At 38.4% G+C, this 139520-nt stretch overlaps 3 protein-coding genes and 1 long non-coding RNA gene across 4 annotated transcripts; 1 reads left to right on the forward strand and 3 right to left on the reverse strand.

The window, feature by feature from the left end:
• Nucleotides 1-666: 666 nt before the first annotated feature.
• Nucleotides 667-97817, forward strand: LOC137197421 (echinoderm microtubule-associated protein-like 6). The gene is made up of 43 exons (XM_067610822.1): nucleotides 667-3791; nucleotides 31705-31864; nucleotides 37102-37200; nucleotides 37287-37355; nucleotides 38000-38185; nucleotides 38376-38511; nucleotides 44410-44483; nucleotides 46323-46450; nucleotides 47986-48123; nucleotides 48239-48380; nucleotides 49192-49306; nucleotides 49744-49956; nucleotides 50046-50213; nucleotides 51399-51505; nucleotides 54624-54742; nucleotides 55131-55317; nucleotides 55462-55567; nucleotides 56700-56793; nucleotides 57580-57680; nucleotides 58566-58768; nucleotides 63230-63341; nucleotides 64627-64754; nucleotides 65934-66075; nucleotides 67394-67546; nucleotides 67634-67765; nucleotides 70047-70135; nucleotides 70258-70434; nucleotides 72963-73197; nucleotides 73931-74057; nucleotides 82867-82945; nucleotides 83034-83163; nucleotides 83505-83603; nucleotides 86574-86747; nucleotides 88111-88319; nucleotides 89799-89956; nucleotides 90086-90200; nucleotides 90286-90474; nucleotides 90607-90779; nucleotides 91023-91185; nucleotides 93749-93852; nucleotides 95033-95186; nucleotides 96084-96184; nucleotides 97652-97817. The coding sequence occupies exons 1-43, from the start codon at nucleotides 3595-3597 to the stop codon at nucleotides 97674-97676; spliced, it is 5910 nt and encodes a 1969-aa protein (XP_067466923.1). The 5' UTR covers nucleotides 667-3594; the 3' UTR covers nucleotides 97677-97817.
• On the reverse strand, nucleotides 93785-95110 carry LOC137197422 (uncharacterized). Its single transcript, XR_010931424.1, has 3 exons — nucleotides 94495-95110; nucleotides 94333-94405; nucleotides 93785-93843 (listed from the first exon to the last, which is right to left on the reverse strand). It is a non-coding gene; the product is annotated as an uncharacterized lncRNA (long non-coding RNA).
• Nucleotides 97818-113616: 15799 nt separating the features above from the next.
• On the reverse strand, nucleotides 113617-115450 carry LOC137197423 (G-protein coupled receptor 4-like). The gene is made up of 3 exons (XM_067610824.1): nucleotides 115217-115450; nucleotides 114425-114612; nucleotides 113617-114286 (listed from the first exon to the last, which is right to left on the reverse strand). Exons 1-3 carry the CDS (start codon nucleotides 115433-115435, stop codon nucleotides 113779-113781), a joined length of 915 nt encoding a protein of 304 aa, XP_067466925.1. The 5' UTR covers nucleotides 115436-115450; the 3' UTR covers nucleotides 113617-113778.
• A 13299-nt stretch (nucleotides 115451-128749) lies between these two features.
• On the reverse strand, nucleotides 128750-133399 carry LOC137197424 (ovarian cancer G-protein coupled receptor 1-like). Its single transcript, XM_067610825.1, has 4 exons — nucleotides 133129-133399; nucleotides 131268-131469; nucleotides 130513-130697; nucleotides 128750-130378 (listed from the first exon to the last, which is right to left on the reverse strand). Exons 2-4 carry the CDS (start codon nucleotides 131421-131423, stop codon nucleotides 129871-129873), a joined length of 849 nt encoding a protein of 282 aa, XP_067466926.1. The 5' UTR covers nucleotides 131424-131469; nucleotides 133129-133399; the 3' UTR covers nucleotides 128750-129870.
• Nucleotides 133400-139520: the final 6121 nt, after the last annotated feature.

Consider the following 139520-nt stretch of genomic DNA (forward strand, 5'->3'; position numbering starts at 1 on the left):
ACAATATACTGAGGGGCTGCTATACTGGTACTTACCTAATTGACGCATCGTCTTTATGTAGCATGTTGGTTAAATAAAAAACTATATAGCCATACTCAAGTGTATTTATTTGTAGACGGCGATCCACATGCACTTAATATCAATTAATAACTTGCATGCAAACAAAACAACGGTATGTTACACCTGAAAAAAACTGTGTGCCTCTTTCGATAAACAACACAGCTGCTTTGTGATTACTGCTTCACCTATTTGTATTTTCCCCACACTCTACATAATACCTACTGTGCAAAAAAGGGAATTTCTACAAGTGAACACATACTACTTCATACACACACACACACACACACATACTAATGAACACAACACAAAAACGGCTCCAACAAAATGTAATTGTCAGACTGAATTTAGTGTTTCAGAATCTGTGAAAATTGAAGCCAACGCAGAAGTGCCAAAAACTGCAGTTCCTTGAATGGTCACTTGAGGCTGCCTGCAAAAATGAGAGTCCCTATAAACCCCCATGTTAAAATGCCCAATTTTACAGCAGAAATAAACGTTTTCAGTCTGGAACAAGGAACTGTTTTGGTCTCTATAGATAATTTCCCCATTCATGACAACTGTACAAGGGGTGAATTTTTATATAATTCATCCATTTAAATTTTTATTAAGGCTTAAAGTTCTGCATTAATGAAGGGCGTGGCTGCTTTGAGTGACAGGTGGGTGTCATCACAGGTAAGTCGCTACCATGATGACAATATTGATTATATAACCTAACCATGAATGTTAATTGTAATAATTTGGTCGCCTAAAAAAAAAGTCTTGTCCAGTGTTTGGTTGTACTAAAAGACCCTCTAAGGAGTCAGGTGTTCAATTTTTCCGGTAAATACGTTTTGTTTTAATGGTTTTAAACCTGTTTTTCGCTAGCAAAAATTAGCACTAGCATTATCACAGTTAACCATAGTCTGTAAATGCACTGCTAACCAAGCTAACAGCCAGCAGCTAGTGTTAGGGTCAGCTCCACCCTCTCATCCAAACATGGTCACTTCTGGCTCCAAAAATCCAAGATGGCGACGGTCAAAATGCAAACTTGGGGCTTCAGAACATGGACGTACAAAGAGAACTGGATACAGCGTCGGAGGCAGGGCCACGTTCATTCCTATGAAAGTTGCTCAGTGGCGCGTGAAGTCAAAAAAGTTCAACTGCTTCTGCATCTGCGTGGCCCATAGAGTGAGCGCAGTAGTGACTTTCACCTGCTGAGCCAGTTTAGCCCTCCGGCTAACTTGAAAGGGGGTAAAACAATTCAATCGTGTGGCTCTTCTAGACTTTTGAAATGTGATCGGACCGAATGGGTTTAATTCTCATAGTGAGACGAGTCATTTCGTGGGGGTTGTGATGCTCAAAAAAATGTATCTGCTGATTTACAGAGGTCTCTTTCACAATGTAAGTCTATGGGAAAAAGTCTTTTTGAGGCTCAATAGCGTCACGTGACGTTGTAATTACACGGTTTGGCCACTATGTCAAATTTGCTTCAAAGCCACAAGACACAAGAAGTCTGATTCTGAAAAACTAAATTCATTCTGATAATAACATTCTGTTGGAGCCTTTTTTTGTATTGTGTTCATTAGTATTTGACGTGATGTGTACGTCACGGTGACCACGTCCATATTGTTTTAGAGCCTATGTCCGGGCTACAAGATATCCCTCGTGGGCTTTTATTTTAAAGGTTCAACACCGGAAACGCCATCTTCCGGCTCTGCTCTGATGATCTTGATGCTTGTGCTTGTCAGTCCGAAAACGAGCGAGAAAACATCAGAGTGATGAGACTAGGCGGTCAGGGAGGGTCTCCATCAGGCGTCTGAAGTCCGGATTATTGATCAGCCGCCTGTCTGTCTTCTCACCTGTCTGTCTGCTCACCTGTCTGACTTGACTGTGGGTGGAGGGACTCAGCAGTAGCGGGAGGATGCTCTCTCCTCCTGCCGGGAATCAGGACTTTCCTCTCCCGTCATCTGGCCGGGATGCTGCGGTGTGAACCCGGCGCTGCTCCCCGCCTCTGCCCGCTGAAGTTGGAACATCTGCGGAGATTAAACATTTGTGGTGACGCTCTCTCTCTCTCTCTCTTTCTCTCTCTCCTTCCCTGCTCGGCTCTCTCCGGAACAACCCGAGCATTTCACAGTGGAAATAATCCGCTTCTTTTATTTTTATGATTCTGGGTTATTTTACATCCTGTCCTCCTGACGCTTTTTTTTTTTTTTTTTTTTTTTTTTTTTTTTTAACACACGCACAGGTTTTGTGAATGAATCTGTGAGCCGCGGCGCGTTGTTTCTCTCTCTCTCCACCTTCCTGCGCTGCGCGTTATTCCGCGGAGGGATGATGTGAACACACGGGGGGACAGAGGAGGAAAAACACCCGGGCTGTAGTAACCAGAGCTGCTGCTCGAGGATTAGTGTGAGGAAGGATTAATATATTTTCCAGGAGCAGAATCCACCATCAGTTGTGTGTTCATTTGCTGTTTTTCTCTTTTTTTTTTTTTGGACTCGCGGCCAGAACTTTCTATGCGCATCAGGATATTTTCTCCAATTCTTCATTGTTTTATTTCCTCCTAAAAAAAGTGGAGTAAAACTGAGAATATTCCAGGCTGAGGTAGACATTTTGAATGAGGCTCCCAGCGCGCGCTCTTGTAGATGGAAAAATCCCATCATAAATACATAAAAAGTTCATTTTAATCATAGCTTTTAAACACCACAATGCAGGATGGGATTTTTATGAACTCACTATAGAGTACTATCATAAAACACTATTAGTCCCTTTATTATCAGTGAAGGAAATTACACTCAAAGTCAGAAGTGATTAAAAAAAAAAACAACATAAAGTGCAGTCAAGTCAGCAGAAACTCTCTCATTCAGCAGCAAACCTGAGGATGATGATGGTGATGATGGGTGGTATATGGAGGAAATGAAGAGTAATAGTTGATTTTAAGATGGATATGGAGACATGAAAAGGAAATATAAAATAACAGATACGCACAGAAACTTCATATTTCTGTAGTCAAATGATAAATGAGACTCAGCTGCAGACAGTAGATTAAAACAACATCACATGAATTGTGGTGATTATTGAGCAGCAGATGCACAATAAAACTCCAGGGAGAAACATTAAAAAGGGGCTTTGATATCCAGACTCCTTGTTCTTCCTGTTTGTGATTTCTAGAAATACATTTTTATTTTATTCAGAATTTATTATTTTATTCAGATAGATAGATAGATAACTTTATTAATCCCAAAGGGAAAATAAAGTGTTACAGCAGTCACTGGAGTGGCAATAAGGATGAAAAATCGAATAAACATGTCTAAAACTTAAATCAAATGACATTAACATTTGTGCTGTAATAGAACAGGAGCAAAAAATAAACTTGAAAGTTGAAATAATATAATTTTCTATAAAAAAAAGAATCACTAAATACTAAATACCGGTCGATAAATATCATTAAACCGACGATAAATCTGTTCTGATACTGAAGAAGGAGCAGGATTCGACCTCCACCACCAGCAACGGCGGCGGCGGCGGCGGCGGACACGGTGTCCCGTCAGATGAGTGAGCATGTCGGACCGGAGCGCCCCGGGCTGCCGGCTCAGACTGGACTGGGTCTACGGGTACCGGGGCCACCAGTGCAGGAATAACCTGTACTACACAGCTGGGAAGGAGGTGGTGTACTTCGTGGCCGGCGTGGGCGTGGTTTACAACACCAGGGAGCACAGCCAGAGGTTTTACCTGGGACACAACGATGACATCATCAGGTAAGACTGCCGCTCACCTGCACCTGAATGAACAAAATCATTCAGTAGCCTAACTAACAATACAAACAGTGTAAAGTCATAGCGACCCCTAGAGGCTGCAGTGTACTCTACAGTCAACATGTGAAAAATGTCAATCAGTGTTTCCCAAAACCCAAGATGACGTCCTTAAATGTCTTGTTTTGTCCACAACTCAAAGATATTCAGTTTACTGTCACAGAGGACTAAAGAAACCAGGAAATATTCACATTTAAGAAGCTGGAATCAGAGAATTTGGACATTTTGTTTCTTTAAAAAAATGACTCAAAAGGGTTCATCGATTGACACCATGTTCCTTTATTTGGGTCAAGAGGCATAATTCAAGGAAAGCTTCATACCAGAGAGGCTGCTCATTAGTGGCTTTTGGTAGGACTGGTCTAGAAATGATCACCTGCCTTTGACTGTGTATTGATCACTTTTATAAAGAGTGCTGAATGAGTTACAGAGGCTAGCCTGGACATGACGTCATGACTTTGGGTCTCTATATGGTACCTACTGCTGCTGTGGTGTCCAACCATTTCAACTGATGACCCCTTAAAACTAAGGAATCTCGTCTCACTGGTTGCATATATCAGTGGTTGGGACCAGTTCAGTCAAAGAGTGGTTTTTTTGGTTTAGACTTTTAGAGGCCTGAAGAGGTTTTTAAGAAGCAGGAAGTCTGAGAAAATGAACATTATTTTATTTAGCAGAAATATATTTTTTCTGCTTTTCTACCCTATTAAAGGACGGGTCAAGTCTGTGAGTTAGGTGCCAAATGAACATTGAAATAGGTTTTTCTTGCTTCCTTCAACCGTCCAAATGAGTCAAATCAAGTAGATATCTTTCATCGTTACAGTCTTTTTAGTGCCAAAGTTCCTCTTTTTGTTATTATACTTCCACCTGCAGCTCAACAGGGAAACACTGTCCGAGGAAACACAAAGAGGGAATTTGATGCTAAAAAGACTGTAAATGTGTCAGATATCCACTTGATATGACTAACTCAGACTGCTGAAGCTGAATAGAAGCTTCACACAGACTTTTAAACGCATTTTTTGTGGATTTTGGCCTCCATCACTCACATTGAAAGCACATTTGAAGGATCTTTTAATATCCAGTATGAACAAGAGGAATGATTACATGTTTAGCTGCAATATCAGTGGTGTGATTCCTTTCGTTTCCTGTCTCTCTGCTATCAAATAAAAGGCAAAATTTCCAAAAAAATAAACTTAAAAAAAAAAAAAAAACACACCTGTGCTTGGCAACAACACTGTTCAGTTTGTGTACTGTGGAAATATATCTGCTCAAAACATTGATAAATAATTTAATCGGAGCTGTGTCCTTTGGAAAACTTGTGGGTTTTTGTTTTGGAGGTTTCAGCACTGAGACTAACATGTTGGATCTCAGTTTGTTGATTCATTATTAGAAGGATTTTATGGAAATGACTCCATATTTACATGTGAGAAATGTGATGGTGTGACTACATGTGAGCAGGACTTTATAGGGATATAGGACCAATAACAAAAAGGCATTATAGTGAATCTCATACATGTATATTAATATTATACAACAACCTGGTCGACTGTCTGGAGGGAGAAAGTCCTGAATGAAATAACTGCCAGTAAACAGCAGGAGTTTCACCATCCTCCTCTGATCATGGTTAGATTCTGTCTCCGGGGCGACTGACTGGTCTCTTACTCATCTGGACGTTTTTGTCTCTTTTTCATTTGGGTTGAGATGTTTTTTAAGAAACACTGGCAGGGTTTTTATCTCTCACACAGTTGGGTTTATTCTCTAGTTTGACAGTAGCTAAGATCTAAACACAAGCAGGTCTGTTCTGTGCCAGAAAAACAGATTTTTTTGGGGGGGGGGGGCTTTTTGGATGATGATTTTCTTGTAGGTTTTTTTTTTTGAGGCCTGGCATCAACAAAGAAGTGGATGGAGGTAATGAGGAAGTATTGATGTTGAGGTTTTAATATTCAAACCAGCTGGTAGCGCTAATTGCTTTGCTGCGGTTCATCCATCAAACTCAGGAGCAGTCGGGGGGGATTTTTCTGTTTTTCCAGGTCTGATGTTGATGTTGTAGAGACGTCGTCTTACAACACGTAAAACAGGGGTTCTCAACTGCTGTCACCCTGGGACCCACTGTTTCCCCCATGGTCATTAAGTCGCGAACCACTTTTACAGAATTCAAACCACTTTTCAAAAATATCCTTCGAAAACACACGTATGTCATCTTTTTTTTTTTAAAAACATAAATACATATATTTACATGTACAAAGTGCATTTCAGAGCACGTTATTCAGAAACTGAGGAGGACCATGACAACTGCATGTACACTAAAATAAATATCAAAACTGCACAAAATAAACACAAAATCAGATATTTTCACTTATATACATATATTACTCCTGGGGTTTCTGTCCCTTTTTATCCTCGATGTATGAAAATCCACATTTTAAATACTCCGGGTCATATATGCGCTTCACCATCTTACCTCCGGACATCAACACAAACTTAAATTGAACATCAAGCAAAATGATGGTTACCATGGCTACGGCATGAGACTTATCTTTTATTTTGAAAAATTTTAAAATAAAAGACAAGTCCAACATCAGATGTGCATTAAATATGAGTTATTTATTTTTGACCAGCTGTCCGCGACCCACTTTTGGGTCACGACCCACCAGTTGAGAATCACTGACGTAAAACACATTAGTGAGTCGTCTCCGGTCTCCAGTATGTACAGTACTACAGCAGATAAACGGGGAGCATGACTGTCCTCACCTGGAAATGACAGCGTGCATCGTTTATTCAAACAACTTATGTTTACATTTTCCTGATAAGAGACCTCTTACGGTGCAAACGTTCAGAAAATCTAAAAAGAAAAATGCAAATGAATGTGTGTTTCTAACCCCTACTGTTTTGAGAATATTAATAGTTATAATATAAAAGAAAACAGTTGGTGGCACTGATGGAGAACGTGATACACATCCTGGTGACTCAGAACGGAAACATCACAGCTTCTTGCTGTTGGAAGTGTTTTTATAACAGCTGTGTGTCGGTTATACAGACTCGTACTGAACGCTGCTCAGAGAAGAAGAAGAAGAGAGCTGAAGTTAAAAAACGTCTGCCGCCATGTTTCATCTCTCCAGGCGGAAACTTCAGAGACATTTAAAGTCACACGCTTCCTGTACGTCACCATTTATTCACTAAATCTGCTTCCATTGCACTTTGTTGCATTTTGTTTTTATTGATACGTCGACTTTTCCACCTCATCAAAGTGTAAACGGTTTTTTTGCAACATTTCAGCTTTTTATTTTTAAATTTCCAGCATTTCCACTTAAATTTCTTATATGCAAATTGAAAAAGGGTGGACCTACTGTAGAGTGAACATTTAATATTTCATGTAACAGTGATGTTACATGTGGCAGTCAGGATCAGATGCAGTATTTTAAATGATAAACATGAACGACTGAGACACAGGAACCACTGACCATAACTACAGACGACTGGACTATAAATAAACTAATCAGGGAATGAGGAACAGGTGACTGGACACCAGGGCAGGCTGGGAGCTGATTGGCTAACGAGGGTGATGCAGGGCAGGTGAGAGAAGAAAACACAATACCCTAAACTAACCAACAAAGGCGATCCTCCGAACCCACCACCCGAATCATAGCAAGCAAAACCATAAGACCACGAAACCCCGAAGAACACAAAGAGTCCAAAAACAGACAAAGTCCAGGCAGGATGTGACAGAAAATCACGTTTCTTTATGTGAATTTATCACATGAAATATTTATTACTACATTAGAAAAGTAACCAATCACACAGCTTGTTACGTCACGTTTGTATTTTATCCTAAAACTCCAGTTTTACTTCAGTGAGATTTCAACTCTTCATTCATGCATGTTTCACTCTTAATTCTGATATTTCCCACATGATTTGAAGGCAGCATTGCATAACTTTTTCCACTAATATTACTTGAATAAAAAGGGTTAAACAGGATAAAGATAAAATCTGAAGATAAAAGTATTTCTTATTTGAACTGATGACACAACGCAGCCTGTTTCTCTCTGTTGTAACATTTAACATAATTAACAACAAGACCTGGAGCTTCAGCTGAGATGAACTCATAATTAGCTGCACACACAACAGTTTTTCTTGTTAGACGAGCGAGACGAGCGTCTTCAGGTGATGAATGTCATCGAGAGGAAGAACTCGTCGGAGTGTTGAGGCTGTGAACGCAGCCTCGGGAGAAAATGTAATTATATGAACGTCTCTGCAGGAGATCAACACAGCAACATCATGAACTTTATAGTTTACTGTGAACGTAGTATCACTAAGAAGAAAAATAATGATAAATAATGATAAAACTCCTGGAAATGACATGTAAATCCTGGAACACATGACCGGTTCAGCAGCTGTGAAGTAGTAAACATGTTTCAAGTGATCATTTTAACGCAAACCGTGATCTTTCCTTAAACCTATCTAAGTGTTTATTGTGTCTAAACCCAACCAGACTTTTACCACTGTGTTGTCACATGTGCAACAGTTTTGGAAAGCAGCATTTTACGCTCCAGCGGGTCGTTTGTTCAGGAGTTCAGGTACAAACGACCTACAGTTGCGCTCATAAGTTTACATCCTCTGGCAGAATTTGTAAGACGTGTTGCATTCAAGTTCAATTCTGGTCTCATCACTCCGAATGACTTTGTTCCAGATGTTTTGAGGTTTGTTTCGGTGCTGTTTGGTATATCGTTAGCGGGGCTGTTTTGTAGCGTTGGCGCATTGGCAGCTTTTTGCTGGCAACTCGACCCTGCAGCCCATTTTTGTTTGAGTTCCTCCTTATTGTGCTTCCTGAAACAGCCTCACTATGTTTTTGCAGAGAAGCCTGTGTTTCCTGACAGTTGTGGCTGAATTCTTTGTTGGTCTACCTGACTGTGGTTTGGTATCAACAAAACCCCTAATTTTCCACTTCTTTATCAGAGCTTGAACACTACTGATCTTTGGATGTCTTTTTATATAATTTTCCTGATTTATAAAGTTCAGCTACCTTTTCTCACAGGTTCTTTGACAGTTCTTTTGCTTTCTTCATGTCTCAGTGTCCAGTAAAGTCAGAGCAGCCCTGGATGAGATGTGCAGAAACTAATCACAGTCAAACTTACCCTTCATCGCCATTTAATCCAGTGTGAAACATTGAAGGGTGTGTAAACTTTTCATCCGGGTCATTTAGGTGATTGCAGTTATCATTATGATTTAAAAAAGGCACAATTATGTGAAAATAAATGGCTTCACCCGACCAGTAGCCCTAAATAAAAGAAAAGCATAATCAGTCATATTTTCCAAAAAAAGGCCAATATTTCACAATTTCTGCCAGAGTGTGTAAACGTCTGAGCACAACTGTATGTGGTTGTTTCATCTGGACGACTTGTTGGTTGAACAAAATATCAAATCTTGATTTTTTTTTCTTCTCTACAGTTGACCAATGAAAAAGCTTCTCCACCTGCAGGGTTTTCATTATTATGAATAAAATACAAGTTATCACAAACAGCTGCTGACTGTCAGTTAGTGGTGGGAAGTAACTAAGTACATTTACTCAAGTACTGCACTTAAGTAGAGTTCTGTGTACTTCCACTCCACTACATCTCAGAGGGAAATATTGAACTCTCTACTCCTCTACATTTATTTAACAGCTTTAGTTACTTTTCAGATGAAGATTTGACATAAAATAATATATTTTAAATTGCCAGCTGTTTTCTTTCCTTTTTATAAATTAGTTTTATACTTTGAGCTTTAGCGTGTGAAATGTGCTAGAACTATCTGCAGAACTATTAACAACATTTAAACAACATGTTGGCATTATTTTTGACTGCAGAGAGTGATGATTAAATGTGATTTCAGTTGCACTTTAAGTGACACAAGTACTAACTAGTAATACTTCTTCCATCACTGCAAATCAGTTGCACAGAAACATCATCTTTAGGAGACAGAGTTGCTTTTGGGAAGAAGATGTTTCTTCTCTTTCTGGCTGGTTTTTAGATGTTTGCAGCGTTTCTGGATTTGGAATAAATATTTGCTTTTACATGTTGAATGAATTGAGAACTTATAGGAGCGGCAGCAGCAGCAGCAGAAGGGATTTTCTCTGTTGATGAGAGGAAATTAGAGCGAGTGGAGGAGGAAGATGATTCAGGGAGGTCGCTCATTCACCCTAACGTGTTCACACACACACACACACACACACACACACACACACACACACACACACACACACACACACACCTGGTCTATTCACCGACAATAAACAGCCCGTGAGTCATCGGAGCAGCAGGCATGTTTGGACGGTTTATACAGCAGGCAAGACAGCTGCAGCCTGCGGTACCGTGTGTGTGTGTGTGTGTGTGTGTGTGTGTGTGTGTGTGTCACACGCTAATTGAAAAGCTGGATGCTGCCTCACTCGGGCCGTGCTCTCTGATAGGAGTGTTAAATTTGTGTTTGTGCCAAATTATCCCTCACAGCTGCCTGCAGGTGCACAGCTGGATGATGCATTTAAAATGTGCTGCATGTATTTTGAACACTTAATCAGTGGTAACACCTCGGTATGCTATATCATAAATAACCAAACAGATGTGATATTCTATACTAACAACAGCAATCATATTCATACAGCCTCAGAGTCGTTCTGTGTAAGGTGTAAGACGCTACTGAGCATGTGCAGGAACGTGGCTGTGTTTAAAGCCGTTTCTAAACAAACTAACATGACGTTACTTTCTCTACGTCTTTCAAACGTTCCTCTGGTCTTTTCAGGTCATCTTCACAATACATGTGTCTGTTTTCCAGTCATGAAGACATAAGGAACAGACCCCAGTAACAGCAGTTATTTGGGTTAGCACTGGCTGCAGGAAATGTCACTGTTAAACTGGCCCCACTCTGATGCATTGGCCTTTTCATCACTGCTGGCACCGCAGCCGGTGCTGTTACAGTGGAAACCTGCCAACACGCCATTAAGCTCCAAATGGATGGAGAAGAGTTCTGGTCTCAGTTCAGCCTAAAAACAAACTTAAATATATCCTCACAGCTGTGGCATTACTCGTGCCGCTCCGACACAGCTGGTGCGGCAATTACTGTTTACAAGTACTGTGAGAAACAAGTTTGCTGCACGCGTGATAACTTTGTGTTTCTAGTTTAAGATGCAGCCAGCAGCACAGAGCCAAAAAATGCCTTTTTGACACAAAAAAACGGATTTCAGAGGAGAAAAATGAGCTGGAGGATAATGTTGCCAAGCTAACAACACTGAAAAGCTTTTTAAAAAATAGTTTCTCACCAGTGAACCCTCCTGTTAATAAGATTTAAAGACTTATAGTAGCTTTGATGTCTGCTGTGCGGGCGTTGATTGACAGCTGTGACTGACGGTTTCGCTCACCTGCTGCTGCTCTCCGCAGCGCCGGGACTCACACTGAGTCGGATTATTGTCGAAATAGTTTGGTAAGTTTTAAGGACGGGTTCACAACAATAGTCAGGAGCCCAAATGAACATTGAAACGTGTTTTTTCTTGCTGTAATCATTAAGCTCCAGAGTAAAACTGATGTCACATCTACCTATATCTATCTTTTTATTAGGGACCGAGCCCAAAAGGCAGAGGACTACTGTAAAACAGTAGTAGACCCTGTTGTTTTTCGTGTGTTTGTTCGTTCGTTTGTTTCTTTCTTTATTATTACACCACTTAAACCCTAAATTTGACCCCCTAAAAATGCTCAAAAACTCACCAAATTTTGCACGCACATCAGGTCTGGTGAAATATTTGATAAAATGTACAAATTAACCCCTAAAATCCCCAAATGTGCTCTCTAGCGCCACCTATGTAACAAAATGGCCGCCACGGCCCGTAGGAATGTCGTAGAGAGATCAAACCAAAACTCAATTATTCGTCTCATCAAGACCTGCAAATCATATGCTGACACCCCTTCCCTAAATCCAACAGGAAGTCCATGATTCGCCTTTCAAAATAAGACTTTGCCCCAATTTTGGACCCCGAACAAATGCTGTCTCCTCTGAGGGCGTTAATGGTATCGGCTTCAAACTTTAATAGGTGACTTATGACACTATGCTGAAAAAAAGTTGTTAAAAACTTTGTAATAACTTGAACGGTTTGGATTTAATAAGCCCTGAAAGTTGCAGTGCCACATCACACCTTACAATGTAAACCAATGGGGAGGCAATCAATGGGCATGAACTTTGTGTCAAACAGAGGCTTCTGGCGTCTAAACTATAAGTCTGACCACTTTCAAACCTGTATCAATGGATTTGCCACAACATTTCCTACTAAAATATGATTTTTAATGTAAGATTTGGCCAAAGTCATGGGATTTATGAGGATATTTCACAAGAAGCGTACTCTAAAATCCTCCTCTCCAACTGCTCCTGGTGATGTCACTCCCTCAGTGCTGTGAAACATTCCGCAATACACACTCATTATAAAATCACAGGAGGAGCAAGAAAAGACTTTAAAACTCACACTCTAATATCTCAAAAACAATAAAAGATAGAAAAAACATGTAAATTCAAGATTTGTAGGTCAAAGTCTCGTGACTCATTTAAAGTTCAAATTAAGTTTGTATCTAAAACTATGTGGAAGCAGTAAATGTTCAAAAAGGTGTGGGTTCGCTCACACTCTCCATTCAAATGTATGAGTATTTTTCTGTGTCCAGCTGAAGTTACTTATTGTCTCTACACACCTGACAGTACACATGTCAATCAAACTTTCAAAATAAAAGCACACCACACTTGTAAGAAATATCCCTCATTTTTAAAAAGCAAAATGATCTGATACCGACGGGCCAGAGTGCGAGGTCCCGACCAACGCTGCTCACAGCTTTAATATTATACTTGTTTTCAGCGCTTACATAGACATTTATCATGTTCTGTCCCACTCATTATTACCTAACCCAATATAAAAACATAAACAATGCACCATGCATCTGAATTCAACACTGATTTGTCTGTATGTGTGTCAATCAATCCATTTTTTTGTCAAGGCTGTTGCTATGACACTTGCGGCTCTTTCTGTAAGTATGCTAACGGTTAGCCGTCATGCTAAAGAGAAAGTCGGTCTTTTCTAAAGAGCTTCAAGAGGCTTGCTCCTTCCTTTTGTAAAGTACCTAGCAACGAAAATGATGCGTTCTGCACACACTGCAAGAGTCTGTGGCCCGTCATAACTACTTTATAGCCTCACAGGGTTCAAACAGCGGGGATTAATACCACTAATCTGCGGCTAAATATCAACTGTTAAATTCTAACTTCTCCCATCTCATGTATGGGTGTATATTTGTGTTAATCTGATGATTTCACACAGATTATAATGACCTGCTGGAAGCCTGTTACCAACATTTTGTGTTTCTGGATGTAATGAGAGAAGCTGTAGGATATTAAAATCCACCAAAAAATAGTGCTGAGTAACACCTGTTTTTATTGAATCTTCTCTGTCTTCTCATCTCTCTCCTTCCCTTTGTGACTAAAATGTGTGTAAACAGCTGGAATCAAAAGGGGAGTGAAGGGCATGTTTCATAAAAACACAACTGTGATTAGTTTTTTCTGTCTGTGGTGAAACGCAGTCGTCAGTTTTGATTTCAGCGTTTGTGAAGTTTGTGTCTGCTGCACTGCGGCTGCTCTCGTTCTCCTCCCCACAAACCGGAGCTGATGTGGAAAAAAAAAAAAAAAAAAATCTGCAGACGCTGAGGTAGTAATTACATTTGCATTTTAGTCACTTAGCCAACGCTTTAATGCCAGCTGACTTACAGTGACGGTGACAGGAGGTTAAAAAACATTAAGCTACCAGATCAGCACTTTTTCTTTTTTTTTTTCAAGCATCCAGAAGTGAGGAGGTCAAAGGTCAGAGGTCACAGCACCACAGAGAGTAAAAAATAAGCAATAATTTCTGTGAATTCACAATAAACTACAATGTGTCAATTATCCAGCGTGAACTAGACACATAAATGGCCTTAAATAGCCTGAAAATACAATATATGACATGTCTGAGTGACACATACAGTGAATTTGCCAGATGCCTAAAATAAAGGTAATTAAACACAAAAACTCATTCCACATTGTTCAAAACATATTGTCTGATGCAAATTAGCAGTTTATAAATGTACTTTGTGTTGGTTGGCTTTGGGTCATAAACCAGCGCAGCAGGTAGTTGTTGTTTTTGAATATTAATACTTTCTTTAGGTTTGTTTGACTGTGTGTCCTCCAGTTAAACAAACAGTAGAGCTGCAATGATTTGTCGATTAATTGATTAGTTGCAGACTTTTAAATGAATTGCCAATTATTTTGATAATCGATTAATTGTTTTGAGTTAAAAAAAAGTCCAAATTCTCTGAATCCAGCTTCTCAAATGTGAATATTTTCTGATGCTGCTGGAAAGAGGGGAAGGAGGGAGTGGATAGGAGAGTGATAGATGATAGAAGAAGGAGGAGAGGCGTCGACGTCAGGGAGGTAAGTGGGAACAAGGGGGTCGAGACTCAGGGTGGGGGTGCTGTCTCGATGGTCTGGCATCTGTATGAAGCCCCCTGTTCCTGTGTTCAAGCAGAGAAGAGAGAGAAGTTAGCGGAGGGGTCGGGTGGGAGGGACTTGCAAGCTGAGACAAAGGGGAGAGGAGCGGATGCGATGGGATGCGTACAAGGCGTGGTCTTTGGTTCCCGAACTTTGTTTATAAGTCTATAAACTTCATTAATTAAAATAATTGTTTGTTGCAGCCTCATAAAACAGAGATAATTGTTTCTAAAGAAAAAAGAACAATTAAAGGGGATATATTCTGCTTTTTGTGTTTTTCTGTTATTTATATCCTGTTCTGATGTCAGATGTTAAACATGATCAAAGTTCCAAACCTTGAGGTGAACGTATGTAGAAATGCTGCCTGCAAGTCAAAAGTCAGGGCTTCAACCTGCTCTGAACGCCTCGTTTGCAGTGTTTTTTTCTACTTTGCTCATAAATGGCCATCAATACTGTAGCCTTGGTTGCTAAGGTGGTTGCTAAGGTGTTTCCATGTGTTGTTTTGGTTGTAAATGGACTGTACTTGTATAGCACCTTTCCAGTCTTCTGACCACTCAAAGCGCTTTTTACACTACGAGTCACATTCACACACATTCATACGCTGATGGTTCAGCCATCAGGAGCAATTTGGGGTTCAGTATCTTGCCCAAGGACACTTCAACATGCGGACTGGAGGAGCTGGGAATCAAACCGCCGATCTTTCGATTAGTGGACGACCCGCTCTACCTCCTGAACCACAGCTGAGATGTTGACGTTTTGAGTATAGAAATATAGAGTAAAAATAGTGAAATCCTGCTACTATAGTTTGTTTACCTCCGGAGCTGCAGGAAGCTTCCTGAAAGCTGACCAATCAGAACAGAGTGGGCTCATCAGGAGGCGGGGCCTTAAAGAGACAGGAGCTAAAACGGCCTGTTTCAGACAGAGGCTGAACTGAGGGGCTGCATAAAGGACCAGTAGAAGATAAATAAGGAGTTTTTCACTGGAAATCATGTAAAGATATTCCAGTAGAGCCCCAGAATATAAATATAGAGCTGGAAATGTGTATGATGTATGCTCTCATGGACTCAGACCTAAATTTTAAAAGTCACATCAGGACAATTACAAAATCAGCAGACTGTCATGATGATTTATGTCTCAGCAGGAAACTTTTTTTTTTGGACCAGTTTAGGGTTGAAATACGTTTCTCCAGTCAAAACTTAACATATTCAGTTTTTATGCTCCAAATATCTGAAAGCTCTGCAGCAACTTCTTTTAAATCAAGGCTGAAGACTTTTCTGTTTGCCTTTTATTAAATTAAATTTGGGACTATTTATTCATGTCTCGAACTGCACTGTAATTCTTTCATCTTTTAAAAAAAAATGTCTTAATGCCTTTTTCTGTTTTATGTAAAGTACTTTGAGTTGCCTTGTTGTTGAAAGGTGCTTTAGAAATCAACTTGTAATTTCACCACAGCGAGGCCAGGAAGCCACTATGACGGGAACTGGACTTATAAAAATGTGAGTTTTTTTGGGGGATGTTGATTAATACATTTAGTAGAATTCAGAGTTCTTCCTTCCTGCCAGCAGTGGTTTTATATAATCAGAAACAAACATGAGTGTGTCCTCGCCGTTTCTGCATCTACTCGTGTTGAACTCTCTCTCTTCTCTCCGTCTGTCTGCCTGATGGATCGCTTCCGTAATTGCGGGCTCCATATTGACGCATTAAATCCATGTAGAGTTTTTTTTTTTTTTTTTTTTTTGTGAAAGAAAGCGGGAATGTCTCTTTCATGGCCGAGGCCTCCCGGGGGGCGATCAGCCTTTATGTTCCTCCGGAGCGAAGCATCAGCCTATGACCACGAGCTGCATGCTGCTGTAAAGAGACTCACATTTCCGGCTCACTTAAGATCTGTTCACTTCACTTAATTCACTTCTACTCACTTCAGTTTGCATTTTCTTCATCTTTGGTTTGTTAACTTGAGTCCAAGACAGAGTTAAAATCATCTAACTTAATTTATATCTGAAAAAAGAAGGAATTCTAGAGACTTAAAGCAATGCATGCTGGGATATGCTAATAAGCTAACAGTGTTTTAGAGTAACTTAATTTGATGAGTTAAGTAAACGATCCATTCGACGTTGAGTCAACTGGTTTTATTTTTCATGCAGACGTTACTTCTGCTGGGGAGCTTCTGTGTTTTTAACTGGTGCTGCTGGTTGATGGTTTGTCACACACCCAATTAATCCACTTTGTACAGTCTGTGTTAACATTTCTGGCTGCTGTTTCTCACTGGAATATGTGTCATGTTAGCTTGTCAGAGCTGTGTGGTGAAATTCACCTCTTAACAGTAATTTTACTGGTTTCCAGCAAGTTTCTTTATTTCTAAACACTAAAAATGTCCATATATAAGTTATCAGGATGTCGTGATGATGTGTTTTCTTCACTCCTGTTTATTTAGAACAGTTTATGTTCATGTTATTATCTATGAACTGTGACTGAAGGTCGGCGTGTTCACTCTCTCTCTCTCTCTCTCTCTCTCTCTCTCTCTCTTTCTGTCGTCCTCTGTTTCTCCTTTCTTGCCTCTCCTGTCCCACTTCCTGTTGGTCGCCTGCAGGCAGAACCTGACTGAGCAATAGACACGCACACACACACACACCAAAGGGAAAAACTAAACCAATCCAAAGGACATCATTATGTTTGTTGTTGTGTGCAGTTTTGATGGTATTTCTGCTTGATTGAATAAAACCAACCAGTCGTCTAAAAGCTCAACAGCTGCAGGAGAGACGGAGAGAGAGACTCCAGCTGATGAGGGTCAGCTGGAGTTGAAGTCTCTAATGGTTCATATTTTCCACCAGTAATGATCACTTTTCATCTTGATAGAACGAAACAGATCTCATCAGAGTTTACTTCCTGTTTATTTTCCAACTTACATTTATTCTCATAAGAATTATAAAAGCTACTGCAACATATTTTTCTAGAAACATAGTGAGGAAATGTTAATTAAGGTGTTTGGCAAGTTATACTTGGTCCTTTTCAGTTAAGGCTTCTTTACCACTGAATATCTGAGAGTTTTAAACATTTTAAATCTAGTTTGAAAATACGTCTGAACTTGGACAGTGAGACCTGCAGATGTTGTCCAGCATTAATGCACCACATCTGGTTGGAAATGTCTTGAAATGATGAATTGTTTGTTGAGATTATTGATCGGGGAATAGTTATTGTTATTCTGTATTTTTTATTCTTTGTTGTTTTTTTTTCTTTCCTGGTTGTAATACTGATGTTTTTACTGTGTCGCTTTGCAAAGTGTTTTAATTCACCACAGCTGACTGTTAGCTAGGGATGTGCCCAAATACAAAAACATTATTCTGCAAAGCACAAATAGTGGGTTTTATATGAATGTTTGTTTCATACAAATATTTTGAAAGTTATTTGTTGGGGGTGTTCCCCAGAGATAAAGCTGAGCTACTGACACAAGCAAAGTGCTCCCAAGAGACTCTCCATAAGCTGTTGTTCCTCTTCTCCTTTCCACAAAGTTAAGTTGTAAAAAATAGGCAATAAATGAAAAGTGCAAAGCAATAATTGCCTTTGAAGTTCCTCCCTACACATTACACGCTGTGCTGTCTCTGTGTTATGGGTGTATAAATAGGTAGAGGTCTGTCTGCAAGGAGGTGATGAGTAAAGTGTTAGCTCAGTAATCAGCGCAGTCGTCTATGATCGAGGAGACTGAAGTTCAAGACTCGGTGTGGGGACCTCCTTCATAACTTAGTTTATTCATGAACATTTATTGTAACACTTTAATTTTCTAAAATTAAAAGTGTCATAAAAACAAAAACAGGATTTTTAAGCCTCTTTCCACTTTTATTCGAATACAAATACAAATAATTTTGCTGCCTCAACAAATACAAATACAAATACTGAGATCTCTGCACATCCCTACTGTCAGCATTTACTTCACCAACATGTGCATCACTGGTGACCTCCGCCCAGGGACTACAGATGGAAATGAGCTTTTAGCTGCTAACTGCTGTAGTAACTACAGTATTAGCAAAGTTTTTTATGCTTCTGCACTGACAGCACTTGTCTAAACAGGTTAGGGATAAATCATGGTCCTGGTTTAATACAGTGTTAACATGTTAAGTGAAATTACGATCTTTCACTAACACACTAAGCACTGATTTAATTGTCTAAACCTGAGAACATACAGGACTCAAATGTAGCTTCATTCATTAGAAAAAAATGTAGCAGTGAACATAATCCAGGCAGCGATTACATTTGCAGACGCAACATATTCAGGAAAACAATTTATTTGCATATAAATGTAATTTCTAGCAGACAGGATTGTTTGTGCGGATGTCTCCTCTCCAGCTTAGAGCACATACTTGGTTGCTGTTTGTGTTTCCAGGTGCGGAGAGTTTAATATCTGTTGGTGTTGACATACAGGTTACCCAGGAGACACAATGCAGTGGAAACAGACACACACACACACGTACACACATAAACAGCTCACATACAGACACACAGTAACACAGAGCTGCTCAGTGATTATTAACATTTTCACTGGTTTTCACATTAAAGGACAGTTTCAGGTTTTTTCAAGTCTGTCTTATTACAACACTGACATGCTGTAATAATTCCTACTCTCCTTCCTGTCCCTGAACCAGAAGAAATGTGGGACAAAATCAGCCCTCGTTCCAAAGTTCAGCTGAAGCTAATATTGCTAAATTGAGTCGGTATCTTCCAAAGCTAAAGTCTGTTTAGAAACAAGTCCCTCCTTTTGTTTCCTTGGAATATTCTTCTCCGAGCTGCGGCGGACGGATACGTTCTAGTAGTCGCTTGTTACACAACTCACTCCTTCCAGGATCTCTCAAAAGGAAATCTCTGGAATGTTAATTAGTTTCTTAGTTTTCTTTATGAACAACCAGACACCAGACAAACACAGACACAAACTAAACTATATATATTCCAGGTCTTAGTGGGTGCAGAGGTCTGGAGGACAGCTGGAGATCAGCTCTGAGATGTCACACACGCACCAAAACACTCAAAACACAGAGGTGGAGCAAGTTAAAATATTTGTGTGTGCAAAAATACTCCAGCTATCAAATCTGCAAAGACAGTATTGAAGGCTTGATAACGTCAACAAACTAACACATGAATATCAGAATGTATCCCTCAAACCACAGCTCAGGAAACAAAAAGAGGGAACAGACTGTAAATTTGGACTGATTTAACTAACTCAGACTGCTGAAGCCTCATTTTAGCTTCAGGTAAACTCTTGAACACATATTTGCACAGAACGACGGCTGATTTTGTCCCTCAGTTCTGACAGTGTAGTCTTGTTCTGAGAGAATATCTGCAGGGTCAGTATGACGCTTCCTTATTACATTAAGACTTTAAATCACAAATAACATCCATTTACATTACTGCTCAGTGTTGCCAGCTATTTTCGGTGGAAAAGTCACTATGTCGTGAGATGCCAGCATGTTTCTTCAGTCAACAGCCCTGCTCCCCCCCCCCCGTGATATAAATCAAGTTATAGATGTTACTGCCGGTTGAAGGAGTGTTGGACTTCATGCATCCATTAACACACAGAGCGGGCAGGCTGTCAGTGAGACCTGCAGGCTCGTCACCATCAACACACCACAACACCAACCAGTTCAGCCAGAACTGCTGATACAGAGCTGAGGCCCACCACCGGCGGGGACACCGAAGGGGCCCTGAGTGTGTGTGTGTGTGTGTGTGTGTGTGTGTCCCTGAAGGTGGAGAGTCCTCTGAAGCGTAGTGTAGCTCATTTCCCTCTCGCTAGTGGAACAGGCTCTGCTATATGGCTAAACTGATGAAATAGGGAGCTAGCGTTACAGTTGTTAGCGCTGTTAGCGGGCTCGGCTCGCAGCCAGAGAGGAGGCTGAGCGCTCAGTGATGCGTTCACTGTCAGCAGAGCCACGCTGCAGGCTGTCGATTCAGGCTGAAGGATGTTGTGTGAACTGAAGTTAAGTTTGCAGCGGCTGTGGAGTATGGGATTAAATTTGTGTCGTAATAACTGAGTGAAAATCTCCCAAGAAACAAACAAAAATAATCACATTGAAAGTGAATAAAAACAAATTGAAACATTTTTTCATTCAAAGTATTTTTTATATTTCTTAAAGGACCAGTGTGTAGGATTTAGTGGCATCTAGTGGTGAAGTTGCAGATTGCAACCAACTGAATCCCCTCTAGAGCGTGTGTTTGGTTTGTCCGTTCTAGGCTACTGTAGAAACATGGCGGTGCAACATGGCGGGCTCCTTGGAAGAGGACCTGCTCTATAGATATAAAGGGCTCATTGTAAAGTAACGAAAACACAATGATTCTTATTTTCAGGTGATTATATACTAATTAAAACATACTTATGAATACTATACTCCATTTCTGCTGAGCCTGGGGTCATGGGGGTCGAGTCTGAGTTGATCCCAAGATGGACTCCAGTGCTCCAATCTGGTCAAAGGTCAAAGAGCTGACATACAAATAAAAAAAGTCTACATTACACAAAAATGACACAGCTGTGATTTCATATTAATATTAATGATGCAATTTGCAATTTTATTGGATTTTTGGTGATTCTGATTTTCTTCATTAGAATTAAAGAAGATTTTTTCACTCACGCTAAAGAACTTCCATACCAGCGATGATGTGTGTGTGGCTGTAGTGTCTGTGTCGCAGCTGCTGCTGTGTGCGTGACGTGAACCGTAGTGTGGCTACGTGAAAATCTGATCAGAAAACAATCGGGTATATATTACTTCCTTATCAGTTAACAAGTTTGAGTCTGAATGCAGTCAATGCTCGAGTCCAGGTCCGAGTCGAGTCACGAGTCCTGAAAATCAGGACTCTAGTCGGACTCGAGTACTACAACACTGGCACGGGCTTCATCTCTCAGTTTTCTCTTCTTCCGTTTTTCAGCACCAGATTCATGTTGCCTCATTCAAAAACAGCTTGATAAAGCAGCTAATATGGAAAACCTCAGACGAGAGGCAGGTAGTAGGTTACAAACCAACCGAAGCAAACTCTGAAGCGAACAGATGAGGGCTTTGAGGGTTGTACCATTTTGACGTGATATTTTTATCAACCTTAATTTTTGGGGCCCCCGCCTGGTACTTGAGGTCCCATGCGCTCTGCGTATCTGCGTATGCGGAACAGCAGCACTGCTACTAAATTCTACACACTGCACCTTTAAAACACGTCTAGACGGGATCTTTAATGTTTGACAATCCTTCAGTTAAAGCAGAAAGCAGCACACAGAAGCTTTTCTATGCACTGCTTCTCCTTTTCCACAGATTATTCTGAGGTTTTAGATAATGTAACAAACATCCAATTAGAGCTGCGACGAATAATCAGTTAGTTGATCGACAGAAAATTAACTTTTCTAATTTTCTAATAATCTTTTAAGCTATTTCTTTAAGCTAAAAATGCTAAACATTAATAGGTTCCAGCTTCCAAAATGTGAATACTTTCTGGTTTTCACTTTTCTGTGATAATAAACTAATTATATTTGGAAAAAAAAGATTCTCAGCAAAAACAGAGATGCATTGAACTTGTAATTAGATGATTTCTCGGCCTTTTGACTCTTAAGATCCTTGTTTAATATCTCGTGAAGACCTGGAGGAAATATTTTATTCCTAGAAGCATCGGTTAATCCACGTACTTGTTTCTTTTCTCTTCTTTTCATGGGAGAAGCTTGTTAATAGCAGCAGTGAGTAGCACAAGCCTGGTGGCTGTGTGGATTCACAGCTCAGTGGTCTTCATTAAGATGATGACTAAGAAATTATCTGTCCAGCATCCCACCGACAATCTGCCCCGCAGTCATGAATGTTCCCACGATCTGTTGGCACTCAAACACACTGGAACGCACACTTTTCCTACACACAGATTTACTCACACACACACACACACACACACACACACAAACCCCTCAGGGTGTTATGTCACTCTTCAGTGTAATCTGAAAGGTCTGGAAACTGAATATAAGCTACTTATTGTAAGGAGAGAGAGAAAGAGTGAACTCCTTATCGTGCCTTTAAAAAGAAGAGAAGATGTAGACTTTATTTTAGGAAAATGTTCTTTCCTCAGAGGCAGTTATTAGGCTTCTTATCCATTTCTCTCTCTGCTGCCGCTGCTGTAATATTTCCACAGGAGTTTCCTCAACATGGCAGCTTCAATCGAGGATTTCTTCTTCTTCCTCGCTGCCAGAAAACATGACGATCTCCTGTTCGATGTGTTTGTTTCTAATCTAGATTATATTTCCCCTCAAAGCCATAATCAGATTCACTACTGCTGAAACTCTTATTAATCATAGTTTTACACTTTATGTTTTTATAATGAGTTTATTTCACTGACAAAATACTTTATATTTTAAAAGGCATGAACCAACAAGTACTGAAACCAGTCAGTGACTCCTAAAAACTTTTGTTTATCTGTTTCTGTCGAACTGCTGACGAACGCACAGCAGCGTTTGTACATCTGTCCCAGAGGTGTAGACTTGAGTCAGAAGGACTTTTTACATTACATTACATTACATTTCATTTAGCAGACGCTTTTATCCAAAGCAACGTACATATGAGACTGATACAACACAAGCAAGGATCTAGTCAGGAGACAACAACACCAGTAAGTGCCATAAAGCTTAAGTTTGGGCACGATAGGACGTAGATGCCAACAGTCGGTGCAACAAGTCAATGATTAGAGTGCATAGAAGTATGTTTTTTTTTTTTTGTTGACGCGTTCTGGATCATCTGCAGAGGTTTAAGTGTACATGCGGGGAGGCCTGCATGTCGATACGTAATATAACGAGAGCCTGAACCAGGAGTTGTGCTGCATGCTCAGACAGGAAGGGTCTGATCTTCCTGATGTTGTACAGGGTGAATCGACATGATCGAGCGACTGAGGCCACGTGAACCTTAAAGGTTAGTTGGTCATCAATCATGACACCCAGATTTCAGGCAGACTTTGTGGGCGTGAGTTGGGTTGATTCGAGCTGGATGCTGATGTTTTGTTGTGTGGAAGGACTGGCTGGTATGACAAGGAGCTCGGTCTTAGAGAGGTTAAGATGAAGGTGGCGTTCTTTCATCCATGCTGATATATCGGCAAGGCATGAAGAGATCCTAGCGGAGACTGAGTGGTCTTCTGGTGGGAATGACAGGAAGAACCGTGAGTCAGAAGGACTGGGATAGACGTGGGCCTGACTTGGTCTCAGCTATGTATTAACACGGCTTTCAAAGAAAAAATGTTCAAATGGTGAAAGAGTTGAACTACAATTTAGTAATTAGTGACCCAACTTGCTCTGGTAGACTATGAGACTCGTCTTAAACTGACCTTAAATGATTTGATCCTTGACTCGGACCAGTATTGAACGACTTTAACTTGTCTCGGATGAATTAAACTCGACTCGGACTTGTTTTGAAAACTTCTGTCTCAACTTGGAATCGTCTTGACTGACTTGAGACTTGACCTGAGCTCACCTCGAATGACTTGAACTTGACTTGGACTCGTTTAGAGGACTTTAGACTCAACCTGGACTTGTCTAATGACGTGAGACTTCACTTGGTCTTAATGTATCTGTAATTACTTCAAACTTATTTGTAATGACTTGAGGATGGCCTTGAACTTGTCTCAAATGACTTGACTTGGGCCTGTATTGAATGACTTGAGACTCGGTTTGAACTTGTCTCAGGTAACCAGAGACTCGACTTAGATTTGTCTTGAACGACTTAAGACTTGACTTTTACTTGTCACAAATGGACTGAGACTCGCCTTGAATGATTTGAACTTGACTTGGACTTGACTTGAATGACTCGGGCTTCCTGATATTTAATTTTGGACATGTTTAGAGGACTTTAGACTCAACCTGGACTTGTCTAATGACTTGAGACTTCACTTGGACTTAATGTATCTGTAATTACTTCAGACTTATTTGTAATGACTTGAGGATGGCCTTGAACTTGTCTCAAATTACTCGACTTGTCTTGAACGACTTAAGACTTAACTTTGACTTGTCACACATAGATTGAGACTTGCCTTGAATAACTCGGGCTTCATGATACTTAATTTGTCTCGAATGATTTAAGACTTGAACTTGTTTATAATAATTTAAGATTTTAATATTTTGAATTTGTGGAACTTCCTGTTTAACTTCTCCTGGTTCTACTTTCAGTAACATAACTAATGATATGTCAAATGTTTGTTTCTGCTTTTTGAAAATGTGTCGGTTGATGTTTTATGTGTGTTGTGATATTTCGACAGGGGAAAACAAGCGATTGTTGTGTTGTACACACACACATACACACACACACACACAGAGGAGGAGTTCCTCTGGTCTATTTAAAGAAGCTGCCCTGATTTCACCACCTGCTTTAAATAAAACACACCTACACTGATTTTATTCTAAGCTGTTTCTGACATTCATGAAGCCGCCTGCAAGACAGAATAAACCTCATGAACTAAAGTAGCGTGAAGCAGTGAGGAGGTCAGAGGTCACAGGATGTTGCTCCTGTGACTCCGGACTGATAACAGAAGATAGACAAGTCAATCAGAAAGGAAAGTAAAAGTTAAAAAGACAGCAGTGGAGATTTTTAAGCACAAACAGGAAGGAGATACGAGACCTGACACACACACACACACACACACACACAGCGCTAGTTAATTTATTATTCATATAGCATTTATAATATTCATCGGAGGATGTGTGCTCATTCCAGTTTAATTGGCACTATTAAACTGTGTGTGTCTGCGTGTGTATGTGTGTGTGTTCATTACCAATTAATTGGTATGATGAATGTTTCCCAGATTGCCTGCCTACAGTCACATCTCCCCGTTGGCAGCTGCAGCCTCTCGGTGCGTCGCTGCTCTTAGACGGAGCTTTGATCTGCAGGAGGAAGACGCCGCTGCTCGCTGCTTTCTACGCCTCTAACAGACGATTTGTCACTTTGCTCTGTAAACTGAGAACTGAAGGTTTGACTAATCTGTCAGATCAGCCAATGCATCACGCTGTAATTTAGGAATATCAGTTACATTTTAGGTGAAAACTCAGTTTATGATGTCATGATAAGGAAATGTGCCCAACATAGTCTCTCCCATAATGTTTACAGACCATAAACTGTATATAGTGGTGGTGTGATGTCACCTGTTGGTTTCACTGGAGCCAGTTTGAAGCTTCTGGTTGGTGCCATCTTTTCTGTTTGGAGCCAGAACCTTCTAAATAAGGACTGCATGTTGTTGCTTTTCACGCTCTGGAAACACACCCCGCTACCTCGGACCCAAGCTAACGCTAGCTTACTGGGAACACTGAGCGCTCTAATGTTAGCTACTTTAGCTAAATCGTGCTAACAGGGCAGATATCGTAAACAAGTAACATTAAAGTTCGTGAAATATTGCAACAATAGTCTGACTCAGTGTGAGTCTTGGAGCACAGCTGTTGATCACCCACACAGCAGACACCAAAGCTACTTCAAATCTCATTAACGGAGCAATAATGTCCAAAATGACCACCAGCACACTTATTAGAGGGTCTGAATTTAGAGATTGAGACCAGAATGACTTGTTGAAAACAATGATTGACTCTGTATTTCTAGAGAGAAGTTGAGGCTTTTTGAATAAGAGTCAGTTGGAGCAGCTAGTGGCTGTCAGTGGAACTTAAAGCTGCATCAAGACCATAGACTGTACGTAAATATGGACGACGCGTCGCCACTTCCTACCGGCCATCTTGCTTGTGTGATGTCATTTGGAGCCAGAGTCTGCGCAGTAGAGTCGGGCGGCGGGATGACGGCCCGTGGAACACGCCCCCTCAGCCGTCCCCCTGCTTGGCGGAGGTTTGAGAGCGGCTGTCACCGCTGTCAATCATGACGTCACACCCCCTTTCTATATCGTCAAATAACTAGAGCACTTAGACAAACATCAGCATGATAAGAAGTACCTGAAATGACAGCAACCATCTTTGAGAAAAATGTATTTGATGTGTACTTTTGATTTTATTTATTTTGTTTGGTTCATGTCCCATCTGCTAACATGGAGGGGGCGGGACTTATGACCTATACCGCAGCCAGCCACCAGGGGGGCGATCCAGATGTTTTGACTTCACTTCATGACGTCCATCTTTATATACAGTCTCTGCCTGACTGTTACAGACACAACCTTGGTCTGTCACATTCAAGTTCCTCTGTTTCATCTCTAAATATCACAGAGCTGCAACAATCAGTTGTTTAATTACCAACTATTAAATTAATCGCCAACTATTTTGATAACCGATTAATCGTCTAAAGCTGTTCTTTAAGGATAAAAAAAGCCCAAATTCTCTGATTTTGCTTCTCAAATGTGAATATTTTCTTGTTTGTATGACAACAAACTGAATATCTTTGGGTTGCGGACAAAACAAGACATTTGAGGACGTCATCTTGTGCTTTGGGAGACATTATCGGCATGTCTCACCATTTTCTGATATTTTATAGACCAAACAACTAATTGATTTATCCGAAAATAGATAAAAAAAATAAAATTTCATAATTTCAGTGGCCACATACCTCAACGGCAAAAAAATGAATTCCTTGGAATAGTAATTAATGAGAACTTGAGCTGAGAGAACGCATTGATTATGTCAATAAAAAGTAAACAAATCTATTGGTATAATTAGGAAATTAAGCTATTTTGTAGACAAACAGTTATTAGTTTTGACCTCGATCTTTTCCCGACCTTGACGAAGTAGTTTCAGCTGCATAAATGTGACCAAAGCTTAAATATAGATGTTGCAGATCAGAAAACAAACAGTTGCAGAGGATGTGTTTTGTCGTTTAGGAAAAGGTTCTTCTAAAGGAATAAAGACAACATGAAACCTTTGCAAGCATTTAAAACGTGTGTAATTTTCTCTGAAATTGTGATAAATACAAGGTTTTTGATTTAAATCCACCTCACAAAACACTTTAAAGAACCGCTCAGCAACTACTAACATACCCACATAATTAATATTTAACTAGTTATCTAACGATGTCTTTGTGTTTACTGGATCACCAACAAATTACACACACACACATACACACACACACACACACACACACACACACAGAGCAGTCTATTATTAGCAGCTAGTGAAATCAGTGCAGCTTCTATAAATAGCCAAGAGGGACTTCACTAGTGTGTGTGTGTGTGTTTGTTTGTGTTTGTTTGTGTGAGGAAGAGAGAGAGAGAGAGAAAGAGAGAGAGAGACCTGGCTGGTGTTGTTTCAACAAAACAGATGGCGGTTTGTCCCAAGGACATGGACGGAGATGAGAGGAGAGGAAGCAGGAGGGGAGGAGGAAAGTGGGAAGTAAAGGCAGGCAGATTGAAAACGAGAGCATTTAAAATGAAGTAAAAAGAGGAAAAAAAAAGAGGCGACAAGAAATGTAGAGAAAAAGAAGAAGAAAAAAGGATGAGCTGCAGGAGGAGGAAGAGGAAGGAGGAAGGAGGAGAATGGATTTATATGCAAACGATGGGGATGATCAGAAAAAGGAGGAAATCAGACTGACTTCAAGAGGAAATAACTTGTTTTACTTCTTTGAAAAACTTCAGTTTTAGATGTTATTTGGTTTTTTTTTTTTTTTTAAATCTCTCATCTTTTATTCCTTTAATGTACTGTAGGTTTTTTTTGTGTCTTTATGCAACTGAATGAACTAAAACCAAACTAAGCAGCAGCTAAATCCAATCATGATGGAGAATAGAAACCCAGTTAAAATCCTGCTAAATCTAACCAGCAATAACCATCAACTCAGCTTTTTACTTGGGTTGAATTTGGTGGTTAAGGTTCCTTTAAATCACATATTAAATGATGAACATTGAAACCTGTTTTTCTTGCTGTAATCATTCCCCCTGTTCATACTGACCATTAGAAGATCCCTTCATAATGACCTTAAAATGGAAGTGATGGAGGACAAAATCCACAGTCCTCCTTCTGTGCAAAAATGTATTTCAAAGTTTATCTGAAGCTAATATGAAGCTTCAGCGTCCAAATGAGTCAAATCAAGTAGATATCTTTCAACGTTACAGTCTTTTTAGTGCCAAAGTTCCTCTTTTTGTTACTATACTTCCACTGCAGCTCAACAGGGAAACACTGTCCGAGGAAACACAAAGAGGGAATTTGATGCTAAAAAGACTGTAAATGTGTCAGATATCCACTTGATATGACTAACTCAGACTGCTGAAGCTGAATAGAAGCTTCACAGAGACTTTTAAATGACTGTGTAGACACGCTGTGGATTTTATCCTCCATCACTTACACTGAAAGCACATTTGAAGGATCTTTTATTATCCAGTATGAACAGGAGGAATGATTATGATTGATGTAGAAATAAAACAAAAGCATCACAGAAACAGTTCAGTGTGAATAAAATCAAATACATGAACAATAAGACATGAAGACACCGTGTGTGACAAGCAGCAGAGAGGTGTGTTCAGGTGTGTGTGTGTGTGTGTGTGAGTGTTTAGTGATGTTTGACCTTGACTCTACAGTTGTCGTGCTCCAATCTCAAGCTCCCGTGCCCTTGGCGATGTTGTTGTCATGGCAACCGCGGCAGCTAGCAGGCTCATTGGCTGGCAGGTTGAGGAGGAGAGACGATGTTGAAGGGTGTGTGTGTGTGTGTGTGTGTGTGTGTGTGTGTGTGTGTGTGTGTGTGTGTGTGTGTGTGCACATGCAGGGATCAATGAGCCTTTGTGGCTGACACACCTGTTCTATTTCTGTCTTAATCTTCCTTTATTCTTTATAAACACTCTCTTCCTGTTCTGTGTACATTCCTGTCAGCTGTAATTACACCGACCTGTCCTGACTCCACACACACACACACACACACACACACACACACACACAGAGTAAAGAGTATAAAGTAAACGATTAATCGTTTGGTCAATAAAACACCAGAAAATGCTCACAACATCCTGTAGTCTGAGTTGACGTCCTCAAATCCTTTTGGTTTTGTCCAAAACCAAAATATTAAATTTCCAGTCATGTAAAATAATGAAAAGCAATAAAAACTCAAATCTGAGATTAAACCAACAAATGTTGCCGATTAATTTCCTGTCGAATGATTGATTGTTGCAGTTCTGATGTCAGAGCCTCACTGGAGTAACAGAGAGAAAAGTCAAGGTCACACACACACACACACACACACACACACACACACTTCAAGCATCAGGGATCATTACACCATCAACAGAGCAGAGAGGAGACTGTGTGTGTGTGTGTGTGTGTGTGTGTGTTGATAATGATGCCATTGAGCTGTGTGTGTATTTATAGTGCTCCCTTTGTAAAGGAGAACACACAGTGACCCTCTGAAAGGCAGAGAGAAGACAGGTCTATAAAATGTGTATTTTAAACCTGCATTATCTGATTTTTTTTTATCAACTAATTATCTCCAGAAACAAATATTGAACACACCGCTGACATCATCACCTTTTTAAAGTTGATAGCTCTGTATCAGAGAGCGGGGGATTAGTGGAAAAACTCTGAGATTGTTCAGGGAAACTCTGGTGTTTTCAGTTCCAGACAGAGAGCTAACTTAAACTCTGGGTCAGTTACCGTGGTAACCGACTCTGTGATGCTAACCTGCTCGCTCTAAGGTTTTGTGTCTGTCTCCTGTCTCTTACAGAGCCAGACACACTGTTTCATTTCCTTGTTCATTCAGTCCGTATCGAAGCACATTCATCCTCGAACCTCTGCACATCCTCCTGTTATAACACTGAGACTCTGTCGGCTTGTTACAGCAGCTCCTGCATCCATCTTTATTGCACATAATGCGTAATCTCTGATTGTATGTTAATATTTCCGAGTGAGCAGGATCACGCTGTGAAGCCGAGATACAAACAGACGTCTAAACATTTAAAAATCTGCTGTATTTTAACCTCGACCGCCTTTTTCAAGTGCAAATCAGCAAACGCATTATTCCCGGATCAGACTGTGAGCTTACAGTCACGTCTCTGTGTCTTTGATCTCTGCATGTTTTAAATCTTTAACTGTGTTTTTTCATCTTGGGCTGCTGCCTCCTGTGGTTTGTCCCTCCACGTCAGATTAAAGCTGAACAAATGTATTTAAAATGTAATGTAGCTGCAGCCTTATACACAGTCAGACTCCACTTTATCATCATTAAGGAAATGTGAGTTTGATAAACGATGAATTAATGGACAACACTCAATGAAACTGTGTTGTGTTAACTTATTGACACTTTTCCCGCTTTGACTCAGGCTCTTAAAATAGAAATGTGCATCGTCCGCATACACATACATTAATATCTCTACATACACTGGATTCAGATGGAGGCTCTGCCTTTTATTTACTTGTTGCCAAACAGTTGCTTATTTCCACATCCAGCAGTTACGGAGCAACATTATCATTCATGTGGAGTCGTGTTTCTGTCCACCTGGTGAATGTAAGTCCAATATTCACTCTCTTTTAGCTCTGTTTTTGCTCTCTACCAACTCCTGAGGGAAATATCTGGCTCTTTAGCTGCTAAATGCTCCACTATGTTCACCAGCTAGTCTACAGCTAACTGTGTCTGTTTGGTGCTGAGCAGGTAGTGGACAGTGGCTTTTTACAGTTTTTCCTCTGAAAACAGCTGCCTGCTGCAGCCCAAAAAGATGCTGAGAGAGCACTGAGAGTGAACCAAAACAGTAAAGACAGATAAACAATGAGCTGAAACTCACTATAAAGCTCCGTAAAGCCGAGAGGAGCTGCAGAGTCTCTGATAATTCTCTGTAGGTTCATGACTATGAACTACTCACAACACATTAAACACTGTTATATATCATTACAGCCTCTTTAAGCAGCCGGACAGATAAGTTAACTCCACTACAGACAGTGGAGTTATAAAAAACATCGATTACAGCTGCTTCAAAGGGATGAGCATCATTTTTCAGCTTTTGTGTTTTTGTCTCATATATTTACAGATAACATGTTTCATCCTCCATAAGTTAACAGGCACGAAAAAAAAACACAGTTAAAAAGATATTTTTTATCATCTGACTTCCTGTCAAAGCGTTCCCTCTTTATTTCTGTCACAGTGCAGCGCTGCTCTGATGGATTCATACACTTTTCTAACGTTCAACCTCCTGATGAGCAGGTGACCTTCATCAGGCTGAAACCTGAGATTTACTACAAGTTAAGAGAGTTTGTTGAATCTGAATTGCACAAACAAACTTCACAGAAAAAAGTCAGAGGCTTGATGTACAGTATGTGTGTGTTGACATATATGTGTACATCTCATTTTTTATTGTATGTTATTATGATTTTTTGCAGATGGACAAATGTTAAATATGTTTATTTTTTCATCTTCTCTTCATCTTTCCTTCTTTTCTCCTCCTGTTTTTATCTCTCACCCCCTCCCTCCTCCTCCCCCCTCAGCCTGGCGTTGCACCCGGAGCGCTCCCTGGTGGCGACGGGTCAGGTGGGGAAGGATCCTTACGTGTGTGTGTGGGACTCCTTCACCGCCCAGACCGTCTCGCTGCTCCGTGACGGACACACACACGGCATCGCCTGCCTCGCCTTCAGCGCTGACGGACAGGTAACATACACACACGCACACACACAGCATCCCCTGCCTCGCTGATACTTGTGCATCAACCTAAAGGTCATAGATACATAGTGCACACACACACACACACACACACACACACACACACACACACACACACACACACGTGATGTGCATGATTAATGATGCACAGTCTGACTCAGCCAGCAGACCTGTGTGGTTGTGTGTGTCCAACAGATGGTTTTTGTCATTAACGGATACTCGTGCATCAACCTCAAGGTCAAAGATGAGTAATGCCTGCACACACACACACACACACACACACACACACACAGTAGAGTTGAACTACAGTACAATGGAAACAGAGATGATGATTGTTATTAATCACAATCAAAGGTTCCACACATCTTCAACACCACAGCCTCCTTTAGACTGTGCAACAACAACGATCATGTGAGTTTATTACATGTCACGCTGTACGAGACGCCTAAACTCTGCACTGCACGATATCAGTTTGTCAGATTGTGAGACGAACGTGCGGTGAATCGTAGCGCTACCGATAGATGAGAGCAGAGACGTCATCAGATCTTCATCCATCTAAACTTCTTTTACATTTGTGTCATTTCCCTTAAACTTTATTCAAAAAACTGCACCTACATAATGTCACATCGGTCAGTGTATTCTGCATCATTTCAAGTCGTTTTCTGATTGGCTGGTGTTGTAGACGAGGGTCATAGCAGCAGTCACACTGTGAGAATTTGGTCTTAAATTTCTGACTGTGTCAGAGTTTTGCCTCAGGCTGCCTTTGGTCTCGAAAAGCTCCAAATCATCCGTCGCTGGGATGAGTCTCACAGTGAGATCAGGAGCAACGGTTCGGATCTAAGACCCAACATTTCACCACATTTCTCCCACGATTGTCAACTTTCATCTCAGACGGCCTCAAAATCACACAGCGTAACGAGGACTTAAGGAAAAATCAAAGGCAGAAGTCACATTTTCACTTTATGACATCTGACTCAATTTAGTTTCAGTTTGAGTTTATTTGCAGAGGAAGAAATCTAACAGAGGAAGAGGAAGGGAGAGGAAAGGTTGGCTTATTGATTACCTCTGTCTAAATGATATGTATCTTTTTTTCTTTTATATAGACAGAAAAAATGTACCCAACGTTGCATTTGTACTTACAGCCTTGGAGGAAATCTATGTCTTTATGTCTCTGAGACTGAAAACGTGATGCTGTTATTAGTCTTTGCAGCCGTTTCTAAACAAACTAACGTGACCAAACTCTTCATGATGAAGGTCACCCAGTGCAGCGGTGTGACTCATTTACATGTTTTTAAAAGTTTTTTGGACAACGACGACACAGAGGAATAAGATATATCAGGCTGTAGATACACACACACACAATACTTTTTAGTAGATCATTGTTGGTTTGGATCCAAACATGAGATTTCAAGAGATATTAAGAAAAATATAGAAAACCACATTTACCACATAAATCACCACATTTAAGATTTGCATCATCTTCTTTTTAAACATAAACTTAGATTAGACGCCTACATTGCCAAAGCAGTACAGAAAATTATAAACATTGACAGATAGAAAAAAAATTATACAATAATACGTAAATATAAACAATAATATTAAATACAATATAATAAAAGGCATTTTTACAGATGTAATCACACAGAAACATTTACTTGTTTCTCTCAGATTTTGACAATATTTTTTGCAATATTTTGCAGCTTTTACTGCACATTGACTTTTCTCCCCACATAGATCATGGAGGTGGATAAATTCAGGATATATATGATTTATTTTTTACTGTGTCACTGTGTATTGCTGGTGTATGATATTGTGTTGTACAAATAAACTTGAAATATTTGATCCTATCTGATCCTCCTCCCACTGACTCTCCACTGTGACTCGGTTCGTCTGCTGCGAACGTCACCAAACAAACTCTTTGAGTCACGGCGAGTTCATTTAGTTTATACATCTGACGGCGGTGTGACAGACTTTGTGAACACGCCAAACTCAACATCATTAGGAGGGTTCAGGCAGACAGAGTGTAAATCTTTTATTTCCATTCCGGTTTCCACTGATCACTTAAAAACTTTTACCCTCCATCTCTTTGGTTTCCTCACAAACATGTCAGCCAACCTGAAACACAGCTCCGAGTACCGTCAGAGACCCAACATATAAAATGATTCTGGCTGTGAGTGGGCGGCGCTCTGCGTAAATGAACAGTTTTTTTTCTGAGTCTCTCAGTGCTTCAGTCTGTTCAGTGAGCAGTTAGAGTGTCGGTCTGGAGGCGGATCGCTGTTTTCTTTGAAACACTTTCTTATTCTCACCTCAGAAAACCTCAAGGCCTCAGAAAAACAACAAAGCATCGCCTGCTGATGTAGAGCTGCAGTATCACTGAACGACATGTGGAATATTCAACTCACCAACTTATGTTATAATGAGAAAAGTTAGTTTTAATGAGTCCACTTTATGAAATAACAAGAATGTTTTGCAATATAACAAGATAAAGTGGTATATTCTTATTACAAGAAATGTTTATTGTTAAAATGGAATAATTTTAAGTACCGTATTTCCTCTAATAGTGGCCGGGGCCTTTATTTACCTCAACTGCAGAGGGTATCAGGTCTTTATTGGAAGCAGGCTTATATTAGAGAGAGGCCTTTATTCCTAATTCCCTCTGTTTGACAAGTATGTTTGCTCATATTTTAGTAAGAAGCATCCCTGTTTTCTGATCTGCTTCTGATCATGCTATTAATAAAATTAGAAGCCTTCATTACCCGACTTTTATTGTGAAACATTACACAAACATTTCAATATAACTTGTGTGAAGTATGACCGGTCAAGTACGGGAGGGGAAATTAATATCCAGTTAACAGCACAGTCAAATATCAAATATCGATCAGCTGTCTCTCTAACGTTAGCTCCAAGCTAACTTTCTTCCTCCCACCTCCAGCTAGCTTGTACATTAATACAAACCACAGTCACATTAGAACAGGCACCAAGAGGAGCGGGGCGCACATTTCTTTTCATTTGATCACGTTAAAAGTAAAGTTAGGCTTTGCTGTCGGTTTCCCAACTCGATTTAAAAAAAGACGAGAGAAAAAGAGGGAGAGAGGGAGTGAATGAAGAGATGGAGCTGGTAAGAAAGCAGTGAATCAGATCAATAAAAAAAATATCTAATTGTTTCAGAGCGGTTACTTTTTAGAGCACAAATAAACACACCCACACCCCCCCCCCCGCACACTACCGCACAACCCTGCAGCGGTGTGCAACAACACCTGATTTGGTCTGAATACGGCCTCAAATCATCCTTGTTTTTTCCCTCCCCGGCCTGTATTTGTCGCAGGCCTTTATTTGTTTGTGTCGACCAAACCCCCGGCCATTTAATTGAATACCGGCCACTATTAGAGAAAATACGGTACGTCGTTAATACGCTGCTGTAAAGCTTCAATAAGGTTATGAGCTCATCTTTATGTCAGTATTTGAAGAACAGTCACATCCCAGAAATTAGGAACAGAAACATTTAAAGCTGCTGTGAAAACACTTCAAACATTATCCGGTAAACCAGATTTAAAATGACTGAGCTAAAAAAACAACAAAAAAACAGCTGGAACTCAAAAACAAAAATTAACAGACTTTTCTTTTCTTTGGCTGTGATTTTTTAGTGAAATCTGATAAATAAAGTTAATCCTCCTATTGCCCAACTGTTGAATATTTACATTTTATTGATTATTTGTTCTTAGTATTCAGGAACCTGTGTTTAGTATTGTCATATTTCTTCTTAATGGACTGTGAAAATATCAGACACAATGGGAATAAGTCCAGGACTTTATCAAAATATGCCCAGAAACAAAATCACACTGAGTTGAGAAGTGACTCTGTAATTTATCTTTACTGTTGTGTCGGCAGTTTTTTGCTTCTGGCCGAAGACTTAACAGCTCCTGAGTAAATCAGAGTAAACGCACGATCAATAAAATAATCATAAATCCAATTTAATAATAAATCAAAAGCTCAGACTTTGGGTGAAGATGATTTATTATTAAGTTGGACCACAGAGTCTGAATATGTTTTTTATTACTGTGTGTTTACTGCTTTAGTGCTGCTGCTGCTGCTGCTCCTCATCAGAGGAAACGTTTCTGAAACGTTTACAATCAGCTTCTTAAGTTCATGTGCTCAACATTTATTCCATATGGTCTTATGTTTTGATAATCAAATCATCATTTTAGTGTTTTTTAAGGAAAATTAGCAGGTTTCAGCTTCTCAGATTTGAAGCTTTTATGTGTCATACATGATAGAAAACTGAATATCTTTTTGGATTTTGGATTGTTTATCAGACAAAACAAGACATTTGAAGACCTCCATTTTGAAGAGCTCTAAGGAATTATAACAGACAACTTTAATTATAATATGCAGATTAATGGATAATGAGTATAATCCTGAGTGGCAGCCTTAAAGTCTAATTTATTTAATACTGAACACTTTGCAGGCTCTTTATTTGGTTAAGTTCAGGTAAAACACACACACTGATCCATCCTGACTCTTATTCTGAATGAGATTTCCTCAAACGAGGCGACTGGGCCCGGCTGTGTAACTCATTCATGAAAAGATGATTCCCTCGGAGTCTCCACAAAACCATTATTATACCAGTCTGGGTCAAAGCTGAAGCTACACAGTCTGACACAATTAGTGGGTCACCTAATATAGTGTAGAGTCCGGGACTGGAATCAAAATTATCATCTGAAAAACATTCATGGACTGTCCTCCAGTAACTCTAAAGTCCATTTTCCCTTGAAAAGTCAATGCTGACTTGAATCTTTCCCAGAACTGAACTTTTTTTATCGGCCTAAACCCGACCTCAGGGAGGGATTTCCAGCCTCAAAGTCCTGCACGCCATACATCCCACCATCTTCTCTGCTGGAAGAAGTATTCAAATCCTTTATTTAGAGTAAAAGTACAAATACTGTCATCTAGAAATACTCCGTTACAAGTAAAAGTCCTGAATTCAAGTAATATCAACAAAGTATAAGTACTCATTATGCAGACTGGCTTCTTTTAGAGTGTTATATTATTATAGTAAATTATATAGTTTGTTTTTATCACTAATATGGACATAATCTACATAATCATCTACAGTGTGTGTGTATGAGAGGAAATCACAGGTAGTTTCCCCTGAAAACACACTTTATCTGTTTATGTTTGTCTTTCCTCTGAAATTATAACTCTCTCTCTCTCTCTCTCCTCTGTAGCGGTTAGCCTCGGTCGGCCTGGATGCCAAGAACACAGTGTGTATCTGGGAGTGGAAGAGAGGGAAGATCCTGGCTACAGCCACCGGACACTCAGACAGGGTGAGAGAGAGAGAGTGTGTGTGTGTGTGTGTTATACAGCCTGTGTATATATATGTGTGTGTGTCACCGTCTCTTCTGTCCTCTAGATCTTCGATATCTGCTGGGATTCGTTTCAACAGAACCGTCTGGTGAGCTGCGGAGTCAAACACATCAAGGTAAAACACTTTTAAGCCCTTTTCAAACACAGAATATGTAACATCGATGGCTTATTTATCTATATGGTAAAGTGTCTTTTCGTCATTCGTGTTATTTATTCAGACATGACGGGACGTTATTGGAGCAGAGAGTCAGAGAGAGTTGTTCTCTTTCAGGCTGCATCACTGATGGATTTTAAAACTTAAAACTTAAAACTAAAATACTACAAGAATCTCCTCAACAGCTTCAGACTGTCTCTTTCACAGCGTTTCAGTGTTTATTTAACTGATTTTATTTTCTTTGTGCATCAGAAATGAAGACAGATAATAAACACTAAGTCTAACTGAGCCTTTTTTTGTTTCCTACAGCTACATTTCTGCTCTGTTAATCACTTGTCCTGTGTTCTCCTTTGAGAAAATATCAGAAACCAAAAGAAATATATATTATAAATTCTTTGATCTCATGATGTTGCCTCCTAGTTTTACATTATTTCAATTAAATACTGATCCATCATCCGCTAACGTAGCTGGAGATTTCTCTGCATGTTCGACCTTGTGCTGCTTTGTGACGTTTAAATCAAAATGACTTGAGACGTGCGACCGACATGTTAAACTGTCATCAGGTTAATGTAAAGGGTTCATGTCTGTCTCTTCTCCGTCTGTAGTTCTGGTCTCTGTGTGGTAACGCTCTCACTCCAAAGAGGGGGATTTTCGGGAAGACGGGCGACCTGCAGACCATCCTGTGTGTGGCGTCGGCTAAAGATGACATCACATACTCCGGGGCGCTCAACGGGGACATTTACGTCTGGAAGGGACTCAACCTGATAAAAACGGTTCAGGCCGCTCACGGGGTGAGTCTCCTCCTCACACCTGCACACACGAGAGAGAGAGAGAGAGAGAGAGAGAGCTGCAGCAGCAACAGGAAGTAGAAATGCTTTCAAGGTGAGTTAACCCGTCTCCTCTGTGTGTGTGTGTGTGTGTGTGTGTGTGTGTGTGTGTGTGTGTGTGTGTGTGTGTGTGTGTGTATGTGTGTGTGTGCAGGCTGGTATCTTCAGCATGTATTCCTGTGAGGAGGGTTTTGCCACAGGAGGCAGAGACGGCTGCATCCGACTGTGGGACTTCGACTTCAAACCCATCACCAAGATCGACCTGCGGGAGGCCGAGCAGGGATACAAAGGTACGCTGCAGATCAGACTTTCAATTCTTTGTTCCTCTTTTCTTCTTCGCCTGCGGTTTTTGGCTTTTAGGGCTTCCTTGAGGTGTTTGTGCTCCTTCTTTTTGGCCTCTGTGTACTCGTGGGCACATTCTCAACCCGGTGTTGAGAGTCAGAGTTAGTGCTCATGTGTGTGTGGGGTTTTCCTGTATACTTCAATGTGAGGGCTTCTGTCCTCTTCGGTGTGTACTGCTGCACAGTCCAAGAAGGCCAGAGTACTATTTCTGGCATCCTCTCGTACCAGGCTTGTTCTTTCTGGGTTTTTATTTTGACCCACATGCCGGACACATATCTGGACCACGTTTGAAGGAGCTCATGGCTCAAGGTTAAAAGAACTGATGAGATAGAATCTTAAACACACAGTCATTAAGTGCAAAAATGCATTTAAACGTGTATCTGTAACTTATATTCAGCTTCAGCAGTCTGAGTTAGTCATATCAAGTGGATATCTGACACATTTACAGTCTTTTTAGCATCAAATTCCCTCTTTGTGTTTCCTCGGACAGTGTTTCCCTGTTGAGCTGCAGGTGGAAGTTTAGTAACAAAAAGAGGGACTTTGGCACTAAAAAGACTGTAACGTTGAAAGATATCTACTTGATTTGACTCATTGATTTCGCTGCTGAAGCTTCATATTAGCTTCAGATAAACTTTGAAATACATTTTTGCACAGAAAGAGGACTGATTATTGCAAGAATCGATGTTCATTTGGGCTCCTGACTGTTTGTTTTAAGAAAAAAAACCTCATCCTTTAACATTTCTGATCTCTAAATAGCAAGATTAAACAAAATTATAAGCGATGCATAAAGTAAATGATTAATAAAACCATTAATTAAAGCTTCATTAAGGGTGACTTATCAGAAAATGGTACCAAAGGGACAATAAAGTGTGTCAGACAAAGACATGGACTTCACTAATCATCTTTTTTATGTCTTTGAGACCTTTAAACCAGTTAATGAGAGCTCTGGCCTTTCTGTCTCCATGCCCACCATCACACGCTGACTGGCTATTTAAACATCATTAAACCTGGATAAACCCACCAAAGTTAAATATCACTATATATATCTCTTTTCTAAAAGGCAAACTCCTCCTCTTCCTCCCCTCTGACTCCTGAAGAAATGGATAAAGAGAAGAGAAAAGGTCATTTTGAAATCTAAGACTCCTTTGTCATTTGAAGGTCTTGCTGCTCCAAAGCTTGAATCATTTTCGCTCCTTCTCATTTCCTTCTGCAGATATTTAAAGAGAAGTTTGACAGACGATCTTCTGTCTTTATTTAGAGATAAGAATTTATCTTTTCTTCTTTCTCTTTCCCGGAGGTGTGAGGAGAAGTTTTTAACGAGTAGAGGAGACGTGCAGAAGTTTGTCATCTTCTGTCTTGAGTAGGAGACGGGAACTGACCTGATTTTGGGAAAAAACCCAGAGGTGTTGCTGAATGTTTGAACCCTTCTCCTCCTTTTCATTTGTAAATACTGCTCCCCACCAGGAGGAAGAGATGAATTCCCTTTAGGAGAAGCTCAGGGGTGAGTCATTAAGCCCCCCTGACCTCCTTTTTACGCTTCCCCTCTGAAGATTTCCGAGGAGAAAGTTAGAAAAGGTTTTGTCATCTCCGCTCCGCAGTCGGAGCTGGAAATGGCCTCGTTTTTGGAGAAGTTGGAGGTTAAAGGCTTTCGAGGAAGGTTAAATTTTAATGAGGTTAAAGGACAGGAAAGGTTGAACCTTGTTTTTTTTCCTTTCTGAAGGTAAGAATGATAGATTGTATGAAACAGAAGGTGTGTGCTATATTTTTAGTCATGATGGTTATATGTGGGGGGAATTTCACCCTTGGAAATGATTAAATTGGGAGTTAACCACAAGCAAATGAGCAAGACACAGGTTCGATAATAGATTCCACTTGCGCAGAGGTCGTGTTCAATTAAAAATAATTTATTAGACAAAATATGAGAAAAAGAAACAAAAAAAAAAGGTAATTAGCTAAAAAATGTCAGCCCCCAGGGCGTAACCCAAGAATTAGTGGCACAGGAAGGCGAACCAAAAAAGGGGTTGAAGACAGGGCTGGGGCTTACCAAGGCAGCAGGGATCAAACCAAGGCAAAGAAAAACCACCTGTGACACAACAAACCAGCAAAAAAAAATGGGGGTGCGAAGGAATCCCACCAGTGGGGGAGTGGACTGACTGCTGCCTGGGTCCCCAGCACCTGTCAAATAAAAGAAAAGAAGATTAATATACAGCAAACAACAACAGGGTACAAAAGCCCTGGTGGTGACAACAAAATGCAACACAATTACATAAGCCCCAAATTAATATTTACAGAATAATGAAACACCAAAATAACCCAAATTGTTTTAATTCTTAAAACAAATCAAAGAAGGAAATAACTAAGTAAGGGGAATAATTATGTCTGTAAAACAAAATACACACAAACAATAAGAAAACGACCTATTTAAGAAGGATTCCAAGCTGCAAGACATCAGCTGTGAAGCACAATAGCTGAAACAGCAATAACTGAGACAATACCGAAGCAGCAGCTGTGTTTAGGGGTTGGTGGGAGAAGAACACAGTGGGAGAAGTTGGTCTTCACCTTTCCTTTGCAAGGGAAACGAGAAGCGACCACGCCGAGCCCCCGAGCGGGTCAAGCAGTCCCTCCACACCGACAGCCAGCCTTGAATGACAGCGAAGCACGTTGGCAGCAAGCAATCAAGCCAAAATGCCCACACTGCTCCGCCACGCCAGGCTGCAGCCACCACACATATGGATGGAAATGTCTGGTCAGTTGGTCGGTCCATCACTTTGGTCCAGACTGAAATATCTCAACATCTGTTGGATGGATTGCCAAGAAATTTGGTTCAGATATTTGTTGTGCTCAGAGGATGAATCTCAGTGATTTTGGTGATGTTCTGACTTTTCATCTAGTGCCACCATCCTGTTAAATATCTCAACATTTACTGAACGTATTGGCACAAAATTTGGTGCAATCACTCATGGTGCCCAGAGGATGAATCCTAATGACTTTGGTTGCCATCATGAGGTTCATATTTGGAGTTTTTAAAGAAATGTCTCAAAAACTATTGAATGTATTGTCATGAAATGTGTTTTAGACATTTATGTTCCTCTCAAGACTTTGGTGATCCTTTTACTTTCGATTTAGCGCTTTGGTTTATGATCAAATACCTACAAAACTGACATTCTCATCAGCTCATTCACTCGTTCACTTCTCCCTAAATATGGTATCAGCACAAATATATGATGACTCCCCCTTTTCCAACAGCTGTTTTGGGGAAAAAGACTTTCTGAAGATACAATCACAACTCATCCTGAGATAATAATAATTATGTTATTAAATCAGTTATGTGAGAAGAGATTCCTCATCCTTGTAAAAGTGAAATACTTCCATTAAATCAGACTCTCTCCTGTCAGACTCTTGGAAACAGTCAAATTCATTTTATTTGACAGTTTGTTTTTGTCTGTTTGAGCTCCTCGTCGTCTGTGACAGCAGTAATTCTTTGCCGTTTGACAGACGATTCGGACTCGGTTCTGTTTCTGCAGTAAAGATGTCTGAAGACGCTTTGGACTCGTTTTCAACTCATCATGAATTTATTTCCTCTGCGGCAAAAAAAAACAAAAAACACCATTACACAATCCTTCAGAAACTCCTGAAGGTTAAACTGAGTACAACAAACACCTTTAATGCTGACTGACTGTAACAGACTGGAATAAACCACAGCAACATTAATAAATGTCATGTCCTGAATAGAATACTGTCTTATATTTGGGCTGATAATGGGTGTGGTATATTTACTGTTGGTGGGGTGATTGAGTTGAAGCTAATATATTTAAAGAGGAACCAGATCTGGAAGTACTGGAAGTGTTTTCACATAATTTTGTTGTGTCTTTCCAGTTTTGTAATATCGTCTTCTTGGCTGTGGTCAGTGTGATTAGTAGGAGAGGTTTGAGGTCTTCCAGCGATCCCACGGTGGGACATAAGGGAATATTCAGGTGGAGAGCCTCATGTAGGTTTTGGACAACCCCCCAGTTTTTGTCTTATATGCCGGCCAATACAGTGACAGACAGACATTTCGGACACTCGGTAATCATCATCCAGTTAGAAACCACAAACCGAGCCCAAAGTCTTGATGTAGTCGGACTCAGAGCTGAATTTTAATAGCCACATTAAGACAGATTTCCTTTTGGGTCGTTTATAAGTGATTTGTTGATGTCAAGTTTTTCTGTCTGGCGCTTTCTTGCTGCTATTAACACTGCTGGAAAAAAAAAAAAAACTTCCTCAATTATTTCCAATTTGCGTCATAAACTCTTCTGGTATCAGGTTGCTTTGGCTGGTGAAGCTCCAGGGAGGAGGTTCTAACAAAGTTACAGGAAACATCACACGCTGAGTCATGCCATCAGCGGCAGCAGACGCTGTAATTGGCGAGTGCTGCGCGGCTGAACGGCTCCGCTAATTAAGTTTTAGAAGCTGGTGGTGGAAGAGTTTGACGGTGAGGTTGGGAGGCTACAGAGTAAAAATAAAACACAATCTCTGCTCCTGTTCTCTCACATCGTTTATCAGCAAGTGTGTGTGTCTTGAGGAAAAAAAAAAAAGTTTAACACTCTGCTTGCAGTGAGCCAGGCTGTCATAGTTATACATGAATCTTACATCTTCTAACTGTAATAATAAACTAGTTTGTGAAATAATTGTGAATAGAAAAACTTGTTATGTTGAGGTCAAGAGATCACAAAGCAATATGGAAGTTTTTTTGTGACTGTAAGGTCATAATTTATCGATCATATGGAAACAAGCTTATGTGAAGATCACAAAAACGGTACCAGTCAAACCTGTACATACTGTTTCATTCAAACTGGCCCATTTTGACATTTAAAAACAACACAATAGATCATGTCAGTCACCCAAAAATGACATATAGTTGTGTTTGAGTGATGCCATCTAGTGGTCGTAGTAATTACTGCAGGCAGGATGTCAAATGTTACGCCGACGACACCAGAAACTACAAAACTGTATTGATTGTGCGGTTTGATAGAAAAAGAGTGTATGTGGTTTTTATTATAGAGAAATGTGAGCAGTGTTGATTGATGGTTTCCACTAGTGGTATGCCCGAATACAAATACCTTATTCGGCATATTTTTTTTTACGAATATTTGTTTCATACAAATATTTCAAAAATTATTTGTTTTCAGGAAGAAAAATAAACTATGTCAAATACCAGAGTGCAGGTCGGTTACATCGCTATCTCAGTGTCTCTCCTCTACTCCGTTGTGACGTCTATCAGTAGGTCTCAGTGAGGGGAGTCACATCCACCTGCTACATGACGCACATTTCCTAATTTGGACATCAAACCGAGAGTTGGGAGTGTTCCCCAGAGATAAAGCTGAACTACTGACACACACTTCATGAACATGAATTTTCTAAAATTAAAAGCGTAATAAAAACAAAAACAGGATTTTTAAGCCTCTGTCCACTCTTATTTGAATACAAATACAAATAATTTTGATGCCTCAACAAATACAGATACAAATACAAATACTGGGCTCTCTGCACACCCCTAGTTTCCACGATTATCATGAAAATTAAATGTATCCTCCACATTCAGTAAAATTAATTTGAATGATCTCTGCTCTCTGAAAGACTAATGAAGGATTAATCACCTAATCATTAATTACTGATACATTTATTAGTGCCGAATACATCTATGGTTCAAAATGTGGAATAGAGACCAATCACGAGGAGATACTTCTGTCTGATATGACTCTGAAGGATCAAAATAAACACAGAGGGACCATTGTGAAATGTTTACTTGCCTACATAAATCTTCTCTTCCTCCTCCTCCTCCTCCTCTTCCTCCTCCTCCTCTTCAGGTCTGTCTATTCGCAGCGTCTGCTGGCGAGCCGACCGGATCCTGGCGGGAACGCAGGACAGCGAGATCTTCGAGGTGAGGGAGAAGAGACATTTTTAAAGTTTTATTTTGGTCCGGTATAAACGCCTCCTGCTGAATGCTGACTCCTCATTGGCTCACACACAGTTTACCTCACAGTAACCAGTTAGTGACATTCATAACGCAACAAAAGCATCACATCACACACTCATCACTTCCTTTTACCCTTAAAATACCTTATGAAGCACCACATAGAACATTTATATTACTACTAGATGTGTTCAGACCGAATACACCTCACATTATTCATATGAATTTGACTGCTGGAGACATTCACCTGGATCTCCAGTTTCTCTAAATGTTTTCCTCCAGTTTTTCTCCTTTTTACGGAAGCCCTGAAAGGCAAGTGAGAATTTTTTTTTTTCTAGAAATCCAATTTCTAAGTCTGATCTTAATTCCTTTCTCTCTTGTGTTCATGAGTTAAGAACAAGTAAAAAAAAAAAAAGGTTTTTCCAGGATAATCTTTCTAAGTTCCATAAAAAAAATAATTAAATAAAAAAATTCATCTGTGAAAAGGTGGGAATAAAAGTTTTGCCAAGCAAAAAAAAAAAAGTTTTGCCAGGATCAGTTTTCTAATTTTTCGTGTGTTAGAAAAACTGTTTTTTATGGAACGAAGTAAGACTTAGAAATTGGATCCCCAGAAGAAAGATTTTTCTCGCTTGCCTTTCAGGGCTTCCATACATTTTTTATTTTTTTTTTAATTTATTTTTTTCAATCATTATTTATTTGAACAGTAAAAACAAAGCAGCATAAAACAACACAACAAAAGAGAAGAAACAAATTGTGCAGGTGAGATTTAGAAAAAAAAAACCCCCCCAGAGGTTTATGGTAGTAATCTCACCATCACCATCTCTCAGGTACAAAAGTCATGTGATCTGCAAAAATAAACAAACAAGCAACCACAGAATCAAAAGCAAACATAAAAGTAGGCAGCACCAACCAAAAAAAGAAACATTTCTCTCTACATTTTAATGTAAGTACACATTTTCAAAGTTGACACCTTTTCGCATCAGTTTGTGCTGACCAGGGCGTCTTTACACTTGAGGTGGTTTCAGTTAAATGTTAATAAACACGTCGTGTCTCATGCTTCAAGTCACTGCAGACAACTTTCTGTAACCTTAACTAAGGGCTGCCAGTGTCTAAACATAACCATAAAACTGTTTAATATTGTTGTAGTTGCTATTAGCTGATATTGACTCCAAGATTGGACGTTTGGGAAGTAAAAAACTAAGTTGTCATTGAGCATTTTACTGATATGTTCAGTATCAGCATTATTGCAACTTGCCAGATACGTTAATTAACAACATTTTCTCATTATGTTGACAGAAAACATAATTCATTCAACATCATGTATCCCCTGAAATGTATTTGCTAGTGCGATTTATTGGTATATAAATGTAATGTCTAGGAGAGGTGTGTGTGAAACCTCTCAAACTGCTTCCAGTATTTACAGAACCAGACAATCCAACAAACCTGTAAAATAAGGAACATATTTACTCTAAATCTGATTATGTCCACACAGACACTATGTCAGCACGGATTTAAGGTTTTGCAGGACAAAAGAAATCCGACAAACTGTTGTTTATTCAGCATTTCAGTGTGAAACAGGTCCAAACTACACATTGAAATATAATCATGTAAAAACAGTTTTAAACTAAATTTAGCTGGTTTCTGGATCTGCAAATCACCAAACCAGTGTCTCCTGGGAGATGCAGTTATGTTATGATTCTGTCTGTGTTCTAGTTATCCATCATGCAACTTTAGAAGTTAATTATCACGTTTAATCTCAGTTATAAATTGTTTTTCCAAGACTTCCGTGTGTTTGTGTCTGTCCAGGTGATGGTGAGGGACCGAGACAAGCCGCTGCTGATCATGCAGGGACACAGTGAGGGCGAGCTCTGGGCGCTGGACGTTCACCCCAAAAAACCTCTGGCTGTCACCGGTAGCGACGACCGCTCTGTCAGGTCAGATTTACATACATACTGGGAGCTGCCCAGTATAAACCACAGGCTGCTACAGGTGCACGCTACCTGCTCAACCGGAGGGATTATATTTAGTTTTCTTGCTCGAGAGCATCATCTATGGTGGTTACTGACAGGGAAGAGCTGATTTCTAGTGCATCTGCTCACTGTTTTCTCTCAGTGTTACAGGAGATTCCTCTGGGGCCAATTATATACAGTATGAAAACAAACACACACACACAGAGGTGATAATGAAAGCAACACAGATGCAGATGTGGTTGCGGCTGTTTGCTGACTTTACTTTTTCTTTTCTAATTATTTTTTAATTGACACTTCTGTGAGCTGTTAAGCTTTACAAATTTTGACGGCACAAATGCAGTTAACAATAATGATAACGGTGGCAGATTTAACTGTGGTTATTTTTGAAACAATTAGTCTTTTATAACACACAGGAGGCAAAAGCAGCTTCTCACAGTGCTATTTAAAGATTAGTACAGCAACACATTAACTACCACTGTCTTACATGTTCTTGGAATGAAAATGTTTTATTTCTTAAGGGAACATATTCAGCTTTTTGTGGTTTCTGTTATTTATATCCTGTTCTGATGTTGGATGTTAAACATGATCATAGTACCAAGACTCGGTGCCTGCAAGTCAAAACTCAGGGCTTCACTAACAACGCTTTTTTCTGCCTTGCTGACGTCGGCTCGTCACACGTGTCCACAAATGGCCGTCTGTTCTGTAGCCTTTGGTTGCTGCTGATCGGATTCCGGCTTGAACTTGTACAGATGGATTTAAGAAACAAGAAAAAGGGTTTATGTAGCCCCCAGAAGTCGGCCGAGACAGGGTTAACCGATCAGAAGAGAGTGGGCTCATTGGGTAGGGGGCCTTAAAGATAAATAAGATAAATAAGGAGTTTTTAACTGTAAATCATGCAAATATATTCCAGTAGATATACAGAATATAAATATAGAGCTAGAAATGTGCAGAATAGGTGCCCTTTAAATCAAGAGTGTACTAAGCAGCAGTAAAAAAAAACAGCCATTCATTACACTTTACATAAATAAATAGCAGTAAATTCATATTATAAGTGCATGAAAGCAGCAATTAAAATCAGAACTCTACATTAATTTTAGTTATTTAAGACACACCAACAATTATTCCACATTTCAGTCACTTTTTGCTCTCTATTAATTCTTGCCAACATCTTTTCATAAGAAGCGGTCCTGATCATTTCGTCCGTCCGTTCTTTCGATTATGCAGTTTTTAGAGTATCTTCTGTCCTGCCCTCGAGGACACAGAGCTGAGGACTCGACAGCAGTGTGGAATCCAGCCAGTTTCCTAAGTAATGTAGAGTTTTGTGCCAGAACGGGAAGACGAACTTTCCCAGACCATATGTACAAAAGATGCTCCCAAGTCTTACATGATCTTTAAAATTCAGGATATGTGAAGCTTCAGGTTACAGTAATGGAGAAATACCTCTAAGTGTGTATCTGACTAAATATAGCTGCATCTGTGTGTGTGTGTGTGTGTGTCAGGTTGTGGAGTCTGGTGGATCACGCCCTCATCGCTCGCTGTAACATGGAGGAGGCGGTACGGAGCGTGGCGTTCAGCGTGGACGGATCCCAGCTGGCTCTTGGCATGAAGGACGGATCCTTCACAGTGCTGAGAGTCAGGTGACACACAAACACAATTCAATAAACAAATCAGACAAATAAAAAGAAAAACTAAAACATGAACTGAAGTGCAACAACATGGTATTAACAGGATATTTGTCTCCCTCCGTCTCAGAGACATGACGGAGGTCGTTCACATCAAAGACAGGAAGGAGGTGATCCATGAGATGAAGTTTTCTCCGGATGGAGCGTATCTCGCCGTCGGCTCCAATGACGGACTTGTGGACATCTACGCTGTCGCCCAGAGATACAAGAAGGTAGGGGTGGAGCCATATCAGCCAGCTAGGAAACACACAGATGTCTAAAACTAACTTAAAGAGGACATATTCTGCTTTTTGTGGTTTTCTGATGTTAAACATGGTCAAAGTTTCAGAACTTGAGGTGAACGTATGTAGAAATGCTGCCTGCAAGTCAAAAGTCAGGGCTTCAACAACAAAATCAATACCTAATTTTTTTCTACCTTGCAGATGAGCCAACATCGACTTGTCACACATGCCCATAAACGGCTGTCCATTTTGTAGTCTTTGTTGCTAAGGCGGTTGCTAAGGTTTTTCATCTGTTGTTCACTCTCATATTTTGGCTCCAACATGTACGGATGGATTTGAGAAGTTGACATTTGGAGTAAAGAAGGAGAAAAAGAAGTGAAATCCTGCTACTATAGTTTGTTTACGTAGCCTCCAGAGCCGGAGGAAGCTTCCTGAAAGCTGACCAATCAGAACAGAGTGGGCTCATCAGGAGGCGGGCCTTAAAGAGACAGGAGCTAAAACGGCCTGTTTCAGACAGAGGCTGAACTGAGGGGCTGCATAAAGGACCAGTAGAAGATAAATAAGGAGTTTTTAACTGGAATTCATGCAAAAATATTCCCGTAGAGCCTCAGAATATAAATATAGAGCTGGAAATATGCAGAATATGAGTCTTTAAAGAAGTTAGAAAACAGCTATCGTGTCTCTTTTGCTAAAATGCATGATGTATCATTTTATTCTCAGATGAAGAACAACAAAAAACTTCCTATGTATAGACATGATTTGAGTTCAGTTTTGTCTTTTTGTTCTGTTTGTCTGTCTGCAGGTAGGAGAATGCAGTAAATCCACCAGTTTTATCACACACCTGGACTGGTCTCTGGACAGCAAGATCCTGCAGAGCAACGACGGAGCTGGAGAACGCCTCTTCTACCGGATGCCCAGTGAGTCTCCACATTCACGCCTTCACCCTCACGTTTCTCAAATGTATTTAAACATTCAGGAAAATGAAGGAAGGAGGAAAGAAAGAAATCAGACAGAATCATACCACAAAAAAACACACAAGACTGCAGGAGGCTGTGTGTGTGTGGTGCTGATGTAGCAGACTGTTCATTGTCTCCACACAAGATTTCACACAACACACAACACGTCCACCAACAGAAACCCACTCAGCTTCGACTCGGAACAGATTCAGTGTGGAGGATTAGAATCTGCACCATCCACACATTTCCTCTGCTTGTTTCTGTCTGTCGCAGGAGATTGTCGATGATAAAAATCTGCAAATAGGCTGGAAATAGGAACATTATCTACAGAAATGACAAAGTGAATTTAGTATTTCGTCGAAAGTTAACTTCATAATTCTCCTTTCCCGCCGCTGCAGTGGGGAAGCCGGTCGTCAGTAAGGAGGAGGTGAAAGGTCAGCGCTGGGCGTCCTGGAGTGGCGTCCTGGGCTCAGAGGTCAGCGGTATCTGGCCTAAATACTCAGATCTAACAGAGGTCAACGCCGTGGATGCCAATCACTCTGCCGCCGTGCTCGTTACCGGGGACGACCTCGGCCTCGTTAAGCTCTACCGCTTCCCCTGTCTCAGGAAAGGTCTCCATCTTTCTTTTCTTTTATATCTTTTACACTTTAACCTCGTTGTTTTGTTGTTAAACGTGAGTCGTCTCTTTTTTTCCTCCAAGGAGCCAAATTCAAGAAGTACATCGGCCATTCTGCCCACGTGACTAACGTCCGCTGGTCACATGACCTGCAGTGGGTGCTGACCACGGGTGGAGCCGACCACGCCCTCTTCCAGTGGAGGTTCCTTCCTGAGTCTGTGATGAACGGAGGAGTGGACGTCAACATACAAGGTAGGGAAACGATGGAGAGTTGAGCAGATGTAAACAACGCTTCTCTAGTTGGTTTCAGGTCTCTTTGAGAGGCTCCAGTGGTCTTTGCTGTGAATTGGTGTCCCTGAAGTGGTTCCAGGTTTTCTTAATCTGGCTGTAGAGACCCCCTTTTCATTCCTCCTGTTCAGACAGACCATTAGAAGATCTCCTCATATTGCACTTACAATGTAAGGCTGCCACACATTAAAACAATACAAGGGGCTGCAGTGGTGGAGACTTGTGTTTAACGTACTGGTGAGACAATGAAATACAATCCAGGAAGTGTAGTTGGACCTACAGATAACGCATTTAAAAGGATTATCAGAAGCCAAAACACAGTGCAGTGGTTTGTAATACTCAGACAGGATTTTACAACTCCGTTCGTTGTGATGATTGCAAGGTAAACAGCAGAAACACGGCGTTCACTTTGCAAAGTAATCTATCAGGAACGTGCATGTTTGCATGTATGTGATTGGCCGATGCAGACGTCGGGTTGTGTTGCAGCAAAAAGTTGAGTCTGGTTCAACTTTTTTGCTGGATGACCGCTGTTGTTTTTTTTGCTGAGCCTTCTGTGTTGGCATCCTGCTGCATAAACGCATTGACCCGTTTCATCTGAATTTCATTCACAGAGCTGATGTCGGTCTGAAGGTCTAAGTGATGGAGGACAAAATCCACAGTCTGAAGCTAATATGAAGCTTCAGCGTCCAAATGAGTCAAATCAAGTAGATATCTTTCAACGTTACAGTCTTTTTAGTGCCAAAGTCCCTCTTTTTGTTACTATACTTCCACCTGCAGCTCAACAGGGAAACACTGTCCGAGGAAACACAAAGAGGGAATTTGATGCTAAAAAGACTGTAAATGTGTCAGATATCCACTTGATATGACTAACTCAGACTGCTGAAGCTGAATATAAGCTTCAATCCTCTCGAATGCACGTGTCGCAAATATGTTTTTTCTTTAGATTAGTTAAACATGTCAGAATTAATTTGAGAGGAAATGATATTGCTGCTGTCCTTTAAAGCCAAGATGATCGTGAATGAGTTGTCCATTATAATCATTCATTCCTTTGCAGAGCATCGTGCGTGCCTGACACCAGGAAGTAGAGATGGCCAAATTTGAGGTAATTTGATTAAACTGAGCTTTTGTCTGTCTGTCTCTCCTCTTTAGACAGTCACGGAGACTCTAACAGTGAGGAGTCAGACAGCGATGTGTCGGACGTCCCGGAGCTCGACTCCGACATCGAGCAGGAAACACAGATCAATTATGACAGACAGGTATGACCTACACATAGAGGTCCCTTCCTCTCTGCCTAATCAAGTCTAATCTTTAAGGCGCTTGACTGCCGCAGGTCTCAGATCTGTATGTCAATATGTCCACCAGTGAATCCGAATGGACCTGAGCATACGTGGTATCAGCTATGATCATGTGATCACAAGCACTGCGGGAGAAAACGGTGCGTTTAGAGGCGAGAGGAGAATTTAAACTGTAACATGAACAGAAAAATGGAGGTTTTCTTTGCCAACATGAGGAACAAGTTAACGTTAATGTGTTAGAAAAGGGTTTACACCTTTAGTGTTAACGGGTCAAATTTGACCCGTGTTTGAATTCATTAACAAGCACTGAAAAAAAACTAATTATCATCCAGAAACATGTTTTATCTGCTAAGTGACTTGTTATTCAACCATAACCACAATATATGTTTACTTACTTTGATATTTTATGTACCTTAGACCACATTTAACTTACAATCTACAAATCGTTTTTAGTTTAAAAAAGGCCAAATTTATCTATTTTATTGCTTATGATGAACAGAACAGGAAAAGCCCAGGAGAGGCTCATGATAAACAAAATAATTCCCAAAATAACTTGTTTATATTTTTTTTATATGTTAAAATGAGCAATTATTGTTATATCTGTTGTGTTATGGCTCAAAATTGACTGCATATACTATATATCAATCACACAACAAGTGTCATTCTCAGTCATGGTGTGTGTATATGTATATGTGTGTGTGTGTGTGTATGTGTGTGTGTGTGTGTGTGTGTGTGTGTGTGTGTGTGTGTGTGTGTGTCTGCGTGTGTGCATGCTGAGCCAGATGTGTGGTGAGATGTGAGAAATAAAGCACGAGAAAGCCTGTTTGGGATCATATTTGCTGCGTTCCACTCTACAATTGAATTCAAGTCAATATGCTTTCTTGGCATGGAGCATCATTTTAATATTATTACACAATATTATTATACTATCTTTTATAGGATTTTATTACTATTATTTTTGTTTTGTTGTATTTTTTGTTATTCATGATGGTTTGGCATCATTTAATATGTATTTCTCTGCATAAACAACCGGGTCAAATGTGACCTGTTTTTTTTAAATAGGCATTTAAAAAAAAGAAAAAAGATCAAAATGTGTTTCATCATATTCCATAGGCCATGGTGGAGGATGTAATGAAGCCTTGTTTTGATCAGAAAAAATGAAAAGTATGTTTGACACATCTAAACTTGATAACGGGTCAAATTTGACCCTAACACAATAGAAGGGTTAAAGGAGAAGAAGAAGGAGGTAAAACCAGCTGTTTTATGCAAATAGTTGACAAGGAAGAGAAAAAAGTTCTGACAAGTGAACTGAAACTGAACTTATTTTAGGAAAATCAGTAGATTTATGCTGTTAAATGAATTTTGAGTCTCAGATTTTAAACAGGTGAAAATAGGAGTTTCAGTTATTTATATAGATTTATACATTTATAGTCCTCGGGTCTATTCGAGTCGGGTCTGGCTGTGTTTGAATCAGATCAGGTTTTACGGATCGAGTGCAGTGCATGAAGACCTCAACCTACAAATTAGCTACAACTATGTAGATTAGTTGCCATGGCGATCCACAGTCGCAACCTTTAGCTGGTCCAGAGTTGTTTCAGCAGAGCAGCTTTGGACATCTGCTGATTGTGTTGTAACTATATCAGCTCCTCATCCATATTCCCCATCAGCCAGAGAGCAGCGGGGGGGCTTTGTGCAGTTGCCATGGCGATAGTAAAAGACGCCTTATCTGCACCGCCAGCCGCTGCCGGGCGCACGTCCCTGTGAATACTGTTTGCAGGGTGCAACAATGTGCTGTTTGGAGATAGAGCTCGAAGTGTGTGCGTGACAAAGACAGATAGAGAGAGAGCATGTTTGTTTATCAGCGGCTCCAAAGTTTAATTGGAAAGAGCAGGAAAACATGAATTTGTGTATTATTTTATTTATTGTATTCTCATATCCTTGGCCTGCCCTTCTTCTCGTCCTATATTCCTTCCATCAGACTTTTTTCATTCTCACTATATGTATTTTTCAGTTAATTAGTGACACTAGTAATAAATTTTTAGCTCACATTCACTTTGAAGCACCTCAAATGAGATGGAAATGTGTTTTTATACATATATAGATTATTAGGACATTAAAATGAAAAGTTGAATAGTAAAAAAGGGAAGATGTGTTTGAGCTCAAAGCCTTCAGGCATCAATGTTAAGCTCTCTCCTCCCCAAGGTGAAATAGAAAATGTGTGTTTTTGATATATTTTTATCACGCAGTGAGGAGAAATCAGTGAGTCTGGATTCCAGTCACAGTTAAATGGTCTGTACCTCACAGTGCTGATCCGCCGTGACGCTTCAGAAATATTCCCGTTTTGTAAATGGAAAGCAGAGTGAAAGTAGAGTGCTGCCAGTCCCCCCCCCAAAAAAACCTCCTGGGAGCAAAGTCTCTCCCTGTGAAAAACTCTCAGACAGCTGAAACACGCCGACTCACTCTCGGCACAATCATTTCCATGAAAAATGAGCAGGCTGAGGGTGTAAAACCCAGCAGACTGTCTCAGTTTTATGTTCTAATTAACACAAAGATTCATGGACAGATTTACTGAGAAAATGGGGTTTTTTTTTTAGTGCAAATGTGCACTGAGGTTTTCATTGAGTTTGCGGCTGCGATAATCGTTAGTTACAGCTATAATAAGACAAATCAATGATGCACAAAATAATTACAAGGCAATGCAAGCAGCAGGTGGAAGGTGAGATGGTCAGAATGTTAATTCAGAGGAAAATGCAGCCAAACACACTTGAATGTCAAAAGAGAGAAACGTCGCTGCAGCCTGAAGGGATTTTACAGTTTATTGATAGTCAAGTTCAAAGTCAAGTTTAATTAAAACAAAACTCCACCTGTTCTTTTGTGTTACAGTAATCAGATATTGTGTTCATTCATAAAATCCTTATTGTTTCTAATAATCTGTACAACCAAGTATGTTGTCTGTCTGATATTTGGGCAGATAGGAGTGTTTACATTCTCGCTCCCAACTCTTCATCAGTATGTCCCACACTTTCATATTGACCATTAATGATTTAATTATGAGACATGAATGTGTGTGTATTCACAGGTGTATAAGGAGGACTTGCCTCAGTTACGACAACAAAGCAGAGAGAAGAAACAACAAGTTGGATCTTTAAAGAGACAACGAGGTCCAGACCAGGGTCTCCGGCTGCAGTTTGTGCACGGGTAACTCATCAGTTTATCTATATAAGCTGTTTGACACATGCACCTCTTTATGTGAGTGTGATGTCAGCTTTACATGTTGGTCTCATGCCTGAATAAACATTTGAGTCACTTTTATGTAAGAATCTGTAAAAGATGAGAATTTTAAGCTCTGTGATTGGATGTTTCTTGCCAAAATTCATCCAGGGAGTCATAGTTATCTCTTACCTTGAAGCTTTTATGTCCTCATTACCTTACCTTACCTTTTGTACTTATGATTCAACCAGGAGAGTTTTATGTTTATAGATTACAGCTTTTGCTGCGACACACAAACTCCATTCAGCTGCTTCAACTAGTAGAGATCTCTGCTGTTACTGTGTGTGTGTGTGTGTGTGTGTGTGTGTGTGCACAGGTACCGTGGTTACGACTGCAGGAACAACCTGTTCTACACTCAGGGCGGGGAGGTGTTGTACCACGTGGCGGCAGTGGGCGTGGTCTACAACCGGCAGCTGCACAGTCAGCGCTTCTATCTCGGCCATGATGACGACATCCTGAGTCTCAGCATCCACCCGCTGAAGGACTACGCTGCTACAGGACAGGTACGCACACACACACCCAGCTGAATGAAATGTTCCTAAGATGACGGATCAAATGTTACACCAAGATTTTTAGTCGCAGGTTTAATTAATTGGCATAAATATGTTGAATTATGTTGATAATAATGATGTAATGTGTGTGTTCAGGTGGGGAGGGACCCGGCCATCCATGTGTGGGACATCCAGACGCTGAAGTGTCTCTCTTTGCTGAAAGGATTTCACCAGAGAGGAGTGTGTGCTCTGGACTTCTCAGGTACTTTATTTATACCTGTCAGGATATTTATATGCAGCAGCTCGCCATACACACACACAGTAGATAGGAAAGAAAGAAAAATACTGTTGATCACAAAGATCAAAATACTTTTAAAGTTATAAGAAAACCATATGTGGAATATGTAATAAATAACTATAAAAGTCTACCATTTTGGTCTAGTGCACACATTGGCCATGTTGCATTATTTGATTGGCATCAGTGGATAAATTAGCAGCAGTTAAGTCCAGTATGAGCGCCGACAGGTCCTTTATCCTCCATCGTGTGTGTCTTGGTTGAAGTTTTAGTTGGTGTTGAGCTCTTTTGTTGTGTTGTATCAAACTGCACATGGAAAACTGAGGGCAAGGTAGTATTATTCCATTATAGGAGTATTGTAAGAAGGAAACCACATTAGAAGCAAGACGTGAATAGAACATAAGCTCTATGGAAAACTATCATGGAAAGCTGGGAAATGGAAATAAAAAATATTCACATTTGAGAAGCTGCTACAAGAAGGTTTTTGGCATTTTTGCTTAAAAAATGACTTCAATGATTAATCAATTATCAAAGTTTTTGCCTGTTATTTTTCTGTCAATGAACTAATCGACTTATTAACCATTTCAGCTCCATGTAGGGGCACAACAATGAACTTTTTGGTCCTACAGGAGATTAAACTGGCCATTTGTGGGGATTGGTTGTGATAAAATTTCTGCTTATCAGAAAAGTTGACAGGATAGTGGCATATTCTAGCCAGTTTATATGCATCAGGACAACACTGGTGTTTGAAATTACACAGAAAAACACCAGGTGTGACTTTCTTCCATCTAGTCTTGTTATTTATTAAACAGCAGGTAATAGATAGCAATTTAAAAATCACACAAACTGCCAAAGTATTAAGTCTCATATGTAGAAAATCGAGACATTAAAGTAAAGCACCAATCCTCAAAGTTATACTTAAAAACAATACTTTAGTAAAGGTATTTTCTATCTGCTGTCTATTTGACTCTGAAGTACCTCAAAATATTCCTCTTGGTCCTCCAGCTTGAGTTTTCCTTCCTGTGCTGTTAAAAATGGCTCCGATGTGAAGAAGGCAACAACCTCCTCCTGATATATTTTCTCTCTGTTTCTGATCCAGCTGATGGAAAGAGTCTGGTCTCAGTGGGAGTCGATGACGGACATTCAATTATAGTCTGGGACTGGAAGAGAGGAGAGAAACTCGCTACTGCCAGGTACTGTAAATACTACTGTAAATTACTGCCAGGTACTGTAAAAAAAAAAACTACAACCAATATTACTGTAAACTACTGCCAGACACTGTAAAAAAAAAAAAAAAAACTACGAACAATATTAATGTAAAAAACTACAACCAATACAACTGTAAATTACTGCCAGGTACTGTAAAAAACTACAACCAATACTACTGTAAACTACTGTAAAAAACTACAATCGATACAACTGTAAATTACTGCCAGGTACTGTAAAAAAAAAAAAAAAAAACTACAAACAATATTAATGTAAAAAACTACAACCAATACAACTGTAAATTACTGCCAGGTACTGTAAAAAACTACAACCAATACAACTGTAAACTACTGTAAAAAACTACAACCAATACTACTGTAAATTACTACCAGGTACTGTAAAAAACTACAACCAATACTACTGTAAATTACTGCCAGGTACTGTAAAAAACTACAACCAATACTACTGTAAACTACTGTAAATTACTGCCAGGTACTGTAAAAACTACGACTATACTATAAAACTACTACCAGTTGCTGTAAAAAAACTACAACTGATACTACTGTAAACTACTGCCAGGAATAGTAAAAAAGAAAATCCACTGGCTGCCTTGACTGCTTGAGATGGAGGAGAGAACACCTAACGACTACTGTCTTATACTTTAAACTACTGGCAGTATTTATAGTTTAAGTACAGTAAAAGCCAGAGTACATATCTTCTTTTATGTGTTTATCCGACTGCATGTAATTGTGTGTATGTGTTTTTTTCTGCAGGGGTCATAAGGAGAAAATATTTGTGGTGAAGTGTAATCCCATGCTGATGGACAAACTGGTCACTGTGGGAATCAAACACATCAAGTTCTGGCAACATGCAGGTAAAACCGCAGGCAGGATGTTTCACTCTGGGTTCAACAGCATCTGCAAAAGAAAATATTCTGAAACAGTAAAATGCAGTAAAAATGCCCCGTTTAATTGCACTTAAACCCTAACCCTAACCCTAACCCATTCCGTACCAACAGAACAAACTATCGGCATGGAAAACCAGTCCAGACCAACAGCCTGTGAACTTCTGGCACAGACTCCTGTTCTGTGTCAGTAGTCGGTAAATTATTGCACTGCTTCCATAGCCAGTGCCAACCATAAAATCAATTTTAATTTGCTGCCCTAAGTGAAGCTCTTTGTGACAAGGGTTCTGAAAAGTGCTCTATAAATAAAAAAACATTATTAATGTTATTTTAGGATGTTAATTTTTATTTAAGAATGTTAAAAGGGGATGTTAGGTGGACAGAGTTAATACAATCAGGTGTATTACAGTAAAAAACTCTCTAATTTCTTTCAGGAGTCCACGTTTAGGGGTATATTTTATTTTACCATTTTCTGGTGTTGTACTCACAATTTGTGTTACATGTAATTCCCCACTTGTTCACCATAAAGTTATTTATACTTTACTGTCCTTTGCTGACATTTTGCTGCTACAACAGCCAGTGTCCCACGAGAGAATATCTAACTCAGTGTTTCCTCTTGTGTGTAACATCTGTGAATTCTTGTGACCTTTAGGCTCATGAAACCCAAAAAAGTCTCATTTATTTTCCAGAATTAATATTTTAAGTTTTTTCTTACAATATGGGCAATATTTGACTGCAAATAATCTGACATTGGTGGATATCTCTTGTTATTTGTCCTCAACTTCATGTTAATAGCTCCAACAGTGATCAAGTTTTTAATTCTTCTGATCAAGCATTTCTCTCTTTGTCCTCCAGGTGGTGGTCTGACCTTCAGGCGTGGTGCGTTCAGGAGCGTCAGCCGACCGGAAACCATGATGTCGGTGTGTTACGGTCGCAGTGAGGCGCTGGTGTTCACTGGTGCCGCCACTGGAGATGTTTACATCTGGAAGGAACCGCTGCTGCTAAAAACAGTCAAAGCGCACGATGGACCGGTGTTCGCCATGTTCTCCCTCGACAAGGTGAGGAGGGCAGATGTATGTGTGTGAAAGAGAGAGAGATGCTTCTACATGATCTGCTTCATGAATCAGGAAAGTCAGCAGGTCCAGCTGAAATGGGAATATAGCACATTAATCCATCTTTTGTTTTAATGCCAAAAGATCGTTGTGGTTGTCTTTGCTTAGACCTCTCAGACTTGAAGGATGGATTAACAATTTTTCAAGTGTGTCTTAAAACAACAGTCAGGAGCCAAAATGAACAGTGAAACATGTTTTTCTTGCTGTAATCATTCCTCCTGTTCATAATGACCATTAGAAGATCCCTCCATAATGACCTTACAATGGAAGTGATGGGGGGACAAAATCCACAGTCCTCCTTCTGTGCAAAAATGTATTTCAAAGTTTATCTGAAGCTAATATGAAGCTTCAGCGTCCAAATGAGTCAAATCAAGTAGATATCTTTCAACGTTACAGTCTTTTTAGTGCCAAAGTCCTTCTTTTTGTTACTATACTTCCACCTGCAGCTCAACAGGGAAACACTGTCCGAGGAAACACAAAGAGGGAATTTGATGTTAAAAAGACTGTAAATGTGTCAGATATCCACTTAATATGACTTTTAAATAACTGTGTGGACACACTGTGGATTTTGGCCTCCATCACTTCCATTGAAAGCACATTTGAAGGATCTTTTAATATCCAGTATGAACAAGAGGAATGATTACAGCGAGGAAAACCTCTTTCACTGTTCATATGGGCACTTGACTTAAGACAGACTTGAAAAACTGTGAACTTATCCTTTAAAGGGCAAAAAAACCTGTAAACCCAATTTATGCCATTTGTGTCAAATGTTGTACCATTGTCATTGTCACCACCATGTGTCATTCATGGTTAAACAATCAGTCAGTTCAGATATCATGTTTAGATGTTTCTTAGAACTTCATCTTGCCTCAAAATGATCAAATTAAGAATTGTTCTTAAAAGGGAACATATTCAGCTTTTTGTAGTTTTCTGTTATTTATATCATGTTCTGATGTCAGATGTTAAGCATGGTTCCAAAACTTGAGGTGAACATATGTAGAAATGCTGCCTGCAAGTCAAAAACCAGGGCTTCAACCTGCTCTTAATGCTTCTTTTGCGATGTCTATTTTCCCATCACATGACCACAATCAGCCATCTGTTGTGTTGTCTTTGTGCTGAGGTTGTTCCACAGGCTGTTCACGTTGTCCACTCACATATTTCAGATCTTATTTGGGCTTGAACATCTATGGATGTATTTGAGAAGTTTATATTTGGAGTAAAGAGTGAGAAAAAGAAGTGAAGTCCTGCTACTATAGTTTTTTTATGTAGCCTCCGGAGCTGGGGGAAGCTTCCTAAAGCTGACCAATCAGAACAGAGTGGGCTCATCAGGAGGCGGGGCCTTAAAGAGACAGGAGCTAACAGCCTGTTTCAGACAGAGGCTGAACTGAGGGGCTGCATAAAGGACCAGTAGAAGATAAATAAGGAGTTTTTTTTAACTGTAAATCATGCAAAGATATTCCAGTAGAGCCCCAGAATATAAATATAGAGCTGGAAATGTGCAGAATATGTGTCCTTTAAGTATCAAAATTAAACACTGACTGCCATCTCTGTCTCACTACTTTTCTACAAGTAAACTCTGTTTTCTACTCATTCAAATATTGATATTAGTGAGACAGATAATGTTGAAAGAATCTGATGAAACACAGTGTATCATCTGTGTAACAGTGATATTTGACATCTTGCTGAATAATAATGTTGCCCAGAGGGAGCTGACATATAAAGAAAATAGAAGAGGACCCAGAATGCTTCCTTGAGGAACACCATAATCAATATCAAATGTCTGTGACATGACGTTGCCTAAAATAACAAAAAAATAATAAAATGCAACGATCAAGTGTATCAGCCCTCAAATCTTAACAAAATTGTCTGAAACAATCGAAATTCTCTGGTACTTTTCTACCTTTAACAAAGCAGTCTTGGTGCTATGGTTTCTATGGTGAATTTTGTAATATATTGTTAGTATTGAAATGATTTTGTAGCTCGTCAAATACAATCTTCCCCAGACTGTAATAGCTGTATAGCAGCTCTTTATTCACAATGAGAGAGTGGCTGCAGCTCATGTGAGATGATTGTTTCTATTCTGACCTGAATCTTCCAACAACACACCCCTGCTGACTCTCAAATGTCAGATATTAGAGGTTTCTGCTTGCATATGAACACCACAGCTCAACAATAGAGTCATGAAGTGTTTTTTCCCTCCACAATATCCTCAGTATTGCTTATCATAGAAATTCAGGACTTCCTTGGATAATTTAATGATCCTGTAGGTTTATATTATGACCACCAGTTTCAATTATTTCAACTTTGTTTTATGAGAAATCGTGTTTTTGTCCGTGAACATCGGCTAAATGCTCAGAATCTAAATGTAGGAGTGAGTAGACGTGTAGTAGATCTTTCTTTTTTTTTTTTTATTGTCATCATTTCTTCCTCCATCTGTTCTCCTCTCCCTCCCTCCCTCTCTTCCTCTCTCTTTTTTTCCTCTGTTCAATGTTTTAGCTCACTCTCTCCATTCAGTATATGACTCTCTCTGTTTATATAACAGGATTTACTGACAGATGAGCCAATAGAGAGGCTGGCAGGATTTACCAAAAAACTCCTTTAAATCCGCAAAACCTAATTTCTTTGTCAGTTCATATCTGACATGATTTTTTTTTTTTTTTTTTCTGTTTTCAGAATAACTTGATCCTCCTTTGTGCTTTCATGAACATACTGCAGCTCCTGTATGTGAACAGTGACTGGATAAAGTCTAAATTACAGTCTTTCCACAAGCAAAAAAACATCTTATCATAAATGTTGCCTCTGCGCTAATCTACTAAAATTGTCGTTTAATCACTTATTAAAATGTAAAGCCAGCAGCGTCACATAGACATTAGTGTCTCAGTTATGTGTTTGTGCATGTAAACAACATATTCTAGTATCAGGAATATGGATAAGTGGGAATGTGGATCCCGGGTTTGAGAGACCCAAATATTCTTTTTTCTTTGACAGAAACTGGACACGTGAACACCGAATCCTTGTTTCTGATCACTGTCAGTCAGTCTAATACAACGACCCTGCAATAAATCTCACCTTCATCAAGGTTATAATGTTCAGTTTTTGTTTAATCTGTTTCACAGAGGCGCCGATTCAACGTATTTTGGAGGCTGTAGTTTGTGTTGCTGTTGAATTGTAATCGGTTATATCGTGTCTTTGAGTACATTGAAAAGTGCTCTATTAATAAAATGTATCATTATATATTGAGGTGTTTTTTCCCACTCATTGATATGAATGAGGTGGATGAAAAAAAGATGAACCAGGAGAGCTCCAACTGTGAGTCAAATGACATCGTCTATGAGATGAATGAGTTTCACGTAGCAACAGGACTCACGGAAACTGCAGGTTGAAAATACCGGATACGCTCTTTATGAGAAACAAATGAAACGTATAATCATCAACAACAGAAGCATCACTTCTGCTTTTAAACTAAGAGAAAACAAAAGAAAAAAAAGAGACTAAAGAAGATTCAAGACGATAGATCAGAAAAAGGTCGGGTTCACAATATTTACAGTGAAGGTGTCTAAATGAGGTTTTTCCTCGCTGTAATCATTCCTCCTGTTCATACAGGATATTATTCCTTCTTTGTGTTTCCTCGGACAGTGTTTCCCTGTTGAGCTGCAGGTGGAAGTAACAAAAAGAGGAACTTTGGCACTAAAAAGACTGTAACGTTGAAAGATATAAGACAGTTTAAGCTTCATATTAGCTTCAGGTTGGTCGTTCTAATGGATGAAAAGGCAAGAAAAACCTATTTCACAAACTTAAAATATTGTGGATCCATCCGTTAAGTGAGTTATGAGGCAGTAATATTACATGAAGACAGAAAGTACAAACAACTATCTATTAGAGCTGAAAATTAATGTTTTAACTCAGCAATATATTTTTTTTTATAAATGAATGATTGTATTATTAAGAGTGTTCAGGGTGGCAGAGAATTCTGGGCTTTAGTGGAGGATTTCTACACTGAAAAATGAAAAATAGACTCTTTGAAAACACATCAATTGTGTGAATCTTCAGAGGAAACAAGACTGACATCAAAAAGATTTTAAGATCTAAGACTGAGTGGGAGGACGAGAGAGAGACAGAGAGAGAGAGAAGAAAACCTGTCAGGAGAAGACGACAAGACTGAAGGATGTCGACACACAGCAGAGGAAAGAAAAGAAGGAAGGAAGGAAGGAGGGAGGAGATGGAAATGTGAAATCTTGACATGTTAGGTCCTGTTATCCTGAATGAATAGTGCATGAGGACAGCTGACATGTTTATGCTTTGTCTTAGCGGAGCAAGAATCTGCTCTCACCACTTACCCATTTCACTTTAAAGTAGTAATAACTCAGAGAAATCAATAAATAAATAAGGGAAATAATTTGTTTTCAGGGCTTCGTGACGGGTGGGAAGGACGGCGTGGTGGAGCTGTGGGACGACATGTTTGACCGTTGTCTGAAGACGTACGCCATCAAGAGAGCGGCGCTGTCTCCGGGCTCTAAAGGTACACACACCTGTTACCACTGCACGCCTCACCCCAAACTAACCACAACTTTCCAAAATGTCCTTTATTTCTGGAAACTCAATTTAAAAAAAAAAGTCTCAAAATATCTTTTCTTCCCAAATATGTCTTTTCTCTTCTTTTCCCCAAATACTTCCTGTCTTCCCAAAAATGACCTTTTTTCCCCTAAAATTTCATCACTTTCCAGATTTCCCTCACTTCCCAAAAATGTCCTTTCTTTCCTTTATCCAGTCACACAGATCGTTTGCCTGTGTTGAAAACATGTGGACATTCAGGCTAGTTGGACATTTTTCATGTACAATACAACTCTTGTGTAAATTGATGACATTTCTAAGTAGCCCAACTTGTCCTTAATATAACAGTGTATGGCAGCCTGGCTGAGACATGTAATGACTTTGCTAAAAGCCTGTAAATAAAAAGGAGTTGTCACGTACAGTCTAACTATCCAACACTGCCATCAGGTGGCCACATGGTGACAAACACCTCAGTCTGTAAAATATCTACGCATGAAAGCACTGAAAATAGTAGTTTGACGAAAAAGTCCCATCTCAAGGCCCCTTTACCAGCTTTTAACTGTCAAGAATGAACTTTGATGCTTAAAGTTGCTGTAATGATATATAACAGTGTTTAATGTGTTGGTTGTGGTTCGTAGTGATGAACCTACAGAGAATTATCAGTGACTCTGCAGCTCCTCTCGGCTTTATGGAGCTTTATAGCGAGTTTCAGCTCATTGTTTATCTGTCTTTACTGTTCTGGTTCACTCAGCGCTCTCATAGCGTCGTTTTGGGCCGCAGCAGGCAGCTGTTTTCAGAGAAAAAGCTGTAAAAAGCCACTGTACACTACCACAGGTAGCTGTAGACTAGCTGGTGAACATAGTGGAGCATTTAACAGCTAAAGAGCCAGATATTTCCCTCAGGAGTTGGTAGAGAGTTAAAAACAGAAGCTAAAAGAGAGTGAATATTGGACTTACATTCACCAGGTGGACAGAAACACGACTCCACATGAATGATAATGTTGCTCCGTAACTGCTGGATGTGGAAATAAGCAACTGTTCGCTAACAAGTTCAACATATCAACTTAAAAGCTGATGATATGTCAGAGTTGTGTTCACTACTGTTTCTGATGAAAACAAGTGGACAAAAAAAAAAAAAAAAAAAAAAAAATCAATTAATGCAGGTTTAACTGCTGCTATGTGTGAAATCACAGCTATTAGATTTAACAGATTGATCTCCATGACAACTCTATGTGTGTGTGTGTGTGTGTGTAGGTCTGCTGCTGGAGGACAACCCGTCCATCAGGGCCATCACTCTGGGTCACGGTCACATCCTGGTAGGAACCAAAAACGGGGAAGTTCTGGAGATCGACAAGACCGGACCCATGACCCTGCTGGTGCAGGTGGGGATGCTGGGTGTGTGTGTGTGTGTGTGTGTGTGTGTGTGTGTGTGTGTGTGTGTGTGTGCACCTCAGGGATTCTTTCAATGTCTGGTAGTCTGGTACGGCACCTGTTGCCATGGTGATGAGAGCTGTCTGCTGCAGATCGATGAGCAGTTGGACACACACATACACTCACACGTAAAAAAAAGGAACAGATCAATATTCTTCACACTTTTCACACATTTAATATGTATGTGTGTGTGTGTGTGTGTGTGTGTATGAAGTGTGTGATATTGACTGTGTGACTCACTTGAGTGCTTTTAGATGTTGGCGTGCAGTGATGTGTTTGTAGCCTATTTCTGTCGTTGTGAGGACCAATTTCAGGTTAAACCATCATAGTGAGCACATTCCTGCATTGTGGGTCTTTACTACTTCAAAGGGCTGTTTGAAGGTTAAGACTTGGTTGGGGGAGGGGGGGTTGGGGGGTGGGTGGGGGTTCGGGGGCTGTTCCTGGAGGGAGAGATATGAGGTGTGAGCCGCAACATGCATCAAAACCCGTACTCCTTCTTCTTCTCTGAACACACAGACATGATACACATATTTTTTTAGATTCAGTGTGACTTACACTTCCCAAGGATGTCATCATCATCATCATCATCATCATCTGTGATGTTCATTGCAAATAAACCTTCATAAATTTAAGACGACTGTAACTTCAGAACTTCCTTCACATTTTCAAGTTTTTTTTCAGTACCAGAGTAATCCAGTGATAGTTGTCTGTACATCTATAGCAGAAGCTGGTAATAGCTAATTCTGCATACTTTTAATAGAGACTTTTCTTGCCATAATGTAAACAAATATAGGCCAAAATCTATGGTAACCTTATACTTCCTATTTACATCCTGAACGCATTATGGGAACCTTATTTCTAAAACTGAGAGCATGATTTCCCCCTAAATTAAAGTAAGACAAGGAATGAAGAATAATAACTGGATTGACAAAATCCATTAAAATTAACATTTTTCAATGTTTTTATGACATCACTAATGAAAACTAAAAATACCAACATGTGTATAAATTCAAAAGTGTGTGTTTGTGGATGTGTGTTTCACATGTTAAATGTCTTTACAATATGTAGTAAATGTACGTCTTCCTATTGATTAATGTGTTTTTTGTGTGTTTGGGTGTGTGTGTGTGCAGGGTCATATGGAGGGGGAGGTTTGGGGTCTGGCCTCCCACCCCCTCCTCCCAGTCTGCGCCACCGTCAGCGACGATAAAACCCTGCGACTGTGGGAGACGTCAGCCAATCACCGCATGGTGGCCGTCCGCAAGCTGAAGAGAGGTCAGATAAAAAAAAAAAAAAAGGACCAGACCGCAAGTTTTACATCTTTTTGTCCATTAACTGTAAATCCTGAACATATCACATTCCTGCTTATTATTATCCAAATTGTCAGTTGTGTCCTTGCTGATCACATATCTTTGTGAAGCTTCATGTAGGAAAACATCCTGCAGAAGTGATTTCCCCCCCACAACAAATTGGTCATGTAGTAACAGGCCTAAATTTAACAAATGTGTATTTTAAAAGCTTGTTATATTATCCATTGTGTCTAATCTTCATCTGAAAAGTAACTAAAGCTGTCAAATAAATGTAGTAGTAGAAAGTACAATATTTCCAAAATTGTGTTTAACTACAGTACTTGAGTAAATGTACTTATTTACTTTCCATCACTGGATATTTCACATCGAATTCAGTTCATTTGAAATGGAATCACCTCAGTCAGTGGATAAATAACGTGCAGGTCGCTCATATTGAGTTCAGCTTGAACCTGCAAATTTGTACCGTCAGCAAACCATCTTGACAGAACTGACCACTGAGGGGACGGAGAGTCCAACATGGAAGAAGCTATCGTAGCTTTTTAGCCATGTTGCATGATTCACTTTTATTTAAACTCCTTTATCAGAGTAAAAACTATTCCACAAATGAGCTGGTTTGCAGAGACAGGAGTTTTTTGAATACGTCTTTTGAATAAACTTTGCAAAGTTATTGTCCAGTTAATGACCAAGCTAAGCTAACATGCAAAATATTTGCTTTATTTTCCCTTTTAAACAACTTTTTATTGAACAATATTATGTGCAATGGTGAACAAAATGCCATGAGGAAGCAAACAGAACAGTAGAGAGAAAATAGAGAGTTATTGTGACTGATTAGTGGGTTAGTGATTAGCTGCCAGCTACAGCAGTTCACCAAACTAGCGCTGCGAGTAGTCACCATGTTAACCAGACCTCCACTTATTTCACGTGGAGGAGCAACTGTAACCACAATGTCTGGATTTCTATTTCTACACTTCTTCAATAAACAAGATACAAACATATAAATCAGACTTGGAGTTGGTGGAAGGTTGATTTTTGCTCTCTGGATGGAGCTAGGCTAGCAGTTTCCCCTGCTTCCAGTCTTTGTGCTAAGCTAGGCTAAAAACATCCTGGATGCACAGAGATGAAACTGATATCTGAAACTCAGAGGATGTTTAATCTAGATAAAAGGAAGTGGGGTTTCACAAATCAGAAGAGAATAACATGTAACTCATCTTAACTAACTAAATTATTCATTTACAATAACGTATGTAAGATAAGTAGCTGACTTATGAATAATTGTGTTCCAGGCGGCCGCTGCTGTGCCTTCTCTCCTGATGGGAAGGCGTTGGTGGTTGGTCTGAGCGATGGCGGTGTGCTGGTGGTGAACGCTGACACACTGGAGGATCTGCTGAGCTTCCACCATCGCCGTGACGCTATATCTGACGTCCGCTTCACCCCAGGTACACACACACACACACACACACACACATTCCCATTGACATTACTGTGTTTCTAACTTTTAATCTAACTGTGTCGTTTTCACATAGACACAGGTAAATACCTGGCGGTGGCGTCACATGACAGCTTTGTGGACATCTACAACGTGCTGAGTAGTAAGAGAGTGGGGATCTGTAAAGGACCGTCCAGCTACATCACACACATCGACTGGGACGCTCGAGGTAACACACAATGCTCTCTATTTTTACTAAAGGAGACATATTCTGCATATTTCTAGGTCTATACTTTTAATCTGGGGCTCTACTGGAATATCTTTGCATGATTTCCAGTTAAAAAACTCCTTATTTATCTTCTACTGCTCCTTTATGCAGCCCCTCAGTTCAGCCTCTGTCTGAAACAGGCTGTTTTAGCTCCTGTCTCTTTAAGGCCCCGCCCTCCCGATGAGCCCACTCTGTTCTGATTGGTCAGCTTCAGGAAGCTGTGTCAGGAAGGCAACATCAACAAACCATGAAACAAAGTATAGTAGCAGGATTTCACTTCTTTTCCTCCTTCTTAACTCCGACGTCATCTCATCGGGAGAGTAAAAAACTATCACAAACGAAGCGTTCGGGGCAGGTTGAAGCCCTGACTTTTGACTTGCAGGCAGCATTTCTACATACGTTCACCTCAAGTTTTTGGAACTTTGACCATGTTTAACATCCAATATCATAGGAGGATATAAATAACAGAAAACCAGAGAAACCTTAATATGCCACCTTTAAGTAGCCCCTTTTAGACATGCAGCCTTTACATTAATCTGATGGCAATTTAACACGTTTTTTTTTTATACTTTATTTTATTGTCATCATGACATTTCATACATTTTACTTATGTTATATAGCCCATGTAATGATGTATGTAAATGATGTGTGTGTGTTTGTCACCCAGTGATACATCATACAACAAATTATACAATAAATTAAAATAATAAATAATGACAATTTTACAGTACTGACTTTGATTATACAGTGTTGTAGTAATTCTGAATTAATAGAAAAAACGTCTTTGATCCCATTTCATATTTCATAGGTAAAGACAAAAACAGAACAAAATAAGGAAGAAGGGGGGAAAAGAAAAAAAAAATAGATAAATAAAAAAAAAAAAAAAAAAAAAAAAAAAAATGACAAGTCCTCACTCCAAGTAAGGTACATGTAGTGCACCCCTAGGTGACCATCAGCCTTAAAATGTCTAAACCACAAACCAACAGATTCAATTCATTGTTCATTTACCATATTATAGTAACTTGACCATTTGGACCATCTTTTTTCAAATAGCTTCAATTTCCCCCTGATTTTATAAGTTAAGTATCTGATATATTTGTTGAACTCTGTCAGAGGACATGTGTGTTTGTTTTGGAGCCAGTTTCTTGTTATCTGTTTAAGTGCTGTTATACGCAGTATCCTTAACAAGTGTTTATCATTTTCGTATTCACAGTTTAACATGTTGGTCCCATGTGTGAGTCACTTTTATCTTTTATCTCATGAGGTCGGACCTGAGCCCTTTTCAGACATGGAATATGTAACATTGCTTTATTCAGACATGAAAGGACATTTATTGAAAGAGCCGAGAGTCAGAGAGAGGAACTGTTGTGATCAGGAGGAAGAAGACAGATGTTGTTGTTGAAGTTTTAATGAATGAGCGTCGCTCCTCACAGTTAACCCACTCATACATCTTCACATCAGTTTCATCGTTTATTAGAGAGTGAATTCTGCTGCATGTTTTATAAAGTCACACATACACAAACATTGAATGACAGGATGTTCAGTTTCATTCCTGTTAGCTCACAATCTGTACGTAACGATGGATATTCATTTATTCATCCGTGCAGTTATGAATGAAAATGTAAAATATATAGAGAGAGTGCTGCTCAGATTATTATTGTTGTTATATGAGGGATTATTTAACTAATTATATTCTGATATGAGAAGAACCTTTTACGTAAAAGTGACTCAGTTGTTCATTCAGACATGAGATCGACATCAGATTAATATATAAAGGTTCATGTCTGGCAACACATCTGCATCACTTTGAACACAAAGACCACAAACATGTTTCACTAGAATACATTTTTTATCTCAGTCTTCATCTCTGACGCACAAAGAAAAGAAAAATCAGTTTAATAAACTATGAAACTCTGAAAGATTCTTCTCATATCTTATATTTACTCCTCACGGTGCGATCGAACACCCACAATAATAATCTGAGCAGCGATCTCTCCCTATATCACATCTAATCAATACATTACACTCTGCAGATACTTTCTGAACATTTATCATTATATTATACGTTTATATCACAGGGCAGTGCAAAAGAAAAGTTAATATTTTCCTTGTCTGTCATGATTTGGGAAAGTTTTTATTCACTTTGATGTCGATCAAGTTCTTTTTTTTCCTTTTGTGTGTGTGTGTGTGTGTGTGTGTGTGTGTGTGTGTGTGTGTGTGTGTGTGTGTGTGTGTGTTGCAGGTAAACTGCTGCAGGTGAACACAGGAGCCAAAGAGCAACTTTTCTTTGAAGCTCCAAGAGGAAAGAGACAAACCATCAGAAACTCTGAGGTCAGCTGGTATCTCCTTGTGTATTAATAATGTGTGTATTTAAGTATCAGTTTCTTTCTGTCTGTGTCTTTATCTTATTGTTGTGTGTGTGTGTGTGTGTGTGTGTGTGTGTGTGTGTGTAGCTGGAGCGGGTCGAGTGGTCCAGCTGGACGTGTGTTCTGGGTTCGAGCTGTGAGGGAATATGGCCGACACACAGTGACATCACTGACATCAACGCGGCGTCGCTCACTAGAGACAGAACGCTGCTCGCCACCGGAGACGACTTCGGCTTCCTCAAACTGTTCAGCTACCCCGTCAGAGTATGAGACACACACACGCACACACACACACACACACACACCATTTTTGCCATGCTAGCAGCTTATAATGCTGGAACGTTTGAGTGTTATGTTGCACTTAAGTGAAATTTTGAGGTACTTGTACTTCATTTGAGTATTTCCGTTTTCTGCTCTACTACATTTCAGAGGGAGATATTGTACTTATTACTCTGCTTAAATTTATCTGACATGAAATAACATCATATTTCATCATATAACCTCATAAATGACACTGCATTGTTAAAAACCAATAGTTCCCAAACTTTTTGGCTAGTAACCCCTCACAAAAATATGGTGTGTAGTTGTGTCTTGTATAAAATCAAGTTGTGATAAGTGTAAAACTTCTCACACCACTTCTCTCACTTCTTCATTTCAATAAATGTTCAAATGATCCAATATTTCAGCAAAAATCAAAGATTAAAGAAGAAGTCCAAAAACTGAAAACAGATTTGTGTATCAGAACTTTTTTCTTCTTTCCTCTCCCATTAATCATCTCACCACCCCTCAGATTTGTCTGCTGACCCTTTGGAGGGGCCCCACCCCTAGGTTGGGAACCACTGGACTAAACTAGCTAACTGTATATAAAGTAGTGTAAACTAGCTCCACCTCCAGCAGCTACAACAGTAACATGCTGCTCTAACACTGATGCTTCACTATTAATAATCTAATGATGTCATATATAATAATATATCAGTCAGAGGGACCAAACCACTACTTTTACTGCAATACTTTAACTACATCAAGCTCATAATACTTATGTGCTTTTACTGCAATACTTTAACTACATCAAGCTCATAATACTTATGTACTTTTACTGTAATAGATTTTTCGTTTGAATTTTCAACAGACAGTAAAAGCTCTGAGTACTGATAAATACAGTATATATCAAGTATTTTGGGTATTAGGTGTTGTGCATCTTTTAGGCCACAAGAGTGCAGGACACACTAACAAGCTATTAATTAATTTAACTTTTATTTATACAAGGTGGTCCAATGAGAACAGAAACACTGTTTTTTGCATTGGTGCTCTGTTCACAGCATCACAAAACAATAACTGTCATGTAGAATAGCAGGAATGGACCCAAATGCAGAGACTGACATGCAGGGTTGACGAAAAACCTTCTTTATTCTTGTGAATGATCCAACAAGACTCAACTGAAAACCAGACCTTAAATACAAACTAAACTAATCAGACAACGAGGAACAGGTGACGAGACACAGAGGCAGGCTGGAAGCTGATAGGCTGGGCTGATGAGACTGATACAGGGCAGGTGTGAAGGTGACAGCAGAACACTGAGACAAGAGCAGGGCTAACGAAGACGAATGCAGGGCAGGTGTAAGGAGGAGTACATGAACACACAAGGGAGAGTAACAGAAAACCGCAGAAGTCAAACTGTCCCAGAATTATATAAACTTCAGCACACAACACTACAACTAATAATGCAGTCCTCTAAACCCACCACTCAAATCATAACAAGCAAAACCAGATGACCCGAAGAACTTGACAACAGAGGAAGAATACGAAAACAGTCCAAAAAACAAACAGAAAGTCCAGACAGGATGTTACAATAACAAACATTAAGACATCCATTAAAATGGAGATGTTACTACAGTGGTAAAGGATGAGAACAGCAGTATTACAGCAGGAAACACATTTGAATGCAACAATAAGAGATAAAAACCAACTCAGCTCAGACTACACGTACAAGTGGACTCCAGTTTCACATCTAGTTGCAGGATGTGAGACATTTGAAGGCCTTTTATTTTTTTTACCAAGCTGCAGGTATGCAGAAGAACATGAAGTGGAAGTAAAACAGTTTGTGTTTTATAAGTTTGTATTTCCTCTCTTGTTTCCTTTCTTTCTTCCTCTGCTGTTCTGTTTCACTCTTGTTTCTTTGGTTATAACTTTTTTCTCTTTGTTATTCTGTATTTCCTCTCTTGCTGCTTGTTCCTTCTTTCATTGCTTCCTACTTACATTTATTATTTCCCTCTTTTCCTCCTCTACCTGATCTGGCAGTAGAGCTTGGTAATATATTGATATTATATCGATATTGTCACATAAGACTAGGTATCGTCTTAGATTTACTGCGTTACAGTAAAGCTGTTCTATTATTTGCCTTTAGCCACTTAGTCATTATATCCACATTACTGATGATTATTTATCAAAAATCTTGTTGTGTAAATATTTTGTGGAAGCACCAATAGTCACCGTACAGTACTGTCGAGGTATTTGGCCAAACACATCGTGATATTTGATTTTGTCCGTATCACCCAGCCTTCTCTGGCAGCATGAAAATCCACAAAATTGGACGTTTTCACCCACGAGCGAAACTAAAATCTTCTCCAATAATGACGTCTTTTAATGTAGAAACCTGAAAATTGTACTTATAAGCACATTTTTTAATGCTTTTACTGCAGGATTTTTGTATTGTGATATTACTTTTTGTAAAAGTTATCTCTAAAACTCATCTTTCTCAGATGTAAATGTGTTTTTTTCTCTCCTCCCTGCAGGGTCAGTACGCTCGTTTTAAGCGTTACGTTGGCCACAGCGCCCAGGTGACCAACGTCCGCTGGGCTCAGGACGACTCCACCCTCCTGACGGTGGGCGGGGCCGACACCGCCCTGATGATCTGGGCGAGGGAGCGAGGAGGCGGGGCCACCGGAGAGGGGGAAGGACCTTTGTTTCGTGACAACCGACCGCCAGTGGACAGCGAAGAGTCGGACGACGACATCGAGGAGGACGGAGGTGTGTCTGCGTTTTTACTGAAGCTCGTTTATGTCAGAGGTGCAAAACTTTACGTCACTGCAGTTTTTTAAATTTAGCAGCTTATTTACAACGACAGCGAAATAAAGTGCAGCTAAATAAGACCTGATACCAGGTTGTTTTGATAAGTAATGTTGCATAAAGGAGTGTTTTCTATTGCAGAACTTTTAGATCTGCAAATGTGCTTTTATCCCACAAGAAGAATTTGTGTTTGATAAGAATTATTAAAAATCCTGATGCCAGCTCAACAAAAACATCAGTGACTTTTGGTGAAACTATTAAAGTCCTTTGACTAGATAATTTCTGTAAATGCATAAATAATAATAATAAACCAAAGTGATTACTGGCTGCTTGAATCTTATCACACTGGATTGGACTCACATGTTCTGCAGCTCCTGCTTTTCATTGAGTCTTTCATTTATTATTATTATTATTATTACTTTGTGTTGCATTGTATTTGTATGAAAAGTGCTATACAAATAAAGTCAGATTGATTGATTGATTGATTGCAGGAGACAAAACATGGTGCCACTTTTGTTCTTCGTCCATTTACTGGATGAGAACAAATGTAATTTGACTGTTTGGCAGTTAAAAAGGGTTCGCAAATCATCACTAAATATCCCCCCAAAGAGTTTAAATTTCTCTGCTCTTTGCTTTTTATTAATGTGTGTGTGTGTGTGTGTGTGTGTGTGTGTGTGTGTGTGTGTGTGTGAAGGCTATGACAGTGATGTTGCCCGGGAGAAGACGGTGGATTACACCACTAAGATGTACGCCGTCAGCATCAGAGAGATGAGAGGAACCAAACCTCACCAACAGCTGAAGGAGCTGTCTGCTGAAGAGAGGTATGTACGCACACACACACACACACACACACACACACACACACACACACACACACACACACACACACACACACCATGACTGATTGTTGTATCAGATTCTTTGGATCCAGAGTTTAAAGCTTCACCAGACTACTTTACATGTTGATGCGTCCTGCTGCATCAACAGCTGATCCCATTATACTTTATATTGACTTCAATGAATGGAATTTAGAGTTGCTACATTTGACATTTAAGCATTGCAGACAAGATAAAAACAGTACAGTCTTGCCTGGTGAAGCTTTAAACCATTTATAATGTCAAACTTTAGAAACAGTCTGTACGGTGCTGCTGCTGCAGTGAGATGTTGCTTTTGCTGTTTTGACTTTCCAACACTGAGACTGTGTGTATGAAGTGAGCAAATCATTCGAAGAATCATTTCTGCCCTCGGTGTTGTGTCATCAGTGGTCACAGTAACTGTGTTCCTAGTGTGTGTGTGTGTTTATATGTGTCTGTATGCCTGGGTTTGTGTGTGAGTGGATGTATCTGTGTGTTTTGATATTTCATGCATGCACATGCCTCTGCATGGTCAGTGAATCATGTTCTGACTCTTAATGAAATAACACTTTGGCCCAGTTTGCTGTGTGTTTCCACCTTGCAAACGCTAACGGTTTCCAGTTAATGTTAGTGAGCTTCTGCCTGCCAAACACTCAAAAACAAAGGGCACCTTGACGGTACAAATGTATTTTGCAGGGAACAAACGTCATAAATCTACAAAATGATGTCTAATCTTCCAAAAAAATGTTAAAATCTAAATAGTAGAACACATGAAAATCATAAAAAAAACTCAAGAATAGCTGGTTTAATCTGGTCCGAATCAGTGGATGAACTTGGTTCAGTTTCTTTCCACACAGTGAAGAATCCAAGCGAATCAAAATGTATCAGTAAAAGCCAGGTGAGAACGTTCTCTCCTCTCATTGGTCAGATGTATCTGGGAAGGGAGCGAGAGCATAAACACAGGAAGAAGGTCCTGAGCAAGCTCCTATTTACCTAAATATCAAGAGGTCAAAGTACTTGGTTGTTAGATCAGGTCAGACCCAAGCCCCCAGGAAGTACGCCGGGCTGTGAAGCCAATTTGACATACTGGCCAATTTCCAGGTCTGTCACGTGATGCACACTGGCCTAAAAACCATTTTCCTCACACAGTCATTGGAAACAGAGCGGCTGTAAAACGGTGAATGAATTTTTTGTGCATCAAGACCCCACGAAATGACTCCATTCAGTCCGATAACATTTGGAAAGTCTAGAAGAGCCGCACAAGTAAATGATTTTATCCCCAGTCAAGCAAGCGGAGAGCCAACCAGAGGTCAACCAACTCAACAAGTGAAAGTCTCTAGTGAGCATGCTCTATGGGCCCAAAAATCAGGAAGTGTAAGCAACATCCAGGTAATTTCTTTACAGTGGGAAGCCATTTTTTTTTGGCTTTGTGTGCCAATGAATGGGGCGCCATCTTTGATTCCAGTATCCAGTTCTTCTGAATACATTCATGGTTGGACCTTGATTCATTGTCCAGCTAGCTGCTAGCTGCTAGCTGCTAGCAACTGTTGATTTCACTGCTGCTCCTGGCTACAGGAGATGGAGGTCAGATCATGTTCCTACCACAAACAAACTGCTCCAGAGTCACTTTGTGACCAGACTGAGACCACCTCCTCTAAAGGGTCTCTGTCTGGTTGTTTTGGTCCAAGTACGATCGCTGTGTTCAGATCTGCCCAAATGAATCGCACCAAGAAGGAAAACCAACCCATTCAACCAGACTGAACAATGCAGGGTAGAAAACAGCCTTTGAAGTTCAGCTCTGCCAGAAATACCGCCTAAAGGTGCTTTCAGTCAGCGAGCGGTTGCGTTGGCGGTAGAGCGGGGGTGGGGGGACACCTCTGGGAAATGATATAGGAGTACATTTTTGAGTTTCCTGAATTTTACTATGTATTGCTCAACATTTCCAGTATTTTAAGCTATATCTCGCTCTATTTAGCAGTGACACAAGCTTGTACTAGGTGTATAGCAGCAGCCTGCGGTGTAGCCTACAGGCTGCAGCTTTAGCAAAACTATTAGAGACTTTTATGTACAAGAGAACGGAGATTCTGATAGTTTTTGTAAAATTACATCAGTAAAACACAGACTGCGTCAGTTTATACAGTTTGTACCCTCATGGGGTTCTAACCCAAAGACAAATACTTATTTTTGTCCCTTCATGGTACCCTTACTTTCTGAATGTTTGCTGCTACTTCCTGGCCTTGCCTGTAGAAACTCTTAATATCTGTGTTGTGTTTTAACTTGCATTCCCCTGGAGGCAGGGCATTGTCAAGTAAGTATGACCTGATACTTACTGTGTAGATGCTTTTTTCAGACAGGCAAAAATGTCAGTATGATAAATCTCAATAAATTATATGAATATATCATTACAAAAAACATTTTTGTATTGTATTTTGTATTTTATCTCAGAATTTTGTGATATTGTCCAAATGTTTTGTAAGAATTAAACTCAAATGATCCCACAACACAACACATAAAGTCGTGTAAAACTGACGGTCACTAACTAAGAGCTAACAACCATCACGCCATCAATCATTTGACTAAATCTTAAATCATTACTCAAGGTCCACTTGCTAGGTTTTTCTGGATCTTTCAACCCCATTGCATGGCCTTCCTCAGCAGATGGAGTTTGCTCAGTTGTCATCACATGACCGAAGGGTGGAACTTTTGTCACATGATATCACGTGTTTGTATTTGAGGGGAAATGGTAATTTTGTTTCTGTTCAAAGATGCTTTCTAGTGTCACATTTGAATGTTCTTCTTGATAGATGCTTAATTTCCTCTGGACTTTTCAAAATCTTATTTTTTCCCCCTCACTCACCAGTAATAGTTCCAGAAGCAACTCAAACAGCATAAATCCACAGAAGAAGTGTGGCAACTTTTCCAAGATTCTTGGAACAACCGACCTGCCAAATATTTGAAAAACTGTGTGCAGGTGTACCGAGCAGAACTGCTGCTGGTTTAAAGGCAAAGCTGCTCACAGCAAATATTAATTTCATTTAGGTTTATTCTGTTTATTCAACTTTATATGAAATTAATTGATAAATAAAAACGATTCATAACATTATTATTGAAAGCATTTTCACAGTACTGTACCTGGACCAACTCTGACAACTGAGCAAACTCCCTTCCCCGATGAAGACCGCAAATTGTGGTTGAAAGGTCAAGAATGAACTTTCAACTTGTTTGTGCAATGCATGCTGTATGAAACTTTTGCCAACTAAAACGCAAGTCCTCTATGTATTCCCAATATAGTGAGTAATGAATGAATGTAGTGCTAAAACATTCAAAATCTCCACAATATCCTCCTTTAACCACTAAAACCAGTAAGGCAGCTGGAAAATCTTCAATTTATTGAGTTTTATGATTTTATGTATACATGTATTATTAGTTTCCACACACCCCTACTATTAGTACCATTAAAAAGAATATCACATCAACATTATTACCATTGACTTCAATGTATTTTACCATTTGTGTTATTGTCGGTTGTCTGAGCAAACCTGTGCCTCTTTCTCTATCTAACCCACCTTCCCATCATCTTTTCATCTGCTCCTCTTCCTCCTGTTATCTCCTGCTTCCTTCCTCACATCCTCTGTCTTGTTCTGGTCTTCCATGTTCACCTCCTCCTGCTGTAGGAGTCCTGTTTTTGTGTTACCAGGAGGTGTCTGGGTATGATCCCTCTTCCCTCCACAGCCTGGTTTTCTGTCCTGCACTTGTTCTCTGTTATCACTCTTTCATCTCACTTAAACAGGTTTCCACACAGAAGCATCTTAGATCATCTTAGCTTTGTTTTTCTTACTATACAGACTTTTCGGGAGATTGGTTCATTAGTGACCTATTTCTCCCTTATGAATTCAGGCTAGATATTAGAGTTTTTGTTTCTGATGTTTACTGTCCTTGTGAATATCCTCTAATCTAAAGGCCAGGTCAGGCTAGCATTTAAAAGTTAAACATTTTGCAGTGAATTCAATTCTTTCAGAGAGAATCACCACAATTTGTGGATTTGCTGAATGGGCGAAGTAAATCCATGCAAAATTGTGCCGTTAACCGATAGAAAGCTGTCATTACAGTGCTGACCTTTGAGGAAATGTAGAGAGTCCAAAATGGAGAGTGCCAATACTACAAATAAATCTTTGAGTAAACTCTGTGAACTTATTGTCCTGTTAGCGATCAAGCTAAGCAGAAGAGCTAACAAATTTGCTAAACGACTGTTAGTCAAAGTGGTGTGCAAAGGTGAACAAAATGCCAGGTGAAAGAAAACAGAACAGCAAGTTAGCAGTTAGCTCACCAGCTACAGCAGTTCATCACCAAGCTACTACAACCAAATATTTTGCAAAGACGTGCAGATTACTCTCACTTTTTGGTGTCACCAGGCTTTAAAAGGTGATCTGACTAATGTGGGTCCTAAACTGGTTCAAACCAAACTAAGATGATCTGAAAAGATGTTAGAGGAACCTGAGGTCATTATATCATTCTAGTTTCCTGACTGAGCACGTACAGTATGTGAGGCAGGAAAGAAGTGTTATTTTTAGCTAGCTAACAGTCGTGGGTCAAAGGCAAACACTAAGGCTAGTGCTAGTCAAGTCAAGTCAAGTTTACTTATATAGCATGTTTTAAATCAACCGGAGTTGGCCAAAGTGCTGTCAAAATTATAGGGAAAGACACAACAGGAGCGAGTGAAATGACATTAGAGGTAACAAAAATCACAAATAGTAGTAAAAAGGCATGAATAACAACAATGAAAGGCAATGATAAAATACAAGACAATATCAAAATATGTGCACAAATTACAGTACAATTTATTTTATAAAAAATAAAAGATTATAAAAATAGTAAAATTCTAAAACCACTAAGAGCAATCAGAGGCTGTTGAAAACATGTACGTCTTGAGTTTTGTCTTAAAAGTGTCAATGGAGGGGGAACTTGATCTAAAGCAGAAGACTATTCCAAAGCTTTGGAGTTGCAACCGCAAAGGCACAATCTCCCCTACCCACCACCCCCGATCATGGAACAGTTAAAAACTGTTGTTTTGAGGATCTAAGAGGCCTAGAGTTGGAGTAGGGGCAGGGAGGCTCTGAAATCTACAGGTGTGCCAGTCCTTGTACGGCTTTAAAAACAAATAAGAGAATTCAGTCCTGTATTTGACAGGTGTCCAGTGCAGGGATGCCAGTACTGGTGTAATGCTGTCTCTCTTACTGTATAGCACCCTTTCACCACAGAGTTGATCTGATTGTCCAATTTCAGTGCCGAGTCAAAGATGACACCAAGATTCCCGGCATGAGGGTTAGATGTCAATGGTCCTAAGTGGGTAGCTATACTCCCTGTGGTGTTGAAGGCACCAAAAACAGTCAGTTCTGTCTTGTTATCATTCAACTTAAGACATTTTTTTGCCGTCCAGCATTTCACATCCTGGAGGCAATTATGGATGAATGTGTTAGCGTTGGAATACCCCAGATTCAGTGGAAGGTATAGCTGAGTGTCATCGGCGTAACAGTGAAAGGAGACATTGTGCTTATGGAAGATAGAGCCTAAAGGGAATGTATCCAAAGCAAATAAAATGGGCCCTAAAATGGAACCTTGAGTTACTCCACAAGTGACTGGGGTAGGGGAGGAGAGGGTTAAGTAGGAGGCAAAGTGCTATCTAAGAATCAGAGGACAAAGGCTTCTTTCTGGAGTCACTATTGCTGAGAAAGGGGTGTATGGACGATCTGTCAGTACTGCTCTTCTGTTAATTTACTTGAGTATTTCCATTTTTGGACATTTTCTACTTTTCCTCCTCTAAATGTCAGAATTTCAGTACATTTATCTGACAGCTGGAGTTACTTGTTACCGTGCAGATGCACATTCTAACAGCGATGCTGGCTGGAAAACAGAGCAAGCCATAGCATTATAAAGCTGCTCAGCAAGCCAGTTGTGTCAGACTGAGCATATACCTGATATGAGGCCTGATTTAGCAGCTGAATATCTGTTTTTTTGGGTGAGGGTCAGGTCAGAGATCTTACATAATTAGCTGCTATCTGTAGGACGAGTGGAGATAAATAAACTGGGATGATGGCTGGACTACTGAGTGGGCCATGGCATTCAGATGCCTATCAAGCCAGTGGGGCCAGCCAATGTAGATTTGCCTGAGATATAAGGCCAGGTCATGCTGCCAAGTATCTGCTGGAGAATGGTGTCAGAGGCCTCATCAGATTTATGAGGTCATAACATGAACATGAATACTGGGCTTACATAGGAATGCTCACCCAACCTTTGGCATATGTGCCGTGTATTGTTCACAGTGTTTATTATGCAGGCTACAGGATACACCGTCCATTCCAGCGAGTAAGCAAATGGCTTATAGGTTTAGCATTTTTATATCATAGACCAAACAAAACACAAGGGTAACCAAACTAAACGGTTTGACACTTAAACCAAACGCAAGTTGTAAAACACAGTCGCAGAGTGTGTAAGATAGATCCAGCATCAGTTTTCTGTTCTTTATACAGATTTATAGTTGACATATGATAAATAATCAGGCGGGTTTCAAATCAGCTCCTTACCATTTCACTGTTATGGAAAAAATAAACTGATCATTTAGAAGTTTTTATAATTATTCACCCTATATCATACAAAAGGCTAAATGATTAAACAAATACAATAATTATTGTTCACCTGTGAACACTAATACCTTTTGCTTACCCTGTAGCAGCAACAAACTAGGGTCAAAGGCCAGAAAAAGTACAGAAACCTTAGAAAAAAAACACCTCCATACACACTCCTTTATGCACTGACATCGTAACATTTCGGTTGTGAGTTTCATAAGTTTCTTTGGTATCTTCTCCATTAAATGCTTTCTTGGATCTTAATAGGTTTGTGAGGATATCTCCAAATCAGTCTGTTTACAGCACAACCCAGTTTGCTTTTGACCCAGGACTGAAATGACTCTCAAATTGCCTGTGCATGTAAGCCTGTTAGTACAGTTAGCTATGCTATTATATTAGCCTGATAGCCTGAAAATAAAAGTTAGGACCAGTAGCATGGTATTGGGAGACTCTTGGTGAACCGCTACGACCTGCAAGATGAGGGTCACGTGACTGACGTAGGATAGTTCTCGACAGCCTTGCTAGCTTGTTTACTTGTACTGTAGAAGAATGACATAACACGAGTCTTCTTGGCATAAATTATTTTACAGCAAAGAGAAAAATGCAGTAAAGCTGTTAATCAACCTGCCATGTTTTTAAGTTTTAAAAATTGTGTTGAATGATGCAACAATTTAAAATGATATTTGTGCATCACGACTGTCAAGATGACAGATAAAACAGTTGCAGTTGTGATATCTTTCCAGAGTTGTAAAATCCTACCTGTGAGTATTACAAACCGTTGTGTTTTAGCGTCTGATAAACCGTTTTTGTCTCACTCTTACCTTGGTCTGAATGCCGCCTTACAGATCTTTATCATAGAATTTTCCTTCAAATTCTTGGGTCTGTTGCGGGCTAAAGACTTCCAGCAGCTCTGTTCAGAGTATGTAGAGAAACGTCAGATCTTACCCAACAAAAGTCATTTTCAAAAATAAGTTGCTTCTTAAATATGCTAGCAGATCAGTGGTAGTGCTACCTCGGTCACGTGACCCTCTCCTTGCAGGTCGCACAGATCTGCGGAGAGTCACCCGCATGGTAGCATTACGCTACCATGTAGCCATAACCACATCTACAACCCTAGTCACATGATGGTTTCTCTGAGGCATGAGGCCTTTATGTGTGTGTGTGTGTGTGTGTGTGTGTGTTTGTAGAGTGGTGTACATGCTTGTGATAGTATGTTTGTGTGTCTGTGTGTGTTTTCTAAAGCTCTCTACCTTGGTTCTGTCCCTCTGCTGTCCAGGGGATCCAGGTAACACCTGTACACCTGTCTGTCTGTTACTCTTTGCATTCTGTGTGTGTGTGTGTGTGTGTGTGTGTGTGTGTGTGTGTGTGTGTGTGCGTGTGTGTGTTGGCATTACCACAAACTGTCCTTAGCTTGCAGGTCATTTTAAAACTATTGTGTCTTTTTTTAAATTTTTATATTAGCACTGAATTAAATGTTCACAAATGAGTCAAATCAAGTAGATATCTTTCAACGTTACAGTCTTTTTAGTGCCAAAGTTCCTCTTTTTGTTACTATACTTCCACCTGCAGCTCAACAGGGAAACACTGTCCGAGGAAACACAAAGAGGGAATTTGATGCTAAAAAGACTGTAAATGTGTTGATATGACTAACTCAGACTGCTGAAGCTGAATATAAGCTTCACAGAGACTTTCAAATGACTGTGTGGACACATTGTGGATTTTGGCCTCCATCATTTCCATGAACAGGAGGAATAATTACTGTTGTTTTAAGACATATCTGTGAAACTGTGAGCCTGTCCTCTAAATGACTATAATTTAAAACTAGTAGCTCACTGAGGAACCCACTGAGAACTGTCACCAGCTCTGCAGCTCAACTGAGCTTTTTTTTTTTTAGCTTCTTTTAGCTCCTATTTTTGGTTTTCTGGCACATTAACTGTCTGATTCAGTCTCAGTGTTTCTGTCCGTCTGTCTGTCTGAATTACAGCACTGTCAGTGTTGGACCTGTCACTGACAGTGTCTCACTGACTGTCCCTCCACCTGTCTGTCTCTCCCGTCCATCCTCCAGACCTGAGCACGTTGGAATATGCTTTTTCTTTGAATGAGTGATTGGTGGTCGATTGATTAATTGATTAATAGATTGATTGATCCTCCAGGCCTCCGGTGAGCCGAGCTGCGCCGCAGCCGGAGAAACTCCAGAAGAACAACGTCTCCAAGAAGAAGAGACTAGTCGAGGTATGTCTGTCTGCCTACCTGTCCTTCTACCTGTCTGTCTGTCTGTCTTCTTCTTTATCTGTTTTTTTTTTATCTCCTCCGTCTGTAGGACCTGATTTTGGATCACGTGTTTGGTTTTCGTGGCTTCGATTGTCGTAACAACCTTCACTACCTCAACGACGGCGCCGACATCGTCTACCACACTGCCGCCACTGCCATCGTCCACAGTCTCAGCACTGGTAACCACGGCAACACACATATTATACACGTGTGAACTGCACATTGTTGTTTAAATATGTTCCATTTCCTCTTCTGTCTCTAAACTTCCTGTCTCTATTCCTGGTTATAGTATAAAAATAAAACATAATCAACACAAGTCAACAGGATTTAAATGACAGGAGGAGCAGCAGCGAGTTCAAACATTAATTCATCAAACGACAACACAGAATTTCATTACAGGATGTTTCCAACACAAAACTAAACAGGAATATGTCTGAGAAGTTCAGCTGCCGCGGTGGGGAATCAAACCTGTGACCTTTCAGATTAGAGTGATGAGTTTATGTGTCTTCTTGTGCTGCAGGAACTCAGAGTTTCTACCTGGAACACAATGATGACATCCTCTCTCTGACCGTCAACCAGCACCCCAAATACAAAAATATCATCGCCTCCGGACAGATCGGTACACTGTGTGTGTGTGTGTGTGTGTGTGTGACTGTGTTGCTGTTTATGCATGGCAGTGTGTAATTCTACTAACTCATCTCTACTAAATGAGTCCTGCTTTTCTCTCCTCTTGCTTCCTGTTTAACGCGCCTGCTTTACTTTTTTTTTCCACTGACAGAATTTAAAAACACAGACTAGCATGGAGGAAACTTTGTCTTTATGAGGAAATATTCCTGAGAGAAAAGGGCATGTTGTTACCTAAAACAGGAGGTTCCTCTGTGTGGTGTCCATTTAAGGATAGAGCTGTCACTTTTTCAAAAAATCAAGTTTGAGCGAATTCAAACAAACACGTAATGTAATCTAATTCATTTGAATGCAACCCTTGTAGCCCCTATCCAATAATAATTTGTGGCTGCAATCACACCAGTTCACTCCCTGTGATTTTTTTTTAAGAGATAAAGGACGATATTCAACCAGTGGAGTGACATTGTTATCCTGCTGTTCACACTCTTTACCTGTCCTATACAGTACGATACAGTTAGAATAATAAATTCCAACAAATGATTACAGATCAAATATGTAAAGTCTTTTGTTTTTCTTCTTGTTCCTATAGTTGGATGTTTGAGCTTCACTGTGTAGGATGATGTATGTGCATGAGTTTGTTTTCACATTCATCTGCTGAAAGTGGAAAGTTTCTCTGAGCTCATTAAAAATCTGATTATTAGGGGGGTGGGCCTATGAGCATGATTTATGACATCACAAATAGTTTGGAGCCAATCGTGGTCCGGTATTCAACTTACACAAGTGTGATGTCGAAACTTGAAGCCTCCAGTGACTTAACAGTGAAGTAGGAGACGTCTTGTGTCCAGCAGTTCAACAAGGAGTAGATGTAATTTTAAGGATTTTAAGGTGGTAATTATGCTTTTTTTGTGGAAAAACCATATCAAGCAGCGTATTTTTATATGTCTTAATACGTGTCTGTACGGGGTCTGTAATTTTCTCCCCAGGTTTAATAGTAGTTTGCATTTCAAATAAAAAGTGACAGCTCTATTTTAGGACAACTTAGCTCAACATTGTTGGACTTACATCCGTTCTTAAGCTAATGCTGAGATTAGCATATCAACATGATAACATGTCTATTTTGCCGTTTTAACATTAAAGGACGAATTCACAACTTTTCAAGTCTGTTTTAAAACAACAGTCAGGAGCCCAAATAAACAGTGAAACATGTTTTTCTTGCTGTAATCATTCCTCCTGTTCATACTGACCATTAGAAAAAATATATTTAAAAGTTTATCTGAAGCTAATATGAAGCTTCAGTGTCAAGTAGATATCTTTCAACGTTACAGTCTTTTTAGTACCAAAGTCCCTCTTTTTGTTACTATACTTCCACCTGCAGCTCAACAGGGAAACACTGTCCGAGGAAACACAAAGAGGGAATTTGATGCTAAAAAGACTGTAAATGTGTCAGATATCCACTTGATATGACTAACTCAGACTGCTGAAGCCTCATATAAGCTTAACATCTACTTTTAAATGACTGTGTGGACACACTGTGGATTTTGGCCTCCATCACTTCCATTGAAAGCACATTTGAAGGAGACAAAGAACATCTGACCCAAATTTTATGGCAATCCATCCAATAAATAATGCCTCTAGAGTTGACACCATATTATTTACATTAGTCTAATTTAATCAAGGAGAATCATCCATAAATATATAAATATCTCTCTTTACTGTCGTAGCTGACGTCAGCCTGTTTGAAACAACTCTGCAGGTTTTCATCTGTTTTGTTTTGTTTTTTGTATGTGTGTGTTTTTTGGCTGGCCTCATTTGTCACCATCGCTCTAACAACACCTCAGGTGACGTCAGTGAAGTCCCAGGTAAAAAAACCCAAACCGCACCGCCTCTCCTATCATGACAGACACTCTGAAACCCAGAGAACGCCTGCAGAATGACTCCATCAGGACTGTTAGCAGTAACTAAATAGTATGGATAAAGGAAAACGACTGTAAATATCCAGTGTTATTATAATATCCTGCTTTTTTATCAGCAGTTTTATTTAGCTGAACTCTGATGTTTAGTTTTCCAAATTAACCATCAGCTTTTAGATTGATTTCCTCTCTTCCTGGCAGCTGTTGGCTTCAGTTATCATCAGTTATCATCATCATCATCATCATGCTCATTTATACTTTTATTAAAGCTGTATTATTTTCCTGCAGTTGACAGTTTGCTTTTTTTTTCTCCTTGTTTATATATTCAAGTATCTACATCTGAGATTTCACACTTCACAACTTTTTGGTTGAAAATGTTAAAATTTAAAGTATTAATATATTATTTGTGATTGTAATGAAAATATCTGTAATTAAATGTAAAAATATCCCAAATCCCAAATAAAGGAAATATTATAATATAGCCTAAAAGAGTAAAGAATAAGTTCACTATTCTCTAGATTTATATTTACAAGGAGGATGCTGCACACAAATTGTCAAATCTGAAATCTTTCCATTTTAATCGGTATACACAGTACCAGACCACAAGCAGAGACGTTTTAACACAAGAAGCAACAAAAATTCACATTATCTTCATCACAGCAGGTTTTATTTTCTGACTGCCGACTATAAACTCAGTTAAAAGTCTCAGCAAGTCAGTTTTAACTTAATGACATCAAATAAAGCCAAAAAAAGGAGATTCATCTATAAACTGATTGGATGAAAGTACAATTTTTTGTAAATCTACTGGAACATGAAGTACAAACTACCAGTGTGGTTTTAGTCCTTCAGTGTTTTGTGCTGCTGTTGTTCTGGTTTTCAGGGTGTTTGTAAGCTGCACTGATCCCTCTAACTGCTCTGTTTTTGTCCTGATTGCTGTGGTAGTTACCCTCCCGTTTTGGTCCAACTAACTTCTTTTTGTGACTTTTTGTCATCGTTGCATAAGAAAACATCAATCTATATCCTCTCTTCTCCTCATGTCTCGTATCTTCATGCAGGCACGACTCCTTCCATCCATGTTTGGGACGCGATGAGTAAACAGACGCTGTCCATCCTCCGCTGTCCTCACACTAAAGGCGTCGGCTACGTTAACTTCAGCGCCACAGGAAAGCTGCTGCTGTCTGTCGGAGTGGAACCTGAACACACCATCACTGTGTGGCGCTGGCAGGAAGGTCCGACTGACGTCTCATCAATAACCACTAAAAGATGTTTATTAGCACAAAAATACTGCTGCTGAGTATTGGTTTGAGTCTGTTTTAGACACTTTTCACATCTGTTTATACCACTTTTAAAAACTGGTAAAGAATATTTCATTACATATGTTTGACTGCTGGTCTGAGTGAGGCAGTAACATATTCCTCTTAATTATTAGTGATTTTGTTGGAAGTATGTATGATAGTGTTTATATCTTGTGCAGTCAATAAAAAAATATAAGTAACATAAGCATGAAAACAATAAAGTGATATTAGCATGAAAACAATAAAGTGTTGTTAACATGAAAACAATAAAGCAACGTTAACATGAAAACAGTGTTGTTAAAATGAAAACAAAGTAACATTAACATAAAAAATAAAACAATGTTAGCACGAAAACAATAAAGTATTGTTAACATGAAAGCAATAAAGTGTTGTTAAAATGAAAATAAAGTAACATTAAAATAAAAAAATAAAGCAATGTTAGCATGAAAACAAAGTGTTGTTAACATGAAAACAATAAAGTAACGTTAGCATGAAAACAATAGAGCAATGTTGGCACTTTGAAAATCTTGCTGTTTCCTCATGGTATACTAAACACTGGACTGTGTTGTATACAGGCAATACAGGATTTAATCAGTACTATTGATCAGCTACACAGGATCATTTTTACTCCAACAGATTATAAACAGAACAGCGTGATGGATTTTCCACCCAAAGCCACCAGTTTACACAGAAACACACTGAAACTAGTCATCAAATTGATCACCAGAGTTTTGATCACAGTCTGACAAACATTTGCAGCCTTAAACACGTAATAAAATAATAATGTATTAATGACTCTGTTCCTGAAAAGAATTCAGTACACATGCAAAACAACAGTTTTCATGATGAATAATTCAGCCAGCGAAGATGACTGTTATTAAAAGCTACAAACTGACAAAGATTTTATCTGACAAATCTATAAGCTAATTAGGAAAAAGTTGTACTTACAGTTGGTCAGTTATATCAAACCCAATCTGTGACTATTTGTATATTTATTTCAGCTTAGAAAATGTCATATTTAAAGATTTGGGTTTGAAAAGATTAGCTGGCTAAAGCTCAGATAATGTTTATAATTAAAAAACAACCTCATAATTTTCTCTAACAAAAAATATTGGTTATCAGTTGATGTGCCTCTGATGCTAATGTTTGCCTTCAAAAACAGATATTTCCTGGCAATAAAACAAAGAGGTCAAAGAGATCAAAGAAAGCACAGATGACAAGAGTATGTAAATAATATTAATTTAGATTATAATAGAACACAATATTATATAAAATAACAGCGCTGTGTCCACTGCAGGATCCAAGGTGTGCAGTAAGGCTGGACACCCCGACCGGATCTTCGTGGTGGAGTTCCGGCCAGACTCGGACTCCCAGTTTGTGTCGGTGGGAATCAAACATGTGAAGTTCTGGACGCTAGCCGGCGGCGCTCTGATGTATAAGAAGGGCGTGGTGGGGACGGTGGAGGACGGCAGGATGCAGACGATGCTGTCTGTCGCCTTTGGTGCTGTGAGTTGCAATGTTACAATTTCATTTGGCAGATGGTTTTATCCAAAGTGTCGTATACATGACAGTCAATACAACACAAGCAAAGATCTAGTCAGGAGAGAATAACACGAGTGAGTGCCATAAAGCTAAGTTCAGGTCTGATAGGACATTGGTGCCAACAGGTGGTGCATAGAGTGCATAGAAGTGAATAATCATGCTTTAAGTCCATCAGGTCCGGAGGCGAAAGAGCTGGGTCTTTAGTTTCTCTTAAAGATTGAGAGGGACTCTGTGGATTGAACAGAGCTCGGTAACTTGTTCTACCACCAGGGAACTACAGAGGAGAAGAGTTTGGCTAGTAACGTAAGGCCCTGTTGTGGTGGTGCTACCAGGTGTCTCTCATTGGCAGAGTGTAGTGAGCGTAAACCTGAATGAGGGAGTTCAAGTAGGGGAAGTTGCTGTCCTTTAAGCAAGCGTCAAGGTTTTGAATTTGATGCAGGCAGCAACTGGGAACCAATGGAGGGATATGAACAGCAAAATGATGTGCTGTTTTGGGCTGGTTGAGGACCAGATGTGCTGCTGCAATCTGGATCATCTAAACATGCATGAGGGAGGCCTGCCAGTAAGGAGTTGCAGTAGTCAATGCAAGACATTACGAGAGCCTGTACCAGGAGTTGTGCTGCATGCTCAGACAGGGAGGGTCTGATCTTCATGATGCTGTTCAGATTCAAATCAACACGATTGAGCAATCAAAGCCACATGAACCTTAAAGGTTAGTTGGTCATCAATCATGGTTTCTCTCCAGTATGGACTCTTGAGTGGATCTTGAGATTCCCCTTGTTTGGTAAAACTTTTACAACAAACATTGAAACCAAATGGCTATCTTCAAAGCACCGTATTTTCTCAAATAAAAGACGGGGCGTGGTCGACACCAACAAATAAAGGCCAACCAGGCCGAGGAAGAAACAATGGTGGATAAACTCTGTTATATACAGTGCGTATGTCTAGCCGACTGTCACAGGTAGGGGAGGGGACGGAGGAGATGCGATATTGTTTAAATAAGGGGATAACAGCGCATATTTTATTAATAATGCTCTCTTTAATAGTTAACGCTCTCTGCAAATATGGAGAAAAGACTGAAAGTCGTAAAACTAACTCCTCCCTCCTTAATAAATAATTGGCATGTGTGCATCTTATGTTTCGTGCCATATTTCTCACCCTCCCTCTGACTCTCAGAGACAGAAAGTGAAGCAGATTTGTTTATTCACCCAAAACAGAAAATGTCCCAACTGTACAGTAGCAGTTAGCAGTGGAGCGTGTCTGTCGGAGTGTTTTTGTGTGTTTGTGCTTCAGCCTCTGACTGAACTCAGAACTCACCAGAGCGTGACCCTTCGTATCCTGGGACCATTACATGCCTGTGTAAGGGGAACATGCCCTCTCAGACGGGATTATTCAGACACACATAAACTTACCTGAAGAGTGACAGAGAATGTGTGTTTGCAGAATAACTTGACCTTCACCGGAGCCATTAACGGGGACGTGTATGTGTGGAGGGACCACTACCTGCTTAGGGTGGTGGCGAAGGCTCACACCGGGCCGGTTTTCACCATGTACACCACGCTGAGAGATGGACTCATTGTCACCGGCGGCAAGGAGAGGCCGTGAGTAACACACCGACAGCAGACTTACACATACATTGGAAATTTAATTATACCCAATTTTACCTGAATTAGAGTAAAAAATCGTAGTCCTTCTATGAGTCATAACTCGGCTGTGTGTGTGTTTGTCAGGACTAAGGAAGGCGGCGCGGTGAAGCTCTGGGATCAGGAGATGAAACGTTGTCGAGCGTTCCAGCTGGAGACGGGGCAGCAGGTGGAGTGTGTCCGGACTGTCTGCAGGGGCAAGGTGAGAACTTTTGAGTTTTTGATCTTCACCCTTCCGGCCTCTCTCCATCTCGCCTTCCTCTTCATCGGACCCTCCTCTCCCTCAGGGTAAGATCCTGGTGGGCACGAAGGACGGGGAGATCATCGAGGTCGGGGAGAAGAACGCGGCGTCCAACCTGCTGCTGGACAGTCATGCTCGGGGAGGAATCTGGGGTCTGACCGCTCATCCTGCTAAAGAGCTCTGCATCACCGCCAGCGACGACGCCACCATCAGACTCTGGGACCTCACAGACAAGGTACACAAACACACACACACACAAGTCCAACTTCCAATTTCCAGCTACACTACTAGAAATTGGAAATAAATGATAAAACATTAGTATCAGATGTGTGGTAATTCTGTTCTGTTTCCTTCTCTCTCTGTGTAGAAACTGTTGAACAAGGTGTGTGTCGGCCACGCCGCCCGCTGTGTGAGCTACAGCGCAGATGGAGAGATGCTGGCTGTTGGGATGAAGAACGGCGAGTTCCTCCTCCTCCTCGCCAACTCGCTCAAGATGTGGGCAAAGAAACGAGACCGCAGCCACGCCATCCAGGACATCCGGTAGGAGAGAGTGTAGAGGGACTGACAGGAACTCTTTTAATGGCGTCATCTTGTTGTGTTCTCTTCTTCTGCAATGGTTTAATGGCACCGACTAGAGGATTAGCGCCACCTGCTGTTTATCATTACGAACCACCTCCTAATATTCAAAGAAACTGCAGTGGATTTAAATGTGCATTAATTTGAATTCCTTTTTCAGACACTCTGGAAATTTGATTAAAATACCTAACATGTTTGTGTGTGCAGGTTCAGTCCAGACCGGCGGTTGTTGGCGGTTGGTTCGGTGGAGAACACGGTGGATGTTTACGATGTGAGCGGAGGACCGAGTCTGAACCGACTAGCTTACTGCAGTGACATCCCTGCTTTCATCCTGCAGCTCGACTTCTCTGCTGACAGCTGCTATATACAGGTATATACACATACTGCTATATACGGGTATATACACATACTGTACATACTGTTATATACAAGTATATACACATACCATACATACTGCTGTTATATACAGGTATATACACATACTGTACATACTGCTGTTATATACAGGTATATACACATACTATACATACTGCTGTTATATACAGGTATATACACATACTGTACATACTGCTGTTATATACAGGTATATACACATACTATACATACTGCTGTTATATACAGGTATATACACATACTATACATACTGCTGTTATATACAGGTATATACACATACTGTACATACTGCTGTTATATACAGGTATATACACAACTGCTATATACAGGTATATACACATACTGTACATACTGCTGTTATATACAGGTATATACACATACTTTACATACTGCTGTTATATACAGGTATATACACATACTGCTACATACAGGTATATACACATACTATACATACTGCTGCTATATACAGGCATATACACATACTGTACATACTGTTATATACAGGTATATACATACTGTACATACTGCTGTTATATACAGGTATATACACATACTATACATACTGCTGTTATATACAGGTATATACACATACTGTACATACTGCTGTTATATACAGGTATATACACAACTGCTATATACAGGTATATACACATACTGTACATACTGCTGCTATATACAAGTATATACACATACTATACATACTGCTGTTATATACAGGTATATACACATACTGCTACATACAGGTATATACACATACTATACATACTGCTGCTATATACAGGCATATACACATACTGTACATACTGTTATATACAGGTATATACATACTGTACATACTGCTGTTATATACAGGTATATATACATACTGTACATACTGCTGTTATATACAGGCATATACACATACTGTACATACTGTTATATACAGGTATATACATACTATACATACTGCTGTTATATACAGGTATATACACATACTGTACATACTGTTATATACAGGTATATACATACTATACATACTGCTGTTATATACAGGTATATACACATATTGCTACATACAGGTATATACATACTGTACATACTGCTGCTATATACAGGCATATACACATACTGTACATACTGTTATATACAGGTATATACATACTATACATACTGCTGTTATATACAGGTATATACACATAACGCTATATACAGGTATATACACATACTGTACATACTGCTGTTATATACAGGTATATACACATACTATACATACTGCTGTTATATACAGGTATATACACATACTGTACATACTGCTGTTATATACAGGTATATACACATACTATACATACTGCTGTTATATACAGGTATATACACATACTATACATACTGCTGCTATATACAGGCATATACACATACTGTACATACTGCTGTTATATACAGGTATATACACATACTATACATACTGCTGCTATATACAGGCATATACACATACTGTACATACTGTTATATACAGGTATATACATACTGTACATACTGCTGCTATATACAGGCATATACACATACTGTACATACTGCTGTTATATACAGGTATATACACATACTATACATACTGCTGCTATATACAGGCATATACACATACTGTACATACTGTTATATACAGGTATATACATACTGTACATACTGCTGTTATATACAGGTATATATACATACTATACAGGTATATACACATAATGCTATATACAGGTATATACACATACTGTACATACTGCTGTTATATACAGGTATATACACATACTGTACATACTGCTGTTATATACAGGTATATACACATACTGCTATATACAGGTATATACATACTGTACATACTGCTGTTATATACAGGTATATATACATACTATACATACTGCTGTTATATACAGGTATATACACATACTGTACATGCTGCTGTTATATACAGGTATATACACATACTGCTATATACAGGTATATACATACTGTACATACTGCTGTTATATACAGGTATATACACATACTGTACATACTGCTGTTATATACAGGTATATACACATACTATACATACTGCTGTTATATACAGGTATATACACATACTGCTACATACTGCTGTTATATACAGGTATATACACATACTATACATACTGCTGTTATATACAGGTATATACACATACTGCTACATACAGGTATATACACATACTATACATACTGCTGCTATATACAGGCATATACACATACTGTACATACTGTTATATACAGGCATATACACATACTGTACATACTGTTATATACAGGTATATACACATACTGTACATACTGCTGTTATATACAGGTATATACACATACTGTACATGCTGCTGTTATATACAGGTATATATACATATATATACATATACATATATACAAGCAGGAACTGTACATGTACACAGTTTATATATATGTATATAGTATGCAGTTTATATACAGTACCCATCTATGACTTCAGTAACCTAACATTGTGTGTGTGTGTGTGTGTGTGTGTGTGTGTGTGTGTGTGTGTGTGTTTGCAGGTGTCCACAGGAGCTTATAAGCGGCAGGTGTTTGAGGTTCCTTCAGGAAAGCTGGTGAGCGACGAGGCAGTCATTGACAGAATCACCTGGGCTACCTGGACCAGGTAACACACACACACACACACACACACACACACACACACACACACACACACACACACACACACAGGATTCAAATGAGTTTAGGAATTAAATTAATCTAAAACTCAAAAGCCAAAAATCACAGAATAACATCAATTTCCACAGTTTCTTCTGATGCATGATGATTATATCTGATGTAACAATCAGTCAGTCAGGATCAGTGAGATAAATACGCATCAGCTGACTCTGTTGGTTATGGTGATGTTTGATATGAGTCTCATACAACAAAGATCTGAGTGAACTGTTTCATAGTCTGTATCTGCTGCAGGAGTAGATACTGAGAATAAATAAATGAAATAACATATCAACATAACATGCATTCAGAAATACTATGTTCTGTTCTGATCCGATACACACCTGCAAACAGACAAAATACAGATTAAGAGAAGCTTGTGTCGACCAAACAAATGAGTAAACGAGTACAGGATCAAACAAACACTTACTGTACTGTGTCTCCTGAATCCATCTGCAAAAAGGCTTTTACTGTGAAATCCCTTAAAGTCATACATCCACCAACTGTAAAAGAAAAGTGCAACTGTTCAAAACTATGAACAGACAGCTCCACCATCACAAACAGCAGCTGCTAAACAGTTAACGCTTCGCACCCGACGGATGTAATTTGCATCAGTAAGCTCACTCCTTCTTCTTGGACGCTGAAACACACAGACATGATACACATCTTGTTAGATTCAGCGTGGCTATAAATATCTCTGATGTCGTCCTAAAACTTGAACTAGATTATCCCCCGATTAAACACAAAGAATAACAGTAAGAGAATATTCTATTCTGTTTTATGTGACATCACTGAGGCTCAGAATGTCAGAATGTGTGACACTCTCCTCCATCCATTCCTGTACAGAAAGCCTGTGGACAGAACTCAACAGTTTTAAACAGCACAAAACTATTTTTCACAAAAAACATGTACAGTACAACTCACATGCAGATTGATGCATTTCAGAGTAACTCAACTTATTCTGAAAATAACAACATATGACATGTAGTGACTCTGCTAAAAGCCTGTAAACAAAGAGAGTGAAAACAGAGCGAAAAGAAAAGCAAAGGACTGAAATGGTTAAAATCCAAAATCATAACCAAAGTGATTTCATTTGTTTTGAATCACTTTTTGTCTTTTCTCTCCCTCAGTGTTCTGGGAGATGAAGTTCTGGGGATTTGGCCGCGAAACGCAGACAAAGCCGACGTCAACTGTGCATGTGTGTCGCATGCCGGCCTCAACATCGCCACGGGCGACGACTTCGGATTGGTCAAACTCTTTGACTTCCCCTGCACTGAGAAGTTTGTGAGTTGCTGACATTTTCATTTGAAAATAGTTTGATCAAAGTTCCTTTCTGTGACAGATTTGATGTTCAAGCAATTTGAAGCCACTTGTTGTAATGATAACAGTGAATGAAATAAAGCAGTTGAATAAATAATAGTAATTTTTACTGTAGCGTCACTGTGATGCGTGACATAGCATCAGATTCAACAGACTTGTTTAGTGTCTCTGTTATGGCAGGTTACATGTGTTAGGCCACATAAATGGCCTAACACCAATTAATTACAATAATTAGTAGCCAATTACAGACAAATGGTAGGAAATACCCAATACAAAGGCATAGGTTGTGTTTGGGGACATACAAATATGGAAACTACCAAGTTTGGTGAAGATTGGATGAAATATGGAGAATGGAAAGTGAAAACTATGTACAGCAAAAAATTTAAAATGGTGGCACATTTTCGTGGTGCGAGTGGGCGTGGCTTATATCAATCTCTTAAACTCAATTCAATGAATCCACATGAGTTATTAGCTAAAACATGCAGAGTGTCCTAACTGACCAAAGACCAATAACATGTTTCTTCTTTAGCGTGTATAATTTTAGAGATACTGAGTATTGATTTTATATGTATTGATGTATTTATTTAGTGTAGTATTATAAAAATATTTTTATATTTTTTGTTAGCAAGAGCAATAACAATTCTTCAAACACTGATACATTTTTATAACATTTTATTTTTCACATTCATTTTTCTTGTCATTTCTATTTTTGACACTCTTGGGTGTAAAATTTTGATGATGACAGGATTGTTTCACCAAACATTAAAATAAGCTTATACACAATGTCTAGGTCAAAGGTCACAGCTCGATGATGGTGAAGAAGTGAAGTTGGAGTACTTTTATTTATTTATTTTTCTACAGGCCAAACACAAGCGCTACCTCGGCCACTCGGCTCATGTGACCAACATCCGCTTCTCCCACGACGACAAATACGTGATCAGCACAGGAGGAGACGACTGCAGGTAAACCGATCGCTGATCAATAACACCTGACGATCACCTCAAACACAGCTCGAACAGTGTGAACAGTTTACTTCAGCCTTAAAAAGATGAAATATCAAATTATTTCTCTTTCAAAAGTAATGCGTTACTGCTCAATTTATCAAATGTACGCTTAATTAAAAATAATCTCCATTTATGAAATATTATTATCAAATATTACCAAATTTATTAATATTAATATTATGCACACAAACACATTTATATAATGTAAAAGCACACTTTCACCCACATATACTCAGCTATATATAAAGTAACACTTGTGCAGGAGAGGTAGGAAGCTAAAAACTAAAGAATTACATGAAATAAAACGAGGGGAATGATATATATGATAATGGGATAATGAGGGAACGAGGGAAAAATAATTACAAAATAAAGAAAAAAATGAAACTCAAAGGCTCGTATTAGATGTGTAAAAAAAATCAGTTTTAGTTATGTTTTAAATTTGACTAGAAAATAACTGACACAAAAATCCTCATTTTCGTGTAAAATAAGATAATTCATAGAAACAGTAGAAAATAAATAAACAGTAGAATGATTTAAAATAATAAATACAACAAAATAAGAAATGTATTTGAAGTTATGAGGTTAGTCGTAGTATTAAAGTCAAACTGAACCTAGGATATCTATATTGTACATATGTAGAATACATAATAGAGCTGAAAGGACTGACGGAATAATATTTTTTAAATTAATTACAAACTTTTATTATATTATATTGTTTTAGCTGGTTTTTTAAGCATAAAATGCTTAAAAATTCTCTGGTTCCAGCTTCAAAAAAATGATGATTTATGCTGATGAATATCTTTGGCTGAAGCTAAACGATTGTTTTCATTATTGATTCATCTGTAGATTATTTTTTTAAATTAATCGATTACTTGTTTCGTCTATAAAGTGTCAGAAATTTGTTAAAAAGGCCTTGCATTTACAAAAAAAATTGGCTAAGGCTGCAACTAATCATAATTTATGTTTATGTTTTATGTTTATAATTTAAGTTTATGGTGAAGTCTTCAATTTAGTTGTTTTGTCTGACTAACAGTCCAAAACATAAAGATATTCAATTTACTTTCGAATATTACAAAGAAAAAATAGCAAATTGTCACAACTGAGCAGCTGGAATCAAAGAACGTTTGGTATTTTTGCTTTGAAAAACTATTGAAATGATTAATCAATTATCAAAATAATTTTCTTTCTATCAACCAATCGTTGCAGCTTTATAATTGGCAGATAATGAAGATAATCATTAGTTGCAGCTCTAATATACAATATGTATGCATCTGGTATAATAGTAAATACACAATATATGAATAATATAGTATTAGTAGTATATAAAAAAATGGCATTAAGATCCAAAATGTAATTCCAACAGTAAAATCTGCAGCAGTTGAGTTTTATTCATCTAATCTTTAACTGTTATAATGTTTGTTTCAGTGTGTTTGTGTGGAAATGCCTGTAAAACACAGAGATTTCTGTCGTCTGCTGACGCTTTGAGCCAAAGCACCTTCACAGCACCACAAGTGGATCCAGCAGGAATCAAACCCACAACCTGAACCCGAAGTTCCCTGAAGAGTTTCAACACTGAAGACGAAAAGAAGACTGATACCGACACACAAAAAAAACTTCAGTGACGAGACACGACTTTCAGGAGACATTTCATATCTGCTCTGGTCGTCTTCAGCATCGTCTTTACGATGGCGAAGCAGAAAACTACAGACTGCAGACAAACACCTCAGACGCTTTGTGATGGATCACATGACCCTGAACACGAACACGACACAAAGAGGTGTAAAGAAAACATTGCTCAGTTTCCACCAAAAACCCTCTGAACCAGAGCAGAGAAGCAGACTTGGTTGTGTTTTTGTTTTTGGTTCATTTGGACGGTTCAGTTAGACGCCAACCACCAGGGCTTTAAAAGTAAAAGTCCGTCCATCTCCTTCTACCCAGAAAGCCTTGCATGGGGTTTTTTCACCTCAGATGACGCATGAGGTGCACTTCCTGCAGAAACAAGTAAGAAAGTGTTGAGCACATCTGGCCTGTAGCTCCAGTTTGCATACATTTGAGAGTTTTGTGGTGACAAATACATTCCAGACGCAGCCTGAAAAATAAAAATAAATGGAGAAGCTATCATGTAGTTGATTGAAACCCATTTCCTCTATGAAAACAGCATCTTATTTCAGTAATCATGAATGCATTAATCTCAAACACAAACTGGAGTTCAGTCTGGTTCTGAGTCGGTCACATTATGAACTACGGAGACGCTGAAACAGCTCGAGTTGTCCTGTCTGAAGTTTCCTCTCATCTGTGATTCTGTTCTTTTCAGACACAGTAACGAGGCTACAGAGCTGCTTTCAGGTCATGGCTGGAAAAATCATTTAAAGGATAGGTTCTGTTTTTAAAAGTCTGTCTTAATATGTACATGGAGAAAGGTCTTGGTCGCTAAATCAAGTCGGTATCTTCCGAAGTTGCAGCCAAATTCTTTCTGTTACTGCAGAATGTAGTTCCTTGCTTATTTGCGGCGGAGGGATACATTCTGGTATTTGCCTGTAAGTTTGATGACATTACCCAGCTTTCACCACTCAAGACGTGCCCAGAGGAAACTTCCAAGGGATTTTTTTCTCTCCAGATTTGATAGCTGAAGTATCATATTTTGCTGTTTTTAGACACAAATTATTTGGTAACAACCTGCTCCTCATTGGGTTTTTCCATCAGCCCGGGACGGTCCTCTTCAGCCGCTTTGTGCCAAGCCAACCCTCGATGAAATGTTTCTACTACAGCCTCAAAACAGGGGATAGCCATGGCGACCCCCCCCTTCCTCCTCCTCTCAAACAAGCGGTGTGTCGTGAGAGAAAACTGAGTTTTTAAAAGTCTCAGCTCTCAGTACTTTTGTAGCTTGTAACTGAATTTTTTGTGGTTTAAAGTTTAGCTTCTCTCCTCTGTTCCTGTTGGTACTTTCAGATATTATTATTATTTTTTACAGTTTCTTGATGGCTTTCAGCTGTTTCAGAGCTGTATTAAGTTACCGATGATGCAAACCCAACATTTCCTCATTTGGAGCTATTTGGTCGACGAATCAGTTACATGTGTTCCAGAGATTTCCTTTGAGAGATCCTCAAAAGACCGATTTGGACCGAGAGACCAAGAATGGCCAAAACACAGCGTGTAACGTGAGTAAAAAGACATCTCCAGCAATACATCTACGTGCGACTAGCAGAATGTAACCCGTCGCTGCAGTAATAACTCAGTATGGCGAGGATCAGTATAGTCAGGAGCAGTATGGCGAGTAGGAATTGTTACAGCGACCAAGACCTATTTCCACATATGTATGGGCATGTCGGTATTTTGTTACATCAGACTTGAAAAAACCTGAACCCTATCCTTTACAGTGAGAAAAGTGAAATTTACAGAATGTTTAATTGTAAACAAAACTAATCACAAACATTTAATAGGACAAACAGTAACGTGGTCAAGTTCTGCTCATGGTTAATATCAGATCCAGTTTTATACAGTTCAACACTGGATTATAATTTCAACCAGACTGATCTGATCAAGCTGCTGTGACAATATTGCTGTTAGAAATGATATAAGTCATTATGGATATTGGACCGTGAGAAAAGTGAAACTGCTTTACAAAAATTTGGGTTCAGGTTCATATTTACAGAAACCCCCTGAGGTTTGTCTGTCACCGAGAGAAGAAACTTGACATTTAATTTAAAATCACTCTTCATTTCAAAGAGCCTTTACTGTATCTGTCGTCAGATGTCATCACACTTAAGTGCCTTTCTGGATCTTTCTACCTGTGTTTGTTTGTTTCTTTTTTGGGGATGGGGGATTTCATACACAATTTTTGTTTATCCATTACCAAACTTATTTTGTACTCTTGTCTGGTGCTACACTGAGAATGTTCATTCATCCAAAAATGGACGAAAAAAAAGCATTTTTTGCTTCGCTGCTTCTTTTTGTTTTACAGACATGAAACATCCAAAGCATCGTGATCATAAAATAAATAAATAATACAAAATAATACAAAATACATGTTAAGAGGAATATTTATGGAAATATCTAAATGTTATTTATGCCTAATTTATACCTGTGGACATGAAGTGTGGATGAGTTTTGTGTCTGAACTGTTGAATATTAACTTGTAACTGTTGTGAAAAGTGTGTTTGTGTGAAGACAAATAGAAGAAAAAGACAGTTTCACCAGCTGATTGTAAATCCATCACTAAGTTATTGTGTAAAGTCATAGTGACTACTAACTAGTTTCAAACTAGTGATTTACTAAATAAAGTTGCACTGTTCAAACTTAATAAATGTCTTATCTAGAAGTGACTGTAGCATCATGAGCTGTAACATAACTTCCAAAAATAACACTTTTAGGGGCCAAAATATAAAATAAAGTCAACTGCCAATCCTTTGGGAATGTAGGTATGACTTTGTTTTATTTCTATCTGCATACTTGGAGAAACATGTGTTTTAGCATTAGTGGTATTCATGCAGTTTACAGTGAGAGGAAAATATCCCATTATGCTAATTGTTATTTGATCATTTAGTCTAAAGTTATTAGCATAACATTTTTGTGTTTTTTTTGTCTTGAGGTCAGATATGTCGACCATATTCCATATTAACTTTTTCACTCTTCAATCTAAATATTCAAGTCAAATATTAGCAGGCTAATGTTAGTTTTGTCAGTTGGTTCTTTCAGCGTGTTAATGTAACAGTTTCACCTGCAATTGGTAGCTGTATTTAGTAACAACTCTTGTGGTATAGCTTGTGGTATAATTACTTATTATTACTTATTTATCATTAACTAATTTAGTGATTTGTAAATCTGCACTTAGTAAACACTTTAGTAATGTGCAAATCAGTTAAACATCTATAATGTCATATCCAATTAAGTTAACAGATGTTATTTGATCATTTAGTCTGACATTATTAGCATCAAGTTTAGTAATTTGAGTTATGTTGTGTTTTTTCTGTTAGATGAAAGTGTCATGTATGACCATATTCAATATTACCTCTTCTACTATTCAATTTTAGTTAGCTTTAGTTCAACCTTAGCCTCATTATACCATCTGTGTTTACTAAGTGCAGATTGATGCATCACTTAATCACTTAAGTTGTTACTAAATATTTACACCCACTAACTGCCAGGTGGAACCGTAACTGATGAAGCTAACGTTAGCTTGCTAATATCTGAGCCATTTTAGACTGAAGAGTAAAAGAGGTAATACTGAATATGGTCGGCATATCTGACCTGACACTTCACAGAAAGCAAACAAACAATTATTAGCATAACAAAAATGTTACGCTAATAATGTTGGACTACTAATACTGAATACTACTAGTTTTAACATATATTTCTTCAGCTAGGTAGATGGAAATAAAACAAAGTCACACAAACATTCATAAAGAATTGGCAGTTTCCTTATTTTGTCTTTTATCCCCTAAAACTGTTATTTGTTAAATTTAAATTTATGTTACAGCTTGCGATGCTACAGTACAGTCACTTAATAAACGGCGCTACAGACGTTTCCTGGCAACCTGTTTACATATTACTGAAGTGTTTACTACATAAGACATTTCTTAATGTTTTGATGTTGCAACCTGATTTAGTAAATCACTAGTTTGAAACTAGTTGATAGTCACAAAGAACTCAAGAAATATTTTGCACACAAACTTAGTGATGGATTCACTATCGACTGGTACAGTCTAATCCTGATTCGTTGACTCATTTACCTCGACACACTCACTTTCCCAGAGGTCAATCAAGTAATCGGCGAAATCATCCAAAACACCAGATGTGTCCCTTCCGGTTTGAAAAGAAAAGAGTGAGATCAGTCAGCCTTTAAAACATCTGAAAAAAAATCCACAATGAATTAAAGTTTTATCAGTCCCTCCAGGAAATTGCGATTTTACGATCACAATAATTAACACAAATTATGGAAATCTCTGCGATATTTGCGAGAGCTTGCAATTTGCTAAATTACTGCAACATTTCTGCATGAAACGGCCAAATCATATGATATGCCATATCACATATGACTCTTCATTGGTAGTAGTTTAAAAAAAAAAATCTTATTATTTTCCTTTGCTGGCAATTTTTTCCATTTCCCACAATTTTACCATAAAAAGAGCACATAAAACATTGAGAAGTGTATTGCAATTTTTGAGAAAAGCTGCTGTAAAATCAAGCATTTGTGGCCACAATAATCACAAAAAAACCCTGAAAAATCCTGGAGGGACTGTTTTATATTTAGCTGGCAGGGATCTTCACTTCATGGATCACTAATAAATTTAAGGTTAGGGATCAAAGGTCACTGCACCAGAATACAAACAGAGCCAGCTGAAAAACTTCAGAAACAAAAAAATTCAAACATGTACTGTCTCATCAGTAACATGAGGTTGAAGCTCTAAAAATGAAATCCTCACAGTACGATGAAGGTTTTAGGATCTCATTCTCAGCATCTGCTGCAGCAACTTACATAAAACTTCTTTAATATTTTGGGAAATATTTTCATCTAAGTTACATTTGACAAATTCAATAGATAAAAAAGCTTCTTTTGGCTATATGTGAAAGACCAGAAAGGGACATGGAGGGAAACTGTTTTTAAGCTATTTTAATGTCACCATTACAAAGAGGTTTTCTTGAGATTGCAAGATAATAAACATAGTTTTTCTGTCATTTTGAGAGTAAAAACAGTTTTCATGTGATAACAGGAAAGTCTGAAATAATGACACGCTTAAAAAGAGGATTGTTTGGCACAAAATTTGTCCAAAATGTTTGATCTTGATGTTAAAAAACATTGAATTCCTGTACTCTATAAAACAACACATAACAGTTATTGAAAAAATACTCATAACTGACGTCTTAATGATGCTAAAAAGGTCCTAAAAGATATTTTCACTGTGCTGTTGATTCAGATTTACTAGTTAACAGTCTGCTGTACAGTGTTTGTGCAGCGTGCATGTGTGTGTGTGCAGAAGTTATCAGAAAAATAAAATATAACAGAAGAGGCCAAGGAACACACATGAATAAAAATAAAATTAATAAATGTTGTTGAAGATGTAAAGAAAAAAAAAAAGAAATTGTTCCTCATATGCTGCACTAGATCGGTTTTAGTTTGCGGTGAAAATGTTTTTATGTGTACAGATTGTTTTTTTGGTTTTCAGATGATTTGTATCATACTGTACATGAAAATATAAATGAGATGCATGAATTTATTTTTAAACCAAAACATGTTTTGTGGATGATGATGATGATGATGATGATGATGATGAGATTTTATGGTATGAATGACACTCATTTGTTTATTTTTATACCGAGTTCATTGTGATCAAAGAGTGTGTGTGTGTGTGTGTGTGTGTGTGTGTGTGTGTGTGTGTGTGTGTGTGTGTGTTAGTCAAGTGTATAAACAGATTAAATGAGACTCGTGCAAGAAAACTGGCTGATGGATTTTTCTTCTGTCTGAGTGACTTAAGGAAACTTTTCACTAATTGAAAGTCCAGGTTTGAGACCTGGTCTTGTCGTAATAAATCTTTGGACCTCAGTTGGAAAAAGTTTCAGATCAGCTCAAGGAAAAACTTCTCTTTGGAGTCCAAAAAAGAATCATCAGGAGTCAGGGTTCAGAGCAGCACAATGTTCTTTAATGCCAGCAATAAAGGAGAGCAGTTTACAGTGCACACAAGGTTCACCAAACTCACTCTGAGTTGCCAGTGCTCCTTTTTTTAATATTGTTTGGCATGCATAGGGCACACCTCTAGTCCAACCTCTTCATACTGGCCAATTACACTATTAGAAACTCTTTACATCACCTGTTGCAGGCCTAACATCCTTAGGATAGGTTCCAGATAGGCTTGGACATGTTTGGGCATGTTTTGTTTGTCCAGACATGTCCTTTTATTTTTTTTTAAAGCTATTCAGGTTTCTTTTACACTATTATTTCCAAATTCCTCTTCTGGCTTTATTTTTTTTAAGTAATTCTTGCCATTTTTCACCCTTATTTCTTGATTATCCCTTGAGGTTATTTTTAAAAAATAATGAAGTTTAATACAAACATCCTTACAATTTCATCCAGTGCACTGAGTGTGATTATCTTTAACATATTATGTGCCCTTTCATTAATTACAAAGTTCTGTGAGGTGTACATATAATATGATTAGCATAATGCTTCATAATAATAACAATTCAATATACTTCTGCTTAAAACTTATAGTATTAATAATAATCATTTTGCATTGCATTTTGTTTCTTTCAGCACATCACAAGTCTTGTAAAATTATACCACAGTCTGATGTGGTCCAGATGAGAAGAAAACTGAAATTGCCATTTTTTTTCTATTTTTAAACTAGTCTTCAAGTTAATCTAGTCCGAGTTTTACAGGTTTGAGTGCTGTTTCTACAGTTTTTCAGTAAATGTCAGTTGGGTGTTATGAATGATAAATGATAGACAGGAGACAGCAACACAGTTCATTACCAGAGCAACACTGTTTCAAATAAAATGTCAGACAAGTTTATCAAATCAATTGACAATTTACCACTCTATTTTTCAATTCACATACATTTCATCTTTTTTCATCATTTTTTCCAGTTATTTTTTGTTATTCCCACCCTCAAAATGGCAATTTTGTGTTGTGAATGATGAATGATGAATGTAAGACGGGAAAATGATGAAACGTGGCTGTTTTCATCTTATCACCACTGTTTTAATCAGATCAGCTTTAAATTGATCAATTTATCAATCTGTTTTTCATTTCACATTCGTTTTCATCACATCCTTTTTTTATCAGTTAACTTTTGTTACTTCCATTTGGCAGATCCAAATAAATTTCATGAATATATAAATCATTCTGTCATCATTTTTGTATTAGAGCTGCTGTATGTTAGCGTGAGGAGAACATACACACCATGAATGGAAAAGAGAAGATACTGAACCTGTAAATATACAGGGGGAAAAATGACGGAATATTTTCCATCTGACTTTTTGTTGTTACGCTACATCAAACTATTAAAGAGGAACTAGACATCTGAAAGCCCCCCTCCACTTAAAAATGTATTTTCTTCTTCTTGTTCTCGTCTCTGTTTAGTTTGTTTTCACATTCGTCTGGTGAAGGAGACTAGTTTGTTGAAGGACAACTAGTTTGGAGCCAGTATGCAACTGGAAACTTGAAGCCTCCAGTGCACAAACACTGACTTTACAGTGAAGTAGGAGACATCTGGTGTCCAGCAGGAAAACTTACATATTCATAGATTCTGGATTTTTACTGAGGGCGAACAAGAAGATGTTATTTTAAGGATTTTAATGACGTTAAACCTTTTGTGTCTGGATCTTTAAAAACATATTTAAACAGAACAACAAAGAGTTCACCTTGAGAAATGGTGAGAGATTCATCAATGAAACCCTGCAAATTTCAGACCAGTCATATCAAGTGAGTCAAAACAACAACAACAAAAAAAAGATGACTCTAAACTTTCAAAGACTTCAGATCAAGACAACAAAGATGATAATCGTTTTTTAAACAGAAGCATTTTGGAAACAGTCCTAGATGTGCAGTCAAGGACATTTATCTTTTCACAACACTCACGATTCCTTCTGGTCTGATCGATTTTCCAGATCTCACATGTTTTCTTTTCATTAATTGGAATCAAATTTACAGATTTACAATAAAGAAATCTCAAGTCTCTTGAGCTTGTCGACGTACAACAGGTTAGTTAGATAAGTTAAAGTTTAAAAAGGCTCAACATGAGTAAATGAGTTTACTCTCTGTATGTATACTCTCTGTATGGATCAGGACACAACAGACAGATGGCGCCATCTAGTGTAATGATGTCACAACAGCAGGAAGTGAAGGGACTGTTCAACCTTTAAATGCATGTTGAGGCTTTGAGCTACACTGTAAAAAAAAAAAAAAAGTTGCAAAAGTTGCCAAACACTTACCGTCAAATAACAGTGAAAAACCTTTAGTTATTCTACAAAGATTTATTTTAAAAACACGGATATTTACTTTGGACATTGTCTACATTTTTACAGTCCAACCATTATAAAATAAAAAGAAAATCTCATTATAAAACATTGCTAGAATGTTAAACAAATGTATAAATCTGCACAAAAAATGAAAAAGATTGCAGAACTACCTTAAAATTACCTAATTTAAATGAAGACTCTTGTTTTCATTCAGTAATCTTTGGTAAATTCATAGGATTATCCAATCCATCCACAAGAACTCCTCATCAAAGTACAGATTTCTGGATGTAAAACACAGAAAAATTATGTAAAATTACATTCAAATTACTCATTAATGGTATCTTGGGAGCTTTAAGCTTTTATTTTATGTGATTATCCAATCTATTTACAGTAGATCCCTGGTAAATGTTGGTGTTATATTGTACAGAAAAATTAGATCATGTGATAATAGTTTACAAAACCATAATTTTAATAATCATTACTTTATATAAACATTATTTGATAGTATTTAAAAGCAACTATGAAATATATCCACATACATTTCCCCATTAATGTATGAGGTTAACTTTATATAAACATTATTTAACTGTAATTACGAGCATCTCTCCAATATATTTTCAGGCTTTTCCCATAAATGTATGGGGTATACATTATATAAACATTTTTGACAGTAATTAAAATCAACTCTCCAATATGTTTACAGGCTTTTCCCATTAATGTATAGGGTTTACTTTATATAAACATTATGTGACAGTAATTGCAAGCAACTCCCCAATATATCTACAGATTTCACATTAATATATGGAGTTCTGAATGTACAAAAACCAGAAGGTCTATGTAAAAATACCTTTATATCAACTTTGACACTGAGTAAATATATACAATTTTCTACTGACATTTTACAATATTGTGCAATCCATTCAATACAGATCCCCATTTGTGATGTATGAGATTTCAAGATGTTTAATAACCAGAATATATCATAAAATTACCTTTTACTGCTTGCTTTACAAAGTAATTCTGTAGACATTGCCCAAGCCTAGTATACAGGTACATTTTATGTTTCAGATATGAAAGTTTACTATAGAATAAAGCTTATTTGGGTATTAAAAAATTACTATAAAATTAGTTTCACATTCATTTTATATGAAGCAGCCCCAGATTTCACAAATTTGAGTCTTACGTCTCTGGTTTCTGGCTTTGGAAGAAAGTAGTTCATGTTCACAAATATCAGAAGTGGGAGTAAGTTACACATGTGCAAGTCACAAGCAAGTCTCAAGTCTTAACCTTAAAGGCTCAAGCAAGTCTTAAATCACTGTGACTCTCACTGTGACTTAGACTCAAGTAAGCCAAGTCAAGTCAATGCTAAAGGTCAAGCAAGAAAAGTCAGTTAAGTCACAAGTCAGTCACCATGAAAGAAGCACTTAAAACACGAGAGAAAAGGTTACAATGGCAAGCCATGTCAGGAGAGAACTGCACATGTTAGTTATTCTCTACAACTAGGGATGGCTATAGTTAGGATTCATAAATACAACTATTTGTGGTTCAGTTCATACCTTGTTTTTTGTTGTTGTTGTTGTTGTTTTTTTCCCCCATAAAACTAAAGAACATCATGCAGGTTGATTGACTTTATAAATGAATCTGATCTAACATGTTTTCCAGGATTTAGGGTTCATAATTTTGTATTTTATGCAGTATTAATGTGTGTGGATATGTTGTATGACTTCTGCCATTCTGCCACCAGGTTGTGCCTTTGAGTAAGGTGAGAGTTTTGAAGCAGAAATAGTAGAAGAAGAGGAATCAGAAACAGTCTGGTAATATTAAGCTTGAGAGAAAATCAGCGCAGGTATGGGAAAATGCTTTCAACAAGCTTTAAGCTCAATCCTGTCTTGCATTGTTTTCTAGGTCTTGCTAAACACTGTCTTTAAAGCCTGGGTTGCACACACTTCACTAGAAGCCATCCTTTCATGTCTCAAAACATTAACTGTTCATGCTCAATATCTACAATAATGAAAATAGGCGATTCAGCTAAATAAAAACTGTCAAGTCTTTTCGAGTCATCTGCCTCAAGTCAAAGTCAAGTCAAGTCTTATAAGTGTTAGTCAACCAAGTCGCAAGTCCTCAAAATTGCGACTCGCGTCAAGTCATGCGACTTGAGTCCCCAACCTCTGACAAATATTTATTTAACTGTCCTTGGCCATGGAAATAGGTGAATCTGCATGCTAAAAAAAGCCTCAAGTTCATAGGACAGATTGAAAGCCACCCACTTCCTTTCAGAATTCCAACGATGGCTGTGATCCTGTGCAATGAGCCTCAGCAAGCCTTGTCCTGAGAATACACAAGCAGAAAATATGTATCATGCTCTTAAAAGTACCTGCACACCAACAGGTGTCAATATTGTTGCCTGTATTTTTTTCAATGTACACACAATGGCAACTTTGCCTCTGACCCTCACAGCAGCTGCAGAATTAAATTAGGTAATTTTAAAGTCTTTCTTCAATGTTTTTAATTTGTTTGTGCAGATTTATACATTTCTTTAACATTCAAGCAATATTTTATAGCGTAAGGCTTGAAGGGGCCACGGACGGCGTTTTTGTTGTTGTTGTTGTTGTTGTTGTTGTTGTTGTTGCTGGACTTGATTCTGATGCTCCAAATTACACAGTGATTTTCATTTTACTTTGTTTTATATGACAACATGCCCAAATAACCATCGCTGTGTAGTGTTGTGTACATGTAGATTTATTACTCTAGTGGCCTATATGAAACACATCAGCAATTTGCAGCAATATCCCAGTCCTTCAGTGTTGCATTTCTGGATGGATGCATTTATAACACTACTACAGTTTATGATACACATTGTTTTTGTTTTTCAGGTGGTTCACAGGGATAAACACCAAGAGAGGCATCCCACCCTTTCACTGAAGATGGAGAAAGATGATCAGTCAACCCTTGTGTGTTCCTAAAGAAACTAATGGACTTTTGAATGGGACAGCGAACCCTCTCACCCACCCACACAATCAGTCTCTATGCCACACTTTTCAGTTACTCACTGAGTTAGTCTTGGTTACTCATAGTGACTCAGTCACTCAGTCACTTTCTGAATTGCTATAATCATTGTCGGATGTGACATTGCTGTAATTATTGCTTTCCATCTGTGAGGTGTTGATGTAGAAATCTTCTTCTTCTTCAGAGTGAAACCTGTTGTATGAGAGATCAGGTTATAGAAGTTTTTTAATATCTACATAACATTGTTAAGTGACATCACTAAAGTCTTGAGGTGCAAGTTCACATAAATACAGTGTATATTATAGCCACAAAAAAGGTGTCTTTGTTACATTTTCTCCTAATAATATCTCTTCAGGGCTGCAACTTACAATTATTTTCATCATCGATTAAGCTGCAGATTATTTTCCTGATTAAATGATTGACCTTTGAGTTTATAAAATGTAGTGTTTTACACACTGTAAAAATGGCACTCCCCGCGGGGATGTCTTGACTCCTGATTCATTAGAAACAGTTTTGTATGGTGGCCCCTAAGGACAAAGCACATACAAGAGTGAATGCACAAACATTAATAAAAAAGTGTGCTCTAAATCAAGAAATGCTACAAATACCAAAATACTTATAAAAAAGGAAAAACACATGAAGTGCTCCAGGCTGCTAGGAGGATTTGGAGCATGTTCTTCTTATTGTTTGTGCTTTCACTCTCGTTTATGCTTTGTCCTTAGGGGCCACCATAGTTTTGGACTACAGAACCAGGAAGAGAGTTCAAACAATTTTCCAGTTTGTGTTATTTTTGTTCCCACCCCTCTTCTGTGAAGACCCGCCCCTACTGTGCATCTGATTGGCTCTGACCCTGATATTCTTACCCTAACCCTAACCATCTCACTCCTCTTCTGCATTATGTCTATGACCACTTTAGAGCGCACAGTTATGCTCCGTGCTCACTCTAGATATGACAGTTCATATCTATGACTGCTTCAAAGGGCATGTTTTCACTCCATGCAGGCTCTACATTGGATGGTTAAAGTCTCTAATCGCTTTAGAGTGCATAGTTCTGCTCCCTGAGTGCTCTAGATCAGACAGTTCACATCTCTGACAGATACATTTCATACTGGTTTATTATCCATGTGGATGCCCAGGTACTTGAAAGAGTCCAACTTTTTGTGTTGAGGGTGAGATGATGTTCATCACACCACTGTAAAAAAGTTCTGTATTTTAGACTTATACATCTAGTCCTGGACATCAGAGTTATTTAGCATAAGGGAAACAAAGTCTAGGGAAACACAACAAGGGAACTTTATATTAAAATGAAGATATCCACTTGATTTGATTAATTTGGATGTCTGTCACCTCTCTGTAGGTTCAGATAAACATTTGAATCCATTTTTGCACAAAACATGCAGAAATCAATGACTGTGGATTTTGTTCCCCATTACTTACATTGAAAGCACATTAGGAAGGGATCTTCTAATGGTCAGTGTGAACAGGAGGAATGATTACAGCGAGCTATTTCAATGTTCATTTGAGCAACTGACTGTTGTTTTAAGACTTGAAAAAATGTGAACATATCCTTCAAGTAATATATGGGGTTATTAAATGTTACATGCTGAACTAAAATCAACAAACAATAGTCTGGCATAGGCCCTGGGATTCTCCAGGTGTTTAGTGACCATGTGCACTATACTAGTGATTACATCATCAGTTCCTCTGTGGTGTCTGTATGCAAATTGGTATGGGTCTAACTGTGGGCCTTCCTCAGACTGCAGGTTGCTCACCATAGTTATTTCCATACATTTCATCACTTCGGGGGTCAAAGCAGGTTTGATACATATTAGCATAACAATAGCATGCATAATAGATGATAATTAATTCTTGTCATATCTAAGTTAAATTCTTGTTTTTTCTTTTAATATTCAGCTCAACACTGATGTTAGCAGACAGGAATATTCATCAAATAAACGTCACAATATTTTGCTCAGAGCACAAACTGCCACTTGTTAGTTTGATATTGGAAGAGTACGATGAAAGCCAACAATGGACGCTGGATATCTGTATTAGACACTGAAAAGGAATAAAACTGACATTTAGCAGCCTTGTGACCTTTTACAGGATCATGGCTTTCAAAATAACCTCTTGACTTGTATGAGTGTCCTGTTGGATCTCTGCAGTATCAGAGGGTTAGAAACTATAAATCTGATAGTTATAAAAATCAGTCAGGCGGTCTGAGAGTAGCCCCGCTGTGGTCACCACGAAACAGCTAGGGTGAACCGACAGGGCGCACAGTTCGCTCACTCTCATAGCTGAGGTCAGCGCAAGCAGCAAAGCTGTTTTGAATGACAACGCCTTCAGAGAGGAGCGCTCCAGAGGCTCATAGGGATCAATCACTAGGGCCTCATGCACCACCGACACTTTCCACTGGGGGGCAGAGACAGGTCTATAGCCAAAACTCTCAGGAGGAAACAGCTGCTGCATACACTTTAACAATGGCATGAGACAGCTGCCTTTTTAGGGTTGAACTTTTCCGTGTACCTTATTTGTACATCACTTAGGATAACTCACTCCATGGCCATTTAACCCATACATCTAATCAGTTATATGAAGGTATCATTCAGGCTGGATGGAAATATGTCATGTAGCTCACATTAGTCTGTTCTGCTTGTGGCTTTTTAGTTGTTTTTTTTCATATGAGCAGACAATCAGGACTGTTTGATGCTCTAAATGAGTTTTTATCCTTCAGGTTAGCCAAAACCTTTTCAGTTTTGCCATTGCAATGCACATAAAGTGTGCAGAGTTGATGAAATTCAGTCACAGTAATGCCTAAAAAGTCAGAGAGAAAACTTTAAAATACAAGATTTCAGTTCCAAAGGTATCTGTGGACTAACCAAACAGGTATTTTGGGCTGGGGAGAGTAAAATGACAGATGTGTGCTCTGAATGGAGTTGAAATGACTCAATACTTGTTTTTTAAACTGTTCTTTAATCACATATGATTAAATACATTACAACAAGTATAATTAATCATCTTTTACATACAACATATCAAGTAGTAACCTTAAGCTCTTAGCAATCATACGTTATCTTCTGAAAATGCATGTTTTTCTTTATAAAGTGTCACCCTGCAGAAAGTCAAAGTATTTAAAGAGATTGTGGGAAATATGTTTTTGTTGGATCTCTGCCGTTGCAGTGTCAGCTGATTAATGCAACAGTTGGCAATCAACAAGTTTAAGAAAGGGGAAATGTACAGTAGGCCTCACTACTGTAACTTATAGTTAAACATATGATATAATTTCTGCTCCACATTATTATTTAAAAAAATATGAGAACTTAACATGAATAAACATACGTTGGTAATTTGAAAAAAAAAAAAAGCAAAATGCCTCCATGGTATTACACAACAGTAGAGTTGTGCTATATGATGATATACACAAGAAACCATCAGCAGATATTTTGTTGATTTGTAGGGTTTAATTCACATAATTAGTAAAAAGGAAACATTCTCATTTTTGTCTAGAAACATATTTTTATAGAATTTCCAGAAAATTTACAATTTCTTATAAAAGTACTGCATATAATGATATAAAATGTTATCAGTATTGCCAAGCCATAGCATGCCAACCACAAAACTTCCTAAAATATAACTTGTATCAAATGAAAAGAAATAAATCATATGTTGTTTAACTTTTATGAATAAAAATACCCCCCCCACACAATATTAGACATATATAGATATAAATAGGAAAAAAGTAACATATTATAATGTGTATGAGAGGCTAAAGAAGAAGAAAGTCTATAGACTTGATATGATGATCTCCCTGTATAAATAAGACGGAGTGGCAGCTATAATAACAGGGTGATCATGGTGTTGAACAGCTCAGTTGATCAACAAATAATATCTGGTTTGCTTCTTTGATCAAAGGGACATAACATGCACATTTCCAGGTCTATATTTTTATTCTGAGGCTCTACTGGAATATTTTTCATTTCTTACAGTTCAAAAACACTCCTTATTTATCTAATACTGCCCCTTTATGCAGCCCCTCAGTTCAGCCTCTGTCTGAAACAGGTCGTTTTAGCTCCTGTCTCTTTAAGGCCCCCCCTTGATCAGCCTACTCTGTTCTGATTGGCCAGCTCCAGGAAGCTGCCCCTCGGCAGACTTAAATTATGAATATAAATGACAGAAAATCACAAAAAGCATGTAATGTCCCCTTCAAAGGATAATAATGATAAACATCAACTTAATGGACATTTGTTGAAGCCCTAACAGTGAACCAGAGAAAGTTCACCTGCATGGACAAACATTTCCCACCAACCACTTCTCTCACAACATAATCAAAACAATGTTTCCTTTTCATCTACTTGTGATGGTCACACCACTGGCTGACAACAACCAGTCTTAGTAGTTTTATTTTAGCATAACTGACACAAACATTTAATTAATGTTGTCATACAGCAAATACTTTATTTATTTTTTGTTTGCTAGTTTAAGTGCATTTTAGTTAACATTCAGACACATTACAGTTAACATCTGTTTTCTCCCTTTTCTTTCTCCCTCTTTCTCTGCCTGCATGGAGCTGACTGTGTACATGTTGTTGTCTTTCATGCTGATGATCTGCTGTTATCATCACTGTCCATTCTGCAACAACACAGAGAGGCCAAAAGCTTGTCTATGACCCCTTTCCTCATGAAAACATACAGAATCAAGTCTGCAAGAGGACTGAATCTGAGAAGAATCTGAGTCAGTTCGCTGAAGGTATAATTATCTCTGGCTTCTCCTACCAGGGACCAGATGACGTTGGGTAGAAACAGCAGTGTGTAGATGAGCAGCACCAGGAACAACATTCCCACAATTCGTCGTTTTTCATCAGAGGAGACCGAGATGGCAGCAGACAGTGATTTGAGGGTCCCACCCAGGAATAATATGAGCATTGGGAAAGGAATGAGGAAGACGACGGTGACAATGGTTTCTAAAACCTCAAACTCAACCAGGTAATAGAAAGGAAGGACATATACAAGAGGAAGTGTCCAGACCACGACACAGACTACAAGAGAGATCTTGATGGTTCTTCTGAAGCGGTACCACAGTGGCCATGCAATGATCAAATACCTGAAACACAAGATACACAGTCTATCATTCCTTAAAGTCAGAATATTCCTGACTTTAAGGGGATTCAGATTTATATGGTAATATAATGGTCATACACATGGAAGTAGCTAAAAACATACAGGATAGACAGATAGCTACCTTTCCAGGGCGATACAGACCATGAAGCCAACACTGGCCAGCACACCAAAGCAGTAAATATAAAAGAAGATTTCATAGATCTTCAAATCCTCAGGTTTTGCCACTAAGACGATCATGTAGCAGAGCTGAATGATGTCAGAGATGAGGAGGTTGATGATGTAGATTGGAGCAACATTGTTATTTTGCACCTGCAAGAAAACAATGGTAGAAATAAAAGAAGCAGCTGGAAACATTTTTTTTTCAGTTTTCATTTAGGACCTTTGCACAAAATGTGCAAAAATACAAGTGGATGGAATTCTAAGTAATGATAAATATGTCATTTTGCTCTGCACAGCAATTGCAGTCAGAAACATTCATGCATTGGCCAATGTGTCATATTTGGCCAATTCTACATATATATATATATATATATATATATATATATATATATATATATATATTTATATATGTACACACACACACACACACACACACATATATATATATATGTCTTGATTGTTAAAATCAAGTCCCAAAATAATGAGCTCAAATAATGCTGTACAAATTGTCCTGACAAATCTTTTATGACAATTTCTTCTCTACAAGTTAATGATGCTGTTAACTTCACCTTAAGAGAAGCTGGAATGAAGCTACACATGTTAACTGCATGTGTTTAACGTCCAATTAGCTTAAATTTATAGGTCATTACAAGACTTCCTTCCAGCCCCCAAGCAGGATGAAGATTCTTTACAGACAGACTGTATGACAGACACATGACCTAAAATTAATAAATCTTAGTCATAAAGTACTCACCTGGGAATAAAGAGAGTAGATGGCCACTAGAGTCAAAGGAAGGCCGATACTAATGATTACGCATGTCATCACATACAGAATATTAGGTTCAGCAAAATTGGGGTAGGTTGCATTGCTTGCATTGCTATAATCATTGTCGGTGTAGTTATAATCATAGTCGAATGTGACATTGCTGTAATTGCTTTCCATCTGTGAGGTGTCGATGTAGAAATCTTCCATTATTCAGAGTGAAACCTGTTGTATGAGAGATCAGTTTATGGAAGTTTTTTAATATCTACATAACATTGTTAAGTGACATCACTAAAGTCTTGAGGTGCAAGTTCACACAAATACAGTGTATATTATAGCCATAAAAAAGGTGTCTTTGTTACATTTTTTCCTAATAATATCTCTTCAGGGCTGCAACTAATAATTATTTCCATCAACGATGAAGCTGCCGATTATTTTCCTGATTAAATGATTAACCTTGTAGTTTATAAAATGTAGTGTTTTACACACTGTAAAAAAATGACACTCAAAATTTCTGCGGGGATGTCTTCAGCTTACTATTTGTTTCTCACCAACAATCCAAATCCTAAAGATTTTTTAATGTACTGTTGCATATGACAAAGAAAAGGAACAAATCATATTATTTAAGAAGCTGAAACCAGAGAATATTTGATCTTTCTGCTTGAAGAATGATTGAAACAATAATTTGAAAAAACAATAAAGCAATAAAGTAGCAATGAGAATAATCGACTAATCATTGAAGTTCTATATTTCATCAAAAAATAACTTGTCAGATAATACAAGTCCTTGTGATGTCATCCCCATCTCTCTCTCTCTCTCCTCATTTCCTGTCTGACTCTACTGTCTCCTCTCAATAAAGGATAAAATGTACCAAATCACCAAAAATAACCAACAAATAAAACAAACAAACAAAAGAAACACTTATGGGATGGAATCATTAATTGACTGTAATCTATCTTGGTTTGTGTAACTCTATCCCTCTGTTAGACTTTTATTTTTTATCTTATTTTATTTCTTTTCATATCGTCACAGCAGAGGAAACTCTTTCATATCTCAACTGTCATCAAAACTGCAAATATCACTATAAATACCTCTATGTGGATCAATGTTGGCTCAGAACATACAGTAAATGCAAGAAATACAGAAATATAATAAACAACATTTGTTTCTTCATTCTTCTTTATTTAGCTCATTTTATTTCATTCAAAATAGTGAAAAGTTCTGAATGTTATTATCTTTTTAGGTATTTTCTTTTGTCTTCGTTACGCAACTTTTACACATCAAAATTGTATTTACGGGAAAAAAACACAAATGAAATAAAACACAGTTGGTTTAACCACAGTATTCTGTACACCTACAGTCCAAAGCTGTCTGCCTGTCACAGTTTGCATACTCAGTTCTAATGTCATTTTTACAATCTCTACATACACAAGTGAAAAATGTCACAAAACTTACCTCGAAAGCTGCAAGACCACACCTGGATGAGTTCCCTACACAGAGGTTGATGTTTGGTCGTCTGCATCCAAACAGTCTACAGTAAATATGGTGAGTGAAAGCACTGAAATACATTTGTAATCAACTGATCTCAGATCACATCACTCTCTGATTGGCCAAAACCACACAGGATATGTAACTTCCTCAAAGATGTCATATACAGGGTTTTGGTTTTATCTTCCTTTGAGAGTTTGAACTTTGTCATGAAAGTAACTTCATGTGAATATTTCCAATGAAAATATAAAACTCAGCTTTCATCATTTCCAGGAATTCCTGGAAGACATTTCTAAGCAGTGCCACTACCTTTATTCTCATTCGTCCCTGTTTCTATGTTTCTATATTATGTGTCTTACTTTCCCTCAGTTTTATTATTGAAAATACTGTATATTTTACTGTATATTTTATGACACACAAATACTTGTTTTTCTCACATGTCAAATTTATATAGAAGGGAAGAGAGGGAGAAACTTACTGGTTGGACAGCAGTAAACTGTTTGCATGTTGGTTTTCATGACTGTTTGCATCTCTGTTTTTCTTGTTTTGCATCACTAAATTCACAGTTTTTATGTGCTACATTATGAATAGAGTAACACCATTATTGCCTATATGCTGTATGACAGTAAAACAAAAAAAGTACAAAGGAAACACACAAAATTTACTTTTGAAAGCTGCAGGATCTCAACCTGATTGAGTGGTGAGTATGAGACACAGGAGGTTCCTCTACTTAGACTTCTAAAGAAGAGAGAAGTTGTACTTTTTCAAGATTGTTGCGATTGGCATTCTTGCTATAAAGCATGCAGGAGCATTAAAAAAGGCATGAATATTAGGACAAAGGTTAGTCTCATTCACCTGGTGAATGTAAGTCCAATATTCACTCTCTTTTGGCTCTGTTTTTGTTCCTTACCAACTCCTGAGGGAAATATCTGGCTCTTTAGCTGCTAAATGCTCCACTATGTTCACCAGCTAGTCTACAGCTAATTGTCTGTTGATGCTAAGCAGGTAGTGTACAGTGGGTTTTTAGAGCTTTTCCTCTGATAACAGCTGCCTGCTGTGGCTGAAAATGAAGCTATAAGAGCGCAGAGAGTGAACCAAGAGGGTGACAGATAAACAATGAGCTGAAACTCTCTATAAAGCTCCGTAAAGCTGAGGAGAGCTGCAGAGATGCTGATAAGTAATGAATGAGTTGTTAGTATTTTGTGCCGTTCAGTCTAATTAATCAGACTTCAAAATAAAATTAATCTGAAATTTGTCCCCAAAAGTAGCCTTTGACAGACACACACACACACACACACACACACACACACACACACACAGACACAGATACACATCTCCTGTTCCCCAGCTGTATATCAGTATATATCTCATGCTTTATTTCTCACATTTCACACGGTTTTTTAGCATCTAATAATCTCTGTTCCTACCAAAACCATTATTTCCATGATTACAATGTTCCCCAAAGATTAACACAAACATGCCGACAATGCACAAAATGGAACTGGAGAAAACATGGAGGCATGGAGAGGAACGCAAAACCTGATCATGAAAACTCAACTCACAAATAAAAGTACTGTGAACACATAATGAAAAGCAGCAGGAGTACTACTACTGCTATCATTACTACTACTACTACAAATAATAATGATCATTAGTAAGTATAAGTAGGGAAATACAGAAGGCCTAACAGGAAAATATAAACATGTTCAAGAAGTTCCTGCTTAAAATTGTATATTTGCTAAATAGTAAAATACCACAAAGCTTCCTGGTTACGTGCTGCTGCTCCACCACTACGATGTGTTAAATGTATCAGCGACTGCAGATTGTTATCTGCTTCTTAAAAGCCCCTGTACAGCAGTTTCAGGAGAAGTTATTGCATAATTTAACCTCTTCCTCCTTTTTTTTTGCTATTTGCAAAAATACAGAACATGTGGGGGTAACAAAAATAATGATAGTTAATAAAACAAAGTAATGAAATTAGAAGTGTTACTGTCAGACAATTTTGTGTCTGGTTACTACATTATTCAGTATTTCTGATATAATGTTCAAATTCCTTGAAAAAAAAAGAACATATTTGGGTAATACAGAGAGTAATTCTTTCCAATGAGGTCAATAATAAATAATTAAGTCAATAATAGTTTCTTGTGTGATAAGAAAGAGAAAAAAGGACCATGAAGTCTTTCACAACGTATTACAGAAGTGAAAACCTGCTGGGTGATGGTAGGAGGAAGTGACACTTGATATTTCTTATGTTGTTGTTTTTATATCCTGTTTAGGTTGTAAACAGTATGAAATGTTTTAGTTTTAAATTATTTAATTTGACAAATGACTTTTGTGTGTAATTTATTATAATTCATATTTCTTATGATATCAGTTGTTAAAAATGTAAGCTATGGCTAATATGTATAAACACCATCAGCTACTCTATAGGTTCATGTTCATCATATCACCTTCTCCTGTCTTAAGTTATGTTGCTTAAGAACTTTTATAAGACAGATTTTACACACTGTGGCAAAATTTTACCCAATTTGGTTCAATATCGCACCAATACAACATTATGTTAACTTTACTCAGTAGCAATAGTGTCACACACAACAAGCTTTAGCTAAAAATTATATATATATATATATATATAGGCTATATATGTTTTTGTTGTTGAGTCTTGTAACATTGATTGGCCAGTGTGTCATGTTTGATGACACATTGGTCGATGCATGAATGTTTCTGACTGCAATTGCTGAGCAGAGCAAAATGACATATCTATCATTACTTAGATAAACAATAAAACAATAATTAAAAAACCTGACATGTAAGTTTAAAAAGAGTAGAGTAGAATGTGTACTGACACATTCACCATGTCTTACTAACACTATCCATATATTACTATTTAGAATAAATGTTTCATAAAGGACTGATAAACACAGATGCTGTTCATCATAACTTATGGGTGACATAGCATCTCTATACTGTTGCTAGTAGGAAACCTTTCATCAATAAACATATTATCACATCACAACCAACTCTTTTTAATAGCCTTAGCTGTTACCAAAGAGGCTGTTGAAGACATAACAGAAAGAACAACTTTTAATAAAAACCTCAGACAGTATTTTCTAGATATATGGACTCATGTCACTGACATGTCAGGACATTGCTGTTACCTTATTTTTCTTTTAATGATGCACATTAGCTGCTAGTTAATCTAAATCTTATTCTGAACAGATAACAACTTGTAATTGTAAGATATGACTCACCTTTCCTGTTATTAATATGAAGTTGATATTTGGTTTCATCATGTCCATATCTGTAAAAGCTGTTGGTTAACTCCCTCAAAGTTTTGCAGATCTTGTTAAGCTGTCACTCAGTCACTGCAGCAATTTCCTGTTTTTCACTGTACAGACTGTGAAAAGCATGTAGGGGTGAACTTTTCCATGTACCTCATTTGTACCTCACTTTGGATAAAAGTGTCTCACACATAAATAAATGCAAATCTGAACGTAAACTACAAGAGATACTCAAACAAAACTTGTACAGATACAAGTCTTATCTCGTCCACTTGGGCCTACTGAGCAATATTTGATACAGTGTAATATTACAGAAACTGGTCATAGGACAACTCACTCCATAACCTTTTAACCTATACATATAATCAGTTATATGAAGGTATCCTTCAGGCTGGATGGAAATATGTCATGTAGCTCATATTAGTCTGTTCTGCTTGTGGCTTTTTAGTTGTTTTTTTCATACGAACAGACAATCAGGACTGTTTGTTGCTGTAAATGAGTTTTTATCCTTCAAGTTAGCCAAAACCTTTTCAGTTCTGTCATTGCAATGCACATAAAGTGTGCAGAGTTGATGAAATTCAGTCACAGTAATGCCTAAAAAGTCAGAGAGCAAACCTTAAAATACAAGATTTCAGTTCCAAAGGTATCTGCAGACTAACCAAACAGGTAATTTGTATGGAAGGGAAGAGAGGGAGAAACTTACTGGTTGGACAGCAGTAAACTGTCACTGTTTGCATGTTCATTTTCATGACTGTTTGCATCTCTGTTTTCCTTGTTTTGCATCACTAAATTTACTTTTTCTCTGAAAATAGCTGCCTGCTGTGGCTGAAAATGAAGCTATAAGAGCGCAGAGAGTGAACCAAGAGGGTGACAGATAAACAATGAGCTGAAACTCTCTATAAAGCTGAAAGCTAAAAGGTGGTCTAAGGTACATAAAATATCAAAGTAAGTATATATATATTATGGTTATCGATGAATAATAAGTCGCTTAGCAGATACAACATTTTACTGGATGATAATTAGTGTTCTTTTCAGGGCTTGTTAATGAATTCAAACCCTGGTCAAATTTGACCTGCCGACACTAAATTAGGAAGGTTAAAGACTTGATGTAATGATGTTAATCCAGTCAGAATAAAAAGCTTATTATTGAATGTTAATGTCAGGAGTGTCAATTTTTTCAGCTTCAGATGTATCATTTGATTTGTTATAAATGTATTAGTTAAATTAGTTAAATGCCTCTCAGGGTTATTGTATCTGTACATACAGGAAAACTTGATAATTCTTTACGTACCAGTGAATACAGTGCGTAGATAGCCAGTAAGGTCAGTGGAAAACGTATTGAGATCACAGTCCACGTAATCACGTGTAAGAATGTTGGAAAATCATTTTATAGAAAGACAAACTCTTCAAACACGTAGTCATACAGGGTGTCATTGTAGTCAAAGATGTAGTCGCTGTAGAACGGTGCCGTTCTTCACAGTGCAACCTGTTGTTTGTAATAACAAAAGGCAGCAGCAACTCAAATAAAAGTACCGTGAACACATAATGAAAAGCAGCAGGAGTACTACTACTACTATCATTACTACTACTACTACAAATAATAATGATCATTAAAGTAGGGAAATACAGCAGGACTAACAGGAAAATATAAACATGTTCAAGAAGTTCCTGCTTAAAATTGTATTTATGCTAAATAGTAAAATACTTCAAAGCTTCCTGGTTACGTGCTGCTGTTCCACCACTATGATGTGTTGAATGTATCAGCAACCACAGATTGTTATCTGCTTCTGAACAGCCCCTGTACAGCAGTTTCAGGAAACCTATTGCACATCCAACTTCACATTCAAATACTTATAGACAATTTTGTGTCTGGTTACTACATTATTCAGTATTTTTAATATAATGTTCAAATTCCTTGAAAAAGAGAAAGAAAACAGGTTTTTCTTAGAAAGCTTATAAACGTCTATATGAGACGTGGCTCCAAAGAACATTTTCCAATGAGGTCAATAATAAATTAAAGCTGCAAGCAGCGTTGAACGGGCCCTCGCGCCTCCATGCACGTCGGGCCACGACGCAATCGAAGGTCTTCTGTCACGGGCATGTAGATGTTTTCAGACACGGGCTGTTTTCAGAAAATGCAAGAAGGAGATAAACATCACTTCCTTTGTCCACTGTTTTGCCTGCTGCTGGGGCTGCTTTGCTGAAATTTTGTAGGGGGCGCTATTCAACCGGTTTGCATCACTGATGGAATATTGTCATGTAGACGTGTTCAGGCCGGGACTCTTATCAAACATGTAAAGTTTGGTGCAGACTGGAGCATGTACAATAAAGTTATAGCAACTTCCTCTGTCATGGCGAAGCATCAAATCTCAATGGTGCGAGGATGAGAATTTTCTGCAGGGTGAGACATGTCTGTCTTGCTCACACCTGTGGCATCAAAGTTATGCAAGTTTTGGGCCCATTCACTTGAATTTCAATGAGTAACAAAACTCTTGATGAGTTTGTGTGTAAAACAAATTAATTTCCTAATTTTCATCAAGTTTATTTTTAGAAAAGTAAAGACTTTTAACCCACATGACCTGGTCAAAGTTTGATTGAAATGTGTACTGTCAGATGTGTAGAGACAATAAGTAACTGCAGCTGGACACAGAAAAATACTCATATATTTGAATGGAGAGTGTGAGCGAACCGCTAGGTGCTTGGGCCCGAATAAAGGAAAAACTGCAGTACAGAGCTACAAATTTTAGTTTTGATTTTATTTTTCTGCAGCACTTTATCACTAAACTGTCACTCTCACTCAATGAGCTCCGTTCAACCCCCACACCCCCACGCCCCCCTCCTATTCTCTCTCTCTCCCTCTCAGTTGGAGAGGAGAATGTCACTCTTCTTGTGAAATATCCTCATAAATCCCATGACTTTGGCCAAATCTTACATTAAAAAACACAGTTTTTTGTAGGAAATTTCCTTGCGAATCCATTGATACAGGTTTCAAAGTGGTCAGACTTATAGTTTAGACATCAGAACCATTTGTTTGACACAAAGTCCATGCCTAGAGATGGCCTCCCCATTGGTTTACATTGTAAGGTGTGATGTGGCACTACAACTTTCAGGGCTTACAATATCTAAACTGTTTGAGTTATTACAAAGTTTTTAACAACTTTTGTTCAGCACAGTGTGATAAGTCATGTATTCAAGTTTGAAGCCGATACCATTAACGCCCAGGGAGGAGATAGCGTTTCTTGGGGGTCCAAAATTGGTGCAAAGTTGTACTTTGATGGGCATATTGCGGACTTCCTGTTGGATTTAGGTCAGGGTTGTCAGTGCATGATTTGTAGGTCTTGATGAGACAAATAATTAAGTTTTGGTTCGATCTCTCTACGACATTCCTATGGGCCGTGGCAGCCATATTAGATACATAGGTGGTGCTGAGTTTTTGAGCATGTTTAGGGGGTCAAATTAAGGGTTGAAGTGGCGTAATAATAAAGAAAGAAGAAGAGGAGGAAGAAGAAGACAACAAACACATGAAATACAATAGGGTCTTCGCCCCTTTGGGGCTCAGGAGCAAATCATACTGTTTAAGAAGCTGGAACCAGAGAATATTTGGCCTTTTTGCTTGAAGAATGATTGAAACAATAATTTGAAAAAACAATAAAGTAGCATAAATAAAGTAGTAGTATAAATAAAGTAGCAATGAGAATAATCGACTAATCATTGAAGTTTTATATTTCATCAAAAAATAACTTGTCAGATAATACAAGTCCTTGTGATGTATATAAATATTTTTACATGATGATGTGAGGTCATTACTACAGAATTTAATACAGTTCTTTCAGTAATTTAAGGTACAGAGACATTGGTCTAGGATGGTTTGTCTTCTGCACTTGACATCCCACCAGTTGAATAACTCTGTGCTCTCTGATTTTGGACAAGGAGGTTTGCATGTCTGACCAAACCATTTTATGAATCATCTGCATATTTTATATTTTGTTTATAGATTGTGCACTCTGACTATGTTTTGGAGTTAACATGAAAATAAATTAGAGGAAACAACTGCAGGTTGGTACATTCACCATGTTTAACAACACTAACATACTGGTCATCCCTGTAGCGTACTGGTTAAGACTCATACCACAAAACTACAACATTTATGTCCAGTTTGATTCCAGCAGATCTTAGTTGCATGTCATCCCCATCTCTCTCTCTCTCTCCTCATTTCCTGTCTGACTCTACTGTCTCCTCTCAATAAAGGATAAAATGTACCAAACACCAAAAAATAAACAACAAACTACTATGTATGCAAAGCTGAGTTTTATAAGATTTTCATTTGAAAGGTTCATAATTTTCTGAGTTACTTTAATGACAAAATTCAAACTCTCAAAGAGAAGATGAAACCACAACCACATCAAAATTACACTTAGGTGAAAAAAATGCAACTGAAATAAAACACAGTTGGTTTAACCACAGTATTCTGTACACCTACAGTCCAAAGCTGTCTGCTTGTCACAGTTTGCATACTCATTATCATGACTGTTTGCAGTTCTAATGTCATTTTTATACTCCCTTCCTACTTAAGTGAAAAATAATGTCACAAAATTTACCTTGAAAGTTACAAGACCACACCTGGATGAGTTCCCTACACAGAGGTTGATGTTTGGTCCTCTGCATCCAAACAGTCTACAGTAAATATGGTGAGTGATAACATGCAGTAGGTTCCTGATACTACGGAAGAGAGGAAAAAGTAGACAGACATGAATATGTAAAGTACATTAGTACAACTAGCTGGAACGTGGTTCCATTTATAACTTTGGGGAAGCTAAAACGGGACGATGGCACTAGTGATGTAACCGACCTGCACACTGATATTTGACATGTTTTTTACTCTTCCCGAAAACAAATAGTTTTGAAATATTTGTCTGAAACAAATATTCGTAAAAAAAACAAAAAAAACACTATTTGTGCTTTGCTTAATAAGGTATTTGTATTCAGGCACACCCTTAGTAACTTTGCTAAATTTTGTATACCGTATTGTAAAGTGTTGGTTGGAAGAAACAACTGCAGGCTGACACATCTCCATTTCTAATAACATTAACACATAACTTCTTCAATATAAATGTTATGACCAAACTTAACAGTTTGTGCTTCTCATTTATTAGCATTACATTTGAGTCACAGCCTGGTAAAAAAAAAACAAAGAGAATAAGGCAGAAAACAACTGATATCAACAGGAATATTATTTCTGCCAATAATATACTCCCAAGCATATACAGTATATCAGTCCAGTTTAAGATTATCTTGTAGTTTGTTAAATTTTAAGTGACATTAAATGTGTTTGGTGATAATTGTAACTTTTGTAATATTTATATTGATGAACTCCCGACATTGAGTGTGATCTTCATTTTATCTGCACCTCAACATTGATGTTTCAGCACTGACTCATGCAACCACTGTGTCATTTCATGTTTCATGCTACCATCTAGTGGCCAAACATAAAACCATCTGTATAATCTCTTACATATGGAATAACTGGCAAGCTGCCAAGCCACATTGCTGATGGTGCAGTGCTGCACTGGCTTCATCCACTCATCTCCAAACTAACAACAATAACAGGTTTGACTCCTGATTCATTAGAAACGGTTTTGTATGGTGGCCCCTAAGGACAAAGCACACACAAGAGTGAATGCACAAACATTAATAAAAAAGCATGCTCCAAATCAAGAAATGCTACAAATACCAAAATACATATAAAAAAGGAAAAACACATGAAGTGCTCCAGGCTGCTAGGAGGATTTGGAGCGTGTTCTTCTTATTGTTTGTGCTTTCACTCTTGTATATGCTTTGTCCTTAGGGGCCACCGTAATTTTGGACTACAGAACCAGGAAGAGAGTTCAAACAATTTTCCAGTTTGTGTTATTTTTTTTCCCACCCTCATTCTGTGAAGACCCGCCCCTACTGTGCCTCTGATTGGTTCTGACCCTGATATTCTTACCCTAACCCTAACCATCTCACTCCTCCTCTGCATTATGTCTATGACCACTTTAGAGCACACAGTTATGCTCCTTGTGCACTCTAGATATGACAGTTTATATCTATGACTGCTTCAAAGGGCATGTTTTAACTCTATGCAGGCTCTACATTGGATGATTAAAGTCTCTAACCGCTTTAGAGTGCATAGTTCTGCTCCCTGAGTGCTCTCAATCAGACAGTTCACGTCTGACAGATACATTTCATACTGGTTTATTATCCATGTGGATGCCCAGGTACTTGAAAGAGTCCAACTTTTTGTGTTGAGGGTGAGATGATGTTCATCACACCACCGTAAAAAGTTCTGTATTTTAGACTTATACATCTAGTCCTGGACATCAGAGTTATTTAACATAAGGGAAACAAAGTCTAAGGAAACACAACAAGGGAACTTTATATTAAAATAAAGATATGCACTTGATTTGATGAATTTGGATGTCTGGCACCTCTCTGTAGGTTCAGATAAACATTTGAATCCATTTTTGCACAAAACATGCAGAAATCAATGACTGTGGATTTTGTTCCCCATTACTTACATTGAAAGCACATTAGGAAGGGATCTTCTAATGGTCAGTGTGAACAGGAGGAATGATTACAGCGAGCTATTTCAATGTTCACTTGAAAAAATGTGAAACATATACTTTAAGTAATATATGGAGTTATTAAGTGTTACATGCTGAACTAAAATCAACAAACAATAGTCTGACATAGGCCCTGGGATTCTCCAGGTGTTTAGTGACCATGTGCACTATACTAGTGATTACATCATCAGTTCCTCTGTGGTGTCTGTATGCAAATTGGTATGGGTCTAACTGTGGGCCTTCCTCAGACTGCAGGTTGCTCACCATAGTTATTTCCATACATTTCATCACTTCAGGGGTCAAAGCAGGTTTGATACATATTAGCATAACAATAGCATGCATAATAAATGCTAATTAATTCTTGTCATATCTAAGTTAAATTCTTGTTTTTCTTTTAATATTCAGCTCAACACTGATGTTAACAGACAGGAATATCACTCAAATAAACCTCACAATAATTTGCTCAGAGCAAAAACTGCCACTTGTTAGTTTGATATTGGAAGAGTACGATGAAAGCCAACAATGGACGCTGGATATCTGTATTAGACACTGAAAAGGAATAAAACTGACATTGAGCAGCCTTGTGGCCTTTTACAGGATCATGGCTTTCAAAATAACCTCTTGACTTGTATGAGTGTCCTGTTGGATCTCTGCAGTGTCAGAGGGTTAGAAACTATAAATCTGATAGTTATAAAAATCAGTCAGGCGGTCTGAGAGTAGCCCCGCTGTGGTCACCACGAAACAGCTAGGGTGAACCGACAGGGCGCACAGTTCGCTCACTCTCATAGCTGAGGTCAGCGCAAGCAGCAAAGCTGTTTTGAATGACAACGCCTTCAGAGAGGAGCGCTCCAGAGGCTCATAGGGATCACTCACTAGGGCCTCGTGCACCACCGGCACATTCCACTGGGGGGCAGAGACAGGTCTATAGCCAAAACTCTCAGGAGGAAACAGCTGCTGCATACACTTTAACAATGGCATGAGACAGCTGCCTTTTTAGGGTTGAACTTTTCCATGTACCTTATTTGTACATCACTTAGGATAACTCACTCCATGGCCATTTAACCTATGCATCTAATCAGTTATATGAAGGTATCATTCAGGCTGGATGGAAATATGTCATGTAGCTCACATTAGTCTGTTGTGCTTGTGGCTTTTTAGTTGTTTTTTTCATATAAGCAGACAATCAGGACTGTTTGTTGCTGTAAATGAGTTTTTATCCTTCAAGTTAGCCAAAACCTTTTCAGTTTTGTCATTGCAATGCACATAAAGTGTGCAGAGTTGATGAAATTCAGTCACAGAAATGCCTAAAAAGTCAGAGAGAAAACTTTAAAATACAAGATTTCAGTTCCAAAGGTATCTGTGGACTAACCAAACAGGTATTTTGGGCTGGGGAGAGCAAAATGACATGACATGTGAAATTTGTATAGAAGGGAAGAGAGGGAGAAACTTACTGGTTGAACAGCAGTAAACTGTCACTGTTTGCATGTTCATTTTCATGACTGTTTGCATCTCTTTTTTCCTTCTTTTGTATCAAACCAAACAGGTATTTTGGGCTGGGGAGAGTAAAATGACAGATGTGTGCTCTGAATGGAGTTCAGTACTGTAATGACTCAGTACTTGTTTTTTTAAACTGTTCTTTAATCACATACGATTAAATACATTACAACTACTGTAATTTATCATCTTTTGTGTACACTACACAACTTATCAAGTAGTAATCTTAAGCTCTTAGCAATCATACGTTATCTTCTGAAAATGCATGTTTTTCCTTATAAAGTGTCACCTTGCAGAAAGTCAAAGTATTTAAAGACATTGTGGGAAATATGTTTTTGTTGGATCTCTGCTGTTGCAGTGTCAGCTGATTAGTGCAACAGTTGGTAATCAACAAGTTATAGAAGGGGGAAATGTACAGTAGGCCTCACTACTGTAACCTATAGTGAAAAATATGATATAATTTCTGCTCCACATTATTATCTAAAAAAGTATGAGAACATAACATGAATAAACATACATGATTTGAAAAAAAAGCAAAATGCCTCCACGGTATTACACAACAGTAGAGTTGTGCTATATGATGATATATACAAGAAACAATCAGCAGATATTTTGTTGATTTGTAGGGTTTAATTCACATAATTAGTAAAAAGGAAACATTCTCATTTTTGTCTAGAAACATATTTTTATAGAATTTCCAGAAAATTTACAATTTCTTATAAAAGTACTGCATATAATAATATAAGATGTTATCAGTATTGTCAAGCCATAGCATGCCAACCACAAAACCCCCCAAAATATAACTTATATTAAATAAAAAGAAATAAATCATATGTTGTTTAACTTTTATGCATAAAAATACCCCCCCCACACACAATAATAGACATACATAGTTATAAGTAGGAAAAAGTAACATATTATAATGTGTATGAGAGGCTAAACAAGAAGAAAGTCTATAGACTTGATATGATGATCTCCCTGTAGAAATAAGACAGAGTGGCAGCTATAATAACAGGGTGATCATGGTGTTGAACAGCTCAGTTGATCAACAAGTAATATCTGTTTTGCTTCTTTGATTAAAAGGGACATAACATGCACATTTCCAGGTCTATAGTTTTATTCTGGGGCTCTACTGGAATGTTTCTGCATGACTTACAGTTAAAAAAACTCCTTATTTATCTAATACTGCCCCTTTATGCAGCCCCTCAGTTCAGCCTCTGTCTGAAACAGGTCGTTTTAGCTCCTGTCTCTTTAAGGCCCCCCCTTGATCAGCCTACTCTGTTCTGATTGGCCAGCTCCAGGAAGCTGCCCCTCGGCAGACTTAAATTATGAATATAAATGACAGAAAATCACAAAAAGCATGTTATGTCCCCTTCACAGAATAATAATGATAGACATCAACTTAATGCACATTTGTTGAAGCCCTAACAGTGAACCAGAAAAAGTTCACCTGCATGGACAAACATTTCCCACCAACCACTTCTCTCACAAAATAATCAAAACAATGCTTCCTTTTCATCTACTTGTGATGGTCACACCACTGGCTGACAACAACAAGTCTTAGTAGTTTTCTTTGAGCATAACTGACACAAACATTTCAACTAATGATGTGGCACAAAGTCTTTTGTTGTCATACAGCAAACACTTTATTTCTTTTTTGCTAGTTTAAGTGCATTTTAGTTAACATTCAGACACATTACAGTTAACATCTGTTTTCTCCCTTTTCTTTCTCCCTCTTTCTCTGCCTGCATGGAGCTGACTGTGTACATGTTGTTGTCTTTCATACTGATGATCTGCTGTTATCATCACTGTCCATTCTGCAACAACACAGAGAGGCCAAAAGCTTGTCTATGGCCCCTTTCCTCATGAAAACATACAGAATCAAGTCTGCAAGGGGACTGAATCTGAGAAGAATGAAAGTCAGGTTGTTGAAGGTATGATTATCGCTGGCGTCTTCTACCAGGTACCAGATGATGGTGGGTAGAAACACCAGCGTGTAGATGAGCAGCACCAGGACCAAAATTCCCACAATTCGTCGTTTTTCATCAGAGGAGACTGAGATGGCAGCAAACAGCGATTTGAAGATCCCACCCAGGAAGAATATGAGCAATGGGAAAGGAACGAGGAGAAAGACAGCGAAAATGGTTTCTGAGATCTCAAATTTAACCGAGAAATAGAGAGGAAGGACATAAACAAAAGGAAGGGTCCAGACCACGACACAGACTACAAGAGAGATCTTGATGGTTCTTCTGACGTGGTACCACAGTGGCCATGCAATTCCCAAATACCTGTAACACAAGATACACAGTCTATCATCAGATACAGAATATTCCTGACTTTAAGGAGATTCAGATATATATGGTAATATAATGGTCATACACATGGAAGTAGCTAAAAACATACAGGATAAACAGATAGCTACCTTTCCAGGGCGACACACACCATGAAGCCAACACTGGCCAGCACACTGTAATAGTAAATATAACAGAAGATTTCATAGATCTTCCAGTCAGGTTTTGCCACTAAGACGATCATGTAGCAGAACTGAATGATGTCAGAGATGAGGAGGTTGATGATGAAGATTGGAGCAACACTGTTATTTTGCACCTGCAAGAAAACAATGGTAGAAATAAACAAATCAGCCGGAAACTTTTTTTTTTCAATTTTCATTTAGGACCTTTGCACAAAATGTGCAAAAATACAAGTGGATGGAATTATAAGTAATAATAAATATGTCATTTTGCTCTGCCCAGCAATTGCAGTCAGAAACATTCATGCATCGGCCAATGTGTCATCAAATATGACACACTGGCCAATCAATGTTACAAGACTCAACAACAACAAGAACATATACATATATATAGAACATATATTTCTTGATTGTTTAAATCAAATCCCAAAATAATGAGCTCAAATAATGCTGTACAAATTGTCCTGACAAATCTTTTATGACAATTTCTTCTCTACAAGTTAATGATTCTGTTAACTTCACCTTAAGAGAAGCTGAAATGAAGCTACACATGTTAACTGCATGTGTTTCAGGTCCAATTAGCTTAAATTTATAGGTCATTACAAGACTTCCTTCCAACCGCCAAGCAGGATGAAGATTCTTTACAGACAGACTGTATGACAGACACATGACCTAAAATTAATAAATCTTAGTCATAAAGTACTCACCTGGGAATAAAGAGAGTAGATGGCCGCTAGAGTCAAAGGAAGGCCGATACTAATGATTACGCATGTCATCACATAGGTTTCAATGCTATAATCATAGTCAGTGTAGTTATGACCATTATTTTGGGATGTGACATTGCTGTTATTATTGCTTTCCATCTGTGAGGTGTTGATGTAGAAATCTTCTTCTTCTTCAGAGTGAAACCTGTTGTATAAGAGATCAGTTTATGGAAGTTTTTTAATATCTACATAACATTGTTAAGTGACATCACTAAAGTCTTGAGGTGCAAGTTCACATAAATACAGTGTATATTATAGCCATAAAAAAGTGTCTTTGTTACATTTTCTCCTACTAATATTTCTTCAAGGCTGCAATTAACAATTATTTTCATCATTGATTAAGCTGCTGATTATTTTCCTGATAAATGATTAACCTTTGAGTTTATAAAATGTAGTGTTTTATACACTGTAAAAATGGCACTCCCCGCGGGGATGTCTTCAGTTTACTGTTTTTTTCTGACCTACAATCCAAATCCTAAAGATTTTTTAATGTACTGTTGCATATGACAAAGAAAAGGAGCAAATCATAACATTTAAGAAGCTGAAACCAGAGAATATTTGATCTTTTTGCTTGAAGAATGATTGAAACAATAATTTGAAAAAAACAATAAAGCAATAAAGTAGCAATGAGAATAATCGATTAATCATGGAAGGTCTATATTTCATCAAAAAATAACTTGTCAGATAATACAAGTCCTTGTGATGTATATAAATATTTTTACATGATGATGTGAGGTCATTACTACAGAATGTCATACAGTTATTTCAGTATTTTAAGGTACAGAGACATTGGTCTAGGATGGTTTGTCTTCTGCACTTGACATCCCACCAGTTGAATAACTCTGTGCTCTCTGATTTTGGACAAGGAGGTTTGCATGTCTGACCAAACCATTTTATGAATCATCTGCATATTTTATATTTTGTTTATAGATTGTGCACTCTGACTAACTTTTGGAGTTAGCATGAAAATAAATTAGAGGAAACAACTGCAGGCTGGTACATTCACCATGTTTAACAACACTAACATACTGGTCATCCCTGTAGCGTACTGGTTAAGACTCATACCACAAAACTACAACATTTATGTCCAGTTTGATTCCAGCAGATCTTAGTTGCATGTCATCCCCATCTCTCTCTCTCTCTACTCATTTCCTGTCTGACTCTACTGTCTCCTCTCAATAAAGGATAAAATGTACCAAACACCAAAAATAACCAACAAATAAAACAAACAAACAAAAGAAACACTTATGGGATGGAATCATTAATTGACTGTAATCTATCTTGGTTTGTGTAACTCTATCCCTCTGTTAGACTTTTATTTTTTATCTTATTTTATTTCTTTTCATATCATCACAGCAGAGGAAACTCTTTTATATCTCAGCTGTCATCAAAACTGCAAATATCACTATAAATACCTCTATGTGGATCAATGTTGGCTCAGAACATACAGTAAATACAAGTAATACAGAAATATAATAATGAATATTTGTTTCTTCATTCTTCTTTATTTAGCTCATTTTATTTCATTCAATATAGTGAAAAGTTCTGAATGTTATTATCTTTTTAGTCATTTTCTCACCTCTTTTTGTCTTTGTTACACAACTTTTACACATCAAAATGGTATTTACGGAAAAAAACGCAAATGAAATAAAACACAGTTGGTTTAACCACATTATTCTGTACACCTACAGTCCAAAGCTGTCTGCTTGTCACAGTTTGCATACTCATTATCATGACTGTTTGCAGTTCTAATGTCATTTTTACAATCTCTACATACACAAGTGAAAAATGTCACAAAACTTACCTCGAAAGCTGCAAGACCACACCTGGATGAGTTCCCTACACAGAGGTTGATGTTTGGTCGTCTGCATCCAAACAGTCTACAGTAAATATGGTGAGTGAGAGCACTGAAACACATTTGTGATTAACTGATCTCAGATCACATCACTCTCTGATTGGCCAAAACAACACAGGATATGTAACATCCTCAAAGATGTCACATACAGGGTTGTGGTTTTATCTTCCTTTGAGAGTTTGAACTTTGTTGTGAAAGTAACTCAGAAAAATTTCAACATTTCAAATGAAAATATTATAAAACTCAGCTTTTATCATTTCCAGGAATTCCTGGAAGACATTTCTAAGCAGTGCCACTACCTTTATTCTCATTCGTCCCTGTTTCTATGTTTCTATATTATGTGTCCTACTTTAACTCAGTTTTATTATTCAAAATATTGTATATTTTCTGTGTTGTTAGCTATTATCACAATTTTTTCATATTGTTTGTTTATGAGACAGACAGATACTTGTATTTCTCACACGTCAAATTTGTATAGAAGGGAAGAGAGGGAGAAACTTACTGGTTGGACAGCAGTAAACTGTCACTGTTTGCATGTTGGTTTTCATGACTGTTTTCCTTGTTTTGCATCACTAAATTCACAGTTTTTATGTGCTACATTATATATAGAGTTACACCATTATTGCCTCTACATGTATGACACACAGTAAAACAAAAAAAGTACAAAGGAAACACACAAAATTTACTTTTGAAAGCTGCAGGATCTCAACCTGATTGAGTGGTGAGTATGAGACACAGGAGGTTCCTCTACTTAGACTTCTAAAGAAGAAAGAAGTTGTACTTTTTCAAGATTGTTGCGATTGGCATTCTTGCTATAAAGCATGCAGGAGCATTGAAAAAGACATGAATATTAGGACAAAGGTTAGTCTCATTCACCTGGTGAATGGAAGTCCAATATTCACTCTCTTTTAGCTCTGTTTTTGGTCTTTACCAACTCCTGAGGGAAATATCTGGCTCTTTAGCTGCTAAATGCTCCACTATGTTCACCAGCTAGTCTACAGCTAACTGTCTGTTGGTGCTGAGCAGGTAGTGTACAGTGGGTTTTTAGAGCTTTTCCTCTGATAACAGCTGCCTGCTGTGGCTGAAAATGAAGCTATAAGAGTGCAGAGAGTGAACCAAGAGGGTGACAGATAAACAATGAACTGAAACTCTCTATAAAGCTCCATAAAGCTGAGGAGAGCTGCAGAGTAGCTGATAAGTAATGAATGAGTTGTTAGTATTTTGTGCCGTTCAGTCTGGTTAATCAGACTTCAAAATAAGGTTAATCTGAAATTTGTCCCCAAAAGTAGCCTTTGACAGACACACACACACACACAGACACAGACACACACACACACACACACACACACACAGACACAGATACACATCTCCTGTTCCCCAGCTGTATATCAGTATATATCTCAAGCTTTATTTTTCACATTTCACACGGTTTTTTAGCATCTACTAATCTCTGTTCCTGCCAAAACAATTATTTCCACTATCACAATGTTCCCCAAAGTTTCACACAAACATGCCGACAATGCACAAAATGGAACTGGAGAAAACATGGAGGCATGGAGAGGAACGCAAAACCTGATCATGAAAACTCAACTCACAAATAAAAGTACTGTGAACACATAATGAAAAGCAGCAGGAGTACTACTACTGCTATCATTACTACTACTACTACAAATAATAATGATAATTAAAGTAAGGAAACACAGAAGGCCTCACAGGAAAATATAAACATGTTCAAGAAGTTCCTGCTTAAAATTGTATTCATGCTAAATAGTAAAATACCACAAAGCTTCCTGGTTACGTGCTGCTGTTCCACCACTATGATGTGTTAAATGTATCAGTGACCACAGACTGTTATCTGCTTCTGAACAGCCCCTGTACAGCAGTTTCAGGAGAAGTTATTGCACAATTTAACCTCTTCCTCCTTTTTTTTTTTTTTTTTTTTTTTTTTTTGCTATTTGCAAAAATGCAGAACATGTGGGGGTAATACAAAAAATGATAATTAATAAAACAAAATAATGAAATTAGAAGTGTTACTGTCAGACAATTTAGTGTCTGGTTACTACATTATTCAATAATTCTAATATAATGTTCAAATTCCTTGAAAAAAGAAAACAGGTTTTTCTTAGAAAGTTTGTAACTGTCTATATGAAACGTGGCTCCAAAGAACATATTTAATAAATAATTAATTACAATAATGAGCAGTGGGATTACAATAATAAATAATTAAGTCAATAATAGTTTCTTGTGTGATAAGAAAGAGAAAAAAGGACCATGAAGTGTTTCACAACGTATTACAGAAGTGAAAACCTGCTGGGTGATGGTAGGAAGAAATGACACTTGATATTTCTTATGTTGTTGTTTTTATATTCTGTTTAGGTTGTAAACAGTATGAAATGTTTTAGTTTTAAGTTCTTTCATTTGACAAATGACTTTTTGTAATGTCATTTATTATAATTTATATTTCTTATGATATCATTTGTTAAAAATGAAAGCTATGGCTAATATGCATAAACATAAACATCAACATAATTTAAAACAACAACAACAAAAAACACCATCAGCTACTCTATAGGTTCATTTTCATCATATCACCTTCTCCTGTCTTAAGTCATGTTGCTTAAGAACTTTTATAAGACAGATTTTACACACTAAACATCACTGTGGCAAAATTGTACCCAGTTTGGTTCAATATCGCACCAATACAACATTATGTTAACTTTACTCAGTAGCAATAGTGTCACACACAACAAGCTGAAACTGCTAAAAACTGTTACAAATGTTTTGGTTCTGATACAAAATGACATTCAAGATACACAGGTTATTAACAATAATTAATAAACCCTGACATGTAAGTTTAAAAAGAGTAGAGTAGAATGTGTACTGATACATTCACCATGTCTTACTAACACTATCCATATATTACTATTTAGAATAAATGTTATAAGTTTCATAAAGGACTGATAAACACAGATACTGTTCATCATAACTTATGGGTGACATAGCATCTCTATACTGTTGCTAGTAGGAAACCTTTCATCAATAAACACATTATCACATCACAACCAACTCTTTTTAATAGCCTTAGCTGTTACCAAAGAGACTGTTGAAGACAACAGAAAGAACAACTTTTAATAAAAACCTCAGACAGTATTTTCTAGATATATGGACTCATGTCACTGACATGTCGGGACATTGCTGTTAACTTATTTTTCTCTTAATGATGCACATTAGCTGCTAGTTAATCTAAATCTTATTCTGAACAGATAACAACTTGGACTTGTAAGATATGACTCACCTTTCCTGTTATCAATATGAAGTTGATATTTGGTTTCATCATGTCCATATCTGTAAAAGCTGTTGGTTAACACCCTCAAAGTTTTGCAGATCTTGTTAAGCTGTCACTCAGTCACTGCAGCAATTTCCTGTTTTTCACTTTCTCACTGTACAGACTGTGAAAAGCGTGTAGGGTTGAACTTTTCCATGTACCTCATTTGTACCTCACTTTGGATAAAAGTGTCTCACACATGAATAAACGCAAATCTGAACGTAAACTACAAGAGATACTCAAACAAAAGTTGTACAGATACAAGTCTTATCTCGTCCACTTGGACCTACTGAGCAATATTTTATCTTGCTAATCTCTGTTCCTACTAAAACCATTATTTCCACTATTACAATGTTCCCCAAAGTTTCACACAAACATGCCGACAATGCGCAAAATGGAACTGGAGAAAACATGGAGGCATGGAGAGGAACGCAAAACCTTATCATGAAAAACTCAACTCAAACAAAAGTACTGTGAACACATAATGAAAAGCAGCAGGAGTACTACTACTGCTATCATTACTACTACTACTACAAATAATAATGATAATTAAAGTAGGGAAATACAGCACGACTAACAGGAAAATATAAACATGTTCAAGAAGTTCCTGCTTAAAATTGAATTTATGCTAAATAGTAAATACCACAAAGCTTCCTGGTTACGTGCTGCTGTTCCACCACTATGATGTGTTAAATGTATCAGCGACCACAGATTGTTATCTGTTTCTTAAAAGCCCCTGTACAGCAGTTTCAGGAAACTTATTGCACATCTAACCTCTTCCCCTTTTTTTGCTTACTTCAAATACTTATAGACAATTTTGTGTCTGGTTACTACATTATTCAGTATTTCTAATATAATGTTCAAATTCCTTGAAAAAGAAAAAGAAAACAGGTTTTTCTTAGAAAGTTTGTAACCATCTATATGAGACGTGGCTCCAAAGAACATTTTCCAATGAGGTCAATAATAAATTAAAGCTGCAAGCAGTGTTGAACGGGCCCTCACGCCTCCATGCACGTCGGGCCATGACGCAATCGAAGGTCTTCTGTCACGGGCATGTAGATGTTTTCAGACCCGGGCTGTTTTCAGAAAATGCAAGAAGGAGATAAACATCACTTCCTTTGTCCACTGTTTTGCCTGCTGCTGGGGCTGCTTTGCTGAAATTTTGTAGGGGGCGCTATTCAGCCAGTTTGCATCACTGATGGAATATTGTCATGTAGACGTGTTCAGGCCGGGACTCTTATCAAACATGTAAAGTTTGGTGCAGACTGGAGCATGTACAATAAAATTATAGCAACTTCCTCTGTCATGGCGAAGCATCAAATCTCAATGGTGCGAGGATCAGAATTTTCTGCAGGGTGAGACATGTCTGTCTTGCTCACACCTGTGGCACCAAAATTATGCAAGTTTTGGGCCCATTCACTTGAATTTCAATGAGTAAACAAAACTCTTAATGAGTTTGTGTGTAAAACAAATTAATTTCCTAATTTTCATCAAGTTTATTTTTAGAAAAGTAAAGACTTTTAACCCACATGACCTGGTCAAAGTTTGATTGAAATGTGTATTGTCAGGTGTGTAGAGACAATAAGTAACTGCAGCTGGACACAGAAAAATACTCATATATTTGAATGGAGAGTGTGAGCGAACCACTAGGTGCTTGGGCCCTAATAAAGGAAAAACTGCAGTACAGAGCTACACATTTTAGTTTTGATTTTATTTTTCTGCAGCACTTTATCACTAAACTGTCACTCTCACTCAGTGAGCTCCATTCAACCCCCACACCCCCTCTCCCTCCTATTCTCTCTCTCTCCCTCTCAGTTGGAGAGGAGAATGTCACTCTTCTTGTGAAATATCCTCATAAATCCCATGACTTTGGCCAAATCTTACATTAAAAAACACAGTTTTTTGTAGGAAATTTCCTTGCGAATCCATTGATACAGGTTTCAAAGTGGTCAGACTTATAGTTTAGACATCAGAACCATTTGTTTGACACAAAGGCCATGCCTAGAGATGGCCTCCCCATTGGTTTACATTATAAGGTGTGAAGTGGCACTACAACTTTCAAGGCTTACAATATCTAAACTGTTCGAGTTATTACAAAGTTTTTAACAACTTTTGTTCAGCACAGTGTGATAAGTCATGTATTCAAGTTTGAAGCCAATACCATTAACGCCCAGGGAGGAGATAGCGTTTCTCGGGGGTCCAAAATTGGTGCAAAGTTGTACTTTGATGGGCATATTGCGGACTTCCTGTTGGATTTAGGTCAGGGTTGTCAGTGCATGATTTGTAGGTCTTGATGAGACAAATAATTAAGTTTTGGTTCGATCTCTCTACGACATTCCTATGGGCCGTGGCAGCCATATCAGATACATAGGTGGTGCTGAGTTTTTGAGCATGTTTAGGGGGTCAAATTAAGGGTTGAAGTGGCGTAATAATAAAGAAAGAAGAAGAGGAAGAAGAAGAAGACAACAAACACATGAAATACAATAGGGTCTTCGCCCCTTTGGGGCTCAGGAGCAAATCATAATGTTTAAGAAGCTGGAACCAGAGAATATTTGGCCTTTTTGCTTGAAGAATGATTGAAACAATAATTTGAAAAAACAATAAAGCAATAAAGTAATAAAGTAGCAATGATAATAATCGACTAATCATTGAAGTTTTATATTTCATCAAAAAATAACTTGTCAGATAATACAAGTCCTTGTGATGTATATAAATATTTTTACATGATGATGTGAGGTCATTACTACAGAATGTCATACAGTTCTTTCAGTAATTTAAGGTACAGAGACATTGGTCTAGGATGGTTTGTCTTCTGCACTTGACATCCCTCCAGTTGAATAACTCTGTGATCTCTGATTTTGGACAAGGAGGTTTGCATGTCTGACCAAACCATTTTATGAATCATCTGCATATTTTATATTTTGTTTACAGATTGTGCAATCTGACTAACTTTTGGAGTTAGCATGAAAATAAATTAGAGGAAACAACTGCAGGCTGGTACATTCACCATGTTTAA

The sequence above is a fragment of the Thunnus thynnus genome, chromosome 14 (genome assembly GCF_963924715.1).
Source record: "Thunnus thynnus chromosome 14, fThuThy2.1, whole genome shotgun sequence".
NCBI classification, from domain to species: Eukaryota; Metazoa; Chordata; class Actinopteri; order Scombriformes; family Scombridae; genus Thunnus; species Thunnus thynnus.

What these genes read in the sequence shown, in the direction of transcription:
- LOC137197421 (XM_067610822.1), top strand. Translation starts at nt 3,595, where the DNA reads ATGTCGGACCGGAGCGCCCCGGGCTGCCGGCTCAGACTGGACTGGGTC. An exon ending in CCACCGGACACTCAGACAGG is followed by an intron (nt 37,201 to 37,286) that starts GTGAGAGAGAGA and finishes TCTGTCCTCTAG; the next exon opens with ATCTTCGATATCTGCTGGGA. An exon ending in AGATCAATTATGACAGACAG is followed by an intron (nt 51,506 to 54,623) that starts GTATGACCTACA and finishes GTGTATTCACAG; the next exon opens with GTGTATAAGGAGGACTTGCC.
- LOC137197423 (XM_067610824.1), bottom strand. Translation starts at nt 115,435, where the DNA reads ATGGAAGATTTCTACATCGACACCTCACAGATGGAAAGCAATTACAGC. An exon ending in TCTACTCTCTTTATTCCCAG is followed by an intron (nt 114,613 to 115,216) that starts GTGAGTACTTTA and finishes GTTTTCTTGCAG; the next exon opens with GTGCAAAATAACAATGTTGC. An exon ending in GTCTGTATCGCCCTGGAAAG is followed by an intron (nt 114,287 to 114,424) that starts GTAGCTATCTGT and finishes CTTGTGTTTCAG; the next exon opens with GTATTTGATCATTGCATGGC.
- LOC137197424 (XM_067610825.1), bottom strand. Translation starts at nt 131,423, where the DNA reads ATGGAAAGCAATAATAACAGCAATGTCACATCCCAAAATAATGGTCAT. An exon ending in TCTACTCTCTTTATTCCCAG is followed by an intron (nt 130,698 to 131,267) that starts GTGAGTACTTTA and finishes GTTTTCTTGCAG; the next exon opens with GTGCAAAATAACAGTGTTGC. An exon ending in GTGTGTGTCGCCCTGGAAAG is followed by an intron (nt 130,379 to 130,512) that starts GTAGCTATCTGT and finishes CTTGTGTTACAG; the next exon opens with GTATTTGGGAATTGCATGGC.